At 28.9% G+C, this 144,179-nt stretch overlaps 6 protein-coding genes and 3 long non-coding RNA genes across 31 annotated transcripts; 4 read left to right on the forward strand and 5 right to left on the reverse strand.

The window, feature by feature from the left end:
- Window positions 1–2,363: 2,363 nt before the first annotated feature.
- LOC143264548 (uncharacterized) lies at window positions 2,364–8,187 on the reverse strand. Of its 2 annotated transcripts, XR_013038296.1 has the most exons (3): window positions 5,196–8,187; window positions 4,823–5,012; window positions 2,364–2,609 (listed from the first exon to the last, which is right to left on the reverse strand). It is a non-coding gene; the product is annotated as an uncharacterized LOC143264548 (long non-coding RNA). The 2 variants fall into 2 exon arrangements; XR_013038295.1 differs by having other exon boundaries at window positions 2,368–2,609; window positions 4,823–8,187.
- A 142-nt stretch (window positions 8,188–8,329) lies between these two features.
- Window positions 8,330–25,034, reverse strand: Crag (DENN domain-containing protein Crag). 7 transcript variants are annotated; one of them, XM_012284591.2, is made up of 20 exons: window positions 24,352–25,033; window positions 24,103–24,251; window positions 23,685–24,018; window positions 18,708–19,310; window positions 16,656–17,236; window positions 16,338–16,578; window positions 15,997–16,267; window positions 15,302–15,393; window positions 14,700–14,950; window positions 14,073–14,243; window positions 13,856–13,984; window positions 13,522–13,768; window positions 13,284–13,404; window positions 12,830–13,030; window positions 12,274–12,495; window positions 11,610–11,854; window positions 11,279–11,537; window positions 10,487–10,885; window positions 10,104–10,276; window positions 8,330–9,473 (listed from the first exon to the last, which is right to left on the reverse strand). In XM_012284591.2, exons 3-20 carry the CDS (start codon window positions 24,010–24,012, stop codon window positions 9,337–9,339), a joined length of 4,671 nt encoding a protein of 1,556 aa, XP_012139981.1. In that variant the 5' UTR covers window positions 24,013–24,018; window positions 24,103–24,251; window positions 24,352–25,033; the 3' UTR covers window positions 8,330–9,336. The 7 variants fall into 7 exon arrangements, with proteins under 7 accessions (XP_012139981.1, XP_076388295.1, XP_012139980.1 ...); XM_076532180.1 differs by having other exon boundaries at window positions 13,284–13,428; window positions 24,683–25,032; XM_012284590.2 differs by having other exon boundaries at window positions 12,274–12,480; window positions 13,284–13,428; window positions 24,352–24,550.
- Window positions 25,035–25,438: 404 nt separating this feature from the next.
- Window positions 25,439–56,425, forward strand: Ppt1 (Palmitoyl-protein thioesterase 1). Of its 5 annotated transcripts, none has more exons than XM_076532182.1 (9): window positions 27,279–27,511; window positions 28,061–28,218; window positions 28,438–28,547; window positions 46,284–46,411; window positions 51,104–51,262; window positions 52,301–52,418; window positions 54,777–54,935; window positions 55,240–55,379; window positions 55,823–56,425. In XM_076532182.1, exons 2-8 carry the CDS (start codon window positions 28,113–28,115, stop codon window positions 55,363–55,365), a joined length of 906 nt encoding a protein of 301 aa, XP_076388297.1. In that variant the 5' UTR covers window positions 27,279–27,511; window positions 28,061–28,112; the 3' UTR covers window positions 55,366–55,379; window positions 55,823–56,425. The 5 variants fall into 5 exon arrangements, with proteins under 5 accessions (XP_012139992.1, XP_076388297.1, XP_012139991.1 ...); XM_012284601.2 differs by having other exon boundaries at window positions 56,035–56,425; XM_012284602.2 differs by lacking the exons at window positions 27,279–27,511; window positions 55,823–56,425 and adding an exon at window positions 25,439–25,656 and having other exon boundaries at window positions 55,240–55,529.
- On the reverse strand, window positions 30,459–44,641 carry LOC105662422 (jerky protein homolog-like). Of its 4 annotated transcripts, XM_012284594.2 has the most exons (6): window positions 44,397–44,641; window positions 42,674–42,765; window positions 37,436–37,582; window positions 35,180–35,935; window positions 31,114–32,184; window positions 30,459–30,728 (listed from the first exon to the last, which is right to left on the reverse strand). In XM_012284594.2, the coding sequence occupies exons 4-6, from the start codon at window positions 35,736–35,738 to the stop codon at window positions 30,556–30,558; spliced, it is 1,803 nt and encodes a 600-aa protein (XP_012139984.1). In that variant the 5' UTR covers window positions 35,739–35,935; window positions 37,436–37,582; window positions 42,674–42,765; window positions 44,397–44,641; the 3' UTR covers window positions 30,459–30,555. The 4 variants fall into 4 exon arrangements, with proteins under 4 accessions (XP_012139984.1, XP_012139983.1, XP_012139986.1 ...); XM_012284593.2 differs by lacking the exon at window positions 37,436–37,582; XM_012284596.2 differs by lacking the exon at window positions 37,436–37,582 and having other exon boundaries at window positions 44,393–44,641.
- On the forward strand, window positions 39,361–43,232 carry LOC143264549 (uncharacterized). Its single transcript, XR_013038297.1, has 3 exons — window positions 39,361–41,807; window positions 41,971–42,032; window positions 42,135–43,232. It is a non-coding gene; the product is annotated as an uncharacterized LOC143264549 (long non-coding RNA).
- A 2,038-nt stretch (window positions 56,426–58,463) lies between the features above and the next one.
- On the forward strand, window positions 58,464–60,767 carry LOC105662421 (uncharacterized). Of its 2 annotated transcripts, none has more exons than XR_001095934.2 (3): window positions 58,464–58,600; window positions 60,455–60,541; window positions 60,627–60,767. It is a non-coding gene; the product is annotated as an uncharacterized LOC105662421 (long non-coding RNA). The 2 variants fall into 2 exon arrangements; XR_001095935.2 differs by lacking the exon at window positions 58,464–58,600 and adding an exon at window positions 59,370–59,509.
- A 1,139-nt stretch (window positions 60,768–61,906) lies between these two features.
- Window positions 61,907–107,699, forward strand: LOC100883549 (uncharacterized). 5 transcript variants are annotated; one of them, XM_076532207.1, is made up of 4 exons: window positions 61,907–62,150; window positions 103,194–103,710; window positions 104,548–104,853; window positions 105,903–107,699. In XM_076532207.1, exons 2-4 carry the CDS (start codon window positions 103,195–103,197, stop codon window positions 106,302–106,304), a joined length of 1,224 nt encoding a protein of 407 aa, XP_076388322.1. In that variant the 5' UTR covers window positions 61,907–62,150; window position 103,194; the 3' UTR covers window positions 106,305–107,699. The 5 variants fall into 5 exon arrangements, with proteins under 5 accessions (XP_076388322.1, XP_012139972.1, XP_003703059.1 ...); XM_012284582.2 differs by lacking the exon at window positions 61,907–62,150 and adding an exon at window positions 98,226–98,552; XM_003703011.3 differs by lacking the exon at window positions 61,907–62,150 and adding an exon at window positions 98,227–98,514.
- SMC1 (structural maintenance of chromosomes 1) lies at window positions 63,583–71,782 on the reverse strand. 2 transcript variants are annotated; one of them, XM_012284584.2, is made up of 20 exons: window positions 71,546–71,782; window positions 71,340–71,460; window positions 70,204–70,303; window positions 69,945–70,123; window positions 69,447–69,585; window positions 68,865–69,329; window positions 68,287–68,715; window positions 67,980–68,191; window positions 67,572–67,740; window positions 67,376–67,498; window positions 67,166–67,297; window positions 67,015–67,080; window positions 66,776–66,933; window positions 66,472–66,569; window positions 66,066–66,370; window positions 65,731–66,003; window positions 65,210–65,389; window positions 64,939–65,117; window positions 64,604–64,781; window positions 63,583–64,537 (listed from the first exon to the last, which is right to left on the reverse strand). In XM_012284584.2, exons 1-20 carry the CDS (start codon window positions 71,655–71,657, stop codon window positions 64,469–64,471), a joined length of 3,687 nt encoding a protein of 1,228 aa, XP_012139974.1. In that variant the 5' UTR covers window positions 71,658–71,782; the 3' UTR covers window positions 63,583–64,468. The 2 variants fall into 2 exon arrangements, with proteins under 2 accessions (XP_012139974.1, XP_012139975.1); XM_012284585.2 differs by lacking the exon at window positions 65,210–65,389.
- On the reverse strand, window positions 73,393–76,349 carry Prx5 (Peroxiredoxin 5). 3 transcript variants are annotated; one of them, XM_076532209.1, is made up of 6 exons: window positions 76,236–76,349; window positions 75,749–75,878; window positions 74,644–74,735; window positions 74,338–74,472; window positions 73,870–74,001; window positions 73,393–73,770 (listed from the first exon to the last, which is right to left on the reverse strand). In XM_076532209.1, the coding sequence occupies exons 3-6, from the start codon at window positions 74,653–74,655 to the stop codon at window positions 73,579–73,581; spliced, it is 471 nt and encodes a 156-aa protein (XP_076388324.1). In that variant the 5' UTR covers window positions 74,656–74,735; window positions 75,749–75,878; window positions 76,236–76,349; the 3' UTR covers window positions 73,393–73,578. The 3 variants fall into 3 exon arrangements, with proteins under 3 accessions (XP_076388324.1, XP_012139973.1, XP_003703049.2); XM_012284583.2 differs by lacking the exons at window positions 75,749–75,878; window positions 76,236–76,349 and adding an exon at window positions 74,803–74,990; XM_003703001.3 differs by lacking the exons at window positions 75,749–75,878; window positions 76,236–76,349 and having other exon boundaries at window positions 74,644–74,991.
- Window positions 107,700–144,179: the final 36,480 nt, after the last annotated feature.

Raw genomic sequence — 144,179 nt, forward strand, 5'->3', positions numbered from 1 at the left:
AAATCATTTTTACCATAGTTATTCCACAACTCATTAAATTTGTGCATTCAAGACTACTACTATAACAAACATAAAATGACAGAAGTTAGCATAAAACAATTTTCAAAAATAAATACTGACATAAACAGAAATAAACACAAATCTGAATGGAATTTTTAACCAGTTAAATAGGTACTAACTTTACCTACTTTTTATAAATTCATATAATGACCATAAATTTACATTTTTCAATTTAATTTAATGCAAGGGTTCTTAAACTTATATAATCCAAGTACTCCTCTGAAACATTTCCTTACAAGCTCCAAAAATAAAATTTTTACTCATTATTGTTTAGTTATGTTAATAACTAGTTAAGTAACAACAAACACAAGAAACTTTCTTAACCGTACACGATTTTTATTAAATGACTTTTATTTAAATAAAAGCGAAAAATTGAAGGATGTAAAGTTGATGCCAAAATTGCTTCGCAGACCACAATTTAAGAACCTATGATTCTTAAATAATTTACCTCTTATATAATTTATTTCGATCTCACTTATTATATTCGATATTTTGATCTCTTTTAACAATAGGAGAGATGATTTCAAAATATGTCACCCGTTAGATACGCCTATAGATATACTGATACGACAAAGAATTGATACGTTCCTTTCGTAAACGTCTCTCTTTTTTTCTTTCTCTTACTCCTTTTCGAGCAGGAGTACCGATAGATCGACAATGGAGCACATCTGTAGGTACCACGAAACAATGGCTGCCGCGATTGTGGAACCTATTGCGGATAGTATTCCATAATATACCCTGTTGTTTCTGCTCCCGCGGATAAAACTACCAGCACGCTCGATGAAAATATATGGCCCCCTTTCCAAACTTGAGGTTGACACTACATACAATTATTATGTCTCAATAATTTTTCTTTCTTTGAACTTCTCTCATTGTTTTCTCCTAATTTTTCGTCGTTATATTTTTACTTATTACATATATTTCACAGACTTCTTGATGACACATTTTGCAAACTGCTGTAATTAATTAATGGCCTGTTAACACTTCACGTTCACGTTCAGATTAAAAATAACTACACAAAGAGTAAATTATATATTTATAATTAAGGTGAAGTGGGGTAAGTTCGTAAACGGAGCAAGTGCGTCTACAGGCTATTTTTATTACAATATGAGCGAAATTTTTACATTTAGTACGTTTGTTTCCTTGTTTTGTTTCACTATATCCCTTTTCATATTTCAGCTAAGAGTACTTGTTTGCAGTATAGAGTACTTGCATAATGCAGTAAAAAGTATTTTATAGCAGATTATTTAATAATGCTGCTTTTGCCCCATTGCACATGAAATAAAGTTTCAAAGTATTTAACTTCAAGTTACGCTCTTACCCCATTTTTCGGGGAAAGTGCAGAGTAGTTGACATTTTAAACAATTTCCTATCAAAATCAAAATGTACAAGAAAAATTAAGGTCCTAGTTAATATTAATTAAATAGTAGTAATTGTGCAGAGCGTTCAATATCGACTGCGTTAATTATTTACATAGCAGACTGAAAATACTTACGTTTAAATAACTTTACAAAACCAACTTTACAAAAACCAGTCTGCACTTACCCCATTTCACCTTATATAAGTATATGTATAAGGGATGAAGTATAATATTAATTTGTACGATTATTTTTCTTGAGTACATTTCTACGAAAGCATCTTAATAATTTCTCTGATCTAAAATATGGAACCTAAGAACACTATTTTGACGTGTTTCATAAGTTTAGTGTTAAAAATGGGGTCTACTACGACCAATTTTTATTACAGTTTCATTTCATATTTTTTACGGATGAATTTTAGGAAATTAGGACTGATTTAACAAAGGGGGAAATGTAGATATTCGCCATGGTTTTAATAATATCGCAATACATATCGATGACTGATATGAAGAATATTGTAATTTTTGTTATGGTATATTGCAACTGTAATATATATATATTAAAAATGGAGGCTGTTGTCGGTTTAGGAACCGTGTTTCTATTACAATTAGAATTACTTTTAACTGAAAAAAAAATCAAACATTGAACCTTGACATTTCCTGACTTTTGGTCTTGTAAATATTATATTTTGAATTACAGAAAATGTGTAACATATATAATAACTCGTAACATTATATTCAAATTCAGAGAAGTTCATGTTTAGTAGTGGATTTTTTAATAATTCACCATTTTCTTTACCATAAGTGCTTGATTATAAGTAAAATTGCAATGTTATTGTTACTAAATTTATAAATGTTATTATAGATAATTCAATAATAGTTATGAGAACATAATACAACATGATTTATCTCATAATGAGACTTGATTTTTTTATTATTTTTATTTGCCCTAATAAAGAACTGATCTTTTATTATTCTTACTCTTTTAAATAAAGTAAATGTTTGATTAGGACAAAAATCTTTGAGAGTGCTTTGTTGTAGTAATTACGTGAATCAAATTATATAATCGTATTTACTACAATTAGCTGATAAAACTGAATATATTTTAAACAATATTTTTTTAAAGAAATATATTCCCTACGTCAGCTACCTAGTTTAAAAGCGGTTTCAGACTTCTTGGAAATTTTGATACCTGAAATGAAAAAACAAAACAAAAATTATAGCTTCAAAGGAAACTTGAAAACTTAATTTAATAAATAGTTTACTGGAATTAACAGTTCGTACTATAGTATTTATTTAATCTTCCTTTGTACAATGTTTTAAAAATTTAATAAAAATTTCAGTAAATTTGTATTACAATCATATTCTAACACTACATCTACAGAAACAATTAATTATGTAGTTATTACATGCTATTATGTAATTATTATTTGTAATGTTGATTGTAATAATTATTGTTATATGATTGTAATTTTTATTTATAATGTTGTTCTTTTATGGCTTTTAAATGTCTGCACATTGTAACTTAAACGAAAACTGATTTTGTATTGTTTTACAAAAATTAAGTTATTCCCATTTAATAGTACACATAGAAATAAAAAGAAAAGTTAGACTTAATATTTTTATTACTTGAATTAGTAACAAAGCGAAAGTTATTTTTAATACTAACAACTATCAGCTAATGTCTTTCAAAAATTATCAGTATAACAGTAACTTTTAATAAATACAATTACTCTTATTATACATTCAAAACATTAGTGTTAATAATAACATTTTTAACAAAAAATTACATTCTTGAAAATTGAAGAAAAATCTAAAGTTTATTTGCAGTAATTCAAGAAGCACTCTTTATGAAGACATTCAAAGTACAAAATAAAAAATTTAGGTTGTTTAATTTGTATTTTTATTCTTTTTATTCTTACATAAATGAACAACATTGTTCAAAAAATTTCACATTCTTTTTAATTACTCATTTTCGCCGAACTTTTTTTATACAATTTTATGTTTCGCAAACCGTTCTTCAAATCTGGCTCCTAGAAATTGAATTGTGAAGAAATAAAATATTCCAAATTCACAAACATTTTCAATCGTAGTTATATGATTGTACATAACACGAAATTATTCTATGAACTCTCTTAAATAAAGTTATGTAAATTCTGATGGCATTTAATGCATTTAAAAATGTTTAAATAACACTCAAAGTGAACATAACACCGAAAACGCACCAATTTTCGGGGGACATTTTTAACTTTATTTTAAAAACTGAAAAGATCCAAGTACATCATGAAAGAATAGACATTTTTCCTACAGAAAGCATAAAGAAACGATTGATTCATTTTATTTTCAATACAGTTGAGAAATAATTTGGGAAAACGCGCGCCGTCGACAGTGGTACTCAATACTAATTTTTACTAAATTTTGTTTTTTAACGTTAAACACCGTCAGCAGTGTGTATCAACCAGCGTTATACATTTTGCCTATTTTTAATCACAACTTAAAATGATCCAACCGTTCGATGTTTCTCAAAGACAAAATCTCTGCTTTATTGCGTGAAACAATTAGATTTCTAAGAAGCATATTTCTGACTTTAACACCATAGGTCTAGTGTCCTTTAATTTAATGATTAAACTTTTAGCTTCTAATATAACTTCTAGCTGCAATTCATTCTATAATCCTTGCTTAATTTATCCACTTTTATAATGCTTTCCATGATTTAGAGTAAAACCAACCATTTTAAAAGTGGATGATTGTTGCTTTGACTCAATACTAATCTACTAACAGTTTACTTTATTTCCTTATTCATCTAATTTAGCAATACGCTTAGTTTCTGACGAGTGCTAGATTTTCTCCGAAATGGGTGATGGAATTCAGAAGTTACTACATTTCAGCTAATGGCACTGTTTACTATGGCACACCCTTTTCTCCTGATACCATCTTCTATTTGTACTTGCCCTTCTCATTCGTAAGAAAACGTACGATGAACATGAAGGCTTAATTGCATACAACTGTACATTCTGACCCGAGAAGCAAGCGAGCGGTCTGAAATGTCTCAAACTAAGCTAACAAGATTTAAAAGAAATCTACAACCCTTTTCCTTTGTGAAGCCAGACTTCCCGTTTACGGAAGGCCAAACTGCTGTTCGCAGACGTCATAATCATCAAAGACCTACGTCTTCCACACTTGATGACACTTCAGCATAGATTCTTTGTTAGCTCCAAATATCCACACTGTTGCTAACAGCAATAACTACTTAATCTACTATCACACGCTTCATAGTGACAGAAGTATGCACCATGTACTCAAAACAAACAAGTGAACACTACTTTCAAGTAACAAGCGTGGAGAACATACTTGTGTGTTACTAATTATAAGCCCCTACGAGAATGAGTCGCGTGTTGATCCTACCTTTTCATAATTCTTACTACGTTTCAACTGTAATTCGATAATTATAGTTGGACAAAATGGTTGCTTTTTAAATGCGATGGTCTTCTGCGATGATCCACGCTGAAGTGATGCCTCCGAAACCTTGCGGTGTACACGAAAACTTCTGTACGCCAAAGCCTGCATCGGATAAAGCTCAACGTTGATAATCTATCTACAGAAAGCATGTTATGTGGAAGTAATTATTTACTTTAAATAAGTATAATTATTTAATTATTAACTTCGCCGAGTTCGATGGTCTTGAAGTATATTGTCAAGATCACTATTCAAATTATTTTTTTCTTGACAATATTTCAAGATCATCGGAATGAACGGAAATGCTAAAGTAGATAATTACTGAATTATTAAAAATATTTATAAAGATGGGCTGATCTTCAAACGAGGATTCGACACTGAAGCAAGAAGCTGAAAAGCGTAAAATGTTTAAACGATAAGCAGAAAAAATTAAATAATAGCGAGTTACAAAGTGTGGATAATAAGGATAACTTTCGTTTGAGGACTGAGTTATCTGATATCAAATCAGTCTTCTGATATTATTTTTATCCTGATTACGCAAGCAACACAGAGCAAACTGGTTGTTAAATGAAATAAAAGAATAAAATTTCAGTGCAGGAAACGTGAACAAGAAACGTTTTGGTAATAGATGACACTGACAGTGTACCATTGACTCCCGTGGAAACAATTCAACGTCTAAGGTACGTGAACAAGTTGCTCGTGAAATTTTAATACCGTTTGAAACTTTATTTTTAATATTAATGTATATTTCCTCTATTTCAAGTACAGTACTCCATTCATCCGAATCTACAAGACAGTTCGCATAACTATTCCAATAGGAGTCCACTAACTTCCATTACTGTTCAATCGTACGTAGTAATACAACTGAAATCGATTACATCTACATCGTTTAATTGTTGCTTCATGCATATATAATTTATTTGTAAGGTGAAGTGGGGTAAGTACAGACTGATTTTTGTAAAGTTGCTATTTAAACGTAAGTATTTTCAGTCTGCTATATAAATATTTAACGCAGTCGATATCGAACGCTTTACACAATTACTACTATTTAATTAATATTAACTAGGACCTTAATTTTTCTTGTACATTTTGATTTTGATAGAAAATTGTTTAAAATGTCAACTACTCTGCACTTTCCCGGGAAATGGGGTAAGAGCGTAACTTGAAGTTAAAATTCTTTGAAACTTTAATTCATGTGCAATGGGGTAAGAGCAGAATTATTAACAAATCTGCTATAAAATACTTTTTACTGCATTATGCAAGTACTCTATACTGCAAACAAGTACTCTTAGCTGAAATATAAAAAGGGATATAGTGAAACAAAACAAGGAAACAAACATACTAAATGGAGAAATTTCGCTCATATTGTAATAAAAATAGCCTGTATACGCACTTGCCCCGTTTACGAACTTACCCCACTTCACCTTAAAAGAAATGTTTGGAACATTTTCATTATTATTATTATTATTATTATTGTTTGTGTAACTGGATTCGAAGCTCAACCTTATTTCTGATAACAAAGGCTGTGTTAAGAGGTCGTATAAATGGATCTGAACATTAATTTATTCGGATAAATGGAGTTTTAGTGTGATTATACCAGAAGTTAGTGGAATATATAGTGCTGGCCTCTGTTGAAATCGCAGCAAACAGTATATCGAACTGTAGCGTTGAATGGTACTGAAATTTTTAAATTTTAATTTTGATAACACGCATTTATGAAAAAGTTGAGAATTGTTGGTTTAAATTATCTCAATTTTCAACAATAAATTTCTAAAATTTATAAATTCAATAAATCTTACTTCGTAGTGAACAAAATAAAGAATTGCATCTTATTCGCTCATTCTATCGTATAAAGCAATCTTACTGTAGACTTACATCTTATGAAGCAGAGTATACGAATATGGGTTAAATATTTTATACATTTATGACCAGAAAAATGTTCGTTTAATGTTAGTTAATGCATGTCAAATTGCATCAGCTATGTCGATAAAAAAATTCATTTATGTAAAATACCATGACTGACTTTTATTTATGCTTTACATTTATAATTTAATAATGAACGAATATACAATATTAGTATTGTACAAAGTTCATACTGAAAAGTGCATAGCATCGTTACATTAAATTATTAAGAATCAATGTATTGTACAATCTATTCTATGCAAAAAAATGATTTTACAAATATCAGGTACATAATACATTCTATTATTGTTTTCCTTTTTGTTTTTGAAAGCAATATTTAATAATAAACGACATCAATATTTATTTCATTATATTTATTTGCAATTAAAATTAGATATAGTTTAACATTGTGTGGAGCGATGTTCAAAAGTTAGGATAAATATTCACAGATTCAGATATTTGACAAAATTATACACATGCAATATATTTTAGCAAATTTTCTATATTTTCATATAACGCATGAGAAATAAAATGTGCATCTATAAGTGACAAATGCAAACGATATGATCAAATATCTACTTTTAATTGCAAATAATCAAGTGTCACTACTGAAACCTTTTAAGTGGAGATGTACAAGAAACCGAAAGTGTTGTGGATCGTAACAAGGATTTTCTCAGAGTCGAACCGAATTTTCGAAATTTTGATACACGAAACTGTCGAGACTCCCTAAAATTTCAGAAACCCAAATCACATTTCGAGACCAGCTTTGAGATGCAGATGTAGCACATTTTTTATATCTATACATCGTTTTTGACAATAGTTTCAAACTTTTTTCGTGAAATAACTTTTCTATATTTCAATATTTTATATCGAATAAGTAAAAAAAATAATTTTATTTTACACCGTAGGATTCCGAAACTTCTCAAAGATAAAAAATTCGAAACATGGTCGTGTTCGATAAAACTAGTCTCGAAATTTGGAATATTGCACTTTCGGGCTTAAGAAAATTTGGGAATTTTTTAATTTTTAAATTTTAGACTTGAAAATTTAGGTATTCAAAAATTTAGAAATTTAGAACTTTTGAAATTTGAAGATTTGGGGATTTGAAAATTGTTTAATTTCGGGTTTTTAGAAACTCAACATTTGATAATTTGACAATTTTTGAATTTAAAAATTTGGAAATTCAGAATTTTTTAATTTTGGAATTTTTGGAATTTAAAAATATGGATTTCGGAAATTAGGAAGTTTGAAAATTTAAATATTTCTGAGAGTGAAAATTTCTAAATTTCTAATAGTTTACAGAATTGATGTGACCCCTTTTCATTATATCATAGTTTCCACTAGGGAAAATCTAAAATGTTCCCGATTATATTTTCAATACAACCTTAGTCGACCTGACGTTTTCCTGACTCGTCCAGAACATCGGATTCTCACATATTTCTACTCTTAACACGTTCTGCACTGAAATTTTGTTCCTCCTTTATCTAAAGCTATAAAGCGAATCCCCGCAATGTTTACAGTGTTCATAAATCAAAATATTAGAGTCCACACCGATTAATGTCATGAATAAACTGTATTTCTCATCCATCAATAACGACGTTTAACAATTAAATGTCATGCACCTTCATGTCTAAGCGATTTTATAACTCTTTCGAAAAGATTGGTCACATGAAATGTAAATTTACAATACTAGTACAGAATGTGTTAATTCAAGAATACAATGTAACACTTGTGAAATATGAAGTTTTGTATATGAGCAGTAATTTAAAATCGATGCCATAAATATAAATAGCACTTTTCATCGTGAACATGTAAATTCATAATTTAATTACTGGTCGTGCATTTTTGAACTGTTCCGCTTATGGGTATAAGAAAATGAATGCCTTTTTTTGTAAGATATTAAATGGATTTTAGCTGGACAATGGATTTCGCTGTACCTTCTTTCCTTTAAAACTCAGTTATATAGTCATGCAATCAATATTTGATGCTGAAAACATTATTAGAAATATAGCGATGCTGTAATCCACATATTAAAAATTATGCACTTTTGTAACCACTATGCAGCATCAATTAAAGCAAATGAATTTATAGTCTCTCAATGAAATCAGGTTCTTTGGTACTGAACGATTTTCGTTATCGCATATATATGTACCACTATGAATATTCACATTATAATAATAAACTAAATATGTACGCAACTTAGTTTCTAAATAAAAAACTTGTTCATAGTAATAGCATACTTTAAATATGAAAGAAAGTACATTTCATAATGAAATACATAACACTTATCAACGTCATATAAATTTCGTTTTCTCAATTTCTTCGTGGAAAAAGAATTGAAATCTGAAATAGTAGTCTGAAAAATTCATTGTCTTTCATTCAAAAATAATAACTATCAACATGTACCTAAAAAGTATTATTCGACACTAATTTTGACATTTTACGTTTTCGTTTTACAGTACAACGCAGACTTACAAATAAATCTGCGATACTTCTTACGAATGTACTATTCATTCTTACAATATGTTACATCATTGTCTTCAATACCTCCAATTTTAATTTTATACATTTAGTTGCTTAAAATAGTGTCTGCAGAACACTGACATCATTGAGGGCGGAGCATCGATTTTGCACAATAGCTTTTCTTCTTTTTCCGTTAATCTCTCTAACGATAACGAATATTCTCTGTCAAAAACACCTACAACACACGAATAATTTATTTAAATACAAGAGTTGTAATTGTAACGTACCTATGAGATATCTTGTACCGATTTCGTCTTTTAAAAGTTCACTTTTTTCGATTCCAAGTTAGAGTCAACATTCCAAATACTATTACATACTGTTTTACATTTTATATATCCTCCCTAATATTGTATAGTTTTTATTTGAAAAAAATTTGCATGCAACACACAGATTACCTATGATAAAATCAACACCTATCATTAAACCATTACAATATTATGTTGTAGAAATAATCATCATTTATCTCCCCACAATTATCAACAATCTTTTATCTTATTTTCTAAAATTATGTTTGTGCTATTTATTTAATTAATTTAGTTTCTACTAATAAGATTAACTTCATATGATCTTCAGTAGTTCATGTTAAGGATATAACAAACATGTTAAAATATTTGTAAACTATTAGTTGAATATGATATGTTATATAGTGTACATCATGTACTACTTATGAGTTTAATATATGAAAAAGTAATTTTATGAAAGATTAATCGCGTTTACTTTCGAAGTTGCCAAAGTCGCCGCTACTGTACATGTGGCATTAATTAAAAAAATAGAAATAATTCTTTGTCCATAATAAAGAACTTACCTTGATCAATATTTCCTCTACCCAAAACGGTAAATGCCAAAAACAAGATATCCCGATATATAGAAAATAGAGGTTGATCAGCTGGTTGAGTTTTACTTCTTTCTAAGGCCACTCTTTTTATAGGTTCCGCTAGATCATTTCGGCGAACGTTGGTAATCACTAACTGCATTAAACTAAAACAAAGGTATCAATCGCTGATTAATTTTGTGTTGATGCGAAAACATCTTTACCTTCAATATTACAAAACTACTTTGTAGCATTAACTTTAATATTGCTAAAACACCTTTTAAATTACAATCATTAAGAAGTATTTTCAAGTTTAATATCAAATTGAACAAAGTCATTGCATATAATGTTTTATTAACAATGATACTTCAATTTACCTTTTATCTGCTACATTGAGCTTCCACTGGAGGTACATAGGCAAGCGATCCATATGAAGTTTTTCGTTATCCCACATAGTTTTCACACCTACTACATTATAATTGATCTGTTCTTTCTTTTTATCATTATTCAACCATAGATCCGGAAGATGGCTTGATAAATTAATCCTTTCAAAATACCATATAAGGTTCCAATATACTATCGGATGTTCATCGATAAATTTATGTTTTGTAAGACACGTATCACCTTCTTGACTTAAAACACTTTCCAACTCTTTTCTTAGAACTAAGGGATTCAAGTATGGTACTGTGATTGGTTCTAATAATTCTTTTGGTTTATCCAAAAGTTCAACTAATGCTCCCATTAGCGGATCATTCTTCTTTTCATTTTCTTCACATCTTTAGAAATATACATAATATAAGTATAACGTTCATACTAAGACTATGTAATATATACAGTGTGTCCAGTTAATATAATTTTTTGTTTTCAAAACATTTAAATTAGACTAAACTAGATTAAAAATTGTTGGGGTAGTTCAAATTTAACAATCTTCTCTTGCATAGCACACTTACTGATAAAAACGAAAAGTAATTTTAAACTAAAATTGATTGCAAATTTTTTAAAATAATAGAAGTTTTATTATGTCTTACTTACGATGAACTAAAATGTTTTAGTTCTTTATGTATCTATTAGTGAAAAAGAGATCTGAATACTAATTATGTGGACACATTGCATATACATATACTGTCAATGCCTAACATCAGACATAATGTAACATATTGTTTTATTACCTGTAATCTAATATAGTTATAGTAAGTAACGGTACAGTTGCTTTATCGCAGTACTGACAAACCGTATTTAAATTTGAGTCTTCTGGTTGCCAACCGGCCATTATCTCTTCATCGTAAAGTATAGACGCACAATGGTGACATCTGCTTGCACTAGAGAGTACTAATTCAATGGCAATTCGTTCATCTAATTCTCTAGAACCTTTTGGATATAAACTTTCCGCCAAATCATACAACGTATAAGGATCTAAATTTCCATCTCCTGTTTTAACATAATACATTGTTAACAGATATGTAAATGTATCTGCAATGTAACATTTCTGACTTTACGAACCCGACATTCTAAGTGGCTCATTTCTATCCTGTAAAGATCCGTCAGTCATGGAATCTAAAGATTCGTGTGATGCTCCATGTATTATTTTATGATCACGTTCTTTCAGTTTTACAGGGGTGCTTGTGGCAGAAATAGCTTCTTTAATTTCGTCGAATTTTTTTACTACGGTTGTAGCAGCAGACTTTAGGCTACTTAAACCACCTAGTATTATTTCATTAGATTTCTTTCCCGTTATACTTGTAGGACTGTAAAAAGTATTTTTAATACATACAATATAGTACAATAAAGTTTTCTTCAAATTAAACTTATCTAATAAAAAATATATTTAATGATGTCTAAGTTGTATCTGTGACTCGTTATAAATGTTTGCTATTCAAGACAAGGAAAAGCCAATCTGATTTGCAGTTATGGCAAAGCTAAACAATACATGATAGAAGTCATATGTCTGTTTATGAAATGAATCTCTAATTACTACTGCCTATTGTATATAACTCTCTTCAACTCTCTTCAACTTTTGTAAATTAATTTAATATAAATATTAAAACCCAAGAGTCTTCATTTGCCAACATCATCTTTTCTCCTAAGAAATGTTCTAAAGAAGGCTAGACAGTGTATTATGTACTATATATATATTTCATATTAAAGTTAGTCAAATTTATCTTACCCGAAACTTAGCTTCAAACTTGAACCTAGGCTTGAAAGGCTTGAAGTAACACTATCTTTTTGAGACCAAATGCTGCTTATTTCTAATCTTTCTCGCTCCTTATCTTGTTCACCCTGCTGAGCTACGGAATGCGGCATTGTTTCACTTCTTTGCAACTGGCCACCTATTGCTACACCAGTTTCATCTACTGTTTGATGAAATGTTGCACTACGAGGTAAACTACTGTTGAAAAAATTATAATATATATATATATATATATATATATAAAATAGACTGAAATAACAGTATACTATAAATTATGGTACACTAACAAACAAGTAATGTGCTGTCATTCAAAATGCTGTTAAGAATGCTCTTCTTGAAAATTACATATCATTAAAATGAGTTTAATAATTTTAATATATTTTAATTGTTATATAAATAGATTATGAAAACTAATCAAACCGATAAATACTTAGTTGTTAAAAATATCACTCCACAAGAACGCAAGTTATGTTTTACATTACAGATACTATAAGAATGTAAGTGCTATCTAATAATTTAAATAAAATCATACCTTCGAAATAAAAGTGGGCCCCCTGGCCGTTCTTCAACATTATTGAAGACAGTCAAAGTACTTGTTGAACAATTTGAATCATTTTCTTCAGAAGGTGAAACAACTGGTGTTTCATCGTTCATTAAAGCACCCAGTGGATCATTTTCTGTAACTGGTGTTCGAACAGGACTTTTTAATGGAGATTCCAAATTCCGAATCATTCTAGAAAAAAAGAAAAAATACGCTAGATAAAAAAGGTGAAATTTTTAAAAATGTATATAATATACTTATAAACTGTAATTCTGTAATAAACTGTAATATTTGAATAATTATCATTTATGAATGAAACGGTAAATTAAAAAATGATGAAATATACGAATGTTGATCGTTCACTATAGATTATGCACAGAAAATAAAGTATAATATAAATATATGAGCAATAAATAAATGCACAGGTAGTATGTTATAAAATTACCTTTGATTCAATGGTAAATTATCCATCTCTTCTGTTTGTATAACGTTTAATGCTGAATCCTTAACGATACTGTTCTGACGAGGGAGCTTTTTTATTTCAAATGGTCCATAGTCTGGCAAATCTGAGACGGAACTGCCTTTAGTAGCTATCATTAATTTAAAAAAAACAAGAAAATAAAATAAAAATCTACTTCTAAAAGAAAAAAAATACCGAAAAAAAAAAACAAAATATTGCTTACAATCACTATGCGCGGCTTCTGTATCTTGAGAATGAGCACTATCAAGACTGGACCTAGAAAATGCATGTTCCATACTTGCAATTTTACCATCAACAGCTAATAATTCTGCATTTGAACTTCTTCTTCTTGCACTTCTTTTACCAGCACGTTTAAATAGAGCTGCACCAACTATAGCATTTCTTAATTTATTCCACATCAACTGACTGGAATTTGTCATATCTGATGGCCATGTTGCTTCTAATACGGCCTACAATTACATCAAGAAAGATACTTGAACAGAATAAAATCTCCATTCTTTTAAAGAGAAATATTACTATTCACTAAAAAATTAAACCTTATTATAAAATCCATAAGTGAGAGCATTCGGTTGAACGCCACTACGTTTCATATGAAATAACAATTTGACTGCTAAAACAGGTTGTCCATAAACACCGCAGAGTTGCATCATAGCTCTATAGCACACCTAAAATTGATACCTTATACGGTAAGATTCGTTAACAAAGTTTAATGATTAAACAGTTAGTTAAATACACGAGAATAAAAGAATTTACTTCTTCAATAGGATCAAGATGTAATTTTGGCATTTTAACTAATAGGTCATAAGCTTGATGTAAAACTGTAGCCGGCTGATTGGAAACTTGTAACATCGCTGGTAAATGCAGAAACCAAAGACTATAACATGTGCCAAGTAGACATCTGCCCCACCTATCTGGCATTGCTGCCTAAAAGTACGAAAAAAATATTTTAAATATATTTGCCATTATATACACGCAATACTTTCTACAAATTTCAATTCTAGAAAATTATATATATTTTTCAATTTTATAAACTTTAACTGATTATAATATAGATTTTTTACTTTGCCTTTATACTTTTATTATTCTATATCATACTCTGTCCATAATTATATTTATAAAATTATGTATACAATGAATAAATATTTCATTAATTTTCACATATATAATAAATAATATTAATTACATAAAGTTTAAAATACCCTTAAAGTATCATATGTTTATTTATTGAGTGATTATGACTAGAAGAAATACAAAACATAGATGAAAAGAACTATAGAGTTAAATGAAATAAATTAATGAAATGACAATAACTCAACGATCTCTATTCAGTGTATTAAGAAATTAGTAAAAAATGATGAATTTATAGATTATTTTAAATACCTGTTTACGCGCCATCCTTTGCGCCACTTTAATTTCATGCTTGGTTCTGCGTGCCATAGGACTTCCTGGTATTATTCCAAAAGCACTTAAATTTGGATTCCTTATGTTGAAATTCTTTTGTGGTCTTATTAACTCTGGATTTAATTTAAACGTGCGATACGTTATCGGTGCCTGGTTTGGTCCAGCTTCTGGTGGAGGGATATATACCGTTCGTTCACTATGCTGAGATTCGTCCAACTCCAAAAGAGGCACTATAGAACATATTTAAAATTTTCAAGACAGAATCCAAGGAATTATTTAATATTGTCATCCTTAGAATAACCTGATTATTTGTTACAAAAGTTGTACATTTGTGATAGTAACATCGATCATTTAATTGATTGGTAACTATTTTCCAGCGACTTTATGTGAAAAGTTGTCTTTCTTAATGCATATGTAATCTTGTTTTAAAAAAGTAATGTTTTTAAAATAGTCGATGGTAAATAAAGTTGCCAATTGGTATTCCATAGCTCTATTTTAAATGCCATTATTATTAGATTATATTATTATTAACAATATATTAGATTATTATAACAAACATACATTAAAAAATGTAACCTTACTATTTTCTTCCTCGATGCGTTCAGTGCATTCGTCAAAAAACGCTAAACCAGCCATGTCCATATCTGACACAAAGCTTGTTTCTTCTATAAATCTAAAACAAAATATTTATAAATCAGAATATTAAAATATTTAATACGAAAAAATGTATTTATAAATATAACTCAAAATTGTATTATCTTATATTTTTTAAAAAAGAAATCTCTATCTGAATGTGTAAAAATGACTTTATTTTACATTAGTCAAATACTTAATGTACATTTTATTCCTATCAAATATCCACTGCGAAAAAACTCCGTTAAATTGCAATTTTATGCTAGTCTGTGCAGCAGTCTCTCATGTGGAAATGAATCTTAGTTACAAATAAAGTAGTCAAAGTATTAAAATTAAATTAGCACCTTGTTCCAACCTCTGGTGCACCTAACAATGATTAAAATTCTATTGTTCCAACATATAGTTCCAACATAATTCCTGTTTAAATTAGATTTGGATTTAGTAATGAATAGAAAGGTAATTTCCAACACTTCAGTTCTTAACATTGAAACGATAACAAGTCAGGTAGCGATTAAATGAATTTGAATTTGATTTCAGTTAGTTTCTATTATATTAAGTTACCATCATTATATTTAGTTACCATCCTTAATCTATTTATCACAACCTAGTGATAAAAATTTGACCATATAATGAAACAACATACCTTATAAACATCTGAGTCTTTACTAACATAGCATAAAATTTTGCATGGGCCTTATCACGGCTCCTGAGAAACGCTTGTATATTAAACAAACTAGTTGGGTCAGTAGAGCCAACTGTCGGAGCTTTTGTAATCGGTAATAAAAAAGCACGATATCCTTTTAATATCGTAGCTGTAAATCTTAAAAAAGCGTCTTGAATTTCGAGCTCTATAGCTTGTTCCTTTCGTTTTAGCTGAAAATCTTTGTCAACGCTGAATTCCTCATCGTCTGTGTCTAAAATTCGAACACTTGTACGTGACAAACTGATAACTGAAGAGAAAACCAATACAAATTCTGAACATACCTTTCATAGATGAATATCTTTTACCCAAAGAAATCAATTCCGAATAAAGATGGTCCAGACAGTTTCTAAGTTGCCTAGCAGCTTTTTTAGGCAATAATTTCACATTTAAATATTTTTTGTCATCACAAATTGCTATATTGTTCGTGTCTAAATTTACGCAATTAACATCAGACGGAGGATCATATAAATCAAAAAATCTAGAATCAACGCCTATTAAAAATGGTAATGGTGCATGCAGAACCTATAACATAAAACGCATAATGTGTTATGTTATCTATGTTATTTCTGTATAATTGGCAAGATTGAAAAATATATTACCTCGGCTAAACCTAATGGGCACAAAGGTATATATGGACATTGCCATTTAAATGGAAATAGTATCATAGCGATTGCTTCGCTTACTGATGTAAGTACATCAGGACGCAATGAATGTACAAGTATTTTCTGTTCAGTAAGGATTAACAATAATATAAGTAAACAATTATCAGGTCCTAAATTGATGAGTAACTGTCGAAAACTGGCACCAGACCTAGGCAGCGCCAAATCTTCTGGCTGAGTCAAAACCAATCTATCATTAGCACTTAACTGTACGAAAATTCTTGGTCTTTGTGGGCTCGGAAATGGTATATCGTACAAAAAATATGCTATATATTTCTCAATAGGAACGTTTTGCTGTTTGTTATTACACATGCTATGTAAAAAGACTAAAAACTTCTCAAATGCATCAAAGAATGGCCAATGAGATAGGATGCATATCGATTTACTTATATTCAAAGATTGAGTGGCAGGATTTGTAAATTGTAACTTTTCCAATTGTGTTGGAGTAAGTTTCTTAAATATCTCAGGCTGTTTGTGTATTCTTGTTTTTAGCTGCTGATAATCAATATCTGCATGTTCACCTGCAAAAAGAAAAAAATTTCTTCAAAGATTTTATTATGAACAACAAGAAAAATTGAAAAATACAACTTTGTGTTTATGCAAGAAACATTGAACTTTATATGTAAGGTACTTCATCAAACTGGTGCACCTTAATATTTTGTTTCTTTATAATAATACAAAAAAAGTTGAAGAAATACATATTTTTCTCATTTTTTTAACAGAATAACATTGTTTTATAATGTACATGTTACAATATGAAGTAAAAGTAAATTTTCATATATCTGACGCGATAGTATTGTAGGAACTAGTAGAGGATCCACCCACAAAAAAACGTTATCGTTTCCTGTCTTAGATTTTGCATTTATGATATAATATATGCATCACAGAGATTCTCGAGGCATGGATCTCGACCAATTGTGTTAAAGCAGAGATTTCTAAATTACAAATTACCGCTTTCTAAATACATTCCTCCACTAAATAATGCTCAATCCTTTCAAATACCTGCAGCTTTTTAGTACTCAACTAGTAGCAACATTTTATTTTGTTACATCAAATATATTATACAAATTCGTTAAAACAATATTTCATAACTGTTATATTTTTCTTCTAATGCATAAGAAATACAAACATAATAATAAAATATGATAACATTACAACAAAATTTAATCGCAAAGTTTTACAAAAACATCTGTTAAAAAATAAATTTGCTTCCATCATACCTTTGAATCAAATGTGTATGCAAACAATTTTCTTATATTTATAATAGGCTAAGAAATATATAGGGTATCTTGTATAAAACTGACCAAGTCACTCTCTGGTTAACTACAATAAATCTGCATATTTGATAAAAACTTTATTTATGTTACAAAATAAAAAGACTTCCTTGTGACTGATGCATTTACACAAAGTAACAGATCATTGTTTAAAATGAGTCACTTTACATAGGACACTCTGTATACATGATGGTGAAAGTAACAATGATATAAGCCAAAGTTTTCAGAAATATTGAGTTATGTCCATAGATACAATCTATACATCGCCTATTCATTGAATGAAAAAGTGATGTAACTTATAAATCTACTTATATGCTAGTAAGAAAGTGAAAACAGTAGTGATATAAATCAAGCTGTTTAAAATAGTGACTTGCATACATGGATATTATTCATATCAAGAAAAAGCAATGACAATTACGGATCAATTTTTTTCCAAAAAATAATAGTATTAATAAAATATATAAACAAAACAAATTAATTTTTCAAAACAAGAATCAGACAATTTACACTTCTATGACTTTTACTCTATCCCACACATATCTTATTGGCTTCAGTATTTTACGCTCTATGAGTATTACAAACATGTTCTTACTTTAGTACAAATTATAGCAAACAAGGTTGGAAAAATAAATTATTGTTTTAAATAAGTAGATAATAAAAACCAAAAATAAGAACTAAAATAAAAATAGTATGTATATAAATATATGCATGTCCATACCAGAATTCTTCATATTCTCCATGAGTACATCAGTTAGTTGTTCTTTCTCTCTATTATTTGTAGTATCCATTTCTAATTCAAGTTCTTCATAAAACGTTATTGCAGAACCATATATTTTTTGAGCTGCATCTGCCACTGTCAAAACAAATGTTGAAAATACTGGTTTAGGTTTACATGCCACTTTGGGCCAGCATTCTACAGTTGCTCCCATTGGTAAACAAAACATTGCAACAGAATTTGGGAAGACAAAGCTGCTATAATCAGCTGTTGGATACTTGAACAGTATAGTAGGTTTAAATGATATTAAATTTGCTCGATTCATAGACTTCTTATAACACAAAAATACATCACTGCCCACCATGCCTTTATTCAAATTTTTATTAATAACACAAAATGCATGTGGGGGAGTTTCTCCTTTATTTGTTAAGATGACACATATGTCAGTCACTACTAATGAATTGCATGCCATTTTATGACTTGCACGTCTATATGTGACAAATATTTTTGACGACGAATTGTTCACATTTGCTAAATGTCCTTTTGGAGTTTCCAATACCATTTCTGCATCTTGCATTATACGTTCTTTGCCATCATATATTACACCTGAAATTAATATTTATTATTAAGTGAATACTCTTATACATCATTTTCAAAATCGCATTTTGTACAAAATAAACAAAATGCTTCACCTTGTGATATAAGCATCTTAAATATATCTTACTGGATTTTGATGACAGAACAAATATTAAAGCACACGATTTAATTACAGTAAAGTAGACATAACAATAAGCAAAAAAACTTTTCTTAAACTCATTAATATTCTGTTTAATGGAACTATTTTGATTATCCTGTTTTTATAATTAAAATCCAGATAACTCAATAACCTGTAATAACATGACCTTCATGTGACCTTCATTGCAAAAAATGATAATAGTTGTAAATTAAATAAGTAATCGTTATTAATCTCTCTATCATAGTTATTAAATTATTTACATTAGCTCTTCATAATCAAGATCATACAAAAGTCATGTTGTTATAGGTCACTGGATTAGTCTGAACTACAGTTATGGCATTGAAAAAAAAGTTTTTGCTTAAGAGTAAAGTTAAGACTCTTTGTACAGAAATCATATTTTCCTCTTCATTTTTCAAATTAATAAATGCTCAAATATTCTAATTTTATATTCTGAATTTGTTGTTTAAACTTTTATAATATTGCAATTTAAAATAATTTCAAATAATATTCCAATAATTATATTAAAAACACTTCAATTATAATACTCTATTACGTTTAATTAAAAAAAAATTGTTTCCTCATTTTTAAAGTACTACATCTACTTATAAATTTATACTCGAAGTTGTTTATTAGGCTGTTTCATAAAAAATGTCGAATTTTGTATCCATACTGTGAAACAAAATAACTTGATTTGAAAGAGAAACTTTTGAAATCATCCACTGCTTGAAAATTTTATTGCTTAACAAATTATTAAAATATTTTTTTAGAATAATAATTCCAGTGCAAAAAAAATGTGATTCAGGATAGTTTACTTATGCTATCTACTTATTTATCTTCTTTAGTTTACAGTTCAATGATACAATATTGTTGTAATAACTAAATATGATCATAATATAAATTTTCATATCATTCAATATAAATTTATGTCTACCAATATTATCAAAACAACCCACATAACATCAAACTTCCTGAACTCTAATGGTCTCACCATTATAATAAACTCTCTCCATATTATTAACTTTACTTAATATTTGTATAGCATGTAATCAACTTTGAGTTAATAAAGAATTGTTAATAAAGAACTGTTTCAAGATTATATTTCTATATCATGTATTTTCGAACTTATAATAATCGTTCATTTTAAAGGAATTATAGATTTGAATATTGAGTAAGTGAAAAAAGACTAATGCTCAAAAAGAAAAAAGGGAAAATACAAAACCGATATTTATAATGAAACAACCTAATACCACATCTAGTAAATCTTTAATATATATGAAATCATAAACTACCACTAAAATCATATAATATATAAGTAAAAACATATATCTTTCATAACAAAATATATGAAAATATTGTTATGCTTATTGAATATAACTTTGACAAATATACGACATATGGACAAACAGTTAATTCCTCTAGAAAAAAATAAACTAAGAATTTTAAAAAAAAATATCATTTTAAAATTCTTTAATATATTGTAACTGAAATTGTAAATGAAAGAATATTGCAAAAATGTATTATCAATTAAGATTTCTCAGTACACTATTGAAATACTAACACGTATTGCAACCAGTTTACTCGGAAATATGATAAGAGCAATATGTGCATGCACAAGTAAAAATATTATAAAGGATATTAACAAATAATATATTTTGATAATATTTGTAATTAATTTACAAATTTATAACATCTATCAATTGTTCAATTAATGTAAAAATGACTGAAATGATCATTTTCGTTATTGTAAATACATTTTTTGTACAAATTTTTAAGAATTTTCAAACTGAATTTTCTTGAAAATAAAGTCCAATATATAAAAAATAATGTTATTCTTTATTACTAATTTATTTCTTCAAGAGCAGCCTACTTTTTATGAATGACACCATAATTTTATAAATACCATTTATATTGAAAAACCTTCATATGTTTTTTCGTATGAAATAAAATAGATAATTTAGTTCAGAGAAACGAATATTACATAAAAAAAAATATCTTAATCTTAAAATATGAAGATCAAAAATACATTGAATAAAACAAAATATTTTTTTTACCAAAATATTATAAATAATAAAATAACATATTTAATCAGATATGATATATTTAACTTCAGACTATTTCTTGAAGTATTATTATTAAAAAGTATAATATTATATGTTGAAATGATAACATATTTCTTTATCACAGAATAAACATGAAAGTGTCATCTTTATGATATCTCTAATTTATAAAAGTTCAATTTTATCTCAGAACATGTTTAAATTCGCTTTTATTTATGTCTGAGCAATTACATGTATTGCATGTATTTATGACACTTTAACACAATAAACATTAGTTGATCACATGATTAGCAAAAGCAAGGATTCTCTTTAAATAAAAAAATCTTTTATAATTTTCTACTGAGTTAGTCAGTTATAGAAAACACATAATAATAATAGAATATGTCCAATCACAATGCCTTAAAATAAACATGTTACTTTTTTAATAAAGGGGATTATAACTTTATAACAATATAACATTTTAAAAACTTTGTCCAAAAGATAACTGTATAATATTATATGATTAAAAATAACAAAAAATATATGTATCATCTGAAAATATGTTCTTTTTTAAAAATGCTATATTTAATAAAATATAAAACAATTCTATATAAAATATAAAATAATATATAATAAAGCTTAAAAAATATTCACATCATAAATCTATGCATTCCTAACAATTGGAATATTAATATTTTAACAACATTTAGTTCTATTTTAAATTGATGAATAAAATTAGAACCCTAATTATACTGTGTATCTTTGGAAGAAATGGTAAAACTTTTCATCATGCTTATGTCTATTATCATATGAATGCCTATATCATACGTGTATTTTATGTTTTGATGTATCTATACTACTACAGACTTAATAATTGTCAGTTCGTTTTAAAAATAATTATATAAGCATGATAGATTGTCTAAAAACTATAATGAAACAACAATTTTTAATACTTTTCACAATTTCTTACTGTTGTTCTTCATTATACTTAACATCAAAAGATGTTGCTTAACTTGGTAGCCTTCCAACCTGTAAACATAGTTCTATTTGTTGTAATGACTCATGGCATCATATTTGGAATATCTAATTTCTATTGTCTCTACATGCAGCGTGTATTGTTCAACTGCATAAATTTCTGTATTTCTACTTACAAGTTTTACAATAAGCGCCTATAAAGAGTACTAAACAGAATATCACTGTACTTAAAATTCCATATACGCTTCACAATAATATCAGTAATGTGATATAAATAAAATATAGCATTGTTATATTTGATAATAGATTTTAATTTTCCAAAGATATGAATAATGGATAAAATATTGGTTCATGCATCTGTGATTACCTTGATGATCAGATATAGAATTCCTTTCTTGACATTTGAATAGAAAAGTAGTTAAACATAAGACCATCTAAAGTAAATTATGTATAATAGCAGACACATAAAAAAATAAATATTTAAAACATGATGCTGCAGTCATTATAATAATAAATAAAACTGCATTTACAAATTTGAATACTGCTAATTTGAATAATTCTTTTACAATATAAACACTAAAGAAAAGCACAATAAAAAGAATGAATAGCTGAATACAACATGTAATTTGTTAATATTTATAAGGCAATAAAGACTAAGGTTACAAGTATTAAAATTTTATGAACTTTAATTTTTTATGAAGAAATTATTTAATACAAAAAAATATTTTTTAAGTAATTTTTATCAGAAGTAAAACACTAAAGTCAACTATGTTTAACTTCTATTTTTCAACAATTCAAAACAATGTTTCCAATTAAGTAGTAATTCTTTCATCTACTTTATCATAAATAATGTATACATCCTTGTTTATTTACTAACATTGAAACAAAATATTAAATAAAGAGTTCAAAATATAATCGTAATCTATTCTATGTAACCATCGGCAAAAAAAATTATTAATATTACATCTTTCCAATGGAATAATGATGAATAAATGGAAATTTGAAATATTCAATATTTCTAGATGCACGTAAAAAAAAGAAGAATATTAAATTCTTAGTTATGTATAGTAGGAGCAAAGTTCATGAAGTCTGTATTCCAATAATGGAAGTTTTATTTTGCATTAACACTGATCATTTTTCCTTTGGACTCTTTGGGTGTTTTATAACATACTTTATGAAACTGCATTATAAATATATTCAAATGTTATATGTGATATTTGGTTCTTATCTTACCTATATCAACTAAAGGAGGTTTATCTCGCCCTCTTCGATAACATAAGTAACATTCATTTGTTCTCAAACTCCCATGATTCAAATCGGCAGGTAGGCCTGAAACAGTGTGTTCTAATAAAGTGTATCCTTCAGGACATTGTTCACCCAATGCTGGGAATATAATGGCAAGATCGGTAATTGGAGGTTTCATGTGCACATCTTTGACATGTGTCCCTTCTTGATACCAATCTTCTAACTTCTCATCATTTTCATTATTACTAGCAAAATCATTGTCTTGCCCTGGTAAACCAGCAATGACAAAGTAATCAGCTACCCTCCTTTCATCCATGGTTATCTAATCATTAGGATTAGAGAAATATACAGAATAAAATACAATTTATCATAAATTTTATAGAATAAATTAATAAACAATACCAACTTTATATAACAAGAAAATCCTTCACATGGCACTTAAACAATCCTTTCCAAGCTTTCCTCATATATTTTTACAATTATTTTTATTATTTTCTGTTAAAAATTCTTTCTTTCAAATAATAATCTTTAAACAAATTATTTTGCACAAACATCCTACAAATATATAAAATCAGTTAATAACTAATAATATTAAATAACTTTATATTAGTATAAAATAACACTCAAACTAATACAATAAAAATTACTGCATTACCTTTCAAAATATATATTTATTTCAATCATTCCATTTTTTCTTTTATTAATTTCTTTTAATCATTTCAAGGTTAGTATTTATAGAAACACCACATTTAAGTTTTGAGAAAAATAATAATACATTTGTACATATATTTACACTATATTTACACTTATTTTGTTAAAAACATGTTTTTTTAAATGTACAATTTAATACATACTGATTTAAATTGTTTATGAGTTACTCTATACACAAAGTTATGAAATAAATGGTTATTTTTTTTTAATCGATAGAAAAAGTTCTAAAATAATAACAAATTACAAAAGATTATAACAATATCAATAATACTTGCAATTGTTCACAATATTTTATATAATAATCACAACAAAACGTTTTCAACAATTCGTTTTGAAAGTTAAATATTTCTAGGTTATGTGTCATACCAACTATACCTTACATATACGTTTACTCTAATCAGGGGAGACGTTATTGAAATGTGACGCAAACTTTCTACTGAAAACACTTTTTTGTAGATTATATTTTTATAAGGATTTAAATACACATACCAGAAGATTCAACTAAACATTGAAAGGGAAACTGAATCTGACTTTGTATCACAAATTATACAAATATGAAATGTTTAAATTTAAGAAATACGTATGTCTGTTTGGTACAATAAGTGAATTAGATCTATTATTATTTTTTCTTTGAAGGAATATATATACAAGTAATTTTTACATTTATATTAACTCTTTGAACTTTCAATTGTATAATATTATTAAATGTTTTATATATGTATTAAGGAACATTTTGTTAAATATTAACATGTTATTAAATGCGAGTGACACTTATACCTACGCAGATTTCAACACATTTTTATTTAAAATATTGTAAAAACAATTTTTAAAATAAAATTAGTGACGTAATAATAATATGTTATCATAAAAGTAAATAATGTTTTTGAAAACGTAATATAGTTAATGTAAAATGTGTTTTGTATTTATTATAGATATCGCATAATCTTGCACAAATGTGCAAATTTATTGATGCATGCATACAAAAATTTGCATAATAATTTATATACCATGGAGTATGTATTATATCAGTAATAAAACTAAAACTAAAATTTTTCGTAAAGATATGAAGAATAGCAATTTATGATGTTGGAAACATTGGAAATGGTTGCTTACTTGTTTTGTAATTTGTGGTTATTTATTTGCTAAGTTATACACAGAACATTACGGACGTTTAAATTATAAAAATATTGTTAAAAAAACTTTATAGTGATTTGATATTAGTAATTTATGCACAAAAACGAATATTTAAGTAAGTAATAATGATAAATTAATTGAATATGAAGAATAAAGATATGATATATTTACAAACAAATCAGGTCCATGAATATAATTTACCTTTTTAAATTTTATAATTAAATTAAACTAAATACATGTTTTTACATTTGTGAATTTATATTAATATAAAACTTAAAAATGTAATATAATTACATTCTATAAAGTATTAAAAATGTATATTTTTGTGCATTTATCTCATAATGAATTATACATTTATCAATTTGAATTATAAGATAGTAATTACATTCATTTAGATAATTTGAAATAGTGAAATAATTTTCAATTATTGTAAACAATTGATTATATAGTTGCGTAGTACTGATACTTTAATATATTGATTGTAAGAAGGTACGGTTCCTATAAAAATTTTAAATTTTAATTAATTATAAAACTTTTTGTGTAAGTTTTAATATACAAATAATATTGCTTTATATTTATTTTTACGTATTAATTAATTTGTTGTTTACATTAAGGATAATAAATAGTTTTTTTATCCATATATTTGCTATTTTTCTATATATACATTATATAAACTTTAGAGACTTAACTTTGACAAGGTGAAAGCTGACTTTACTATAGTACTTAAAAATTAATAATAAAAAAAATATAGTTCTGTTTGTTTTTGCGATACAGTATTATTTTTCTCATTATGTATGATTGTTTGTAAATAAATCATCAGCTACGTTTAATTTTTTATTTTTTTTTAGCATTTTATACTTCTTATACAATTTTCTGCAATGATATCACTAATTTAGAAATTATGTATATTTTAATTGTAATAATGTCCTTTTGTTATTTTTAAGTATTTGTCTCAGTCGGATAATCTTTGATACTATAAATATTAATATCCAAATTATATACTGCTTGAATGCAATTTATATATATGGTGAAATATAAGTAATTGAGTTAAAATTATAATCACAAATTAATATTAATTGACTAATTATACATTTTAAATTACCAACAATATTTATTGATAAATTTATTTAATACATTACAGTATTTTGTTATCAGTAATTATTATGTTGTCTATAAAAAAAATGATTTATATAAAGAAATAATGTATATAGTAAAATATAAAAAACAGTTATTTTAAATTTCAAAATAGGCTTGTAATATGTGATTCCGATCAGGATTGCCAATTTCGCTTTTCTAACATCAAATTCCGGAAATGTGAATATTTCTAATTTCAAAATTTTTATATATTTGACTCTTTGACTTTTTCCTGTTTTTTTTTGCAAATTATGATAATTGAGTAGAAAATTGTACTCAGTTTTTTTTCTAAAATATTGTTTCGGTCCACCTTCAAATTATAATAAAAGAAGTTTATAATAATGGAACAAATAAAATATATACTAAAAAAAAATTTACCTCATGAGGTTTCTAAGAATCAAGGTTCTTTTGATTCACAAACAAATGTTACATATTTTAATATATTTCAGAACATTTTTGAAAACTTAAGTCAAATGAAGAAAATTTGATTTTTGAGTTTTTATGATGCAATTACAAAAAATATATTCAAATATATATATTTGGCTTTATTTTGACTTTTTTAGTATCGTTTCACTTAAAATTTGTTGTTGGCGAACCTGGTTTTCCAAGCGCGGTTTAAATCAAGGCAAATGAGCTATGGTGGTTTGATTCGGAAGAACAGTGAAATTAGTTCTTGAAAAAAACATCTTTTTTATCGCACAACTAAAATCTTCTTACAATTTTTCAAATTCTTACGTCTTGTTCTTTTTTCGGTAACTGACATATTTTGTATCCAAAGTTTTGAACGGTATCTTAAATATTAGGTTTACCAACTATGTAATTAAGAAGTAACCAATGTAAGTAAACAAATCTAAAATTAATCATAATAGAGTGAGACGTTAATAAAATGCAAAATAAAAATAAGAGATAAATCGATAACAATTTAATTTACAATCAAATATCTTTTTATAATATCCTAAATACAATACTTTTTAAGAAAGCAAATTAGTTGATTATATAAAACAGATACTTAATAAAATTGGAAAGTATATACATCATCTTTTGTATGAGTTTATATTTAATACTTTGTTTTTATTTACTATTGGAAATATCTTATATGTAAGTTGCCTATGTATGCTACAAATATTGTATTATTTCTAAATTTATTTTAAATAAATAGATGTTAAGCGTTTGGAACAGCTGCTTAAGATTGAAGTGTCGTTGTTCGAGTTTGAGAAATTGATTTTATTATTACAATTTTGAAAATGCAATTCAAATCTTATGTTTTCTGTACGTTGAATTATATTAAATACTTTGTAGAAGTGATATAGTTCATTATTTTATTTGTACTTCTTAAGTTGTATTTGATAAGTCAGCATTATTAATTCTTGTTTTCTTTTTTGTAGGAGATAGTACTTTATATAATCAATTTACATATAAAGGAACTGTAGCTGCATAATGTTTACCTTGAGGAAAAATACTTTATCGCTCTTCTTCTTTCTGTCAATATATGAACTACATGCTACTCAAAGTCCTCTACCCGTTGTTTTTTGGCATGGAATGGGTAAGATTTTTATTATTGTTTCAAGAAATTTAAACAAATATAATTCATACTATACAAATATTATAACCAGTGTTTTTATAGTAATTTTTTTGTTTCAAATATTTTTATTATATATAATGTAATAGAAACATTCTTTATGCACTATATAAATTTTTATTCGTATTTATTTATTAAAAATCAAATTATGCATTATTATTGAAATCTGATGTGCAATTTCAGGAGACAGCTGTTGTTTCTCATTTAGCTTGGGTGCAATAAAGAAGTTAATAGAAGCAACAGTTCCTAATATCTATGTACACTCCATTCGTATAGGAAATAATGAAATAGAGGTAAGTTCTTTTATTTCAATTATTTTACTGATAAATTGCTATTACTATATGTACAGATATATTTTACTATTGTATCTTCATTGAATATCTTTACTTAAGTAGGATATATGGTTATTTATTTTATTGCAAATTTTGTATAACATAATTGATTTTGAATTACATATCTTATCAAAATGTGATCTTAGAGGAAACTTCTGATACATGTATATATTATCATACGATAGTTTCTTTTCATAAAAATCTTTTTAGTTTTAGTTTTTAAATTTTTTATGGTATCATATTTGCTTAATAATATAGATTGTAAATAATATTAAGGCAAATCTAAGCAATATCTTACACTATTTACATTTATGTTTACCATGAAACTCATAATGCAGAGTGAAAATTTTTTAAATTGCATGTTTTTGTAGCGATTGAAGTGTCAAATTTTTGTCTAGAAATATAAAAACATAGACATTGAATATTTCTTGAAAAATACTTTTACCATCCCTTTAACATAACTTTAATATACCTATTTCCAATATATCTATCAAGATAAAATAACTGAGTTGATAAAATTATATATCAGGATATTTATTAAATTTAATTGAACATCTTTTATAGTATATTTTTTATATTGTTATTTTCTTGTATAAAGTTATTTTTAATATTAAGGCACATGCTGTACGTATCTCATTAAATTATTAGTTAATGATATATTGGATTAATAACTTTTCTAGCTTTTACACTTTTTACAATTTAAGTAGAAATTAACTTTTTCAATAAGGGAGAGATGACTGACTAAATAATTTATATTTATTTAATGAATTCAAGATACAGAAAAGTAATTCTAAAGACATTAAAACAACTGAAAAATTTCAAAAGTCAATTTCATTAATTAGAATCGATCATTATTTTGGTTTTTGTTTCACTATTTTATATAATTAATAGAATTATATAATTTAAACATTATTGATTGAACAACATCTTGTTTTACTTAAAGAAAGATTAAGCTTTCTACTCAAGAAAAGTATAACTATATTAGTAGATGAAGTGGTTAACTATATAAAACTCAAAAAAAAAAGAAAATAAATGGATGGACTTTTCTTTCTTCTTAATTGTTCTAAAAGAATACATAAGAAATTATACAGATATAGGAAGCAGACTTTTAGAAATAGTTTTTTTATTGCCAATCTATTATATATGAATATGTTTTAAATGCATTGAATTTCTTTCACCATTATTATAATTTTGAAAAGTTTACTCATATGATTTATTCTGTGTATAAAGCCGCTAAAAAGTTTGTGGGGCGCGAGAAAGTTGAAATTCCAATTTCGGACATTTATGTCAATGTAATGCATGGCAATAGAATGCATAACGATACAAAATACGATAAGGTAATGTGTAACAATACAACGTACGGTATTGTAATGAGTAACAATATGATATGAATCCTGTTTAGGTTGGAGGCTGTGACAAATTCATTTGCCCAGCATTAATGACAATTTACTGTTTGTAGATACTAGCACTATGTATTCCTCGATAACAGTCTTGATATGCGTAATTTCATCGAACTCACCTTGACGTGATAAAGGTTAATCCATATGTGAATAGAATTTGAATTTTCGTAGGAGTGTGCCACTCATACTATTAGGAATTCTTTTACTTATCTAATTAAAAACATCCGTATGTACTTGAATTTATAGAAAATAGATATACCGGGTTGGTAAGCATAAAAAATAAGATTTGTTAAAAATAGAAATATCAACGAAATTTTCATTAGTTCCTGCGTGGAAGAAAATCATCGTTTTTCGCTGTGTATTATTTAACATCTAAAAACTCTTATTTAATATTACATATTAAGAAATCTTCAGTAAACTGTCAGCTGCACAGGTTGAAACAAAGGGGTTAAAAAGAAAAAATAAATACATATTTCTTAGTTAATTTAAATCTTTATAATGAATAGTCAAATATGTATTTAAAAATTTAATATTATACAAAATAATAAATTAATTATATTTTTGAAGAGTTATTCCGAAATAGCTATTTTAATAGCTAATTGTTTAGCTTTTCTTATCACAGCTAAGTCTGACGCAGATAGTAAACCATTTTCTTCATAAAAAGAAAGTATCGTGTCAGCTGCAGCAACTACATTATTTGGATGAACATTTACAGCTAGTACATCGGTTTCGTCCATATTTTCTAAAACAGAAAGAAGAAAAATTAAAAATCTTAATAAATATTAGCAGCTATATGCAATATCAACTCAATAATTATATAACCGAATTTTTACAAATATTTTTTAACATTTTTTATTTAAAAAATGCAGGAATATCTATATAAGTAATTACTGATTTTCAAATTGTACTAAACAAATTTTTTTCCAGTAATTCTTTATAAAAGCTTTCATTAGCTTCATCATCTAAAATTTGTTTCAGTACACATTGTTCATTTGCAAATTTTTATGTACATGATTTCTTTTAATCATTAAGTGTTTATAAACAACATTATAAAGAATACTAATTGTATCACAAACTATGAATATTTTATTTTTTTAGAAAGATATTTTTTAATATAATACACATACCTTCTGCATATTCTTGAGCTACCAGTTCAATTAATTCAGTATTTGTAGGTACAGTTGTTTTCTCGGTTGTGTCACTTTCTTTCGTGCTAATCCAACTTTGAACTGATCTCTCCTCCGCGTCTTGGTACTCATTAATTTGACGTATATTGCTCAAAATGTCATCATCCGTAATGGTTTGTTCCATCTCTTCACTGCTACTATCGTCATAATGACTGGGTAAAATTTTCTTCCAATGTTTTAAAATTGTTGCTTCGGTCACCCCGTCCCAAACATCGCTCATCCAGTAAAGAATGTCTTTGATAGTAATTGATCTTAAATGAGCAGCCAAATTAATTCCATTCTTTTGCGCAAAAAGTATCGAATGTAAAAAGTGTAACTTATAACGCCTCTTGAGGTCGTCCGTTATGGTTCGATCAACCGGCTGTAACACTTCCGACGTATTAGCTCGTAAAAATCTTATTTTTATGTCTCCTTCAATAGCGTTAACGTCGAAAGAGGCATAACAAGGCGCATAGTCAACGAAAAGCAGTGCTTTCGCCGGAAGGCCTTTTTCTGTTAAAAATGTCGTCACTCGTGGTACAAATTCATTACGAAACCAATTTTCGAAAATTTCTGCAGTCATCCAACCGTTTGTCTGAGGAACATAATGTACAGGAAGTGTACCTTGTGACACGGTATGTAACGATTTAGGTTTAGTAGATTTACCAATGACAACTAACGGAAGCTTCATGCTAGCATCTCCGTTGGTACAAAGTATAACTGTGTGGCGTTCTTTAAGTTCTGTAAGTTTAATCTGCGATTTTTCTGCGAACGACTTCTTTGGCATCATTTTTCCATTTAGATCAGTTTTCTCAGCATTAAAAATCTGACACAATTGTAATTCATTTTCCTTTATCATATTTTCTATATCGTCTCTAAAAACAGGCGCAGCTGGTACATCTGTCGAAAATCTTTTGCCGTATACAGCATATTGACGTATACCGTATTTGTTTTTCCAGTGGTTTAACCATCCTTCGCTTGCGACAAATTTCTTTTCTATTCCCATTTCCTTATGCAGTTCTAATGCCTTTTCTGAAATATAATTCTGTTTTTTAATCGCTTTTTTATGATTTGTATTTCTTAATTGTTGCAAAATATTTAGTGCAAATTGTTTTATACTATAGCAGAAATCCCAAACTGTGGAATCTTTACTAGCGCATCGACGAACCAATTTTGGGGTGGGTTTTGTTAAATATTAAAATATAAAAAATTGTTAAGCATTTTTTTTATTTTTACAACTACCATTTTCGAAAATAGGAAGTCTGAAATAGAATTTTAGAACTTTGAGGTTTTGGGTTTGAATTTGTGAACCTTGAAATTGTGGAATTTTAAGATTTAGAATGTCGAAACTTTTAGGTCTCTGGAGTTTCTTAACTTTGAGACTTTTAAAGTTTTGTAATTTTGTAATTTTAAAAAACAATAAACGAGTAAGTCATACAATTCACATATAGTTTGGAAAATTTTATACTAAACAAAAATAATTCACAATACAACAATGTTAAAATTAATATAAAAAATAATAATTATAATTTTGTAAAATTAGCACATCTCTCCGATTCCAATGATCGCGACATGTATTATAAAGATCAATGTCTCAAATAATACTGTATTATAAAATTTAACATTATTTTTTTCATTTACTAATGTAAAAATTTGTAAATAAAATTTGAGCTATTGCCACAGTTAACTAGAATTTTTATTTCTATAATTTTTGTTATTATTTAGGGATCTCAATCTTATATTAAAATAAATTTCGTAACCATGCAGATTAATGTCATACTGTGGAATATTTTTTAACAATATAATAAATGCTATTAAAAATACTCCTGTATATATGTTTAATGTTGAAGAAGAGCAGTGATTATATGTTATAAATGATGACGAATAAAATAGGGTCGGGTGTTATAAATAACAACCTACTAATCACTTGACCCATAGTATATACATGAAATAACATATTTAGAATATTGACCTTCATGTCATATGTCACGATCACTGAAATTGGTGGGATATTCTACATAATTATCATATTTAATATAATCCAAATTCCACAAAATAACTTTTATATACAACTATCTACATTTATATTAATATACAAAATATAATTTTGAAATTATATAACAATGATTCAAAATTAAAGCGAGGAATGTAAAATGTGGCAATTAAATATTATCGAAAATATTACTTGCATGAAAAAATATTGTTAGGAAAAAATGAAGTATTTTAAGAAGTACACATTTCACCTTAATTTAATTTTTTGTACATGGATATTTAAAAGCTAATACCATTTTTTTAAATAGAATCATGTATTATTTTTTTATCTCTCAAATTACTGTTTTATTGAAGTATTAACAAAGATATATCTTACTATCTTTTTTTTAAAATGATCCGCATAAAAAAATATGCAATCTCATTAAATAGGAAGGTGACGAATTTAAAACATCCTTTATATTTTCACGTACAAAAAACTAAATTAAAATACTTCAATTTGCACTAACAATGTTATTAGATTACCAATACCCTCGATAATATTTAATTGTCACGTTTTATATACCTCGTTCTACATATTTTAAATTATACATCCATCTATTCTAACAATAAAAAAAATTTAAATAATATACAGGGTGTCCCACCTAACTCTGTCACCCTTAATTATTTTGTTATTTAAAAATATAAAAAAATTCTTCAGGACGAAGTTATAGTATTTAACGGGAGAAATTAGCCTAGAGGGGTGGTCATCCCAAGGTTATATCTTCTGAGATTTCATAGTGACCTCTGTGCTTTTAAAATGGAACTTCATATTTCTTTTTAAGTAAATCGATTCTTTGGAACATTGTACGTAAAAAAGCACTTATGGGCATAATTTTGAAAATATTTATTAGTTCCTAAAATGTGTTAAATTTTTATATAAAATATCTCAGTAATTATTGTTTTTTTTTTAATACTGTTAATACTTTTATCTAAATAAAAGACTTAATACTGGTAGTATACAGGGTGTTACCAGTAACGCTACTCACGATTTTTCTCCCACTTGCAGCCACCTTACGAAAAAATGTTTAGGACAATATTAGCAGGGTATGAAGTGCACAATAGATATTAGTAAAGCAAATTTTTAAAACAGTTTGTTCTCTTGGCAAAGTCAAGGTCACCTTGGGTTTTTTAAATAGGAACATACATTTTTTTTTAATCATAGCTTTAGAGGACATCGAGACGAATTCAAAACAAATATTACATGATATTTTTACTAACATATTACTCGATTTACAGAAGTGGAAATGTGAAGTAAAAGACCGGAATATTACGCGATGGAATTAAATAAAGTGTATTTTTCTTACATTCTAGTCGCGTGTTTACATTCAGTAATCTCTTTGGAACCAAATAATGGTTACACTACTAAAGTCAAAAGCTAAGTACTTAACATTTCCACTTCCGTAAATCGAGTAATATGTTAATAAAAATATCATGTAATATACGTTTTGAATTCGTCTCGATGTCCTCTAAAGCTATGAATAAAAAAAAATGTATGTTGCTATTTAAAAAACCCGAGGTGACCTTGACTTTGCCAAGAGAACAAACTGTTTTAAAAATTTGTTTTACTAATATCTATTGTGCACTAAATACCCTGCAAATATTGTCCTAAACATTTTTTCGTAAGCTGGCTGCAAGTGGGAGAAAAATCGTGAGTAGCGTTACAAGTAACACCCTGTATAAAAAGCAATACAGTACATATTTCTTATGCAGCATACACCGAAAAATCGATCGAAGTAAAATAAAATATGCAGTTCCATTAAAAAAAATATCAATAACCTTCATATGTCCTTTACACGTTCACCTGCAAAAAAATTTCTTACATCAAATTATGTGCATCGTTCAACTTTTAGATGATATATTTTTCAATATCGACAATTTTACAGATATTATAGAGGGGATTGATTTAAATGGAACACCCTGTATACATGTTTCTACGTAAATTTAACGCGTTTCAATGAATATTTAACATTATGATAAATTTATAAATAATATTTACTTGTCACTAAAGGTCCTGTCAAACTGATCCCACTCTCGATCGTACATTTAAACCAAATATACAATGCTTCTTCAAGTTGGTCCAACGGCGTAACTCTTATGCGTTTTGAATTGTTTGTTAGTATGTAAGTATTATTCAATTCCTCTAGTTTAAAACGTTTTCCTTTCCAGCCTCTTAACGTCCTCTCCGGAACACCGTATTTTTCCATAATTGCCTTTACCGACTTGACAGAGTCCAATTCCTCCAAAATTTTTAATTTCTCTAATATACTAAAATTCTTACGTTTCCTTTTCTCAGGTTCGTAATATTCAAAGGGTTCGGATTTTATGAACACTCCCATTCTTTCCATGTTTCCTTCCATCATTTCCATATTTGCCTCCATCATTTCCATGCTTCCTTCCATTCTTTTCCTAGTTACTTCTATTCTTTTCATATTTTCTTCCATTATTTTCCTGGTTCCCTCCAGTTTTTCCATACTTTTATCTACGCTTTCGATATTTCCATTCATGCTTTCCACATTTCCGTCTATTGTTTCTATATTCCCTTCTATCCCTTCCATATTTTCCCTAAACAGTCTGGCTTGCGAATTTTTCGATGCACTTATGCCGGAACAGTGCTCGATCGCAACGTAATTATTTATTAATAAAAATAATTAATCTTTAGAAATTTTTTATTTTATCTAATTTTGCTCGAACGAGCGATTTTTCTTTTGTTAAAATTTCAAATGAAACGCCGTCTTGAGCCAGCTACTTTTTCCTGAAAAACATGAAAACATAATGAATTTCTAGTGTTATATTGTTACACTGATAGTGACATAATTCTAAAAATGAAAATTTTAGAGGTCAAGCTTTTGAAAACATAAATAAAGCCTGGTCAAGTACAAGCTTTATTAATTTTTAAATATTAAGAATTGTCGCTGTACACGATAAAAGTAGAAACATAATGTAGTAGTTCTGGATTTGGAACCTTTTTAACTGTGTCACTATCAATGTCGAGTAATGGAATGTTATATACTACTATTTTTAAATATATCGCATCAGTATTTGAGGTCAATATCCGTAATACTGGTATATATAACAATACCCAATAATATATACAGCAAAAGTTGGATAAATGCACAGGGGTCTCAAAGAATTACCGAACTTAGATAAGGACAAAAGGTGAGAATTAAAAAATATCATTGGAATAATACTAATTCAATAATGAAACTTTTTTATTTATTTCTGCTGAATAAAGCTTTTACTAATGTAACTGTGAGGTTTCTCGGATTAAAATAAGATCAAACATGATAACTTGAAATGTATTTGTTTATTTAATGAGTTGTATAACAACTTATTTTCTTTAGTCTATTAAATAAATAGTAATAATAGTAATAATAATATAATAAATATTTAATAATGATAAATATTAAATAAGTGGTGATGTAAAATATATTGTGTTCGATTTTATTTTAATCAGATATATTTTATAAATACATTAGTTAATTGTGTTAAAAAGGAATCGAGAAAAAAAGAATGAAAAAGGTTTCATTGTTGAATGAGTGTTATATCATTAGTACGTGAATTCGAATTAGATTATAGTAGTTGCTCATCCAGTTTTCAGTTACGTCAAGGGTAATTATCCCCCTGAGCAGAGATAATTACCATACATCTATTGAGTGGTATTGTGCAGTTATCTAACCTTCAGTGACGTATAATTGAAGATCTATCAGGACAAGTTACAGATATAAATTAATGAAGAATATTCCTAGTGAAAGAAATATTTATTTTCTCCTGTATTTTCTTTTTTTTTTCAAATAACTATATTTTTAACTTTGAAAATTCGTAGAATTCCAATATCTCATAATTCCAATTTTACAAATCTCTAAAATCTCAAATTCACAAATCCCTAAATTCTCAAATTTGCAAATCTCCAATTTCTCGAACTTACAAATCCCCAAATTCTCAAATTTGCAAATCTCCAAATTTTCAAATTTACACATCCCCAAATTCTCAAACTCATAAATCCCAAATTCTCAAACTCACAAATCCCCAAATTCTCAAACTCACAAATTTTCAAATTCTTAAATTTATTCATGCAAATAAGTATAATACGTATTAACTTGAGTACTAATGATAGAACTTTTCCCCCTATATCCCCATTTTCCCTAGAGAAATTATCGTGCTTTAAATCATACCATCGATTGACGCATACAATTAATTTTATTAATCATTTTTCAGTTTCGTATAAAAGTTATTTAACATATATAATTGATACCTTATTTAATTTTCTAAAAACAATTTCCATCCTTTATCTTCTTAACTAACTATTGCATTATTTATTCATTCATATCATTATTAAAAATGAGCATTCGGCGTTAACCTCTCTCATAACGAAAGGTTTAATTAAAACCCTTACATTGCCCTGCAAAAACCGATATTACAAAAGTTATATTGAAATACATATACCGTTATATCGTCTAACGATTTTGCATAGATATTAACAGTATACATTATTTTTAAACAATAAAACAAATATAAAATACCTGTATTTTACCAATATTTGTTTCATCAAGCTTTAACATAATACTATAAAAAGAAGAGAAAATTATCGTGTTGGTGAATTTTTAAATCGCCAGGTTAGGCTGATTTTAGAAACTAAAACGTTTCTAAAATACATATATATGTACATATTGTTATTGTAGTAATATTACAAATGTACAGTAGTATTATTACAAATGTATGCGCAAGTCGCCTATTTTTAAAAGTTCTGAACAATCAACAAGATTATGCCAAAAGTATTTGATAGCATTGTAGAAGCACTAAAGGACTGCATTCAGGTAAGTGAAATACAATTTATTCTAAAATAGTACAGTCATCGTAGAGATACATACAGATTAATGTACTTTCCGTGTAAAGTACAGGTCATTCACCTAACTACTTCCAAATTACTCATAAACTATTTATTATTTATTTATATATAAAGAGAACGTTCTAAGCCAGGTTCGTAGCTAAAATTAGTGGGGCTCCAGAAAATTTGTAAACTTTAAAAATTCTATAAAAAGAAAATTTATTCAGAAACTTGATAAAATCCTAAAAGAACAAAATCAAACATTTTTTACTTATTATTATCAATAATGTTGTCGATAATATCAAATAGAAATAGAACATGCTACAGTTCCACATGTCTATACACGACTCGCCATTGTTCCAAATAAAATTTACATAGTATCAAAACCACGCGATGTAATCAGTTTTTTTATCGAAATGTAAAGCTCACTTTCAGATTTTCATAATGTTTAAAATTTTATCCTGCGATTAGAAACAATGTTGACACACAAAAAGCTATTAGTGCATATAGTTTTAAAATTCAATAATTATCGAGATATCCTTCAGTGAACAATGGTAAACAATAATAACAATGATAAACTTTCGTGAATATAAAATCCGTACAATATTGATGTATCATTTTACATGCTTATTAGAGCATATATTTTAATGACTCAAGAAATACTTGAATGTGTGCATTTGCATTTATTGATCGTGTAAGTGCGTATCTGTATCGAATGTAACGCGCAATATTTTAAGCACTGCTATTATTATGAATCATTTAAAGAATGTCTATAATTGTTGGTTATAGGATCGATTCCTACGGCTTTTTATTCAACGTTATTCTTTCCAATCGCAGAATCAAATTTGATGCATTAAATGATAAAAACATAAAATAAAATACTAGTTATTATATTTTATCTTAAAACACCAAACAACTTTTATGAATCATCCTGTTTAATGTATACTATAATATGAGTTTATTGTGAAAATATATTATAGCATTTTAGAATTGTGTAGTATTAGTCACACATAATATTATATATACACCAGTATTTTTTCGTATATACAAGAATTTCAAGAAAATGAAAGAGAAAAAAGTACTATATTTTGCCAGTAACGCAGTTACCTACATTAACTGTTTATATTTACATTTTTTTTCTCGAAAATGAAGGTAACCTTCAAACACCCTACATAATAATAAATTATACATATACAGTATTTTAAGGAAAAATAATTATTAAAAACAATTGAAAATACATTCCTTTTGAAAGTAAATTGATTTGTAAATTTGTGATATTGATAAATTTCGGCATTCTAATAGATCATGTTATTTATGAGTTTTTACATCGTATTCCTTATGCCAAATCCATGAATGTTCAAAGTTTTACATTTTTTTGCATTTTTACATTTAGTTCTACATTTTTGCACTAAACATGTGTTGAAGTTTCTGTTCCTAATTTCATATCAAAATGATAAACATATCTGTTGAACAGTAATTTCACTCTTAAGTTTGTCGCATATTAAATTGCATATTGGAGAATTTTGTATATGAAGGACGATTTATGTTTTCGTATACAATCAACAGTTTAACGAATATTTAAAGTTTTTCTAAGATTTATCATTTATTTAAGATTTTTTAAAGTAACAGACGCTATTGAAAACGTTGAATGAAATCTTTTTTTAAATTAAACAATTACTTTTACTTTTTAATATTTTTATTACAAGATCTACGTTGAAACTGTTTATTACTCAACCTGTTTGTACATACTTGAAATTGTTTTGGAGCCTTCGTGACACTTTCAGTGTTTGCTACTTCTCTTCCTGTTAAATATCTTGTAACCGTTATATCGTTCGATATTAAATTTCTGCTTGGAATTATGCACTCGACGTAAGAAATTTTAACGAAAAGATCATGTTTGAATATACAAATAATCCAATTTGTTCAACGTGGTTTAAGATTTATTTTAAATGGAAATGAGATAAATTTTTCAATTAAAGTATTCGTCGTTGCTTCCTATAACCTTGAGCCTTAAACCATCTTTTAGGCAATTGATGAACTTTATCTCGGATATATACTGTCTTTGGACACGATGAAATCATCCAGTCATTTTTGTATCTCCACTGATTAGACATGCCTATCGGTGTCGACATGTCACATGGACTAAAACAAGTGATAAACGGAAAAAAAGATATCTAGCGACTACGCCTACCTAAATCCATTATGGTTCTTTTACAGTTTTGAAGCAACGTGTAACCTGCATTTTCACTTTCCACGAGGAAGACTTCTTTTACTGTTACTTGCCGACTGTTTCTTTTATTTCAATTTTTCCTTGTGGATCTTTCTCATTTCGTAAAATGAAAATGAACGAATTCAAATAATGCTTTTGCAACATCTTGGAATTCTTAAAGAATGCAGTATCGAACATGCATTTCTTTTTATCCCATTTTTGACTATGTTGAATTGAATTATTTTTCGTGACATATAAACTTTATTGAAATATTACTATGTAAATATAAATAATTGACTTACTTAAAATTCCGTATAAAAAGACTCGAAATAATGTGAACAAACAACGTGTAAAATTTGATCAAAATCTGAGAAAAATATTTAGGAGTTTCTTTGTTAGAAATTCACCATTTATAGCACATTAGCACAATTTATTTATCATGAATACAAAATAAAGTGTTTAAGATATAAAAAATAATTTACTAATTATTATTGTCGTGCAATTAGTCGGTAAACTAGTTCATAATGACTTTTAACCCTCAACAAAGTCAGACATCAGTAATTTCTTGGTTTTAAGAACTAAACTGTTATTCCAAGAAATTTATTTGACAATGAGAAACCTGTTGAAGGAATATTTAACATCAAAACTACGAAGTTAGTCAAAATGATATGTTTCAGTCTTTTTATTTTAACTTATAGAATCTCTTAAGGTGTTTTTATTAAAATATGTATTTGCTTTTGTCGTGGTAACTGTACATGATAGTTTGTTTCATCTTTTATTTTTCTACCTCACTTTCAATGTGAAAATACATGTACATCGAATACTGTTAGTTTTAACTTTAATATGCTAAAAATTATAATGCTCGTTAGGTAGAAAAAATCGTACGAAATTCTTTGATCACCCGGTACATACATTCGGGGTCGTTTACGTCCTGTAACGCTTGTGCGTAACAGAGCGTGTTAGACCAATCAGAGCTCACATGTGCAGAATGAACGAAAATTCATTCGTCCAACGACCCTATTTTCTCGTGAAGAAATCAATATTGCAGTAGCTTGAAAACTGACGCCGATAAATATTATAACATATTTTATTTGTAACTCAAAAAACAACAGTATTATAAACAAAGAATAATAATTTTTGGTTATAAATTAAAACTATTGTGTGTGTGTGCGTGTGTATGTGAGTGTACATGTGTGTAATATTATGATTACTTACGATAGATCATTAGTTGTAATGTTTATATAGAATAAAAGCACGTTAACTTCTATACCTATCCTATTTAGTACTACTAATTATGATTATCTCAATGCACTTAAAATTTTTAATTGTATAATAATATATATTGAGTTGAGGTTATTATTTCTTCTGTAGTTTAATTCTTCTATCTTTTTATTTTATTTTTATTTAGAGTATTTCTAATATGAATTATTTTAGTGAATTATTTTTATTCTTTAATTTTTTAATTCCAATCAAATTAAATGCGTGTATGTATGTACATATACATGTTGTATATACATAAGTTTTGTTAAATTAGTGCATTGAGGTGTTTCATATTTGCAATTATTAATTATAAGTATCTTCTTGATGTATGTAAGTAACTAAACAACGACTGTGGTAAAATTTATATATTAAAAAAGTCTAATATTAATACAAATATTAATTATGAATACTAATATTCATTATAATATTAAATCTTAAATACTAAAATCATTAAGAACAGTAAAATTGCTTAATAAACAAGCAGTTGTTTCAGATAGAGTAAAAATTTGGAACCATGGTCAGTTGGATATTAAGGATGAGGAAAGGAGAAAGGAAGTAATTGAATATGTTTCTTAAAAGCAGTACTTTTAGCAAATTTGATCTTATGGATTATAATCTAGTGGTTAATAGTTAAAAACTTGGCATGCTCTTTTACAGATCCAAAACAAAAAAACAAAACAATTGACTGAAAGTGACAACAGAGTATAAAAGTATATGGAACTTCTTATCCTGCATAGGGACCATTGACAGCAAACGTATGAACCCATAGTATGCTCTAAAAAGCGAAAACAAGTACATAAACAATGAAGGGTTTTAGAATCATGCATATTTCTTTGATTTTTGTTAATTACAACTTCATGTTTGTAGACATAGGTTACTATGGAAGAATTTTCCACAAAAAAGAGTTACACTAAGTATAGATTGTTAAATGTGAAGAAGCAATTAGTAGATTGTTTTTTGAAAGGAGGAAAGTAGTATGACAGGAATATTGTTCACAGAAGAAAAGCAATGCCGAGACATTAAATAATTTTTTATATTTTTTTTTGAATGCATATTATAACTGAACTTTAGATTTACTATATATTTAATTTAAATTGCCTTTTCAAATTATACAATAATTGTTGCAATATAAATAGCTTTGAAGAATGATAACATAAGTTAGTTGTTTTCGATTAAACAACATGAAGATTACTTACCGTGCTCAATGTTATCCCAAACTTGTATTTATCCAATATGGATCATAGGGTATCGAACACGAACCAAGAACTTTTGTACATCTCACTTGCTCCTAGAAACAAAATAGACAACAAAATGATTACATTTGTTGCACTTCAAATTGCGTATATATAAAAAATATAAGGTATAGAATACTATTGTGAAAAATAGTTATGGTAAATTATAATTGTGTTAATAAAATTGTGTTAAATATAGTTAAATTATGTTAAATTTGTTTAGAAGCAGGTGTATACAAATGTGCTAGTTATTTTCAGATTTACTGTCCATACAAAATTGCATAAACAGACTAATAATCAGGATCGTTAACTAGTATTAGGAGTAAAAAGGACAAATGTTTCAATTAATATGGACTACTAGAAGTTTTAATTATATATAGTAGTAATAGTTATGAAAATTTGCAAAATAATTGTAATATTTACATTTTAAAACAACCATCAGTTATTTTTGTTACAGTTTTACAGCATAATTAATGCTAGTTGTTCATACAATAATAAAATGTTTATATATACTTTTGCTTAACATGTATTTAAAGTGATTTATTTAACTTATTCCATAATAATTATAGTTTCAGAATGCTAATGACTTAATGTTTATCACGTTTCTGAGGGTCATAAAATATTAGAATGCAAAGTAACATTAATAATATGTTAGTAACTCATATATGTAATGGCAATATGAATGGTATAATACTTTTATCAACTTTAAAAATTGATAAGTAAACAACAAAAGAAGATTTTAATAGTATTATTACTGATATTCTAATGTATAAGAAACTGTAACGAATATTATTTCGTTGTGTCAGTTATAAAATAATGATGATTATATTGATTAGTAGAGTGAAGTATATGTATATAATTTCTGTAAAAGTAACTAAATAAGTCAAGTTTTACATCTTAATTTTTTATAAAATCCTCTAAAAAAATTTTCTTTTTGTTTTGTTAACTATTTTGAAACTTTATAGGTAAAAAGAAATATTCCTTATTACTACTATTATATACTATTAAATGCAGTGTAATTTTATTTTATACTTTGATAAACATCATCTATAATTTATAAACTAATACCTTTAATATTAATATGTTATTGAATTTTATTTTATTGTCTATATAATTACTTATTTACCCTAAACATGTGCAATTTCATTACCAATGAGATTAAAAACAACATAAATTATATTTTAGTCTTGTTGTCAAGTGTGTTGTTGTATACACAAAACATTTAAAAGGACCAGGCAGTGATAATAACTAATCCTAAGAATTAAAGAAAATATTACAAACAGTTTAAGAATGATTTGATTTAATAATTTCTTATTTTTATTTAATTTGTACGAAATTAATTATTCATTTGTTACTCCGTTATTCATTTGTTATGTTATTAGTCAGAATTCACTCCAGTAATGTATAAGACTAAACATAAACTGTTCGTATGCACTTTTTTTTATGACGAATTTTATAAGTTCGCTATATTATGGTGAAATTGTATACACTGTGTATTTACCAGTCGTAACCTTTTACTAGTTTTATTCTGTACTAATTAAAAGTCACTTTCTTTAAACATTAATTTAGTCCAAGCGTCGGACAAGAGTCTAAACTGTATGGGACATTTAAAGATCTCACTAAACAGATATTTAGAAAAATTATACAACGCTCCAAACAATAGTATGGTGAAACTGTACACACCTACCTTGCTAATACAGGAAACTTGTAATATGTCAGCACAAACGCGGGCGTAGGAGCGGAAAGTTTTTAGAAATGGCGATATAACAAAAGTCTCGTCCATGTAGCACGTCAACTGTCGTAGCCCTTGTTTGGAAGGGGGGAGAGGTAGCAGCAAGCGTCCGCTTCATCTCTGTGCGATATAATGGTGGGGAAACGCCACTAGAGTGCGTGAAAGTCTGTGTGAAGGGGAAGTCGCTCACGTGACGATATAACGCGTGGCAATATAACGTGAGTTCATTGGATACAATATTTACATATGAATCGTATATGTAAATTTTCTTCCATAGTCCTGCACAGGCATAGTAAACACATAATTAGAGTAACAAGTACTGGATCGCTTTTAAAATATTCAAAAAATTCATGTCACAAAATATGCACATTGCATCGTTTGACTTGACATGTCTCTGCAGTTACATTGAGTTGCATTGAATGATCGCAATGGAGATTATACTGACGATAGTGCATATTGTCAATACTTCAAGGTTCTCAATATTTATTAACAATATTGAAATATTAATGGTGTTGTATTGATATTATGTATTGATCGTTAGAATCTTGAAATATTGACGGTGTATATTGATCGTTTGAGACCTCCATTAGCGTTGAAACACAGTAACAATACCAGTACCTCACGTCCCGCGGTATTACATCATACAATTTATTATTATGTTATAATGTATAGTAATATTTTATTTCTTCGATTGAAAATCTGTTCTATAATTTCTTCAATGTTGTTAATAGAAAAAAAGTCTGTTTTGTGTGCCTAGATTTTTTCGCGAATCCTTAATTTTTAATCTAAAAAAATTATCGCGAGACGATTGTCTAATTCGATTTAATGACTGTTTCAAATAATTGTAATATTATGGAAATGTGTAATGTGTGCAATTTAAATATCTTCAAATATATGCGAAATATGGACAATTATTTTAATATCAGATATCGGCAAAGATACTGACATTTATTTGATATTGGAATGACCTTGAAAAAACTTTAAGTCATACAACTTTTACAATTAAAGTAGAGGAAAATAGAAACGTGATATCTTCACTGTTTCTAAAACCAGATTTCTCAAAACTGAGAATAATAGAGAAAAATCATTTACAGGTCCGTAATCAGTGCATGAAAATGTACAAATATCACTTATTAGTTATTGTAATATATAAAAGAGGTAAAATTTGTTCTTATCAATAATGTAAAATAAAAATATTTTTGACTTATCGTTTGTGTAATATTTACATAAATAAATAAAACAATTACGAAATATTTACACTCAGTGAAATTATGAACAAATGATAATAACATCCACTTAGAATATACCCAAGTTGTTCTATTATCTCCCTAATTATTCGTTATTTGAAATAATTTTACAGTCACCTTCGTTCTTCTTTTAACGGAATTGCATATTTTGTATAGACTGATTCTGTAGAATATTGCGCGTGAAAAAGTATCAGGATAGAATGTAAAAGAAGACAACATTTTGTAACATGCTTTAAATCCAAAATAAAAAAATTGTAAATATGTATGTACTATCTATTTTTTTAATTACATATTTTTACAAATTAATCCATATATTTAGATTACTGATACAATTATAGTTTTCTTTCTCGAAAACTAAAATTGTTATCAAAAAAACTTATTCTACAAGTTATATACGACTAAATTATACAATGGGATCATTAATATATTGATTTAGTGTATGAAATATTATGTCATATCGCGGCGGAGCGAGAGAGGGAGGGAGATAGAATGTTACATATCTAAATTGTGTTTGAATTATTACATGTATATAACAAGTCACCAATCTAATAGTATCATGTTACAAATTTAATAAAAATATATTGTAATATTTCAGGATGTTGAACACAGTTATTTTGGAAATGTCAATGAACAAATACAGGAGGTGTGTCAGCTATTATCCACAGATAAACGTTTCAAAGATGGTTACAATGCCATTGGATTTTCTCAAGGTGGTCAATTTATGTATGTATCATTTTTAATGATATTAATAAAATAATTCATGTATAATTAACAGTGGTAAAATATAGGTAAAATACAATATCCAATCTGTTGTTAATTTTGACTAATAGTATTTTTTCTTGTGACTTGTATTTTTTTCAATTTAACTATTTGATTTCATGTAATTATTAGTTGATTTAAAATGGATTTCAAAATGGGCCGAAACATTGCATTAAACAATAATTTTCGTAGTCTTTAATTTTCTTCGTAAAACGCTAGTAATCTTTAAATTTATTAAAATTTCATAAATTTTGTTATACCTGTATTATAAAGATTTTAAAATTACTTTGAGTTTTATTACATTTTTGTATAGGCTGATATGTATCATCTCAGCTTAAGTATTCAAACTGAACACCTGTTACGTAGCGGATGTTCAGTTTTTTTCTCGCTTCGATAGAATTGAGCATTCTTTCTTTCTCATTCAAACCAGGTTTACATTGATACAGAAAGTGGTAGAGTGGCTAGTGCTAGTATTCAAGAGTGAGAGAGATAGTTTTATCGCTATCTCTCTTACTCTTGAATACGAGCACTAGCTATTCTACCACTTACTAATGTAAACTTGACTTCAAACTGAGTACTCACCATAGACCTAGAAATAGATAAGAGAATGGAGACGCGGGCCCCAAATGTGTTTGATTGCATTTCTACACATGTTCTATATTATAATTTTTCAACTATGAAAAACTACAAAACACTGATTAATGCAGCTTTTTATATTAACGCTAAATAAGTAATTGTTTACACATATTTTATTTTGTATATTTAGAGATTTAGAAAGTTTTAATTGATACACTATAAAATTTTCGAACTTTACATTTTAACATTTAGAGATTAATAATTTTCAAATTTAAAAATGTTTAATTTCCAAGGTTATAAATCCAGGAATTACTTATATAAACTTATTAGTTTCAAGGCTTTCAAATATTTAAATTTAAAAATTTAGCAATTGTAATGCTTCAATTTGGAGTTATATTAAATTAGCCAATCGAAACTAGGCACCTGTTTCTCTTGTCGCTAGTTCGCTTGTTGAGCATTAAAGAATGTTTTTCCCCCTTTACAGTATGTTTACATTAAACAACAAGTACTCACTAGTCCTTGACCTTAATAAAATTCAAGTGTAAGAAACAAAACACGAAAGCGTTGAATTTTATCGTAATGGAGCAAGAACGAGCATTTGCGCGCTTAGTGTAAAAACAGTTACAGTAGCAATTACAAAAAATTATTGAAAAAGAAGCGATGACATTTGTATAGAGATAACTAAGCGTTGGCTAGTGAACAATAATCACATTAATTTGATTGTATAGTTTCTGACAACAGTGTGCATATTTGATTTTAATTTAGGTTAGATTTGGTTAGTTACTGTATTACTGTAATAATAAATTTAATTTTTTATATTTGATTTCATAATCTATTCATTACACTATCTTTTGTTTTTTCATATTTTGAAACTATAACAAATGATGGAAGTTTTGAAAAGGAGTTCAATAATTGAGCCGGAATATAAAAATATATAAATTTTTATTCCTATAAAAATTATCTTCTTATAATATATTCTGTTTAATTAAAGCTGATTTTTAAGGTTTAATAATTGACCTTTTATCCTTTTTAAAATCTTTATATCAGAAAGTGATATTCCTCCATTACATTCAAAAAACGAAATTGCACAGTCTATATCTTTTAATGCCACTGAAGGTGTTACTTCTTTCTCCACAGGATCATCAATTTCTGTATCTGCTATAAAAAATAATATATATTTATTTTTTAATGTTAATGTAAAATTAAGCAATTAACTTTTTGGAAAGCATTTAGGAGCTGTTTTAAAACACAGCAATTAGATCTTCATTATTTATACAATTTGTTTGCAATTAAAAGTTGTGTATACATTTTTTTTTTTCTTCGAACATTAATCATTTATAACCAAATGTGAACTTTATATGACTGAACATACCATTCTCTTCACTGTGGGGATTTTCTACAGCTTCAATGATTTCTTCATCAGTAAGACTGGACAAACAGTCATTATGGATCCATTCATTGATCTGGTCCAATGTAACATCTTCATGGTTTTCAATTTTTCTGCACATTTGGTGGATATGTTCAGAAGTGACGTAATCAGAATTGTTCTCGTCATCAACTGGCATAGTTAATAATTTTTTCCAATAATTGTAGATTAAATTTTCAGTAACATCCTTCCAAGCATGACTAACTAAATCAATTGCATTTTTGACACTGAATGAGTTTATTGCTTGATAATAATTAATCCCATTACTTTGGGCATTTATTAAGAACTTTAAGAATTCTGCTTTGTATCTTCTTTTTACTATTTTAATAATTCCTTGGTCGAGAGGTTGGCTAAGCAGGGTCACATTTAATGGCAAAAATATAGCTTTAATTCCACCAACAGTTAATGTATTTATTGGTGGATATGTTTTGTCATCATCCAATAGTAAAACTGCTTTCACTGGCAATCCTCTTGATTTTAAAAAATTAGTAACCTGAGGCACGAAATCTTCTTTAAACCACTTTTCAAAAATGGTAGTACTCATCCAAGCATTTTTGTGATCTGTGTACTTGACAGGTAGCATTTGTGGAGCTATATTTTTCAATACTGATGGTTTTTGAGGTTTCCCTATAACTAGTAATGGCATTTTGAATGAACCAGTGGTATTGCAGCATGCCATTATAGTCAATCTGTCATTAATTCTTTTAGAGTTAGGAGTTTCATGTTCAGTCTTTACAATTGAATTATTATTTGGCATCATTTTAAAGTAAAGTTCAGTTTCATCCGCATTGAATACTTGATGTAAAGTTAATTTTTCTTTTTCCATTATCTTTAGTATTTCAGTTGTAAATTGGTTTGTTACATTTGTATTAGTAGTTGATGGTGCTACAGCCATTGCTATGGAACGAATACCATTTCTCGCTTTCCAGGTTCTAAACCAACCATCGCTTGCTTTAAATGATTCTGCACCTCCGTATTGACGAAAAAATTCTTGAGCTTTTGCTAGTAAAATTAATATAATAATTGAAACAGGATTACTTTATGCAAATAGGAAATATATAAAGATATAGATAAAATAATTGTTTCATTAACCTGAGCTCAAATTTTTTAAGTAAATGTTTATTTTGGTATTTTTATTGCTTTATTTTAACATAATTTATAAAAATATTTACATAATACCTTTAATTTCTATAACACTAAGTGAATTGTTTTTTTTTCTTTCATTTTGAAACCAAATGGTTAAAGCTTCATTAACTTTTTCAAGTGGTGACCAACGTACACATTTTGTGTTGCATAAAGAACTTTGCTTTTCAAATTTTTCTCTTTCACGGCTCCACCTTCTCACTGTTGTTTCACTAGTATTATATTCAATTGCTATTTCAACTGTAGAAAGACCAGCATCTTTTTTTTTCACTGCTTCTAACTTCTGTTGCATTGTCAAAACCCCTTTTCGTTTATTCGAATTCGAATTCGAACTCGAATTATTTGTATTTAACTCATTTGATACTGTTTTGATACAAGTATCATTGCTACTTGGTCTTAACATAATAACTATGTTCTATATATTCTATTTTATGTGTTTACTGTTTTAATGATTACCATATTCTCCCATTATTTGGCTTCAACTACAATGGCAGTTGAATAACTAACGGCGCCACAACCAGCGGCTGTGAAGGTGTGCTTTTTCAGGAAGCGGCAATTTATCGAATGGCCAATGACGTGCGCGCTCTTCGCGCTACATATCTGTTTATATTTTCGTGTGACATATATAGGGTGGTCCATTATTTTTGGTTACTTTAATTTTTTAAAAGACAAATATTATAATAGTCGGGAACATAATAAATACAAGATCAAATACGATCTAACAATATGTATAATCTTTGTTTTATATATATGTACATATTATGAAACAAATTATTGTATCACATAATGTTACTGAATATTTCAGTGTTTTAAATTACATTAACATGTAATAATCGGGAAAGAAATATATATTTATTGTACAATTAAAAAATTATTAACCTCTTTCTGTACTATTTGTACTCGAATAAGATTTTTTTTTGATTTTGAAGAAACAAATAATAAAGTATAGTAACAAGCATTAGAACACAACGTTAAAAATATCAATAAGTTACAAGACATTTTACATTCAAGAGTGAAATTTTTATGCAAAAATTTGAAATATTTCACAAACTATTGATTTTTGTTTGCATTACGTTCTAAAACGTAAAATAAATCGATAGTTCCTAAAATATTTTAAACTTTATAAAACATCTTAGAAAGTATGAATTTTTTTAATACTATAATATTATTATAATATTAATATTAATATTAATATTGTCGTAATATTATTTTTGCGTAGAATATTCCAAACAATGAATTCGTTAAAAAAATATGTAGCTCTGTTTAAGAAAAAACAAAGATCACTATGAAATCTCAAATTACATGATCTAGACCTGACTTTCACCCTTATAGTTGAATATCCCTCCTCAATTATAATAATAAAGTATAATTATTTCTATAATAATAATCTTAAAAAAATGAAAAAAAATAAAAAATTGTTCGGATAGTTAAAACAAATATGCATATAAATTTAATTCACACTAATTTATTATAAAGAACTAAAACAATCGTTTAAATTTAATATGCTACAGGAGAGCGGTAATTCAAAGATGCCCGAATCCTCCGGCTAAGAATTTTATTTCTGTGGGTGGTCAACATCAAGGTGTTTTTGGATTGCCAAATTGTGGAAGTTTAAAACAAAATATTTGCAGTTACATAAATCGGATGATAAAATATGGAGCATACCTAAAGTATTTATTTAAATACATATTCTCTTTTGTTCTTAATTTTTCATTTATATTGCTATAGTTACACATATGCATAATTAATAGTAATAAAATTGAACATCAAAATTATTTTCATTGTTATTAAAAGTAGAAACAAATCACTGATAGAAGTTTGTATACAGGGTGTTATCTGTAACGCTACTCACGATTTTTCTCCCACTTGCAGCCACCTTACGAAAAAATGTTTAGGACAATATTAGCAGGGTATGAAGTGCACAATAGATATTAGTAAAGCAAATTTTTAAAACAGTTTGTTCTCTTGGCAAAGTCAAGGTCACCTTGGGTTTTTTAAATAGGAACATACATTTTTTTTTAATCATAGCTTTAGAGGACATCGAGACGAATTCAAAACAAATATTACATGATATTTTTACTAACATATTACTCGATTTACAGAAGTGGAAATGTGAAGTAAAAGACCGGAATATTACGCGATGGAAGACGGCATACATTTTGAACATGTAATTAAAGTGTATTTTTCTTACATTCTAGTCGCGTGTTTACATTCAGTAATCTCTTTGGAACCAAATAATGGTTACCCTACCAAAGTCAAAAGCTAAGTACTTAACATTTCCACTTCTGTAAATCAAGTAATATGTTAATAAAAATATCATGTAATATATGTTTTGAATTCGTCTCAATGTGCTCTAAAGCTATGAATAAAAAAAAATGTATGTTCCTATTTAAAAAACCCAAGGTGACCTTGACTTTGCCAAGAGAACAAACTGTTTTAAAAATTTGCTTTACTAATATCTATTGTGCACTTCATACCCTGCTAATATTGTCCTAAGCATTTTTTCGTAAGGTGGCTGCAAGTGGGAGAAAAATCGTGAGTAGCGTTACAGGTAACACCCTGTAGATTTAGAATGTACATTTAGGGATGCTAACAAATTTTGAAACCACTATTTATTTTTTTATTTTAAATACTAGTGAAAATAATTTAAATGTTCAATTTAAGTGAGACTGTATGTACAGTCATAAAATCACTTTATTTCATAATAGATTAGTTCAACAAAAACTGCTTCAAGCTACTTATTGGCATGATCCATATCAAGAAGAGGAATACAAAGCAAAGAGCATGTTTATGGCGGACATTAATAATGAACGGTACATTAATGAGGTACGTCATATAAAGTAGAATTCAGAAATCGATATGCTTGTTTCTAACGAAGCTACTTTAACAAAATTAAATAATAGTACTACACGTTGACCTTAGCAAGGTATAAAAATTTCTTCGTCATTATTTCACGCTACATCGATCATTCTTTGACATCGATATCAGGGATTTTGTTCCAAATATAATTTGGTAAGTATAGTGTACAATTAGGGCGAGGGTCGAAATTATTTGAATTATGCAGTTATTACTATGCACTTATATAATTTGCATAATTTAATGTATACAATATTTTTTTAATTATTTTTTAATTTCATGTTAATATAACTTACCTATTATGACAACATGTATTCTTTAAATTGACCTGCAATATTAAAAATTATAAACAAATCCTTATTTCATACATTTTACTTTGAAAGTGTCTATAAATTGAAATAAATGTTCTTCGAAATTTTGTTTGAAAAATTATATGTCTTTTATTAGGGTGGAATATTTTAAATAAACGTCACTGAATTGTAGATAGTAAGATTATATTAGATAATAATTCCATGTTTTTTTATTTTTTTTTCTGAATTTAATTAGAACGTGGCTAACGAAGGCTAGTTTACTTTCTTTCTTTCATAAGAGTACATGTATAATTTTTTATAATAAATTTAGTTGATCCGATAAATGCAATATTATAAAAATTAATCCTTCAAAATTGAAACTTCAAAAAAAGAACTTAGTTATGATAATAATTTCCAAATTAAAATTTTGCAAGTTTAATTCATTTTCATAAAGATAAGAAAAATTGTAATATTTCAAAGTTAATATTTTTGAAACAAATTCGGAACCTTCAATATAATGACTTATCCTCCCCACCCCTACTCCGTTGTAATTTCACGCGCAATACCTCACATTTCATTTAAAACAAAATTTCTGACATCGATCAAAAAGTGATCGATTTGACATGAAATAACCGTGCATGATTTAAAATTTGTGCACGTCTAAATAACACATGCGGGCTTATTCCTCGCTAGTTATTAAATGCAGGGTGAGGCATGTAAAATGTGACAGCTGTATATTATTGAAAATATTTTAGGGAGCACAAGTACTCACATAATTGCATCTTTGTACACGAAAGGTAATGGACATTTCAAGATCACTTTTTTTAAGTGGGACTATACATGCATTTTTGAATACACATTACTATAGTACACATCAAACCAAATGCAACGAGTACTTATTATAAGTTAGACAAGGTCAATCAAGGACGCGGGTAAAAAAAGTAGTTATATCTATTTTTCCAAATTCATCTATTTGTAATATGTATTTATAATTTGTGTTTGTTATAATTTGTCGTAAATTTGTATTTGTTGTTTTTAATGTTTCAAATGCTATAATAGTTTTTTCTGTTAATTGTTCAGCGCTTGTTACATCGTCACTGTACATAATTTCGACACGATTATACACGCAAGCCTTTTTTCGATTGAAAAAATAAAATACGAAGTACTACCAGTGATTTACAACTGCAACGACCACCCGATGTGACCTTCATGCAGCTATTATGTAATTTGTAGTCATTGTTGTTGAACATCGTCGACAATACTTCGTGTCTCGTAAAACTACGCACATATTTTATTTTCTTAATAGAAAATTTTCTAAATAGAAAAGTTCTTAATAGAAAATTTTAATAGAAAAATTATAAATTTTTTTAATAGAAAATAAAATCTATTTTGTAGTATGTAGTTTTCTTTCAATATCATTAATTTTCGTCTAATTCGGAAGTAACAAAACTAAAATAAATTTTTATTGTATTATGTATCTTTTTGAGACGAAGTTTGATGACAAATGATCCATGCAAAATTCTTTTTTTCTTGTTGAATACGGATTTATTGAAGAAATATAGATTTCTGTTTTAAAAAAAGGAAGGACAGTTACATTTCTTCTGTGAAATTATAAAATTTTCACATTTTTTATTTTTCCGAGAAATATGTTATTTTCGAAATATTTAGATGTATTTTTAAATGAATGTAATAATTATATGTTTTCTATGTACTAACAATATCAATACTAACAATAAAAACGTTTTATGCTAACATCTTAGTTACACAAGTTGCTGCTTGTATGTTCTGTACATCTTTGTAAAAAATTTTGCATGTTAAGGACCACATATGTATTTACACTTACAAAAATGTAGAATGTGTAGGATGTATAAAATATCAGCTTCTTTTTGCTAACATTGCAGAACATATTGATATGTCAAATGTGCTATCATTTTGTTTTATTTTGTCCAATGAATATTACTGGTGTATATAATTAATATTTAAATTTTAAATATAATATATATATAATATAGATAGTATATATTTTTTTAATTTTCAGACATATAAAGAAAATCTTCAAAAGTTAAATGCCATGGTATTAATTAAATTTGATAATGACACAATAGTTTGGCCTCGAGAGACAGAATGGTTTGGATTCTATAAACCAGGACAAGCAAAAGAAACTCAGGCTTTAGAAGAGACTGACTTATATCGCAAGGTAGTATTAAGAATTATTAAACATTACAATCTTATAAACCTTAAGAAATATAATGTTAACAGAAAATATGATGTTCTAGAAATAACATTGTTATATAATTACAAATATTTCTATGTTTAAAAAATATATTCTTTTATCCTTTTTTGATCAATTTATTTTTGTGTTCTATTTTGAACTTATGTTGTACGTACAAAATTTGTGTATGTAAAAAATTTATAATCATGAATTATATTTTAATTTTTTCCAACTATATAAGGAGTTAAAAATCTTATAACATATAATCATATTAACAACATTCTTTTAGGATTATTTAGGACTGAAAGCACTTGCAAAGTCAGGAAGACTTCATTTCCTTTCTTCACCTGGAAATCACTTACAATTTACAGAAGATTGGTTTATTGATAATATAATTAAACCATATTTGATGTAATCAACAAATTGTAGGTATTGGATTTGAATAATATATTTTCATATACAATAGTAATAATCTCACTATACTAATGGTTTCAAATTAATTTTATATATTATAATAGATTATTATGATTTTATCATAACAATTAAAGTCTGCATAGTTCTTAGTAATTTCTTCTAATACATATTGAGTGTGTTTATTTATACCCTTCCACTTCATTACCAATGAATTTTATACATGAAATATTCAGTTTTCAAATTATATTTAGAGTTGGTAGATTAAATTTTTAGTTCAAAATAATAAATATAGACAAACTGTAATAGTTGATAGGCTTTTCAAGATTTGCTCTTGAAGAGATTGAGATAATTAATTTAAAAACATTTTACAAAATTCATGCTACATATTCTGTACTTATTACATTATAATATTCTGGAAGGTAAATTGCGGTATAAAAATTATAACTTATTTATTTTAGTATCAATCAAGCCAATTTTCAAGCTATTTCACACATAGCTTTTAACTGTTAACATGTGATGTCGTTAATTTCCTTAGACAAGAACGGTGAATCGTTTGAGATAAGGATAAAAATTATAAATTTTTATTTAATCTATATTTGCATTGTTAACACTTCAAATACTTTTTTAATAAACATCTTAACTTGAAAAACAATAACTCTGTACTTTATAGCTGTATCATATTAAAACGCAGAAACATGTTCGTGATTTACGCTGAGACATTGTAAGTACGTATGCTCGAAAACACGGCAGAAAAATATTATATATGTACTCTTACAATGATAGTACAGTAAAACCATTGTTAAGGAACACTTTTTAAGGGATACGTAAAAACTAATTACGTTATCATTGAGAGTGCTGCAGTTGCTTTTTCTTTGATAATTCTGTAAAAATTTACTGTGTATGTCTATCTTTTACGGTTTAGAACTACGCAGGGGGTCAAGCTTAATTGAGTAATTCCCCGTGCATAGCACCGGCGTTCCACATGTTAGTAATTAAATGATTAAACAAGAAGTTTAATTAGGATATGTACTGTATGAAAATAAAGAAAAATTTATCAACAATCATTGTATATTTATTCTAACCTAACAAACCCAACAGAATAAAAATTTACATATTCGAAAGCGAGAATTTGTATCAAGCGAACATGAGAATTCCTGGAGTTTGACAACACCAAAATTCCAAGAAGCAGCATGATACATAACTCTTCATAACTTATGTTCTCCTGATACAAATCAGCAAAAATCGCGCTCGGGAATTCTTCGAATTTTTCGTCATGAAAAGAAATGGCACGAAAGATACCTCCTCATACCTTATCTTCTCCTGATACAAACTTTCAAAATCGGTCGGTGGAATTTCAAAAATCGCGCCACAGGAGTTCTCGAAAATGACGTCGTGAAAATTCCAAAAAGTGGCACCAAGGATACCTCCTCATACCTTATGTTCGCCTGATACAAACTTTCAAAATCGGTCGGTGGAATTTCAAAAATCGCGCCCGGGAGTTCTTGAAAATCACGTCATGAAAATTCCAAGAAGTGGCACCAAGGATACCTCCTCATATCTTATGTTCACCTGATACGAATTTTCAAAATTGGCCTGTGGAATTTCAAAAATCGCGCCACGGGAATTCTTGAAAATAACGTCAGCAGAATTCAAGCAATAGCATAAAGAATACCTCCTCATAGTGCATGTACTCCTGATTCAAATTCTCAATATATTGTTCTTTATTTTTTATTTTTTAATATTTGGGACAATCTGGGGTTCGGAATGACGGGGTTTATAAATAAGTAAGTATGCAAATATTGTTTCTATTCATATTTATTTTCAAATACTTTTGTACATCAAATGATTTATTGATAGACGGATACATTATTCACACTTAATTCTAGGGCGGAATTATCATAATAATATGTACACATTAGTGTGCGCGCTAAGGCAGGATCTTGTAGAAAGCTAATAAAAATCTGTTAAGAGAATAAAGATAATGTAGCAATTAATTTGCTTTTAAAAAGTTGAAGAAAGCTGTAAGTTATGGAAGAAAATGTGAGGAATACATAAATCGGACGATTGCTTTCTTGGGCTGTATTGAATGTCATTCACATTGGGCTATTTTGACAGGTACTTGCCCAATCTGAACGCCTCCTTATGAAGGTTCCACGCAGCGCTATCTAGCGGCGATACGCGGACCTACAATAGAAACTTCGCTGATGGTATATTACCGTTGAAGCGTAACCAATTAATTACCGACAGAATCCGGTCGGTACTTGACACGTGTTCGTCATAGTTGTGCAGTTTGTTGTTAGATGGCGCTGTTAACGGCATTTATGGCGGTTTTTTTAAAGATTGTTTTCTTTTTTCTTGATGTATTTATTGTTATCAAAGTCGTCGACCAAGAAGAATTCTATTTGTACTTGTGAACAAATGATTAATGTTTAAAACTATCGTCGTTTGATCATACTCAATTTTATTTATTATGTGTTATTCATTCTGTAATCAAACCTTAATTCAAGAACACGTGTTAAAATAAAATTCAGAATCAAGTCCAATAAAATCAGTTATTTTGCAAAGTTATTAATTTATTGATTATTAAAATATAGGAAGACAATTTATATGTAAATAATACATATGGCGTCATCTAGCGGTAGAACACGCGAACTAACGAAAGCCGTATTCCCGCAGAGTGTAGTTCACCCTATCGCCGAACAGATGGCGCCACTTGTTTTCGAAAAATTAAAATTGGTCCCATTTTAAAACTACTGACGTCATCATTACGAGTGGCCAATTTGACTTTTACGAGTTAAGCCTCTCTGTAAAAAATTTACTGCGCATGTCTATCTTTTACGGTTTAGGACTGCGCAGGGGGTTAAGGTTTTCATGAGTGGGCTAAGTCAAATTTATATTTCAACTGATTAATTCTCCGTGCATAGCACGGGGCGTTCCACTAGTTACTATAATAGAAAGTTTTATTTTGTATATTCAATATTATTATCCTTTTGTTATCATATATTTTATGATTTTCTATTTAGAAATTATGATGAAAAGGGGTTCAATAATTAAGTCAAAATGTCAAAATAAATTATTTTTATTGTTATAAAAATTCTCCTTAAATTAAATCTGATTTTTAATTTTTAACAATTGCTCTCTCACTCTTTTCAATACTTTCATATCTGAAAGTGAGATTTCCCCAGTTTCTTCAAAAAATGAAATCACAGAGTCTAAACCTTCCATTGCCATAGCAGGTGATATTTCACTCTCTATATGATGTTCACTCTCTGTATCTGTTATAAGAAAAATAACTACATGTGCTTATTTGATAGTACTAATTTAAAATTTAGAAAAGTATCTTTTTGTAATAAATACAAATATTTAACACAGAGAATATATAGAAATAATTTGTAATTATTTATTTAGCTATTTTCAAATATTAATATCTTTTTAACCAATTGTTTTTATATTAAAAATTATGTAAAATTTTAATTGTTTATCACAAGACTGAAAATTTATATCATTGAACATACCAGTTTCTTCATTGCATGGATTTTCTACAGCTTCAATGATTTCTTCATCTGTAAGGCTAGTTAAGCAATCAGTATGGATCCATTCATTGATTTGATCCAAAGTAATGTCTTCATAACTTCGAATTTTCTTGCACATTTGATGGATATGTTCAGAAGTCACATAATCGGAATTATTGTCTTCATCAACTGGCATATTTAACAACTTTTTCCAGCAGTTTGAGATAGTTTTTTCAGTAATATCATCCCAAGCATCACTGATTAAATCAATTGCATTTTTAATACTGAATGAGTTTATTGCACGATAATAATTAATTCCATCGGCTTGGGCATTTATTAAAAATTTTAGGAATACTGCCTTGTATCTTCGTTTTAGTACTTTAATAATTCCCTGATCAAGAGGTTGGATAAGTGGAGTTACATTTGAAGGAAAAAATATAGCCCTGATACCACCAATACTTAATGTATTCATTGGTGGATATGATTTGTCACTGTCCAATAGTAAAACTGCTTTCACTGGCAATCCTCTTGATTTTAAAAAATTAGTAACCTGAGGCACGAAATCTTCTTTAAACCACCTTTCAAAAATGATGGCACTCATCCAGGCATTTTTGTGATCCGTATATTTGACAGGTAATAACTGTGGTGCTATATTTTTCAATGCCGATGGTCTTTGAGTTTTCCCTATAACTAGTAATGGCATTTTGAATGAACCATTTGCATTACAACACATCATTACAGTTAATTTATCATTAATTCTTTTACAGCTAGGAGTTCCTTGTTCTGTCTTAACAACTAAATTATTACTTGGCATCATTTTAAAATAAAGTTCAGTTTCATCTGCATTAAATACTTGATGTAAAGTTAATTCTTCTTTTTCCATTAAGTTTAATAATTCATTGGTAAACTGATTTGCAGCTTTCGTGTTAGCAGGTGATTGCTCCCCAGGTAGTGCTATAGATCGAATGCCATTCCTTAGTTTCCAAGTTCGATACCATCCATCACTTGCTTTAAATGTTTCTGTATCGCCACCGAATCGTCGAAAAAATTCTTGAGCTTTAACTAGCAAAATTGATTTTATAATTAATTTTAATTAAAAATTTTTTAAATAAATTTCTTTCCTTATTGTTCTGTTTAAAATATCAGGACAATACCTTTCACTTGTATAACAGTGAGTGCATTGTTCCTTCTTCTTTCACCTTGGAACCAAATGGTTAAAGCTTCGTTAACTTTTTCAAGTGGTGATAAACGTATGCGTTTTGCATTCCATGAAAGGCTACGCTTTTCAAATTTTTCCCTTTCACGACTCCATCTCCTCACTGTAGTTTCGCTAGTATTATATTCAATTGCTATTTCAATTATAGGAACACCAGCCTCTTTCTTTTTTACTGCTTCCAACTTTTGCTGCATAGTCAAAGCTATTTTCCGTTTAGTTGCATTCGAATGTGGATTTTGAATACTTGAATTTGCATTTAGACTTGGACTTGAATTTAAACTTGAATTTATACTTGAACTTAAACTTGAACTTAAACTTGGACTTGGGCTAGGAGTGGGATTTAGATTTGTTTTTAACTTCAGATTTGGACTTGGACTTGGACTTGAAGTTGGACTTGGATTTGAATTTGGATTTGGACTTAGACTTGCTTCATTGTATTCTTCTTTCACGTAAATATCTGAATTTAACATAATGATCGTATTCCGTTCTATGCGCTTGATGTTTTAGTAATTATTATACGCTCCGAATGATTAGCTTCAACTACAATGGCAGCCGATTAACTAGCTGCGCCAGCGGTCAGCAACTTTGGATGCGGGCTTTTCCAGGAAGCGGCAATTTATCGAACGGCCAATGGCATACGTGCTCTCCCCGTGCCTTGTTTGTACATCTTCATATGAGTACATGTATAGGGTGAACCATCTATTTTCATTAGTGCAAATAACTGATAGTTCTTATGTATATATCTGATAAACACAAGTTACCATAATAATAAAAAGTAATCTAAAGAAAAATGCATATTTATTGTGTAACGTATAATGCGATGAGTGTAATCAAAAGTATGATAAAAATGCACATAAGTAAGAATACTATAAAGGATGCTGACTAATAATTATTAATAACAATTTTAGCGACATTGTTATATACATTTATTAATCTATGGCATTAATTAATTGTTGAATTAACCAGAGTCGTTAAAAATGTTTTCTTATCATAAACAAGTACTATTGTAACACATCGTATCTTATTTCATTACAGATAGTAAATACATTTTATATATAAACAGCTTATTAATTTTTAACTGTTACCAGTATATCTTTACATATAAATTTAATTTTGTTATACTTTATACTTATTATAATTTTATATGACTTAAATATAAAATTTAATAACCTATAAAGAAACAATATTTTTAAATAAAATAAGAACGTGTGAGTTACAACATAAATGTGACACTGCATATATTCCGTTGATCTTTTTATTGGGTGCGGGTGGGATGCGCGCGCCGTAAGTGAATAATATGTGTGAACGACAGACATTTCTAACTTCTGTTCGTTGGGTGTTATTTATCGGACGGTCGTTGTATGTACTACGTACAGGTAGAAAGATATTCAATAAACGGAACAAATTCCATCGGTTGTACCGTCATAAACCAGTAATGAATGTAGAAATGAGAATATGATCTTCGAAAGACCAACAATTATGTTTAAAATATGACACTAGTGGTCTTTAGATATGTTAAACACGCAATCTGCAGTCCGACATAAACGGTAACCAATATGATTGTTGAGCCTTTGCTAGCACTAAATCCTTTTTTAATAAAAATTATAAATATGTACATGAATTAAATAAACTATACGGCGTGCGGTTTCATCTATTATATTTATTGTGACCCTTGATGGTAAGCGAGTTCATGTTTGCTTTTACTCATTTTTTACCATTTAAAAAACAAAGTTGACCTTCGTATTGTCTGTACGTCTTTAAAAATGTCATTACTGTATTATGCTTCTGTTAACACTGTACAACTTTTGTGACTAGTATCTTTATATCTTTAAGAATAATGAAAGTAAGAAATATGCAAATTACTGGTGTTATCCCGTAATTTTAGAAGTCGTTTGATAAGTAAGTGTCCTATAAGTAACCAATAGCAATACCTTAGTTACACGGATTTCTCATACACGTAAATATTTCCCCACTTTGTTGGATCAAGCAAACGACCGAAATATATCCGGTGCTGCGTTTCATTTGCATACATATAGTGGAAATATTCACATGTTCACGGTAAGTGCGAGTATAAATGTTTATACAAATTTTGTATGATTTTAAATATTTTCTGTAACAATAAATTAAACTTTATAGTGAGTATATGATATTATAAAAATATAAGACAGATATAAAGCATAATAAGTAAAATTTATAAATAATAATATAGAAATGATAAAATACTGAAAACGATCTAAAAATTTGAAATATAGATTGCAGGCGATGTGTATTACTCATTGCATTCTTACATATTTCCATTCTATGAAACATTCTGCATATAAAATATTCGAGTATTATGTTCAACAAATTAATTATTACATATTCTAAATCAAGATGTTTATTAGATGTTCTAAAATAAAAAATGAGTATGATAAATGTTCGACACCTTTAACATCCGATATAATATGATAACGAATTAGAAACATTGCAGTAAAAATTATTAATTATAATTTAAGTTTAAATTTAAATTTTGAATTATGATTGATACCATTAAAATCAAGTTACGTTAAATACGGCAGCTTATCAGTCATATAGCTAAAGAGTATGTTATAATAAATGGTATCAACAAAATAATAATTGTAAAATGATCACAAAAATTCAGAAAAAGTACGTATATGAATGTGTTTGATAACAGAATATTTAACCACATATAAGTGTAATAACCGTTTAATAACTGTTTAGAAGCGTGTATTTTGAAGAAGCGGTTATGTATTGAACGGTCATAACACACTCTTCGCAACTCACTATTTACTTGTGAACATGTATGTATAGGGTAACCAATTAACTGAACTAACTGTTCATACTATGTGAAGCTAACGGGTTGATATTTTATTATATCTTTTTTCGTAACTAATTAACGGAGATACGAAAAATTGTTTTAAATTCAGATAGAAATTCAAATTGGTTAAAAGTTGGAGTATATACTCGAATTGATAATAATTGAAATATTTGTACAGAAAACAATTCAATTTATGAAACGTCAGCATATATGGAAAGCACAGTTAATATAATGTCAACAAAATTAATAAAATCATAAAAAAGATAATTATATCTTTATAACACTTAACATATACAATTTTAACTATAAATCAAAAGTATTATTTCGAATTTAATTGAAAAGCTGAAGGATTATGGGATAATATGAATTACACTCGAATGAAAGTTATTATTTACAATTCCATTATTTTAAATATTTTTTTATTATTTAGGAAATAAGTATGTGTACTTGTTCTAGTTTGTATCTGTTAATTCAACCAGAAAATTATTAATTTTTTTTACTAACTTTTAAATTTGATTGTTATAATCAGCCATCTTAAAGTATGCAAATCTGAGTCTCGAATATATGAACTTAGAATATTACCAATCATAAATAGACATAGGTGATTTAAAAATTTATCTGCTATTGAAGAAAAGCTATATACTTTTATAATGTTAAAATCAAAAAGACATACAGGGTTTAAAATATAATTGATTATTAAATTCTTCAGTTTGTATACATATTTCTGTACATATACATTTTGACAGTAGGATCAGTGATGTAGTTAAGATTTTTCTTGGACGTGTATTAGTAATCTGATGGAGTTAGCATCAAAAACGACATGTAAGAGTAATATAAATTTTTTAATAACAAAGAATTATCATTTTACAATATAATTGTTTATTTTGAAAAAGTATTTGTTTACACTGTTATAATATAAAAGTTATAATCCAATATTTTATGCACTTAACTTAAAAATTGACAGAATATTTTAATTTAGTACATAATTCTACATATTTATATGAATAATTTATTGTACAATAATAACAAAACGATAGTTGCTTATTGGATTTAAATTTAGATAATAGTAACATTTTTTAAACTTATGCTACATTAACACCTATGAAGAATAAGAAAACAATCTTTAACACTACACCTATCAATATTGGATGCACGTTTATTTAAAAATTGAAAATAAAAAAGGAATAAATGAATAGAAAATGAAACACAAATAAACACGTACAATCATTTTTATCTTGATAACAGGCAGTATGCATTTGGATTAAAACACGTTAATAAATTCTGTAATTTAAAATTACGAAATTTAAAGCCAATAAATTATAACTGACTGGCAAATCTAGTGTTAAAGTATTAAAGATTAGTGGTCCATATACCTTTTAAGTTTTATTTTTATTTATAATTTATAATTATAACTTTTAAATAAAGTTCACAAAATATTTTTATAAACTCTGATATATTTTTCGACATTACCTATATCGATCGTTTTTATATGTAAAATGAAATTATAATATGAAAAAATAAAACTGTAAGTATAAATATTGATCCAAAATGTACCCTATTAATTACTGTGTTTAGGGTATGCAGTTAAATCAAGAGTTAATACTTTACTTTCTAAACATTCGTCAACCTGTAATTTAAAAAATGAGTAGCGTAATTGTTGAATACTACTTACATATTTTATATATATACTTACATCTGGACAAATACCAATCAATGCATCAGCATGTGAATAAAATTCCTCTTTCAATGATATGACAATGATCTGTAACGAGTTCGTTTTATCGCGTATATAACTAGCAACTTTTCCAATATTAGTATTATCTAATGCAGCATCTATTTCATCCAAAACAAAGAATGGTGCAGGTTGAAAGCTGTAAACGTTATCAAAATGAATTATAAATTTAATATAATTTAAAAATAATTTATTATGAAGAAAATTATAATTATATATTAAAGTAGATTTTCTGTTTCATTTAATTAAACAAAAACTAAAAAACTAAAAAAAATTGGTTGTATAATCGTAATTACCTATGAATTGCAAATAACAAAGCTAAAGCAGCAACCGTTTTCTCCCCACCAGATAAATTAGACATTGGTTGAAATCGTTTTCCTGGTGCAACACAGTTATAGTTGATACCATCTAAATATGGTTCCTCTGGGTTTTCTGGCCCAAGAAATGCTTGTGCAGATTGATTTTTTGCTAAACTCTATAATAAAAAAAACGACTTTTATATTACTTCCATTTATATGTATATACTATAAGCAGATACATAAAATTTCTGGTATATTATAACTGAACCTTATAAATAGGATCAATTTCATTAGCTACATGTTCAAAACAGGCCATAAATCTGTCATGTCTTTCCTTTTTTATTTTCTCAAACTGTGTTTTTGCTTTTTTCGCTTTTTTACGAGATTGTTCAAATTCTTCGTTAGTTTCTTGCAATTTCTCTTTAGCAAGATATAACTTTTGTATTGCCTAAAATATGATGCGATTATTTTAATAATTATATTCAATATATATGTAATATTTTCTTATTTTATATTATTCATTAATTTATTAATATATTACTAAATTTAATCTTTCCTGGCTAGATATCATAAATTATAATCAAACTATTAAGAGTAACAAGTACAATAAAATGAAACACAGTAAAGATTCGATATATGCGAAAGTTCAGTCCTGAGAGATTCACTTATAACGAATCTTTACTGTAAAAACATTATTAAAAATATTATACTTTCTAAGAACGAAATGTAAATTTAAATATTTATCTCATCAATTATCTTTATAAATATTTTGATATATCAATTTCATACCTTCATATTAGGAGCTTGAATGCGTTGAATAGTATTTTGCAAATCATTAATTGTTTTTGTTAATTTATCACTAGTTTTCTTTATATCTTCCTCATCTACATCCTTTAAGTTTTCAGGAAGAAGAGCATAATCTATAGTTATTCGCTTTTCACGTTCATATTGTTGATGAGTACTTAAAGATGAGTCAGTCATTTCTGAAGTATTAGTGGCACTTGTTTCACTTGCTATATCTTCCATATTTCCATGGAGCATTGGAATTGCAATATCCTCCATCTAAATAATATTATTGTGTGCATAAATTTATAACATAATAAATTTGATTATACTTCACGTACCTTGCATTGCATTAAAATAGCATGTCGTTCAGCTTTCTTTTGTTCGATTTTAGTTTCGATACCATTCAGTTGCTTTTGAGCAGCTTGTATATCTTTTGTTATTGCTCCAACTTCTCGCCTAGCTTTACTTATTTCATCATCTTTTTGATCAACTTCCATTTTCTTTGCATTTCGTGCTGATTTTAATTGTTCCATTTGAGTCTCGTCATGGTCTATTTCTGCTTTTTGATTTGATTCAGTTTGCCGTGCAGATTCAAGTTTATCCTCTGCATCTTGAACAGCTCGTTCCCATCGTAAAACATTACCTACATTTAACGAATGTTATTAATACGATTTTGTATAAATGGTATTTTATCAAAACAATTATAAAAACTTTTGGAAATATATAAACTTAAATTCTAATTACTTTCTGTGTCACGTTGTTTTTCAAAATCTAATTGATTATAAATACGATTACACTGGTTCTCAAATTCCATTCTCTTCTTTGCTCGTTCTTGTTGTGATCTGCAATATTTAAAATAGTTATAATAAGTAGACTATAACATGTGCATATAAAAATAACTAAGTTTTTTTTCAAAATTAACAAAGATACGAAGAAATAGTTGTTACTTTCGTTATCCTACATATTCGTATTTATAAATCATTTAACAAGGTATTCCACTTTATTTTAAAATAATAAAACATTTCTTATTGTAATATAAACTACATACCGTAATTCTCTTTCCTCGTATTGTCGAATATTAGATACACCTATTTGTTCACAGAAACTCGCAAATACATCATCTTCAACGTTATTCATTTTTTCTTTAATATTTTGTATTTCTTGATCTCTCTCTGCCATAGTTTTTTCTATTGCAGCTATTGTTGGCTATATATAAAAATATCATTTTTAATATATAATTTTATATAAATGTAGCATATGTATAAAATAATTAAAATCTCTACATACACCAAACATATTTAGTTCGTTCTGAAGAGCTTCTAGTTCTGTTTCCAGTTCAGAAATTTGTTTTTGCTAGAATAAACATATGATAAATAATTTTGTTCATGCATTTTTATATAAAAACCATAATAAAATTATAAAACATTTTACTACTTACTGTAGCAACCAAATCACTTTTGTTATATTTTAAACGTGTTTCTAATCCACGTATTTGAGATTCGACTGTATTCAGCTCAGATTCTTTTCGTGATTTTTTCAAAGATTCGCGCAATTCTTCTGTCAATTTTTCCTATGAAACACATTAAAAATTCAGTAACTTTTAATGTTAAATGAAAGATGTACTGCATATAACGTAAAAATGTTTTACTTTTTGTGCTTTAAGTTGAGACATCTGTTTTTCATCCCATCTCTTTGCTTTCTTTGCAAGATCTAAACTACCACCAGATATAATTCCAGCTTTTTGGTAAAATGTCCCGTCTAATGCAACGCACTATAATCATACAGATATATTAAGAATATTTAATTTGCATAATATATCAGAAATAAAATTTTTGTATACATACATCGTATCTCGCTTTCTTATCCATCTCATAGGCTACTTTATTTGCATCTTCAGGAGTTTCACACACAAGAGCATTATTTGTAGCAAATAATACCGCTCTGTCAATATCCTTAGGTGAAAAGTGCAAAACATCATATAATAATTTTACATTTTTTGGTTCTTGTATGTTTCTAAAACAAATATGTCACATAACGTATTACAATTCTTAAATGTAATATGTAATATAAACAAACAATATAAACTATGGGACAAAAATGTAAAATCTCTTATAAATATAAATAATATTAAATGACTTTCACATATTTATTAAACGCAATATCTTCAACATTTTATTTATTCATTAAAGCAGTTGCCAGATGCCATCTATACTGTATTAAATTTAAGGATGGGCTAGTTTTGCAATACGTACCTAAGTCTCTCTTTCAGTGGTTTTGCTTGAATATAATCAAGAGGAAGAAACGTTTCTGGTTCAAGATATTGCTCTTTCAGATATTGAATACACTGTCTAGCTGTTTTTTCAGTATCAACAACGATAGCTTCCATGTATTTTCCAAGAACTTTAGTAATTGCAACATTATATCTTTTATGAATGGGTTCACACATATTATACATACGATCGTACTAAAAAGAAATTATGATATAATTATAGCGTTAAGTTTTTAAAATAAACTACTCATAAGAATAAAATAAAACATGAAAAATAATTGTTTATTTACCACGCCAGGAAAAAGACGCTTGAAATTTTCTACAATTTCAGTTTTCTTCTTAGTCCTTGATACTTCATGTTTATCAACCTTTGCATCACCTAATTGTTCAGAGATACTTTCTAATTCTCGTTGTAGATTTTGTATTTTATCTTTTGATGTACCAACATCAGACTGTAAGTCAGCTCGTAATTTTTTCTGATCTTCTAAAGCAGCTTCGGATGTCCTTATATGTTCTTCTAATTTTTCCACCCTTTTAAGTGCTTCATCTCGCATGTGACCTTTTTGTTTGTGTTTATTTTCTATTTCTGTTTTTTTCCTTCCTTCATTATCAAGTCTATCTTGATCTGACTTTTGCTCACGATTAATAGAATCAAGAAGTTGAAGATATCTTGCTGATTGTTTTCCAGCTTCTTCTTTCAAACGATTGTACTCTCTAACCTTAAATGAATAATACAACCAATGAAAGATTATGTATAATTATTATAGTATATTGTACAGTTGTATTATTCTGAAAAATACAGTAACGTATGTTGAATAAAGAATGTGCAAACAGTTGATAAATGTAAAATAAATATAAATATAAGTACCTGCTCATCTTCAAGTTGTACATCCCTTCCTTGTGATTGAGATTGACCAGCAATACTTGCTTCATAAGCTGCTTTAGCTTCCTCTACTTGACGTAGTTCCTCTTGAAGTTCATGTATATCTTTCTTATGAGCTTCATCTGCGATACGTGCTTGAGCTAATGATTTACGTGCAGATTCCACCTTTTTCTGCATGTGCGCGACGCGTTCTTTTGCCTTAATAAATGTTGGTCTTTTCTTAGTTATTTCAACTTCCACCTCTCTAATGTCCTGCTCTATCTTAGCAAGGTCTCTTCCTAATTTTCCTGCTTCCTTCTTTTTCTCTTTCAATAATTCTTCCGCTTTTTCTTTTTTCTTTTCAATTTTTTCAATCTCATGTTGTTTCTTCTTTTGTGAAACTTCCAAATTTTCTGTATTTTTTTCATTATGGAATAAACGAAATAATTGCAGTTCAACTTGTTTCTCTACCTGTAAAAACATATAATCAGAAAATATATATAATATTTAAATACCTGTTAAATGACATTGTTTATTCGAATTAGTTTTTAGAATATTTGAATATATATAAAATATTTCATTCATTACATATTCTTCTTTTAAACGTTGGTATTTTTCAGCTTCCTCTTTTTCTAATTTTGCTTCTTTTCTTTCTGCAGCAATTCCTTTCTTTTTTTGATAAGAAAATTGAGTTTCTTCTTCTGCTTTTAACATTTCTGCTCTCAACCTATGAAGTATTACATATTGCACATGTACATATATGTATGTACATATAAATGAATAATACACAATATCAATTTAGTACAATTTGAAGTGCAAAATGAACTTTCATTTTAAACAGCTACTAATTTTTATTACTTTATATTATAAATAACTAAATTAAATACATACATAAATTTAAATAGTTAATGTATATTTGCAACCAAATGTAATTTGTATTAATCTTTTATTCTTTAATGTTATTTAATTTTTATAGTGTATAAACAATATATGTATATGTACTGCATTAGACACTTCTATTTTAATGTCATATAATGTTCTTAATAGGAAATAAAATCTGTATGAAGTATTACATAAAAGAGTCACCTTTCATATTCAGCCTTTAGTGCACCGGAATTACTAATTTCTTCAAAAAGTGCAGTACGTTCCTTTGGATTTTTCATAGCTATCGATTCAACAGCTCCTTGAAATACTAGAAAATTTTTTGCTTTCACATTAATACCAAGATGTTCTAACTCATTAAGATATACTTGACTCGTAACAACCTATGTTTCAGGAAATTACATAAAATCTTTTTTTTTTAAACATATAAGTAAGCTTTTATTTAAAAATATATCAAACTCACATTATTGTTTATTCTGTGTTCTGACGAAGATCCTTGTACAGAACGCATAAAGCTTTTTTCAGAGCCATCTTCTAATTCAAATACAGCCGTTACAGATGCACTGTAATGTACAATAATTTTTTATTACTGTTACATATTATCAAAAATTTAAAAATAACATATACTACCATGATACTTAATAAGTATCGGTAACAGTATCAAGTTGGTCAAGACCAATCAAAATACAAGAATTTATGTATCGTTACATTTAAAAAAAGGCAGAAATTATTCTTGTTTGCTAGTTTTAAAATGATATAATCCTATTTACCTATCATGTAAGTCATTTTTAGTAAGCTATAAAAAATTGGAAGAAAGATACTACTACCTTCAATAATTATGCATAACATAACTATAACACTTTACGTGATATGTTCTGTATATTATAAATCATAATTTTATCACATTACACTATATTTAATACATCATGGAATTATTACTGTACTACTATTTTTGTCTTTTATATATTTATAATAATGAAGAATATTACATTTAATGATTAGCCTCAAACGTAAGAACATTAATATCCATAATGTGTTATACATATTAGAAATAAAAAAAAAGTAAACACCAATATATCCTAACGATGTATAACGCAACTTCCAAATAGGTTGAATTTATATTTATTAACAACTTATATAAATACATTATTAGTTTAAAGTTTAAATATCACTTTAAACATATCTAAATTTAATTTCAATCATAAATATAGCAAATTTAATACTAGAATGAAGAAAATTAGTAGAAAAGTCAAATTCAATAAACGGTAATATAAAACTTCGACTGTCATGGTTATTTTGTCTTCAAAGTTTGTGTAAATAATTTTATTTTGAACATATCTAATCTATTAATCTTTTAATATTTAAATTTTTTCAATTTCACATACTTTTAGGCATAATGTCAAAACTATTATTTATCATTGATTAAATAAATTCCTTACAATATGATTGTCAAATTCTTGAGAAAGCTAATATGTAATAAATATACATAAAATGTTACATCTAAAATACTAATAAAATATAAAAACATGGTTGAAAATATTTTTAACAATGTTCCTAACAAAATAAAAAATATATATTTGTATAATAAATTAAAAATACCTCCGTGCAACTGGCATTCCTATTGACGCTCCATGAATTAGTTCACTAAATCGTTTAACGCGGAGACTACTTGTTTTTTCTCCCATAACAAAACTAATCGCGTCCATAAAATTAGATTTTCCTATAATAAAGAAACATACGTGATATTTAAGAAATTTAAAATTAATTTTGAAGTTGTTTTGCTGCCACAAGAAAACATAACCTACCAGATCCATTTGGTCCGACAACAGCAGTAAACGATTTTAACGGTCCTATAATAAGTTTCCCTTTGTACGATTTAAAGTTTTCTACTTCGATATGTTTCAAAAAAGCCGGCATTCTTGAAATTATTAAATAACATTCACATATAATAGCACAGTAGCATAATTGGCGCCATAAAGTTTTTATCGCAAACAATACATTGCATTGCTTATGTGTACATACATATAGAAAATTTCACGGAAGAACGGTACACTCAAATGGAAATCTGATTTCACTAGGGAAAATGGCGTCCAAGAGTTACTAGATGCCATAAAAGTCGATAATTAGCACAATTTTCGGAAGAAAATTCTTATATTTGAAAGAAAATAACTTTACTGTATTTTATACGTTACAGAATAGTGATTGTAGGGACTGCATCAGCATTATTACTTTAGGGCTGCAGCAAAATTTATGAAAGTTTTCTTATTATTACGTTCAAGTTCACGTTCATTATGAAAATACCGTCATAATTTGATACATAAAGAAGATACACAAGTGAATTATGTATTGTAAAGTAATTAATTTAAAAAGTTTAAAGCATTTCAGAATCATTATTTTTGTATGTATTTTAAAATTTACATTTTCACGCGCACATTATAAGGAACAATTCATCTGGCGTCATCCAGGGACCAACTGCCGAACTAGCAAACAGAAAATTATAATTTTTTATAAAATAAAACAGTATTTCATTTTGTTGACACTCGCAAACTGTTTTATGGACACAATGAAGTCAGGAAAATAGCTTTTTAGTAGACTCAAGGATTCAAATATTATTTTTTCAGTGTTGCTAGATGGTGCTATATGTACCTTTTTTAACTGAATTCATCTAATACTAATTTTGGCGAAACTTCAGAACTCAGGCAAATTTTGCAAATAAGATCTTTGTTTACAAAAGAAATTATCTGTGAGATAACTCGAAAGAAAATTCTTTGCCATTTTTATATCATTCCGTGTATCATCGACGAGATACAGTATATACTTAGACTTAAACTAACTACGACTAGGTGGCGCGTTGATGCAGTTTGGTTGCCGACACTGGTCGCTATAGAAACCGTTCAGCAACGATTATCAAAAATTGATAATAGTTTCGTAAAGTCAAAACAATTCGGCGTTAATTGGTTTTGCACTCCGATGTAATTTGACTTGTATTATAGTCAATTAAGCTAATAAAATCAACTATATTAATTGAATTAATAATTTCATGGGTAGTGTAGTATTAGATTGAGGTTACGTTGTAATTACGACCTATGAGATATTTGGAATTTGACAATTGGCAATCCCACCTACGGATTTAAAATTTCTGAATTATGCAAATTTAAAAAGGTTTATGTCTCTTGATTTGAAAAATAGCTGAGTTGCTAAATTTCAACATTATCTATGTCATTTTTTTCTAACTTTGATAATAACAGAAATATTTGGATTTTCTTTTCAAATGGAATGTAAAAAAGTATATATCAATCCATGATATTATAAGGTAGAAATAAAAATATTTATATATATCTTTGGTGCAGATTTATTATTCATATTCGACTAAAGAAATTTTACAATATATTTATATTGTGCAAAAATGATAAAATACACGATTGAGTAAAAGTATTCAAACTTCTTATGGAAAATAAATTGTAATGCACATTATAAATATTACATAATTCACTGATAAAAAATAAGAGCTTTTGTATTGTTAACTAGTTATATAAAGTAATTTCACCATAAAAAGGAAAGAACTATCTATTATTTAATCAAACATGAAATAAATTGAAAATATTTTAATTATATTATCTTGAATTCAGTAAATTATACTCATAATTCAAAGTTTAGTTTTTATGAACTTTATTTTTACGATTGAAAATAACAGTTGCTTATTTCAAGTAATTTGCTCTAAAAACATAGGAAAAACATTAAATATAGTAAATGACACAAATAGTTGTTCATTAAACATGTGTGCAAACTATAATCATTTGAATGGTAAAAAGACTATCAGTATTCAAAGATATGCACTTCATCCTTTAATATGATCTGCTAAAGAACAAGAAAGTCCAGTACCATCTGGTTCTACATTTAATTCCTTCACTACTCCATCTACAAGGACCATTGAATAACGTTTACTTCTTTTTCCACCAAGTACAGCCAAGTCCATAGACAATCCTAATGCATCTGTAAATGCAGCTGCAGGATCCGCCAACATGCGTATCTATATAAAAAGAGATAAAAGTGAGTACAATGCTTTACACACTAATTATTTATTAAACTAAGTACATGAAATTTGTGTATAATATATAAACAACATTACTTTTCCATCTGCTCCTTGCTCTTTACCCCACGCTGCCATTACAAATGGATCATTTACAGAAACACAAACAATTTCGTCAAATCCTTTAGATTTTATTTCGCTGGCTTTTTGAATGTAACCAGGTAGATGAGTCTAAAATATTATTAAACTTATGTAAAATATTAAAAATATTAGAGTATATGTACATAATCTGATGCGACTTTAATATTTCATGTTCAAATTAAATCTATACTTTCAAGAATTTTTAGTTACAAGATTACAAATAATATACAAAAATGACAAAAATAGTTACAAGTAATGAATGATAAGATATATTTTATAAATAATCACTAAGAAAACAATGTATCCATTTGCTTACTTATAATGTAATATACAAAAGAATGTATTAAAAACTATATTTTATGATGCAATAAGTAATCAGAAACTTTTCTATGATTAAGAAAATAAATGTTTAAAAATAATATACACCTTTGAACATCCTGGTGTAAATGCTCCTGGTACTGCAAAAACTACCAATTTTTTACCAGCTGCAATATTTGCGAGATTTACTTTATTTACAGGTGTATCTTCAAAAAGATCAACTGATGGTATTTTATCACCTACCTACAGATACAATGCATATAATTAATTTGTATGTGAATTAGATTATAGAGAGAACTGTACAAACATATATATGCAAAAATATATTTAAGTTTTGAACATACGAATTATGCCAGACTATTCAAATAAATGTTATACTTAATTATTCATTAAATTTGAAAGAAAACATCTTACTGCGATAACCATGTTTTGAGATGACACACGAAATCCTCTTACAAAATCAGCGCACAACCTCTTACCAATCGATGCTTGCTGTCCACTGCAAACTATGCGATTGATTAGTTGGTTCATTTGTACAAATGACTATAGACAATCAGAATAACTAGTACAAACTCGGAAAACTTGTCTTATAGACCGTTAGAAATTAACTTTAAGAAGGCCCGGTACAGTTGCGCAATCTTCGCAACACAGCTCATTATATAAATGAAATGAGTTTTTTTTATATATTTTAACTTCTGTTTTTGGATTATTTATATAATAGTTATCGTTTAAGTACATCATTTGTACGTTTTTTAAAGTACTGTTATAAAAACACGTGAATGTTACTGACGTGTAGGTATATTTTCATTTATAATGCATTGTTGAAGTATCTGAAGTATCTGGTTTATCTTGCTCGATTATCTACAGAGCAATACTTCATCAATTTCCTACTAGAGGGCGCAAAGCAGTGACAGACAGTAACTGTTTGATAAATATTGATTTTACTAAATACGTTAAAATTGCAAAATTCAAAAGCTAATATTATTTCAAAAAATTTGGAATTGTTACATGGATTACCTAAACCTCTTTCTCAATTTCACATACGTTATTCATATCTTATGGTATTTACAATAAAATCACTCATATCGATCGCAAAATATAATTTGGTGTGAAATCATCCGTTTATTTCCTTGATGTTGGTTTGAAAACAAATTATGGCGAAGCAGCCATTACTTTACAGGAATAATTTCTTTACTAATTTGTAAAGGAAGGAACTTATGATGAATTTTAAGGTTTCAATTTTTGTTTATGGAAATGAAGTATTATGGACGTTTTCTTTTAATTCAATTTTTCGAAACATTTTACGTAAGATCGGTTATATGAAAACAACGTGAGTATGTATAGGTACTTATTATTTGTTTAATCTATAGAAATGGGTAGTAAATATTATTATTTATTCTTTCACGATATTTTAACGAATTATGTAAGTAACCGCATAAAACTTCTTTAATATATAATGGAATAAAAAGTTAGCTTGTTTACTTTGGTATTTTTGATATGAGTAGGAAACAGATCTTACCGTTTCTGATAAGTAGTGCGCGTTGGTGTATTATGATAAGTGTTGCATTTAACCGCTTATATTTGTGTCACCCATCCGGAAGAAGAATAAGAATCAAAATAAATAAACTTTATTTTTCAAACTTAGAAATCTGGAAATATATTAAAATGAATTTTATCTGAAATTTTAACTGAGCTTTTAAAAATTTCAATTTAAAAAACTTTACTTTTCACCAGGTTAGATTTTTCTATTGTGTGCATACAATGTGAGAAAAAATAAGGTATGTTGTAAAACAGTCCGAGAAAAAATAATTGGCTGTTCTTTTTGTAAAAAATTCTAAAGGAAAATTAGAGAACATTTTATTAGGATGTATTTCCTGGACAATTTGAAGAAAAGCGAGGGAATCGACGCAAACCCTAAAGCGAATCGCATGTAAGAGGCAAGAAAGTAAGTAATATGACCCGGATTTCAGGGGCGAAAGGGGTTGAAGAATTAGGAGAAGATTTACCTTGAGATTGCAGAGGTTGGAATTGAATACGACATTACCAGGTGGAACCAACCACGTCCGGATCATTAAAAGCGGTTCTTCTGAACTCTATGAACACTGAAGTAAAAATATCCGATTTCAAAATATTCCACGTGCTAGTTTATCAATATTGGCCCCATCTGCGCTTTATTCGAGACGTGTCCTTTGTTTTCTCATACAAATAAGTTCTTCAACCTTCTGCTAGTTAGTTATTTACCAGTTAGCTCCTTATCTTAATTTACAAAATTTATTAAGGTGTTTTTTTTTATAATCTGACTGTCGTCAAGATGAATTAATGTGTATATTGACTTACGTTTTATTGTTTATTTATTTTTTATTTTAATGTAAGTCGATAGGTTTAGTGTTAAACGTATTAATAATAAATGTCATCTTTAACAAATATGTAGCAGTGGGCACTCAGGATTTTATTTTGAAGGTAGATCAGTGAATAAGAGTATTTTGACTAAAATTTAATAAAATCCAGCTTTCTTTTATCTTTACAAAATTTTAAATTTATTATAATAATAATTATTTATAATTATTAAATTTATTATAATAATTATAATAATTTAAATTATTATAAGTATTATAGTTAATTCACAAGTAATGTAACAAACTTGCTGCAATTTAAATAAAAAACTGAATTTTAATTGGGAAAAGAATTTTCGAAAATTTTCGGGCGTCCCTTTTCTTTCTTTGCAGAATATGAAAACGAAAGAAACTAGATTTACTAGAATTTAATTTTACAGAGTTCTTATACAATACTAATTATGCATAGTAATTTTAAAAGTTTTTATTAACAAATTCTTAGAAAGTCTATAAATATATTTCAAAATTGAATGTAATATGCAAGTTTTAATTGCGTAGTACGAATCTTGTATTTATTTATAATTAGTTATTTAAGTTATTGCGACAAATAGATTCAAACTTGAATCTAGATGTTTAGAATTGTGATTTCATGCATCTTGAATTTTATTGTTTAGAAAATGTGTAAAATTTGTTAAAATAGGATAATACTTTTTACACAAGTTTATTTTCAATAAATATTAATAATTAACATAATAAATAATACAATTAACATAATTGTATTATTTTCCAAGTAGAAAAGAATTGACGAAATTGTTTTATTTCAGATATCTTGTATTATGTTTTACATTAGATATTATTATAACTTGTTCATACATTAGCATTGAATACTGTAGTTCAATGTTTAGAAATTAAAATAATAACAAATTTGAAAATTTGAGAAATAGGTAATTTAGAAATTTGAAATTTTTAAATTTGGTAATTTATAATTTTCAGAATGTGAGAATTTAACAATTCAGAATTTTAGAAATTTGTAAATTCAGCAGTTTAGAATTTTAGAAATTTGAGAGTTAGGTAATTTGGAAATTTGGAAATTTGTGAATTCGGTAATTTATAATTCTCAGAACATAAGAATTCATTAATTTAGAATTTTAGAAATGTGAGAATTAGATAATTTAGAATTCGGTGATTTGACACCCATGAAAATTTGAAAATGTGAAAAGTCGAAATTCTTGTAATTTAAGAATGTAGAAAATTGAGAATTCGAAACTTTGGAAGTTTGCTAATTTACAAATTTAGTAATTGTAAAACAAAAATTGAAATAAATTACTTAATAAATTAACGAATTAATAAAATAAACAATCTTTAGCACTTAATCTTGTAGAACACGTTTCTACACTTGGCAAGCTTATAAAATCTTAAAAAGATGCAGTTACCCTGCAACCCTTTTAAGTGGCTTTAAAAACTGTTCAGAACGTGCATCCTTGGCGAGCAAAAAACGGTACTTCTAGAAAAGTAACAGGAAAAAACGGTGCAGTCAAAAAGTCATCTTCTAAGGTAACGGATTCTTATCGGTTTATAGCAAGGTTTACTGTTTTTGGACAAACATTGCATTCGGGCCTTCAACCCTTAAAACGTTCACGTTGTTACGTTAATTTTTTTGCATGTCAGTCGAACAATTCTACCTAGCAGAATTATTTGTATTTTTCCTTCTTTCGTCGAGTGACAAAATAAGAAAAAACGTTAAGGCAGTAAATTATTCTTTTACGCCTTTTTTAACGGGACTTTTTAACGGCAAAAAATTAGTCCCAGCACTGCTGAGTTAGTAACGGAAAAAACTGGACCTTTTTCAGCCGGTAAGAAAATTTTATTGCTCATTTGCAGAAAAACGGTAAAAAACTACTGCAACGTTTCTTTCAGGCTTTTTGCTGAAATGGTAATAAATATACGAATTCTGATTTTTAGGTGTGCGACGATGCTGCAGATATTAGGGGTGGCGATAGGTAGAGAGCATTCTTTGCACTTTTCATGAATTATGTTCTTAGGCTGTACATATATGTTTTGTATTATAATATGGTCCATAAGAAATAATATAATTAAGGAGAGGAAACACTAAATATAATAATAATAAATATAATAAATTAAATATAATAATAAATAAATGGTAAGTATAAATTTAAATCTGAGTTTCTTTAAACCTCGTTTGAGGAATCTTCATAAAATTTATCAGCACAATATATAAAATGTCACGTTCTTCGATTCGCAAATCATTAAATTTTCAAACATCCAAATTTTTAAATCTTCAAATTTTGAAACTTCTATATTTCCAAATTTCCAATTGTTAAATTTCTAAGTTCCCAAAATCTCAATTTCTAAATTTTTAAATTTCAAATTTCTCAATATCCAAAATTCTCAGATTACAAAATTCAAAAATGATCAATTTCTGAATTTCTCAAAATCTCAAACCTTAAAACTCTTAAGCTCTGAAACTTACAACTTCACAAATTCTCAAACCCTGATTCTTCAAATTCTCAAATCTTTATAATTCTTCAAATTCTCGAATTTCTTAGTACACAAATTCTCAAATACTCAATTTAACAAATTTCTAAATTCTCAATTTTCCAAAGTCACAAGTACTCAAATTTTCAAATCCCTAAATTTTCAAATGTCCAAACTCTTAAACTTGAACCGATTTTTCAAAAATCTAAATAAGCATAAAAGCACTATTTTAATTCAATAAGTATACAAATATTACATTGATGGAAACTGTTATTAGGACACAGAAGAATTTGTAAGAGTGTTTATCAGTTACTAACAATAAGTGCCGTACAAAATTTTACATACATTCGTAAAAATATGTATATGGGTATTTGTAAATGATATTAATAAATTTTCCTAAAATCATCGACACGAATATAATTTAAATATACAAAGCTTCTTCTTTTTCTATATGTATAAAATATACATGTATAACAGTGTCATTATATGTTCCGTCGAAAAATTTACAAAATCTTCAATCACTTACAATTTAAAAAAAAATTACTTCACATGAATAACGCTATTTTAAAAAAATTATTTTGTTCTAAAGAGCGTATGAATACTTTTAGTACTCACTGTACACATAAAAATGTTTTAATCGATTTCAAATATTTATACGTATGTAAAAAAGATAACAAAAGAAAAATGAACAGTGTAAAGGATGGAATAAATTTTTATTCGATACTGTTTATAAGTAGACACAAAGGTATAGCAATAAAGGAATAAGAAATAAATTGGAACGCACTGTTACAAGAGTAGATTACACGCACAGGAACGATAATATTATCATGTTCCATGGTCCTTTTAGAGAGGTACACAATACGAATGCAGACAGCTAGACTCTCGTTAAATATGGCCTGAAGGCTCTAATTAAAATAATAAACCGAAAATTTGTGAGTTTCAGTCATTTATGGAAAATTCAGTTTCCAGAACATTCACGGCGAGGGTACGTTTCCACAAATGAACGTACATACCATAGAAAGGTCAACATCGTTTCAATTTATGTGCTCGTGCATGTATATGTAAATGTTTCCATATTATATCGCGGAAACGCTTCAGTACGAGAGCTGTCGATACTTTATTTTTGAGTGTAATACGCAATGAATGATGATATGAAGCGAAGAAATTACACGCAGGTGTAGTGAAACGGTGCAAGATATATAGGGTGTTTCTGTTTTACTGGTACGACTAAACAGGAATAAGCCTATGTGAAAAATTAAGCCCACTTCTCAAGTTCTCAATTTTTTAATTTTACAACGTTCCAATTTTTCAGTTTTGCAGTTTTTCAATTCTTCTACTTTTCAGATTTTTCAATTTTTCAATTTTTCAATTTCAAATTTTTCGATTTTTCAATTTTTCAATTTCTCAATTTCTCAATTTTTCAATTTTTCAATTTCTCAATTTTTCAATTTCACAATTTCTCAATTTCTCAATTTCTCAATTTCTCAGTTTCTCAGTTTCTCAGTTTCTCAGTTTCTCAGTTTCTCAGTGTTGGGTTATTGCGGTAATTAATAAAGTATTTGGTACATATTACAAGCGCGTGATTCACACACGTTGCGTATCCGTTGCATGGGCGATTACAACTGCCTGAAGGGCATCGTCTAATACGCAAAACAAAAGAAACCCCCGCGTCGAACTTCACATCGCACACCGATAGTGACGTATACCATCGATTCTTTATCACTCAGTTTCTCAATTTCTCAATTTCTGAGTTTTTCAGTCTTTCAGTTTTTCAATTTTTCAGTTGTCTAATTAGTCGATTTGAATTTCAAAATTAAACAATTTTCGAGTTTTTAAGTTGCAAACTTCCAAATTACTGAATTTCTAAATTGCCAAATTGTAAGTATAAACCTGAACAAAATATATTACTATATTTTTATATTATGTCATATACACATACATCCATTTCCAAATTTATACATTTCTAATTTTCTGAATTACTAAAATTTTAAGTTTCTGAATTTTAAAACAATAATAGTTTTTATGTATTCGTTCAAATAATTATTTACGGTGTAAAACATGAGAATTGTAATAATTTTTTCATTAATTCGAAGATTAGTGACATCATCTAATAGTTAATCGTCGATATCATTTTATTTTAAGTTTATCATCAGTCATTTTTCATAACACTATTGATGTAGGTATTAATGTACAATGCGTTGAATTTAGTCGAGGATAAAACACGCATAACTATACGTATGTATCATATGTACATACGCATCCCTTTTTGAAATTTGTACTGGTTTCTATGAAGCTAAAGTATTAACGTGTATATTAATTTACCTTTTATTGTTTGTTTATTTATTTTTCTCTTTTATTTGCAATTTATAATTGTACAATTAACAATTTGTTGATTCCATCGTTCTAAACTAACTTTTTTAAATACTTGAAAAATATTTCAATTCAATTTTCTCGAAAATAAAGTATTGTAGCTTATAAAAAAATTATTCTATATTCTTGACTTAACCTTTCATGTAGATTCACCCTTTTTCTGGATGTTCAATCATTTCGTAAACACTCTGTACGATCACCGTTCGCTACGCGGCCATATATCCGGAGAGATGGATTTCCAAAGATTGACACCAATTGCTCAATTGTACAATGTATCTGTTCAATTTTTATTTATAAAATTCTTTAGAGAATATAACTGCGAAAAAGCGACACTAATTAGCGGCCACATTCAAGTTTAATTGAAATAAGGTCAGTTAAACTGAACTTTTTCGTATATTATTATTGAAATAAAGTTAAAATAAATGCAATTATATTACAAACATTCACGGATATAATTTTGAACAATTTCCGATCAGAAATAAAATCATCCAAATATCAAAAAATTACGAATAATCAAATCACTCGCTTTCGTATCAAATTATTTATTGTTTCAAACGAACGACTTAACTACAACAGAAGAACGTTGTAATAACTTAATTAATTACAACAAAAGAACGTTGTAATGACTAATTAACTATTGTATCCGAATTGCATACAAATGAAAAGAATGTACGAACGATGATCGATAAATTGCGAGGAATTAGACAGATATTAAACGAGTTTAGACACAGAAGCGGAAAAAGCGCAGAGCGGATGAAAATAATAATAAAAAAGGGTAGGTAAGGTTGGAAAAAGAGAGACAAAGAGAAAGAGAGGGAATGGGGAGTAAACCGCCAAGAGGGGTTGGCGTTTTCATCGAAAAGGGAGGTTAGTTCTAGCGTCTCGTTACAGTGGTTGGTTGCTGAAAGCGTGGATGACGCGGAGGTGGCGTGAGGTAGTGGGTGAAAATTCCCGGAGGGTGAAGCGGTCCTGCCGTGTTTTTCGCCGATTGAATCAATTAAAGAGGAAAAACTCCCGGGGTAAAATATTCGAGACGTGTCCTTTCAGTCTTGTACCGCGAATACGTGCGTGGTTGTACGTCCGTACCAATCGAGACGTCGCGTCGCGTTCACGTAATAGTCCGCCTTCGGTAATGCTGGACCTTCTGGACTTTCAACAATTGCTCCTCTCTCTTTACTTTTCCCTGGAATAAGAACAACACCGTTTACGAATGTCCCTTAACACTATTTCTACCGGGAGGTCAAAAGACACCTTTTAAATTTTATCTTAAAATTATACTCTAAGTTGAATCATTTCTCCGCAATGAATTTTTTCACTTTTTATGCAATAGTCGTTAAATCATTTCTATAATTTCAAAAATTTGAATTTTAATTGATTATTGATTATGCTTATTCTCAACTTTTCTATGAAACTATACTTTAATTCTGAACAACATTGCATTATTATGAATAATACAGATGCATAAGTCAAATGGGAAATTATGTCTACTCAGTTCATCTTTTAATATAGACATATTCAAAAACTTCATAGCATTTTTAAAATACTTGTTAGCTAACCTTCTTTAATCCTTAATTATGTTATATTTTCATGTTGATACACGGATGTTTTATACACCATATTTTATATAAATCACATTGTACTTTTTCTCTTCATTATTTTCTACTTAAGCTTCAATTTGTGCTCCATTTGCTCTAAGTGTTTGTAAATCTATAATGTATAAATCATGCATGTGTGAAGTTTATACATCATATTTTATATGAATTACATTGTACTTCTTCTCTTCATTATTCTCCACTTAAACTTCAATTTATGTTTCATTTGCTCTACTGTTTATAAATCTGAAACACATATTCAATCATCTCCCCACATATTACATTTCTTTCATACAAAAGAGCTTACACCATAAATAAACGAAGCAAAAATCACTCGACTGAAAACTGATTAAACGGTTATCCAGGGAAATAGCGTATTTCGTTACGTAAAGTGTACAACTAGCAAGGTGATCGAGATAACAGATATGTAATTTAATAGACGTATAGGCTAATGATAAAAAGGAGAAAAAGGAGACGCTGTAAGGCGGTGTCATGCAACACGGTTTAATCTCTTAATTACCGAGGAATAAGTTCACGTGTAGTCGTGCTAAAGTCGTTGCAAAGATTAGTGGTAACAGTACCCTAGTAAGCCCTCCATCCGGCTTGTTTGTTAAATAATATCATCGCTACTCGGATACAGAATTGCGAAAGTCTCTCTTGTTTCATCGGTATATACGCATATATTCTCAAACCATAACATACACCTGGCATGACTTTGCAAAACTGTGTTATATCGAAGTTTCATTTTTTCTTCCTCTGGAATATTGCTGTTTACTTGTTATTACGCTGTTACTATTAACACTTATTGTGCTGTTCTTGTATGTGTGGATGTCGTGAAATCTTTAGCCTCCATGTACGTAATGCTTACAATTCGAATTTTGTCATTTTGAGAAAATTATTATAGCAGATCCTGGGTTACAACGTGGTTATTTTGGATTTTTTATTTGATGTATCATTCTGATCACTAAATCTTTACTCCTTGTACGTAACATTTAATGTTCAAATTGTGCCATTTTGAGAAAATCAATGTAGCAAATCCTGGGCTACAATATGATTATTCTGGATTTTTTATTAGATCGATCGATCATTTTGATCATGAAATTTTCACCCTTCCTGTATGTAACGTTTAACATTCGAATTTTTGTCATTTTGAAAAAATCAATATAGTAAATCCTGGACTACAATATGATTATTCTGGATTTTTGATTAGATCGATCGATCATTTTGATCATGAAATTTTCACCCTTCCTGTATGTAACGTTTAACATTCGAATTTTTGTCATTTTGAGAAAATCAATATAGTAAACCCTGGGCCACCATATGGTTAATCTGGATTTTTGATCAGAACCATCGATCACTCTGAACTAGGTTAAATGTCTAATCGGAAATTCCAAAAAGGCATTTACAGATACTGAATGAATGTCAAGGTTCTCTCCTTACTTCATAGTATGTTTCCTTTCGAATTTTTAAAATATTCTTATTGTTTCTTTTATGATTTCATTCTCAAATCTTAATAAATCTTTTCTAGTTTCTTTGAACATCGGTATTTATCATTTGATAATTCTTGCGATGTGAACTGAAAGGGTTAAAAAAGGTACGAAAGTTGTCCAATTTACCCTTCTGCACAAGTTCGAAAAATATCCACAAAATTCTGCGGCAAAATATGTAAACTTCAAATTTATTTAACATTTCATTAATATTCAAAATTAAAATAATTCATTCACATTAAATCTTGTACAATTCTGTTTATAAGAATTGACTACACTCGACAATATACTTATAGTCGCCATATTTTTTCCTACAGAAATCATAAATCAAAAATTATTGTAAATTGAATTGTTATTAGTATTTGTAAGTCCAGTAAATTTTATAAATTACAAATTCGGTACACTTCAAAAATTGAATAATTATAAAACAAGAATCTTGAACAAGATTAACACATATTTATTAACACAAATATTTAATAAATGCTGTTGCACTAATAATTTACTTATTTACAATATTTCAATTTAAAAAATGTTTTGTTTAATACTGTGAACACATATACGAATACCTTGAACTAAAAATAGTTTCTTCTTATCACAGCTACACGTTAAATTAGTAGATTCAATGAAATGAATTATTAACTGTTTAATATCCATCAAGCGTGACAAGTCTGCTGCAATAATTCAAGCTATCGTAACGTCGGCGATAATTACATAGTGATAATTAATATTAATTATTTGATCCTGTTGTTGTATGATTTATTGGTTTTATTTTGTAACAACACAGACGTCTCCTCCGAATGGAAATGTTCGTAACTTATCTTGTACGTAGTTGCGACTATGAAAAATATATTTATAATTTTGTGTATAGATACCTACACAATAATTACACCTTAATATTACTATAAAAATAAGTACAAGTTAAACTGATTTTAAAATGGAGTCAATCGTGATATTGTCAAAAGTTAGGTATAATAATTGGTTTAAAATAAAATTTTATATAAAAGAACTTTATATGAAATAATGCTTTGTAAAATTAAGTAGATAAAATTTTAAAAGTGAAAGTAAACAACGGTACAACGATCCATTGTTGAAGGATTAATATTATAAAAAATAGAAATAAAAACAATGATCCGCCATTAAGGGATTGATACTATAAATGCAGTGGCGAACGTTTATTAAGATTTACAGTAAATTTTGCATAATGAAACAATGCTTTAAAAAGCTCTGTAGCTAAAATTTAAAAAAAGAGAATAAAAAGTCATTGAAGGAGTAATATTATAAGAATAGTAATAAAAACAACAGTCTGACATTGAAAGTTTAATACTATAAAAGTAGTTAGAAATATTTATTAGAATTTGCAGTAAATAACATCGATGTTCTTAAATTTTTATATTGTACTTGTTAAATTCTCTGTTTCTTATTTACAGACTAAATTGTATTTACAACATTGTACAACGTAGAAAAGATTATAATAATGTACCTATGTCCTTTGTAAAATAATTATAATATCAGTCAAATTTTAAATATAAGAAAAATAAAATGAATTTCGATAGTTTATTTGCCATATTTTGTACACGGGGTGCTCTAATAAAATGTGTACATATTTAATAATACCCATACACATATATGTATATTATTATAATGTACATATACATATATATTATTATAATGTATTAATAATATATTATTATATGAGTAAATAAATAAAATGAAGTCTATACTAAAATCATATTAGTATTCATATATTAATATAGTTATACTATATTAAAGTAAATTAGCTATATTAAAATTATGGATGTTCAAAAATGTCCGTTAACAGCGCCATCTTGTAATATTTCTGCTTTCATTTTGTTTAAGTAATATATTTAAACAATATAGTATACATTTTATTGAGACACCCTGTAATTAATAGTTTAATTAATCGTTGGTATAATATTTCAAAAATATACAATGTAAATGTTGATTTTTGTGAATGTCTTTGAATGTTTTTCATTCAATGCGGTTTGCTATGGTTTTGACGATGTATTCTTTATTTGCACATTTCGGATAACACGTGTATTTTTAAATAATATAAATTATAGCATATATTTGTGCAGACGAAGGACAGTTCATCGGTTTGATTGTGTCTTGCTGTTTAATTATCGGAGAATAATTAATTACAAGATATGATATGTTTGACATGTAGTTTAAATTGTGTGAAACACTAATTTCAGACAGTATTATCAGTCAACATTGTTTCAATAGTTTAAACACGCTGTTATTTAGAAAGTTGTATAATCTTTAATTTATTTTTATATGCATATTTTTGTATTGTAAATAAATAAAATGATGAATTATATGTTATTTAAGAAGTAGTTATTTAAATGTGTCATTCTGTTTGGATTTCTAGCATGTTGATAATGCAGTATAAATTAGACAGAATAATAAGTATGAAATGTACAAGTATAAAATATACAACAAGTAATTAAACGTAATATAATTTAATAATAAAAATTGAATATAGTACATGACTTAAAAATTGAAATATCCAGTTTTATGCTTGTTTTATATAATTTTATACACTATGTAATTACAAAATTTTAACGTTAATAAATGTACTGTACAGAGTTACAAATTTACAATTTTACGGATCAATGATTTCATGTATTCAGGAATCCATGAATTTATAAATTCACGAATTTTCGAATTTTTGAAGTTACGAATTCACGAATCTACGAATTCACGAATCTACGAATTCACGAATCTACGAATTCACGAATCTACGAATTCACGAATCTACGAATTCACGAATCTACGAATTCACGAATCTACGAATTCACGAATCTACGAATTCACGAATCTACGAATTCACGAATCTACGAATTCACGAATCTACGGATTCACGAATCTACGAATTCACGAATCTACGAATTCACGAATCTACGAATTCATGAATCTACTAAAAGATAAATTTAAGAATTTACAAATAGACAAACTGACAAATTCACAAATTTACAAATTTACAAATTCACCAAATAACAAATTTACAAGTTTATCTACTTTGAATTTTTCCAATCAACATTTGTGAATTTACAAATTTACTAGTTTGCAGATTTACAAGTTCATTTTACAAGTTTACAAACTTATAAGTGTACAGTTCAGGCGTATAAACGTGTTCTTCAAAGAAGTCACTCGTCCTAAGTAGAAGCAAGCATATTTTAAAACAATTACCTCTGACACCCTGTGAACGGACCAAAAGGATCAATTCAGCAGATATTGAAATCACCGTCGGATTCCTAATTGACAGTTTCGTATGATGTTGCACTGTACTGTCCGACACGTAGTTGCTGTTCTTGTAAGTATTACAAAATATGAGTTTGATAAATTTAACAAACTGTAACGACAGATTTCAGTTACCTTTCATTTCATTTTTATAACCAGGATTTTTTTTTGCGTCAGTCGTTTAAAGAATAACCATTATCATAAAAGAATACTTTTCTTTGCCCATCTCCTTACATTTTTCACTCCAATATACATATTTTATATATTTCGCTAAAGTATTGATTTTGAATATATTAATTTGTATACATTTTAAAGAAATATTCATTTTTAAATTATATTGTATAATTTTAACATATTTCTTCCTCGTATTTATTTCTATTATTTTTTCATTATTAAGGTGAAGTGGGGTAAGTTCGTAAACGTGGTAAGCCCGTATACAGTCTATTTTTATTACAATATGAGCGAAATTTCTCTAGTTAGTATGTTTGTTTCCTTGTTTTGTTTCACTATATCCCCTTTTATATTTTAGCTAAGAGTACTTATTTCTGCTCTTGCCCCATTGCACATGAAATAAAGTTTCAAAGTATTTTTGACTTCAAGTTACGCTCTTACCCCATTTTCGGGGAAAGTGCAGAGTAGTTGACATTTTAAACAATTTCCTATCAAAATCAAAATGTACAAAGAAAATTAACGCCCTAGTTAATATTAATTAAATAGTAGTAATTGTGCAAAGCGTTCGATATTGACAGCGTTAAGTATTTACATAGCAGACCGAAAACACTTGCGTTTAAATACCAACTTTACAAAAACCAGTCTACACTTACCCCACTTCACCTTACATGAAATTTTATCTCAATAAGTAATTGATCATTATCCATTTTATTAAACAATTCTGTTTGTGATCAATGAGATTTTGATTGTGTTGATCAATTGACGGTGCTTATTCGGTTGTCGGCTCTCAATCGATGCCTTGATTATCCTTGACCTGCTTTAAAATTTCATCGAGACTCACTCAGTAGGTTAGTACTGACCCTGTCAATTGACGGTACACGTAGTCTTATACTAACAGGACATATTATTAAATACCGAATATTTAACACATATAGAATGAAATATTTTTGCATGCGACTTCGTTTTCAAGAAAATAAAATTTTTTAAGTTATAGTAAAAAATCGTTATTTTTAAGTTATAGTAGTAAATTTTTAAGTTATAGTAAAATTGTTAATCTTACAGTTAGCAAATATTATAGACAAGATGTAATTATTAATGTCACTAAAATATGTTCATCTTTACTATTTTTTATAACAAACTATATAACTTTATAAACTATGTAACTTTTCAAATTATTAACGATAATGCTCCTAAAAACAATAGCATTATTTACACAAGAATTACGCCAGTATTATTTATGATTCAATCATCTTGCAATCAACGATCAGATTCGTGTATTATAATAAGTACAATTCTGGTTTGTGACCCAGATTTACGATATTTCTACCTTCTATACGAAATAACACCTGTTTGCAAACGAAATTAATAGAACAATAGTTGCCTGCAAACAATAGAATTTTCAATTTCATTTTACGGTCATAGATATTGCAGGGGAGACCACCATTATCTGGAGGAAATATACATTCAATAAATCTTGGGCCGATCTCGTTTCTTCTCAGGCCACAGAGTTGGCCAGGTTTTCTGGAAAATTGTATGGTGAAAGTTTTCCGCTTTCCTATTTATTGTCGTCGGCCATTCCTCTCTTGAAGAATAGTTGCTATGCTCTATTACTCATTTTAATATTCGACCAACTACGGTTTTATGGCCTTTTATAAAACAGGTTGTGTTGTTCATGATATCAAAACATTGGCTATTAATCTTATTGATGATTTAAAAAATGGTACAAGTTATGAATTTTTTTGGGGCATATTTAGACTATATTCGGATTTGGTTGTCGTATTAAAAATATTTTCTGTAAATTTAGAAATATAGATAGCACAAATTTTCAAACACAAATTCCAATTTTCAAATTTTTATATCTAGAAATTTAGGAGTTTGGTCATTTGGAAATTTTGTCATTTGAGAATTTAGAAATTTAGAAATTTAGAGATTTAGAAATTTAGAAATTTAGAAATTTAGAAATTTAGAAATTTAGAAATTTAGAAATTTAGAAATTTAGAAATTTAGAAATTTAGAAATTTAGAAATTTAGAAACTTGGAAATTTAGAAATATAGTGATTTAGTAATTTGGTATTTCGGTAATTCACAAATTAGAAAATTTCGTAATTCAATAATTCCTACATTAAGAAATTTGATAACATGTTAACCTAGTAATTTGGTAATTTGACAATTAAAAGTAATTTAAGAAATTTAGAAATTTAGAAATCTAGTAATTTAGTAACATCGTAACATTAAAGAAATCATCAACGTTATTTCAAAACTTAAGAACACGTATGTATAAAGTTTTCTATGTTGTGACGTAGAGAAAACAGAAAGGGTTGTTCTATACGATGTAGTAGGGGTGATGATTTTCTATGGTATCACTGGTGGTCCATGCATATGTAAAGATTCTTCAGAAGGGTTTCTTCTGCGGTACATCAACTACAGAGATACACAGGGGCTTCCCATTCGCGTGTTCGTGCATTTGTTTTATGTAACCGAGTTTATGTCACTCTGCCCTAACATCGTTCATGATCATCTGGCAGTGTTTTATATAAATTTTTAACTTGATTACACACAAGGAGCTTGCACATGAGAGGCCTCTCATTGCGGTACCCGATTAAATAATACAACATTTTTTCGAACTTTCAAGTCAAAACTACATGATACGTAATTATGTTATTGCACATGAAGTGACTGATTTCGGAGCATGAAATGAAATTATTTAACATCGTGATATATGTTATATAAATTACACTTATTATTATTACACTTGTAATGGTATTACAATACCATTATCGATAGTTACCCTATCTAATAACATCTATGGGTAATAGTATAGTTAATAAACGTTGAGGCTTCAGTAGTCATTTATATAAAATTTTTTAACGCATCTAATTACGGAGAATAATGTCAAAGAGAATTAGACATATAGAAATCTGGAAATTTAGAAATTTAGATATGTAGACATCTGGAACTCTAAAAATTCGAAAATCTAGATTTAAAACTTTTGAAATTTAGGAATCAAAAAATCTAGAAATGTGGAAATCAAGAAATTTATAAGTCTAGGGATCGAGAAATTTAGAAATCTAGGAATCGAGAAATTTAGAAATCTAGGAATCGAAAGAGTGAGAAATTCGAAAATTTCAAATTTTGAAAATTAGTAAATAGAAATTGGAAATTAAAAATCTCAAACCTATAATTTAAGAAATTTCCACCATTTTAAATGAAGAAATTGAGTTATCATTACTGTCTACAAGTATGCATCACTGTCTGAACCCCCGCAGATACAATTGTCTATTAGTGGAATAATCTTACTACGGAGAAGAATAATGATAAGGGAAATTAATTGTCATAATGACGAATACGTGTCAGCTGACTGAATACGCATTAAACTAATTAAATGTGTGTTTACTATTTCTGCATTAGTATAATCTGACAATAAAAAAGATTCAAGTAAAAATTATCGCAAAAGTGTAATAATTACTTTCAGCGGGTACTGCTGTTATCAGCCGCACGTGTCAAATTAATAGATAGAATAATATAAACGGGATAGTGAGCAAGGTCGTGTACGAGATATCGGACGTAGCTTATTAACAGCAGAGTTTTGATCTTAGTTCTTGGGAACAATTGTTAGAAAACAGAAGTGGAGTCACTCAAAAATGAAATCAGAATAAATATAGGCTATAAGTTGCTAGGTTTCTAAATCTCTTAATATTTAAATCTCTTGCACTTTTAAAACATATAATACATAATAAAATAAAATGTCAACGTGGAACGTCAATCTGTATAAATTTTGAAACTTTAGAGAATACAAAATTGTATATGTTAGCTAGTATAAAATTTAAAACGCTAATGATTATCTGGATATAATCGTTTAATACTGTGATGTGTGTTATAAAAATTACATGTGTAAAAATGTGCATCAACAATGTCATTACTGTTAGTTAATATAAACGTTAAAGTTTTAGTCACGATTTACATAAACTTGTGTAATGCCTTGATATGGTTATATGTATAAAACTATGCATTATCAGAATATGTTTGAGGTCCTGATCTTTTTCATTTTTCCTAAGCATCATATTATTGATCCAACAATCTCCGTGATTTAACGCAGAAAACTCATCAGGATCGTATCTGTATACGTCGACACATCGAGGACCGATATTTTTTGCCAATTTAAATAATTTATCCGCCATGTTTGCACATTTTTCATCTAACCACGTTCGTATCTCTTTCCATATCCATAAAAAACGCACTTCCATCATTCGTATGAAACTCGTTGGGCATTTTGTTGACACGATACCACCATCTCTGAAAACTTCGATCATAGCTGGATGCTGGAAAATTTATTCAAAATGATTTTCCCAATCTTATACATTTTAAGTCAGAAAGTACATTGTTAGGTTATTGCATATAAAATGACCAATTTCGGAACATCAAAAGTCTACCACATTTTCATGACATAAAAGCACTGAAAATTAATACTTGTGATACTTCAATTCGAAGCTTAAAGTTTATTGAAAATGGGTATGCAAACATTCCATAATCTATTTTAATGTGAATTGGTTGCTTGCATCAAAATCGTTTCATTGATGACTCCGTGTAGTGCACAGTAAGATGATTAACTACCGGTTATTAATTTTATATGAAGTATAATAACGAAATTTCGTCATTGTGTGCTATAAGTGACAACCAGCCATTTTGTACTTAAAATATTGCTAAAACGCTTAGGTAGTCATTTTAGTTATACTTGAAGACTCAAATTCATATAACATATGTAATAGTTTATGCTGCTTTCATTCTATGCACAAAAGTGTCTAGTTACATAATTGTTATCTCACATAATTTATAAGAACTTTTTCAACATAGTAATGTACAGTAATAGTTATAGGTTTCAGGGATGACATTTTCTAGGTTAGAAAAAGAAACGATTTAATTATTCGCACAATTATATTTTGCTCATATAAAATCTGCAGCAATTATATAAATAAATTTAAAAAGAATGTATAATATACAAAAACACTAGTCATGTATGTGATGTTTTGGTGTCTGAACTTCCACGTACATGTAAATATCCTTGAAGACTTATATTTTTAAAAATGGTTAAACTAATTGTGAGGTCCTTATATTTAACATTATAGTTGTGAATACCATTACCATGTTATAGTGAGTAATATTGCATCATGCGTGACAAGTGGGTCATCCTCTGCTATATTTTTATAACACGCCAGAACGAATGCATCGTTCAAAATTATATTATTCATACTCGTGTAATTCGCGACAAAAATGCCACACATTCAACCACCTTAAAAAGCCAATTAAAAAAAGAAATTCATAGAAAAATCAATGTTCCACAACCTCGGTTCGTTTTCGTCTGAGCGATCATGGCAATTTCGCTCGTGCCATCGGTGAAACGACGCCCAATAAATACGTGTCATCGAAAGGGTTAAAAAATATCCAACAAAACGGGTGAGGAAAAGGCAGAGAGGTTGACGAAGGAAGTAACAGTAGAAAAGAAGGGGAGAGTGGCAGGGCAATAAAGGGCAGCAGCATGAATCCGAGTTTGCAGGCAAAACGCGTGGCAAGGTACGCCATACTCCTAAACGATGCCCCGAATGGACCGGTACGTGTTTGGATCGCTTTTAAGAGGGTACCGTAAATTTTGTGGCTCAGCAGGGTCGTAAACTCGAACCAAATCGAACAAACGGTCGTCGCGAGGTAGGGGTGCCAGCAGCCCTTAGGGGGCATCTTCAACGTGCGCGCAGGGCACGCCACGCCACACCGCGCCACATCACGCCGACAGACACCGTGCTGTACCATTTTAGACCTTTTTGCACCACCTACCACCCGAGTGTAATGAAGGCTTCTCTAGGTTAAGAGGAAGGAGCCATTATTCGCCTGATTTTGCTCGTGCTTCCGTCTTCGAAGCTTGGGACAGAAATAGGGCTGCCATTTTTCCCTTGAAAATCGATATTTGTTAGATGTACAATTTATCAATAACTAATCAATAACTAATAAGTGATGGAATATAAAGTTGCTTGTCGCTTAATCCTTGTTGCATAATAACGCGTTACACCCGTGATGCATGTTGCGGTTCGAATGTAACAAACTAGCCTCGTATTTTCACTGCAATTGAATTTTGCGTTCAATTCTAATTATAATCTGTATAATCAAGAATCGTTGAATGCATAATGTTCCTAACATTTCAACTTTCTTCAGTTGTATTCACGTTGTGGAAATAATTAGCTAGCTGTGCATGACACAATAGTTCACAAAATTGTTGGTTAAGGAGTTAAAAGACCCAAGCCAGTCTAGATCATGAATTTTACAAATTTTTCACTAATATTGATGCTGTAACTACTAATATATATCAGACCCTTATAGGGGTCACCTTGGCCGTTTAGGTTCACAAGCCTTTTACCTCATGCTTTGATTTTTGATTAAAAGATGTACATACCTTTATATTTACTATATGTTGATCATCTAAAACAGGAGTTCCTACAGTTTTGCCTATATGGGCCAAAATTGTACATCTCAAAACATTTGCTTAAAATAAGGTGTTATGTGTTCATGATTACCTTAAACATATTAAATGAGAAATATGTTCAGATCGATGAAACGTTAGATTTATAGTAATTTTGAATGATCTGATTTTATGAGCGTCGATAACGGCCATTAGCCCCAATATACTTTTGTAACATAATCCTATTTATGACAATACTGTTTATTAGAATCTGTTCATTATCAAACTTCAAATGAAAAGAGAATTCTCTGTATACTCTTGAAATAGTATATTGAATAGTAAAAGGACCTGAAAAGGGGTAGAATAATGGAAAGTGTAAATAAAGAAAATATACGACATAACTTTGTAACGCGCGTTGAAAGAATTTAATTGGATTCACTTCGTATACCAATCAACGTATAAATTTCGAATGAGCATCAATGGTAATTATTAATACCGTTAAAAATGTATTATCGGTTAGTGTCCTTTGTGATATTTTAATTAAGCGTGTACGTACTGTTTATTACATTTCCGACTATATATGTATTAGTATTTAAACAATAACATGTGGAATACTATTTGACTAGAACAATATTTATTAATTTATAATATTAATTAAGTGCTGAATTAAGGAAAAAGTTGCTACAATTATCATCATGTTTGTCATAATAAATTTATACATGTCTTAAATCTTCATATATGTGAAATGTTCACATAATTCAAAAAGAAATATTCAAATTTTATTTTCTCGAAGAGGAAGACACATTTTATTTAAAATTTTTCATTTATTTTATTAAGAGGAACTTCTGCTATATTTTGGGATTAATGATAGATTTTGTATGAGGTTCTAACTTTTTTAAATGAATAAATTTTGGAAACTGAAATTTCATATTGTAGGTTCTTTTGTAACATCGATCGAGTTCCATCACAATCGACTACCGGAAATATTTTATTGTACGATGCATTTAAATATTTAGGTTGTTAATATTTAATCATCAGCTCGTTATTGTTAATATGATTTAGTATGAAAATAACAAATTTTATTTCCTAATTTTAATTGTATTTTGTTACAAATAGCGTATGAAGAAGAAAAGTGAGGTTATGTTTTCAATTATAGCCATTGTCAGTAATATTTAAAATATTTTTTAAACAAAAAGGTTTACATTTTATTAGTTATTAATACATAATTCTAAAGTGCTAAGTTCATTAATTCATTTATGCTAGTAATTTTATTTTTGTTCCTTTTACCTTATTCACGATGCGAAAAATGCAAGTTTGATTTTGTTACATTTATTCAAAATAAGACATGAAACAATTAATGTGAGATAATACTTTAACCTAAAATACGAGTAAAGATAAATCATTTAAAATTTGTAGTATTTGAAATAATGTAATTGCTGAAATTTCAAAAGAAATGAGAAAAGTATGTTGCAATGGAACAAAACTATTATATAGTGATAAAAATGTCACTATATAAATTCATGTTTTAATCATAATGAAATATTGCAACTTAAGTTATAATAATAAATGCGAGAAAGTTTCTTATTGTTTTCAACGTGTATGCACTTTCTGATAATTGCATATCCGTGGGCCAATGATAACATATCGAACGTTTACATTTGTCTCCCTTATCCTGGCGGTGAATCATATATAAAAAAATAGAATTATAACTACAAATTCGGTAGTTCGTTCAGATTGTAGTAATTAAATTTTTCGAAGGAATATTCTACAAATACGATTTTTTGATTACTGTGACAAAACATATCCTTTCTTATGAAAATCAAGATTTCAAACTAGAAAGATTATTTGTCAGATACTTTAAATACTACACAAGTGTCTCTTTTTTTGCTACTAATAAAAAATTGTAAGAAGTAAAAGTAGAAATGTGAAACCAGAATTTGGGATCCAGTTTAAATTATAACTGTGGTGGTCGCTTAAACAAAGCTTAGGCTACGAAGGTTCACAAAATAGGAAGAAAAAACGAGGATGATTTATTACCCTGGTTTCCGAATTTTCTGCGATATTTCGTAAAGTTTCTTGCTCGGTGAACTGCGGTGACTGACGAAACGACTCTTGGCTTACCGCATGTCCCATAAAAGTTTCTACGTCCCAAAAAATTTGTTGGAAACTTGGGATACGAAGGTGAAAAGCAAAACGAGAGGTACGGAAGCTGTTTTGTGGCCCCCTATAAAAGTTATACGATGGGTCCCAAATTGACACAGTACTCGAAAAATTTGGTAACCTTGGATGATTTGTGAGGTTTCTGATTGGATCTGACCGTGGTTTCTCCTCTATTCTTTCAGCTTTTTTTTACGAGTTAATACCTTCCGAAACTAAACTTACTTTTATCTGTAATTAAAAAAGGCAAGTTAATTAATAGCTTACATTAAAATAAATTCTTCCTTCATATTTTAACTTGTTTTTATCTCTGTTTCTAGTTCTTTATATGTCATTTTGTTTACAATTGAAAGAGGGTATGTAATCAAACTTTAACCTTCAGATACGAAATAAAATAATTTTCACTTTTAAACGTTTACTTATTAAAAAAATATTTTGCAATTTTGAAGTCACAATGTATTTGTATGTAATATAATATTACGTAGTTTATTTTTAGGTTAGTCTATTTTTGAAAATAAATTAAGACAATGACAACAGCAGATAAAACATGGTAATTTTATCTGTAAGCAATTAATAGTAAAAATAATTCTTTCCTGTTGTTTGATGGGAGTTAGAGTGATTAATGATATTGGAATGTTTATTTTAAAACTGGCGGTAAACCTTAGGCTGAAACACTAAACACTATTCGGTAATAAACATAACGCCAGAAAATGCAAAAAATTTGTGTATTAGTACTTATTAATATTTTTAAATATATTGAAATATAATAATAAAATAATATAATCATTACAACCCTTAAATATCTCGCGATAATAAAAATGAATACTTTGTGTGAAATCTTAAATTTGAGAGGATCTATCATCACTGTGTACTAAACCTGTAGAGGGTAAAGGAGGAAAAAATGTTCTTTGAGTCATCCTAGCCTGCACCGAAGTAAACTAGTTATGTGCTAAATATGTTGATAAACAAATGTTCAGTTGGATCTTCTTTACAATGTGGTTTTATAAAGGAACATAACGCTTGGGGAGATAAATATGCTTAATTAGTCTATAACACTGTCCAACAAATTTTGACTTTTTTTCGACGTTTCCAATTTCGTCCAGTGATTCTTATAGCCTTTTTCGCGCTGATTACGAATCTGCAACCCGTTTTTCTGTAGCACGTACAGTTTTTGAGAAATTTAAGTTTGAAAAAAAAAACACATTTTTTAAATTTGAACCAATTTTGTGAGGTAACTATAAAAGATACTAAGATTCTGTTTACATCAAAAACTTCTATAGACTTTCCCGAATACAACGATACCTGGGTTTTATGCATTCTGAATGTTTAAACATGTTTAAATGAACATTGAACGTCGAGAGACATGGATTTTGCACCAATTTTTGCGTATATTTTTCAATTTATCTTAAAAAGTAAGGGTCTAGTGGAAAATTGAACTATACCACACGATAGAGCAGATTTTCACCTTTAAAATGCACCCCTAGAAAGTTGCAACGTCGTTTTTTTTACGATGCCAAAAAGCAAAATAGCAACGCGCGAGACGAAACAAGGGTGGTGGTGCTCCACGCCAGAGCGTAATCGCATTAATAACGGCTGCTCTGATGCAGAGCACCATTAGATTCGTAATCAGCGCGAAAAAGGCTATAAGAAACACTGAATGAAAATAGAAATGCCAATTGGCTGTTGGACAGTGTAATCTTTTCGCGGAAATAACGGGCTATTGGATAATTTGCTCCAGCCCTGAACAGTTGACTCGCTTGTTATCAGAACTGTGGTGCAGTTGAAACGAATAACAACTCACGAACATAGTGTAGGCAGTAGGTAATGGTCTACGATTAAGCCACTTTATATTGCTAGGTGGTGACATTCGCTCGTGAAGTTGATGAAGACTCAAACATAAAAGTTTACACACGTGTTCGGTAAACATTCCACGGTTTTTGTACATCGGAACCTGAACGTGTTTTGTAGTCTAGGTATGTTATAACTGTTCTAAGTGCGTGAACAAGAGACTGTGAGTAAAATCTAGTGATTATTCGTTGTAACTTGATTGCTTTTACGCTAAACCTACACGTGTAACATAAAATTAAAAATAAAATAGAAACATGACTAAACGAATGATAAATCGTAAATTTGCGGTCATATTAAATTTGGTCATGGGTGTCGTACTGGTCAAAATTAATTTCCCTTGAGTAGTGATACATAACATGCAAGATTATGAAGGATAAACAAAATTTATTACTTCTTTTGTGAATTTACCATCAATATAATCGATAAAATTGCTCACTTTTTGGATTCTCGTCGTTACATTTGCATTTCTGAAAACATTTTCATTCAAATGTAACATCCAAAATATTTGGAGAAATCTTTCCTTTCGAAATATATTTCTAAAAAATGGTATGTTCCCAACATGTTCCTTAGTCCAATAATATTTCATATTAGGATCTGGTATAGTACCCATGTTAAAGATTACACCCAAAAAAGCTTTTAACTCTTCTTTCGTCACATCGATCCAGTTATTCCATGTTGATCGATCAGATAAGTTCTACTGTTCTATTTTATTTTTGGTATATTTATTTGTTTCTAGTACAATTGTTTCAAGTAGTGTATCTGTGAAAAAGAGCCTGAAAAAGTCGATAGTTTCGGTGCAATGAACAGGTACATTAGTTCCAACAATCTTAGATCTTGTCGAAAAATTGCTTTTTGATTGTGGTTGTATAAAGTATAAGGTTAATATGGTTCCTTGCTGTGGTGGCTGAGAGTAGACATATGACCGCAAAGGGCTAATAGTAATCTCGATAAAAACAGACACTTCCAACGAAAGTCTTAATAAATTTTTGTTTTCATTCGATGTGAGCGAAATAACAAAACGTTAACGCGCTTTGATCAAACGTAGTGTTACTACAGTATGTTTGTATTTGTAACGATTCTTATACGTTTTCTTTTGAAACAATAGTTGTTACAAGAGAGTCAAGTATTAAGAGTGCTTGGGTATGTGTAAATGATAGCGGACAGTAATTAACATATGACAGAGATAAATAGATAACAATCGGTAAACATGCATGCTCTTCAGAGGATATCGCTTTCTCAAAACTGCATATATGTATGTCGCAATAAACGTAAACGATATAATACATGTCGTTATAGGCATAGTAGTATATTCACGAAATGTATAGTAAAATATCACCTATTAGTTTCTATACAAATATTACTATTAAGTGCGAGAAACAAATGTAAGTATTCGAAGTATGAAATTTTTAATATAAATATAGTTCTTGTAACGAATGATTATTTTAATAAAAATGTTTTGGAAGATTTGTAGAAATCCAGAAACTTAAGGTGTTTGAAAATGTTTAAATTTGAGAATTTAGGAAATGTGGGAATTTGATAATTTAGGAATTTGAGAATTTATAAAATGTGAAAATTTGAAAAATAGAATATTTGAAAATTTAGGAATTTGGACATTTAAAATATGTATAAGTTCAGAAATGCGAAAATTGTATAGCTTGAAAATTTGAGAATTTAGAAATTTGTATACTTGAAAATTTGAGTATGTTGGAACTTGGAAATTTGAAAATTGAATAATATATAAAATTGGAGAAACTAGGAAATGTGGGTATTTGAATATTTGAATACTTGAAAATTGGAAAATTTGAGAGGTTAGAAACTGTAAAACTCTGCGAATTTGTAAATGGGACAATTTATAAAAACTAATAAAAAAAGAAGATTAAAAAACTATTCGTAGACATATTTTCATTTGTCAGTAAGGATAGTATTATAAAATTATTTACAACTTCTTTCGATATTATAAATAAGTTTATATCAATTTATATTAGGTTATATTATTTATGTCGTAAATGAATTATGTACAATGTTTGAAAAAGTCAAACTTTCTGTTATAAAAATATGAAACTATGAAATTTACTTGTATGCTCTAATGCAAAATAGTAATTTTGTAATAATCTAGTTGTAAATATAATAATTTTGTTATAATAATGCATAAGTATAACCTTGTACAGTTTAATTCTTTAATCTTACATAAATTACTTAATCCTGTAAAAACGTTTCAGAATTTGTATACGAACGCTGCTTGGACTTTTGATTATCTTCTTAACACACTTTTAATGAACAGTTTTGGTACTGTTATGTAACTTGTGTAAAGACCGATAACGGTTGTAATCTTTTCAAATAAGAAATATTATTTTAATTCATAAAAGATGATTCACTGAACACGTTTCTTCGACAATTGTTTGTTCATTCATTAAATATTTTGTATTCTCACTCTTATGTAATCAGTGAAATTAATTTCTGTATTTACATAAACAGTATCGTCTTTAGCGTTGGGCAAATGGGGCACTTGCTCCGGGTGCCATATTTAGGCAGGTAACGTAACGAGTTCAAATTTTCAAATTCTTTAGATTTTTAAATCTAAATTTTTTAAGTGAAAAATTAGAGATTTTTATACTTATAAATTTATAAGTGTAGAAATTTAGAAGTATTGAATTCATAAATTCTGAAATTTAGGAATTTTCAAATATTCGATCTTTTAGAATTTGATTAAGAAATTTAAGAATTTTTGATATCTCAAATTTTTAAGTTTAGAAGATTTCCAATTCCAAAATTTTCCAATTTGGAAATTTTCTAATTTTCTAATTTTCTAATTTTCTAATTTTCTAATTTTCTAATTTTCTAATTTTCTAATTTTCTAATTTTCTAATTTTCTAATTTTCTAATTTTCTAATTTTCTAATTTTCAAATTTTCAAATTCTTGAATTCTCTGATTCACTAATTCTCAAATTCTTCAATTCTCAAACTCCCAAATTTTTCAATTTTGAAATTCCCAAAATACCAAATTCTCAATTTTCCAACTTCCTAATTTCTCAATCTCCCAATTTCTCAATTTCCCAATATCTCAATTTCCCAATTTCCCAATTTCCCAATTTCCCAATTTCCCAATTTCCCAATTTCCCAATTTCCTAATTTCCCAATTTTCCCAATTTTCCAAATTTTCAAACTCTAAAATCCCCAAATCCTCAAATTCCCAAATTTTTAAATTCCTAAAATCCTAAATACTCAAATACTCAGATTTCCGAATTCCTAATTTCCCAAAATCCCAAAATCCCAAAATCCCAAAATCCTAAATTCTCAAATTTCCCAATTTTCAAAATCTTTAATTTTTCAAACATAAAAATGTATAATTTAAAAAATTTCCAAATTTGTAAGTTTAGCAATTTTAAACATATCAAGTCTCTAAATTTACAAATCATGAATTCAACTAAAATCCAGCGAGTGTTTTTCATTCCTTTTTCTTGCACACCACTGTTTCAGTCAGTCACGGATAACCAAAACCGCGGATGTCAAGTTCGTCAATACTATCTTATTCTATTCTTGTTTTTTCTTTCTCTGTTACAATGTTCGAAACTACTGAAAGAAATTAATTACGCGTTACTTCCGCTATTAAAAATATAACTTAAGGTGGATAAGAGCTACTATATTGTATATTGCAATAACCGATATAGAGAAGATGAACCGGGGAAACAGCCAATGTTTTTCTGTGATAAACACTTACACTTTGATTAATTTGTTTTTCCTTTGAAAATCTAAGTATAAACAAAACTAGGTGATAATTACCATACAGTGCGAACTTTTGCAGAATGGCATTTAAGAATTGACAAAGATTTGAGCCGTTTATTTTGAACGTGGTCTAAGTTCATTTATGTTTAAATTGAGATATTTAAGTGTTTGTGTTTCAATTAAGTTAAAAATATACGTATAGGATATCAATGTATCACATTGAAGTGTTTAAGAGAGGTAAATTTCTGTTAAACAATTTCTGTTAAAATAATTATCAAATGAATATGTGACGGAACCCGCTAAAATGACGAATCATAGTTCTCTTATTTTAAATGACAAAATTTATCAAGAAATTTTTGTAAAAATATGTCAACTTTTGTCAAGCTAAAGAATCAATGTCTTAGGCAGTCCCAATTTATTTAGTTTTCTGCTTTAGTTCAAATTTAAATATAAGTGACCATCAAACGCCCGTATTAAGCCACTTTCAAAATTTAAAAAATAGATTTATCATAAAATTTGAAACAGCCCGATTCAATACAACTTAAAATGCTTCAAAGTGAAAAAACAATATTTAATTTATTTTATGTTTTATTATAACACTTGAAAAACACCATTTATCCAATTATGGAAATATGACTATATAAATTACATAACAATTTACTAATCATCTTCAGTTTGTCTATGGAGAGTCGATTTGGAGAAGTTATAGTACTTCTATAATTAATTATTATATTAACTAATTAATAATTAATTGTAATTATCATTAGTGGACATTTGAAAATCCACAGTTTCTGACATTAATAATAGATTGGATTTGGGCCACTTTCAATTTTTCAACTATCAAAATAACTGCAAATACATGTCGAAAATGATCGTATACTCTAAATATACTTAACCAAAAAATCTTTTTTATGACAGCGAACATCAAGTGGTTCATGTTACAAGTGTACAGATGGACTTAGGTCACTTTCAAAATAAACAGCCAGTGTTTCTACTACGAATTTTAATTTACTTTTCTTTTGTAAAAGTATAAATAAATATTAAATAGACGATAATAACCGTACAGCGTGTACTTTTGCAGGATGGAAGTGATGCATTTGAGAATCGACAAAGGTTTGTTCGAAACGGCACTGCGAGAGAAGTTGTCAGATGAAACCATCCAAGTCCTGGAAATTACGACCCATCCCTTGTCGGAGAAGGGAGTTAATTTTCTCAGTGATCTCCATGAAGCTTCTATACGGTATACCGTAACCTCTAAAAACGGGAAAACGAAGTACGAACGTTCCACGAATTTGGTTGTTAAGGTTGAACCCTCGAACGAGGTGTCGCGAGAGCTTGTTCGCCAACAAGATCTCTTTTTGACCGAGTTGCAAGTCCTACGTGACGTTTTGCCGAAAATAAAGCAAATCGTTGGGCACCAATTAGGACCGCAGTTATGGTACGGAAGCGAGAATCCCCCGGTACTTTTCATGGAAGATTTAAGGAAAAGAGCGTTTATTATGAAAAATCGACAGAAGGGTTTGTCATTTGAGCATTGTCGTATGGCGATTCAACAAATGGCGAGGTTACACGCTGGTTCGGTTGCAATTTTTGAAAAGGTAAGCATATTTATCATATAGCTACTATGTTGGATATATCATGTTACGTATGTATATATAGAGAAGGTCGATTTATATCCACTCGGATATCTTCGAAAGTATCGATGATACAGGAAATGATTTATGCCAAAGTTACGGTAAGTTTTTAGATTGTCATAGTTTGAAATAAACAGCTTTTTAAATTTCTAACTTTTTAAGTTATAAATTTTAGTGCTTCTAAGTTTTCACAGTTACATTAGGTAGAGTTTTTTGAAACATCGAAAGTTCGACAGGATTTGATGACGTAAACTACCATAAAAGATCGCACATTTATATTAATTTGAAATTTGAAAGTGACTATCTAAGCGTTTTAGCAATATTTTAAATACAAAATGGCTGGTTGTTATTTATAACACTGATTTGAGAACGTCCGAAGTGTGAAACAATTTGATGATATAAATCTATCGTAAAGTTGCACTTATACTATATCAATTTAAAACTTGCCATCTGTTGAAAATGACCATCCACACCTTTCGTTATTATACTTCATATAAAATTAATAACCGAAAGTTAAACATCTTACTGTGCACTACACAGAGTCATCAATGAAATGATTTTGATGCAAGCAACCAATTCACATTAAAATAGATTATGAAATGTTTGCATACTCATTTTCAATAAACTTTAAGCTTCGAATTGAAGTATCACAAGTATTAATTTTCAGTGCTTTTATGTCATGAAAATGTGGTAGACTTTTGATGTTCCGAAATCGGTCATTTTATATGCAATAACCTAACAATGTACTTTCTGACTTAAAAAGTATAAGATTGAGAAAATCATTTTGAATAAATTTTCCAGCATCCAGCTATGATCGAAGCTTTCAGAGATGGTGGTATCGTGTCAACAAAATGCCCAACGAGTTTCATACGAATGATGGAAGTGAGTCTTTTACGGATAGGCAAAGAGATACGAACATGGTCAGATGAAAAATGTGCAAACACGGCGGATAAATTATTTAAATTGGCAAAAAATATCGGTCCCCGATGTGTCGACGTATATAGATACGATCCTGACGAGTTTTGTGTGTTAAATCACGGAGACTGTTGGATCAATAATATGATGTTTAGGGAAAATGAAAAAGGACAACCCCTCGAAAATATTCTGGTAATGCATAGTTTTGTATATATAATTCATATAACCATATTAAGACATTACACAATTTTATGCAATTCATAACTAAATCTTTAACGTTTACATTAACTAACCGCAATGGCATGGTAATTAATCCACATTCTTGCACATGTGATTTTTATAACACACATCGCGGTGTTAAACAATTCTATGCAGATAATCAGTAGCATTTTAAATTTTATACTAGCTAACATATACAATTTTGTACTATCTAAAGTTTCAAAATTTATACGGATTGACGTTCCATTTAATATCATGTTAACATTTTATTATATTATGTACTATATCTTTTTAAAGAGGAAGAGATTTAGACATTAAGAGATTTAGAAACGTAGCATCTTATAGCCTATATTTATTTTAATTTCATTTCTGAGTGACTCCACTTCTGTTTTCTAACAATTGTTCCCAAGAACTAAGATCAAAACTCTGCTGTTAATAAGCTACGTCCGATATCTCGTACACGACCTTGCTCACTATCCCGTTTATATTATTCTATCTATTAATTTGACACGTGCGGCTGATAACAGCAGTACCAGCTGAAAGTAATTATTACACTTTTGCGATAATTTTTACTTGAATCTTTTTTATTGTCAGATTATACTAATGCAGAAATAGTAAACACACATTTAATTAGTTTAATGCGTATTCAGTCAGCTGACACGTATTCGTCATTATGACAATTAATTTCCCTTATCATTATTCTTCTCCGTAGTAAGATTATTCCACTAATAGACAATTGTATCTGCGGGGGTTCAGACAGTGATGCATACTTGTAGATAGTAATGATGACTCAATTTGTTCGTTTAAAATGCTGGACATTTCTTAAATTATAGGTTCAAGATTTTTAATTTACAATTTTTATTTACTAATTTTCAAAATTTGAAATTTTCGAATTTGTCACATTTTCGATTTCTCGATTTCTAAATTTCTGAATGTCTGAATCCGTAAATATCCCAATTTGTAAATTTTCAAATTTCCAGTTTCTAAGTCTCTGAAATTTGATCAGTTTATATTGTTTACAGGTTGATTATCAGATGTCCGTGTACACTTCTCCTGTTATCGATTTAATATATTTTTTGAACATTTGTCCCGAGTTCAAAGTGAAGTACGATAACGACGATTACTTTCTGGAAATTTATTTAAATGTCTTAGAAGAAACTATGAGAAAAATCGGTTGTAAAACAAAACCACCAACAATACGGCAACTAAAAGAAGCAGTGTACAAAAGAAGAATATACGCAGTTTTTTCAGGAATCGTGCTTTATCTACGAATGATGGCGAACAAGGAAGATACCGAAGATTTTACTCAAGTGTTGAAAGATTATGCAGGTGAAACAAAAATGGATGTCTTCAGAAACCCAGATGCGGTGAAACTGGCTCATAAAATGATTCCGGTTATGAACGAAAGAGGATATTTTGATTAGAAAAGTTATTCGAGTATTTAGATCAAAATGGCGTTTTTAATTGCAGCTGAATTAAGAAAATTCAGTTACAATTAAATATTAATTTTTCTATATTTTTTAATCTTTTAATTAAATATTTTAATCTTTAAATGATGATAGTATTACACCATTTTTATGTTGTTTTAACACTAGTTATTTTCAAGATTTTGTTTTTTATGATATTTAAAAATATTTGTTAATAATTAAAAATAAAATTCTACAAAATAAAATCATTCTGTATACGATATTATTTTTTAAAATATTAAATCTGAAAATTTTTCAGATCCAAATAATATAGCAAATCAAACTTTATTAAACAATGAAGTTGCTTAACTTTCACTATAAATGAATTACTCCATTAATCAAAAAATAACTAAGTAAGTCTTCCTTCCTGTAAATAAGTTGTTTTATAAAAATTTTGAAAAATTTCTAGATTTAATTTTCTTAAAAACGAAATTACATCTACAAAGAATCGTATGTGGGGGTACAACAGAAAAATGAATCAACTGAGTGGTAAAAGTAAAGGGTGGAAATACAAGATATTAACACGTGTTAATGCCTTGCCTTACAATATTGTGTCACATTCGTGACGCACATCGCAATTCGGATATGACACACTACACTCGTACTTTCACTGCAATTGAATTTTGCGTTCAATTCTAATTATAATCTGTATAATCAAGAATCGTTGAATGCATAATGTTCCTAACATTTTAACTTTCTTCAGTTGTATTCACGTTGTGGAAATAATTAGCTAGCTGTGCATGACACAATAGTTCACAAAATTGTAGGTTAAGGAGTTAAAAGACCCAAGCCGGTCTAGATCATGAATTTTATAAATTTTTGACTAATATTGATGCTGTAACTACTAATATATATCTGACCCTTACAGGGGTCACCTCGGCCGTTTAGGTTCACAAGCCTTTTACCTCATGTTTTGATTTTTGATTGAAAGATGTACATACTTTTATATTTACGATATGACGATCATGTAAAACAGGGGTTCCTGAAGTTTTGCCCATGGTCCAAAATTGTACGTCTCAAAACATCTGCTTAAAATAAGGTGTTATGTGTTCATGATTACCTTATACATATTAAATGAAAAATATGTTCAGATCGATGAAACGTTAGATTTATAGTAATTTTGAATGATCTGATTTTATGAGCGTCGATAACAGCCATTAGCTCCAATATATTTTTATAACATAATCTTGTTTATGACAATACTGTTTATTAGAATCTGTTCATTATCAAACTTTAAATGAAAAGCGAATTCTCTGTATACTGTTAAATAATACATTGAATAGTAAAAGGACCTGAAAAGGGGTAGAATAATGGAAAGTGTAAATAAAGAAAATATACGACATAACTTTGTAATGCGCGTTGAAAGATTTTAATTGAATTTACTTCATATACCAATCAACGTATAAATTTCAAACGCACATCATTGGTAATTATTAATACCACTAAAAATGTATTATCAGTCAGTGTCCTTTGTAATATTTTAATTAAGCACTGTTTATCGCATTTCAGACTATATATTATACATAACTACAATTTGAGCAGTGAAAAATGTTGAAAATAGTGGTCCTACTTCGATGGCCAGCTACTGTTAAAACAGTGATATCAACACGGATGATTGCAATCGTTTGGTCCACCATCAGTAAATGTCCAGTGCATCAACAGTCGATGTACTTTCGAAAAGATGGTTCGAGGACGAACGTGCGGCCTTGGCGGGCAGTCGGTGGCAATTGATTTATTGTAGGGCAGTAAAGCACTAGGGTAAAAGGTCTCTGAAAGCATCGTCTCGGTAACCTACATCGTGAACAGAGAAATTGTTGTGGCAAGCCTCGATGGGGTGGCTTTTGCCTCGAGGAGAATCTTCGCTACCGGCCAAGGAGAAACGTTTCGGACCAGAAGCTGTTGCCTCCAGACAGCTTTATCTTTCTTGTGTTCGACCTATTTGTCGAAAGCTCGTTTCTTCCTCTGACGACTTCTACCTCTCGTTTTCTCTTTTTCCACCGATATCTTCCTCTCGGTGCGTTCGAATCTCTTTCTCGCGTTGACCTGAAAGGCGTACACGACCGACTGCAGTCGGAGCACTTGTAAATCATAGAAGAAAGGTGATTTCGGGAAATTCGGTAGCAGATTTTCGGTTCTCCGCACGAGCCGACGAGAAAGTCGGGGAAAGGAAGGAACATCCAGGGTGAAACTAAGGAATAATATGCGGAATAGACGGCCGTGAAGTATTCGGGTTACTCGGTCGTCAATGGCAGAACATTTCGGTAGCAGACCGCGATTAGTTACGAATTGCACCGGAAAGTTAAGGTTAAAAGTCGATTTCTTCAGAGATTCTCCATTTTATGCCTCGTTTCTATTTAAGACGATAGTATTCTTGTATGCGTCGATTTAATATAGTAAGTTGCATACTTCGTCGTGAAATTTTATGTAATGGTTTATTTACTTTTTAATACTAAATCTAGTGTTAAATCTGTTATAATTATTAAGATCTTGTCAAAAACTCTTTGGGATGAAGAATCATTGTATAAGTTAGTTTATGTATTATTTTTTATTTTTTTTATTTCAGTTTCAATATAAGTGAAATTGAATAAACACAAAAATTTCATTTCCATAACTAACATAATTTTTATAAGTAAATAATATTTTCGATAATATTTGTAACATTCCATCTATTGCATCCCACACAAACAATTTTAAACTAAAAATGAAAAGTACGCCGCAAGGATGAAAGAACGTGGGTGATCAAAGGACATAAAAAAGTGTTTCAAATTCCCAAAGGGATTAGGAACTAATTCTACGATTTTTTCTAAGTTCCATGTTAGTACGCGTTGAATGGTGTATTTGTCAATGTCCTTGCCTGAACGTCCTCTGTTTCTCATCCGTCTTTGAAGAAGCTGCTGCCACCTTTGGGAACAATTGATTAGAACTCACAAGCTCCGATTGATAAATTTCGAACTTTAGAAGCATTTTTTTCATAATATGAAGGGTTTAGTGCCGCTGAAAGAAGCCGCGGATGAAAAGGTTTGAAAAATTTCTTTGCTTGACAGAATTGATCCTTTTGATACCTTCCCTTAATCCTATTACAGGACCACCAAATATTTGTCCGTTTCTGCATATTTTGTATTTATATCATAAATGTTTAATATAATAATTAATTTTGTACACAATTATTTAAGCATTTTAGTTGTAAAATAGTGTAAATTATATTACTTGATGCGTTTTATTATTTTTGAAGATGTGAAATTTCTGTAAAAATAAAATATGTACGTTTTGAGGTGGTTACAAGATTTCTATTTAAGGATCATCCACGGTTATTTTTTGTCAAACTAAACGTTTCGATGATTATTAATTTGTGTTACTAATTTCTGTAAATTATGCGCTTTTGTTATTTCGTGTTATTATTTTTGTTCGACGTATTTGTCCTTGTATTCTAACAATTGCATATTAATATATCAATACAGTGAGTTATTACTTGTATGCGACGTAAAGAAACGTAAAGAAGTCTTAAAATTCATTTTTCAATAGTTAAATTAAAATTTTGTAATTTCTTGTGGTTCTATTAAATTAAATTTTGAATCATGAATATCCAAATAAAAATTGAAAAAGTATATTGCCTGATTATTTCATTCATCTGCCATATTAGCGTGAGTAACTAATTTTGTGACTCACTTTTTTAATGTACAATGATTCATTCTGTGAAATAAGCAGCGTGATAAATCATTTTCCTGTAAACAACAGCAAAAACAAAAGTACATTTTCCGAATATTAAACTCTTACGATTATATTAACCTCTGTCCCATATGTGACGTACTCATGTTTCAACTGTGATAAAATCTTACTCGAATTTTTAATACTCATTTGTAGTTTAAGTCCACTTACTGCATAGTCAAAGATTACCGAATATAAAATTGACAACATTTAATAATAAATATAAAATTTCAACATTTCTTCTGTATTTCAATATTGTATCTGTGATTAGTTCCAATTCACGCATTGGATAAATAATGAGGCAAGGGTTTAACGCGAATAACTGCACATTCCGAGTGATATTAAAGCAAGCTTGACAAGAGAAGAATACACGCTGAAATGAATCGGCGACGGAATTGTATTACCTTTGAGAGAAGAACCACTATCAATATTATCCCCCTGTTTCGGGACTCATACGGGTGTATTTACACCGGCGGCGCAATTTTGGCATGCGACGTGTAAATACAAACTTGTCATTGGACTACAATATACCCGTGGGATTCTGTGCCTGATCTCCGAGTCAATGACCACACGATTCTGAATTTTTCGATAGTATTTCGTGACGACGTCGGGTAAATTATTGCTAAATGGTATACCGGCGGATGTTAAGATGCGGGCGTCGTTCAAGTGATCGTGGGATCTTTCATCGACCGCCCTTTCAAAATACTAGAATATCAAATAGAATTTACTTAATCAGAATTTATGAAGTGTTTCTCACTTGTTTAGGCTACTTTTGAATGTTTCAATCTCAGGTGTCGTAAATCTTCGAATAAGGTGGCCTATATGAGTATATAAACACGTTCAATTTCAACTTTTCAAGATAATTATATATTTGTATTGTATATTTATATAGTTGTATTTTGTGTACATGTTTATTTATAATTTTATACATACATAATTATATATGTATAGAACTATATTTCAGTCTGATTATATTTTGTATAGAGTTTATTTTAATAATTTGTCATTATTACATTTTAGATGCAATTTTAAATACAATGAAATTATGTTAGTGAACATAAAAATATATATTTTTACATATTTAAATCAACTATATGTATTTTGTATTGTAATAGCTATAAACAGCTATATGTTTTATAATATTATAGTTATTATTTACAATATAATAACGGCTAGATTAGGTTATATTGTAGTTATTATATATAATGTAATAACTATGTTTCACATATAACCACTGTACTTCACATTCCTTTCATATTTTAAACAACCATTATAGTTACTGAAATAAAAGCAACTGCTCATAAAAATCTTAAATACTTAAAAAAGCCTTGTAAAAAGTGAAAGTCATGTTTTCGCGGTTTCCGAATCAATCGGCAAACGGGAAAAGATGGTTCCAACATTTAAAATGAACGAAAATTTATGGAGGTTATTGCAGATAGCCATAAGAATCATCCTCAATAAAGTTAACCGAATTACCGAACCGTAATTCTACGATGTTTTGGGAATCTGTGGCTGCAATAGCATTGAAGTAACACCAAGTTTTCGTACCGAATATTTCTTCGGAGGGCTGTTCGTAAAGGCAATAAATCATGAAATACAGATTTATGCGTCAATTTTGTGGGGATGGAGGGTGTTCGACGCTTTCTCTTGGCCGGTTACTCTTTCACCTTTCTATATTTCTGCGTAAACTATCGAAACTTGACCACCTTTCACAATATTTTACCACCTTGCACACGTTGTTAAGAACTTTGACTTTGGGTGTCCATTTTATTTTATTTTGGGACATTCTGGTTGGTGTTCTAAAATGCAATCTTTTTTGAAATATGTTTACTCGTATTATTATTTGAACATTACTATTTTTGAATTTGTTATTTTGTTTAAAAATAAAATACTTAAATATCGTATTTCTTATTTTATGAAACTGTTTTCATGTGAAATTATTTTTGATAGAGAAATTGAAATTACTTTTATAAAAATATTCATAAAATGTTTATAAACATTTCTTATAGAATTGTACTATAATAAATTTTCATAAACGTTAAAAAGACAGTGGAAATTAATAATAATATAATATAAAATCAAACAGTTCAAAAATTATGCTAATAATTTGTATACAATTTTTTCTAATTAGATTACCATTTTTAACTTTTCACTGAAATTGTTTTCATTTTACCATCAATTTTTTGAATAGATTACCTTAATCCAATTAATGTAACAATTATTTTATTATTTGTTTCTTTTCTATTTGCTTTTAAATTAATTTATAAATAATTCTATAGTTCATTAAACTGAATTTTCTAAATTTATCATGTGAAAAGCAGAAGTCAAAACAAAGCCAAATTACTGTTAATAATTATTTGAATATTTTACCAGTTAAGAAAATAATTTAAAAAGTACTTCCAATTTTATATAAATATCAAATACTATAATTTCTAATTAATTTATTACATTACTAATTTACATTCACATTATGAATTTTATAATTGAGAAATAATTATAACTACGACATTATAATCATAATTGTGAAATTAGAATAAAATTATTTTTGCGAAATTAAATAATAAAGTTGTTATTTTAAAATAACCCAGAATGTGCTTTAATTTTCGCACTAGAATACGTTGTATTGTTACATTAATTTAGTGTACAGAAACAGGTAACATTATTTGTGATCAGGCGTGATTTCTGTGTGAAAGGCAGAAGCCAAATGCGATTATGATCGCTAGGGACATGGCCAGGGGTGACTGCATTATAATGAAACGAGAGAGCTGTTACAGAACTTACGTGTTGAGCGACACGTGGCGAATCGTTTTCTGATATTGTATCACTGTCTGCCACGTGACTATTACTTTATGAATGTATATTATATCGTGCTCAGTTGGTAATACCTACACAACTGCACTTCAATCCAATTTACTTCATACTATCTCTCTTTTGAGACTCGTCAAACTTTCTGTGTACATGTAATAAGTTTAATCCACCTCTTTTTTAGCATTTATCTTGATTGTAATATCATTTATCTAAATACAAAGGTACATTAAGAATTATTAAAACAGTTACTATATTTTAATAGAAATAATTTGGGATATGTTTCTTTCAACACTTTGTTGCATTAATGTTTCGATAGATAAAATAAATTTTGATGTGCAAGTAACTGATAAGAAGATAATAAGCAAATAATTTTTATTAAAAAAATATATTGAAGAAAATATGTTTCTAAACAAACATGTCTTCGTTTAAATACCAAATATTTTCTAATTCACTTTTTGAGGACTTCTGAATATTTTCTCTCTCTATAATCTCATTATAAAGTTCATTTTCATTTTTTTTTACTTCGCTTTCCTCATGCTCATACAATTTACCATTCTCGATATCAGAGCATTCCATTGGTATATTCTTCACTTTTTGCAACAATTAAGAGATTCTCAATCGTTTCGCCATTTTAGGGCTTGCAAAATATCGTTATATAAAAAAGAATTAGATTCTATTCCAACGACTATGGTATACAAAATGATCGCGTGCAACAACATCGATAAGTATGTTACGTTACATCGCGGTTATGCTTACGTTCATGTTATGGCGTTAGATAAGACGTTGCGTGTAGTAAAACTTCATAAGAAAACATCGATAAATCTATCTAAATATCTAATAAACGATTTCGGATTTGGTAAACAGATTATAGGATACTTTTCCACTTTGAGAAGTACTATTCAAAATGACTGGCATTGGTATAAGTAGCCACTATACAAAATTATTTTAATTCCGAATAAATGAAACAAAAATAAAATTCAGTACATTACACCTTTACCTGTCATTGCAAAAGTTATATCATTATAGGAAAAAATGAGCACGAAGAATTTAAAAATGAAATTATAAAATCAATCATTGTGATTGATACTGTAGTGCTAGTATTAATCTAGTTCACCGATATAAAGGATAAGTAAAGAAATAGCAATTTTGAAGATAATAAAGAAAAAGTGGTAAAGAAAAATATTAAAGAAACGGTAATTTCAAAAGTACTACGGAAAATTATTAAATAAACAGTAATTTTAAAAGTATTAAAGAAACAGTAATTTCGAAAGTATTAAAAAACAGTATTATAGAAGTAGTAATTTTAAAATTATGAAAAAAAAACGTGTTAAAGAAAAGTATAAAAGAAACAGTAATTTTAAAAGTATTTTTATCTTCCACCTGAAGCACTGTTTTATCCAGCACTGCACAGTACATACAATAGTCATAGCATTTGGTCCTTAAACAACGGAGAAAAGTGGATCAACATGCTCGAATCGTGAAAAGACGAGAGCCCCTGATGTCGTGTGTACGTGTTTGTTAGGGGTGTCAATTTGTCCAGTGGAAGTCCAGTTTGTCCCTGCTTGTTTCCAGAAGAGCTTTATTTGTAGCACACAAGGACCACGAACGACAGCGACAGCTTGAGGGTGACGGCCGAGCAAGAGGATGAAGCCCGTACAGGAGCGTGAAAAAGTGGACGCCTCGCGTTATAACGACATCCTGATGCCAGCTTCTTGTTTCAGAGAGGACAAAAAAGGCCGGTAACGAGGCACGACAAACGCCTGTTTGTCGTAGATACAGCTGTTTCGCGAAAGCTCTGATCGAGAAAACCAGTACGCTTCGCCGAGTTTCTGTATCAGATTCTAAGAATGTATATGTTGCCATGGTGAATTTGTTTTTTGAGGGTAAATTCAGAAATTTTTTAATTTAAGTATTTGGCAGTTTGGAGTTTTGCAAATTTCGGAGATATAAAAAATTATCTGATATTTGGGAACTTGACAATTTGAAAATTTGGATGATACAGAATAGAGAAATTAATCACTGGAGAATTTAGATACTTGAGAATTTAGAAAAAGAGGAGATTTGCATATCCAGAAGTATGGGAATATGCGGACATAGAGATTTGATAATTGGGGAATTTGAGAATTTGAGAATTTGGGATTTTGGAAAATTTGGGAATTTGGGAATTTGGGAATTTGGGATTTTGGGATTTTGGGATTTTGGAAATTTGGGAAATTTGAGAATTTGGGATTTTGGGATTTTGGGATTTTGGGAATTTGGGATTTTGGGAATTTGGGAATTTGGAAATTTGGAAATTTGGGATTTTGGGAATTGGGGAATTTAGGAATTTGGGATTTTGGAAATTTGGGAATTTGGGAAATTTGGGAATTTGGGAATTTGGGATTTTGGAATTTAGGAATTTGGGAAATTTGGGAATTTGGAAAATTTGTGAATTTTGGAAATTTAGGAATTTGGGAATTTGGGAATTTGGGATTTTGGGATTTTGGGATTTTCGAAATTTGGGAATTTGGGAATTTGGGAATTTGGGAATTTAGGAATTTAGGAATTTTGGATTTTGGGAATTTGGGAATTTGGGATTTTGGGATTTTGGAAATTTGGGAATTGGGAAATTTGAAAGTTTGAGAATTTGAGAATTTAAAAATTTGAGAATTTGAAAATTTGAAAATTTGAAAATTTGAAAGTTTGAAAGTTTGAGAATTTGAGAATTTGGGAATTTGGGAATTTCGGAATTTCGGAACTTGAAAGTTGGAAGACTTACAAATTTGTAAATTTGTGACTTTAATAATTCAGTAATTAGGTAATTTGGTATTTAAAAATTTGTCGTTTGGTAATACCCCAATTTGGCGGTTATTATTTCAGATCTTCCAAATTATTAACTCTTTGCTCTAGGAAAATGACTCTCTTTCAATTAAATCTGTGATATTAACACACGATGTAACCATAGTGAAGCCAATAGTAACAACAAATACTAGAGAAATTCTTCGCAAGAGTTCATCAAATGTAACTAAAAATTTCTACCTGTCACCATAAAAAATATCTTCGAGATCAAAGGGTTAAGTTCATTGAAAACTACAGATAAAAAATTCAAACAAACGATGACTTATGATCTCCAACCCTTGCCATCGCAGATAATAAAGATGTCCGTACATCAGTGATTGCCCGTTGTCGATGGTTAATCTCATTGTTACCGAGTTTTGCTTGTTACCGAACAATAGTCGACGATGACAAATGGTGCTTATACGTGGATAAAGTTGTAGCTGAAGTTAGTAGTGGAAACCGCAGGGACAAATCATTCGATGGACGAGAATACAGAGTCGTAGGAGAGTAAAGGAAAACGAAGGGGTGGTGGCACTGTAACAGGGGTGTCGGAAGGAGAAATGCGTACGTTTAACGCACGTGCGTCTGTAACGCGTGTATCGAGTGCAAACGGGGCACGAAACCCCAACAAGGGTGAGAACATGCCGCACAGACAAAATGTGACATCCGGACCGGTCAATTCCCAAGGTTTCCGAGAACATCCTAACCCCCAACTTGCCCCCCCATAGAGTCCTCGTTTTCCGTCCCCGTGTAAGCAAATTGATTTCACCATCGTAATTGAGCTACTAGAAAAACGAACTGATTGAATTTCTCCATTTTGTTGTCGTACGTGCTCTCAAAAAGCTCATCATTCTTTAGAAATAGTAATTTATTACTGTTATTCGTAGTTAAAATTTTAGACAATAGCTCATAGTTAAATTTGTGAGCTCGTAGTTAAAATTAGTGTTTCGTTAATATCTATTGTTTTATACCATACATCTTCTTCAAAGTACCTTCTTAAAGCTCAAAAACATTTTTAGTGGGGTATTTATGCTCTTAAATGTATTATGACAGTAACGTTTGAAATATATAAAATATGAAGCTAGTGCTATTATCTTGCACTAATATAAAAATAATTTCTGACTTATATCTTCTGTATACATTCAGCTTCAATTTTCATTTAGTGAATATGACATATATCTCCATATACACATCCAACTTCAATTTTCATCTAATTAACATTAATACAAAGATAATTTTACATAAAATTAAGCTAAAATTAACAGTCCAATTTCCTTAAAGTCCAAAAACGTAAAAAATACGAATGGTGCTCTAGTTACGACAAAAATCTGCGATCTGTGAAAAAAATTGGTGCCACGTTCAGATGAAAATAATGAAACGCGAACAAAATGGAAAAAGAAAAAGCAGAAACAAAGAGATGGTACACGTTTTCTATGGTGTTGTTTTCGCGAAAGAGGGAACAGCCAGAGAGTTTCACCGCGATTGCTGTAACAGCACCGTCGTGACGAGAAACGCGCGTATCGGTAATGTAACCAATCACCGAGGTGAGTCTGTCTGGTTATAAAGCTCGGTACCGTCGGTGTTAGGTCGTGTACCCTTGGCGTTAGTACGGCTACACCCGCTACGAGTTGGTTTAGTTTCGGCTTCCCATAACGAGGAGTTTAATGACATCGTCGATGTCCACATTGGACACGTGAATATCAGGGGAGAAGTTTCTCTCTCTTTTCTATTTTCGTGTAGCCTCTACCGCTGTAGAAAATTTATCTCTCTTGTCTCAATTATTGTACTCGTTATCATTTCTTTATTCTCGGATAATTGCGTTATAAATTACCTTGTGTTGTGTTACCGATTATTTCTCTGTCGTTCTTAGTTCAAGTTTTATCATGGTGATTGCGTTACGTTATAGGCTATTGTAGGGAGACTTTATCTCTTGAATTTTATTTTTATTATGTTTATACATAAGAACCATGAGAACCATTAGAGCCAAAATCTGAATATGAAGACAATTCCGAAACGATTGAAAGAAAGTAAGAAAACTAAACAACTGAAATATTATACGTTTAATTAACGATTACGATATTCATTTTGAAAGTGAGGCAAATTTTGATATAATAAAACTTTTGTATTTTAGCCAGCATTTTAAACATTATTGGATAATAAACATATTTTATCTAACACAAGAAAAGAATTTGTGTATTAGTGCTTACTGATACTTTTAAAATCGACATGCAAACGCTTAAATGTGTTGCAGTAACAAAAAATGTATTTTCTTTACTTTCAATATTAAATTTTATGTCAATTTTATATAAATTAAATTTTCATACGAAAATAATGTTTAAATTTTCTATCGTATATTATTAAGAATTTAAAAATATTCAAATATTCTAATTTAAAATATAATTCAATTCGTATTAATTACTTGTACAGCGAATAATAAATATAAGAAAATATTTGGTAAGATTAGTGAAAAATAAAAATAGTGCCTAATAAAATGTTGAACTGCTTCAGTGTGGCAGTCAACGTGTTAATTTAGAAAAAAGGACACGTGCCTGACGCAAGAACGTTCCGATCTCCCGTAGTTAAAACAGTAAAAAGATGGACGACAGACACGCGGCCTTACATTAGTTAAAGTAGATAGACGGACCAAGTACCACGGACAGAAGATACGAACTAATGGTGCGTGCTTGTACAAGTCATTAGCGTACCCCCTTATTTTTGTATTAAAGTCACCCCCACTCGGCTTACGTAGGTTCCTTTATTATAGCCCAACAAAAGATGATAATCCCGTTAATTGTACTGGAAGAAAAATACAGGGCGTGAAATCTGTTGCAAAAAATTTCTTCTTTTTCTGCGAAGAAATAGCATCTATGATTATTGAGCGTAATGAAGCATTTCGAAATGTATTTGAATGATTTTTAAGTTTGGAACTTGTGAAATTTGAAAATTTGAGAATTTCAGGATTTGAGGACTTCAAAATTTAAGAATTAGCGGATGTAAGCAGGAGGTTTAGAAATTTGGGGATTTGGGAAATTAGGAATTTCAAGGAGGTTTGGAAATTTGGGGATTTGGAAAATTAGGAATTTCAAGGAGGTTTGGAAATTTGGGGATTTGGAAAATTAGGAATTTCAAGGAGGTTTAGAAATTTTGGGATTTGGAAAATTAGGAATTTCAAGGAGGTTTGGAAATTTGGGGATTTGGAAAATTAGGAATCTTGTAACTTGAGGTATTGAAGAGTTGGGAAGTTAGGGATTTAGTTATTATACCTGTGAAAATTTGGAAATTGTGAAATTTAAATATTTAAGGATTTAGAAACTTGAAAATTTGAGAATTTAGAAAGTTAGAAATCAATGAATTTGTGGAGTTGGAAATTTAGGAATTAGTAAATATGAGGGCATGGAAATTTGAAAATTTGATCATTCAGAAATTTGAAATATTTAATAAGTAAATAATAGTTAGAATTTTTGAACTTTAAAAATTAGAGTACTTGAAAATTTTAGGATTTGAACATTCTTCGAGAAAAAATTTGAAAATTATAAAAATTTAAATTTCTGGAAATTTGATAATTGAGAAATTAACTAATAAAGAACAACAGGTATTTTCTTAGTGTCCAATACTTGTCGCGTACTTAAAATTGATAACATTATACTACAATATTAAATGAAGTTATTCGGTGCCCATTTAATAATACTTAATATTCATTCAGTAATAACGAATGTACAATTTCTAAGAATTCATCAAAAATACAATAACTTCCCAACAAAATTGCTCATTCCACTAAAGAATCTTTACTTAAGTCAAAATACCCTATAGAACAGTCACATGAATCAAATAAAATGTTCAAAGATTTTTTTTCCACCCAGAATGCCCATTCGTTCCGCTGTTAGTTCGTTTTCTTGAGAAATCTATGGAAACATAAAACGTTCACACGTTCACTACAAATTTTAACCTACAAAGCACAATGTGTTAATCTTCGAACATTTATGACTTGTTTTCTATGACTTTCTCAGTCATTTACGAGCTATTTTAAGCGTTCCGCCAGCTTCAATAAATCACTGCCGATCCAGTTATTTCCAACGTAGCAGGAAATCGATCGTAAAATTTGATCCGAGATTCGAAAACGGTGGTCATGCTCGCAAAAGCCTTCGAAACAGAATGCCCGTCACGAAATTCAATTTTATATTTTTCTCTTTCTAATGTCAGATTTATAATGTGTTTATTGTGTAAAAAAGTGAAATTAATGTTTTAAAATGTTGATAAAAATATTATTTATTATTCTCAATTCGTTTGATGAATTAAAGTTGATTTATTTAAAACTTTACAGTTTCTTCTCTTTCTAAAAGAAAATTCATATTATGTCTTATTAAATTGCGTAAAAAATGAAATTAATGTTTAAAAGTGACTATAAAAATATAATTTATTATGTTGAATATGTTTGATGAATTAACATTGTGTTATTCGGAATATTGCAGCTGATTCTTTCTTTAATAGCAAATTTATATTATGTCTTATTAAATTATTGAAAAAATAAAATGAATATTTTAAAATGACAATACAAATATTATTTATTATTGTGAATGTGTTTGACGAATTAATTTAATTAAACATAATAAGAATTCGCTATTGAAGAAAGAAAAGACTATAATATTAAAAAAAGAGAATGTTAATTCATCAAACACATTCAAGATAATAAATAATATTTTTATTGTCATTCGTGTAAAAAGTAAAATTGATTCAAGTAACTTTTAACTCGACTAAATTCTTATTTCGTTATGTTTTTAAAACATTTATAATTGATTAGTTATTGAACTAGTAATTGACACCAGAAAGAATAAAACATGTTTATTTGACAACAAAAATATTAATGTAATTGTACGAAATTAATTGTTGAAATAAAAAATTTAATTTCTAAACATAAAGCGCAAAATTCAATTGCAGTGAAAATACGAGTCACGTTTGTCACATCCGAATTGCAACGTACGTCACGAGTGTGGCACGACATTATAGAACAAGGGGTTAAACATAAATTGAGCACTATATTATACAAGAAAATAGAATTATTTAATAATTCATTATTCTTCCTTTTTTACTTATAATCTGAATACATAAACCATATTTTTATTCACTAATTAAATACATAAAGCACGTTTTTATTTGCAATCTAAATACATAAAATACATCTTTATTTACAATCCTAAATAAATAAAAGTCAAACATTTACCAAGTAAAACGTTACTCAAATTGAAATCAAGATATTCTAACAACGGAAACATAGAATACTTAACGCAACCTTACATCCACTCCTTCTATTCTAGAATTGAGATTTATGTGTTAACACATTACTCACAGATTTATCATAGACTGTAGCCTATCAATCAGCTGTAGCTAAAATTAGTGGGGGTGTTGCTACAAGAAAATTTGTAGCTTTGGTTTTGAAATTGTGTAAACGAAAACAAACACCTATAAAAAGAAAATTTATTCAAAAACCTAAAAAACAAAATAAAACATCTTTTACTAACTTATTATGTTATCGATAATGTCAGGTGAAAATAGGGGTTGCTGCAGTTGCAATATCTATACGCGAGCCGCCACTGTTATAAATATATTAAGTATCAATAATATTAAACTGATTAAAATCGTCTATTACATATTTCTAAGCAGAAATTTCTTTAGTAATAATTTGCTCAGCCACAGTACAGTAAATGTTCAATGGGCTGCATGCTCTCGAGTGCTATTAAGTGTCACACGCGGTATATTTACGTATGTATATACACTCGATCATAATACCCGTGATTCATTGGTATATCGGATAAGAAAGAATCGCCCCCTAATATTATACAATTTCCGTGCTCTCTAATTGCGCGTTACACTCGTTACACTCGTAATGTAGTCGTGTGGTAGTCTTTATTTGTCGGCGAAAAAAAGAGAAAAGTAAAAAGAAGGAAAGCAAAAGAAAAAGCCGCGGGGTGTCTCAGGCGTGTATCACCCCGCAGTGCAACAGTATAAAAAGGGGATGGAGGGAGGGTTGACAAAGGGAGGGTGGTTGTTAAGTTGTCCGACAGATGCCTCGCCACGTGAATCCGTCGTCTAAATACCCGACTTCCCCTCCCCCTCGTACATTTCTATGTATTTTCATTTCTCCAAATTTAATTTCACCTCAACTCGGCTAACCTTTGCCAATGGAGCATGTGATACGTACAATTTCGCGACAACAATTCCACGAACTACGAATAACGCGCTTTTCGCGTGAAACTTACTTCTTTTAGAGTGGATGGCTAAATTATTATACTTAAGAGATTTCTTTTTTAAATATGTGACAGATTTAAGTAGGTTAACAATGTTATTGATACGTGATATATTCGGGAATAAAAGACGGGTGCGGATATAAGTATGTTGAGTATTCTATGTTTGGGGATTTTGATAGTGGTTGAAAAACTTTAACGTTTCAATTTAAGTGATTTAGTCGGTAACTGGAGAAAAGAATGTTGAGTAAAAAGAATTGAGGGAATTACAATAAACAAAATTTATAATGAAACTTATTACTTTTGTTTAATAAAATGAAACACAGGTCTTTCAGTTTGAAATTTTGTCATAATTCGTTATTTCTTTTACTCTACAGATATCTGTTATAAAAATGTGAAACTATTGTAAATTCATGCAAATATTTATATGCAAATTTTCAAATTTCTAAATTTCAGAATTTCCAAATTTCCAAATTTCCAAATTTCCAAATTTCCGAATTTCCGAATTTTCAAATTTCCAAATTTCCCAACTTCCCAAATACCCAAAATCCCAAATACCCAAGATCCCAAATACCCAAGATCCCTAATACCCAAGATCCCAAATACCCAAGATCCCAAATACCCAAGATCCCAAATACCCAAGATCCCAAATACCCAAGATCCCAAACACCCAAGATCCCAAACACCCAAGATCCCAAATACCCAAGATCCCAAATACCCAAGATCCCAAATACCCAAGATCCCAAATACCCAAGATCCCAAATACCCAAGATCCCAAATACCCAAGATCCCAAATACCCAAGATCCCAAATACCCAAGATCCCAAATACCCAAGATCCCAAATACCCAAGATCCCAAATATCCAAGATCCCAAATACCCAAGATCCCAAGTACCCAAGATCCCAAATACCCAAGATCTCAAATACCCAAGATCCCAAATACCCAAGATCCCAAATACCCAAGATCCCAAATACCCAAGATCCCAAATACTCGAGATCACAAATTTCTAAATTCCTAAATTCCCAAATTCCCAAATTCCTAAATCTCCAAATTTCCAAATTACTGAATTACAAAATCTCTGAAGTTTCAAATAATTAAATTTGCGAACGTCCAACTCCTCAAGCTACCCGATTCTAAAATTATGAAACCCTAACTTTCAAAATTCAACATTTTTTAATTTTCAAATCTCCCTATTACTAAATTTCGAATTTCTCAAACTCTCAAATTCCAAATCAACAAATTCAAAAATTCACGTATTTACAAATAGCAAGAACGCTTGTATAATGTTCATTCTATTCTATTTCACCGGCCAACGTTACAAAATACGGAACATCTCGTTTGAGTATAATGATTTGACCACTCACGGTAGTAAAAATCAGAGTAATTGTTTGGCTTTGTGGCAGTGGTGAAACGAGATCGTTGAATAGGTTTAAAGTATCCCGAAATGCGCATCACCTGGTGCCGTTTATTAAGACGTCGTTTTCCCAATGGTGTTAAAAACTACCCGGTGATTCTTTGTATTTTCTATTCTAGATTCTGGGCACGCTTCGCAAACGATCTGCGACAGAAGAGAAGAATAAAGGAGCATTCAAAGTGGGAGGCTCGTAAGAATGAACGCGCGCACGCCCTATTATTGCCGGACGTTGTGAGGTTCCTGGGACGACTCGATCTACATTTGTTCGTTTGTCTGTTTGTTTGTCTGTACCACGCTACATCCCGCAATTTTGGGTCTTTTGACTGGAAATTTTGATGGTGGACTCGCGAGTTACCATAAATTCTGTATAGATTTTGCTAGCGATCTGACGACAGGAACCTGTCATCGACGTCGATCTTCGAATCGATAAAAAACCGTTTGGTATCGTTTTCGATAATTTTGGACACATAGAATCGAATGGAACTGCGTTGAAAGCTCTATAAGTCATCGGTCACAATACTTGGTCATTGACGTCAGTCATCCTGAAATCAAGAATAACCGTATTTGCTATCGTTTTTTATAGTTTCAGACACGTTTAATCGTTCGGATCGACTTTAAAATCTTTACATATTCTGCTTTTACCTATATGTTTACAGTAGACACTCTAAATTTTAAATATACTTTTGAATTCGCCGGCACCTGGTCTGTAGACACATTAGTTTATAAATAACAATGTAGCATTGGTACTCTAACATGTTAATAGTGCAAATCTGTTGATGTCCGTAACATGATGTTGTTACGGTGCTGTGTTGTTAAGTGATTAATGGTCTGTAACAACTAAGAACCCATGCAATCGATCGCTATCAATATCGTACGAACGACAGAAAAGTGAAAACCGAAACAATTGCTACTCATGCAGTAGGTTAACTTGTAAATGCATATCTAATTTCTTCTTCCTCTATAGCTCATTGGTGACAATGCTTGGTCGTCATTAACGTCAGTCGTCATGAAATCAATAATAATTGTGTTTGGTATCGTTTTCGATAGTTCCAGACATGTTGAATCGGAACGACTTTAAAATCTGTACATCTTATTCTTGTTCTACCTGTATGTTTACACTATAACTAAAATTTACAGTACTCTAAATTTGAAATGCACATTCAAATTCGCGTGAGGTACCTGGTCTGCGAAGCCAATAGTATATAGGTAACGCAAATCTGTTAGGTCTTTTCGACAGATATATAAGAAACGGACTTTTACACCTCCGCATTGAACTTTTTCACCTGCCTGTGTCCGACAACAACCCCTATCAAGGAACTCGTCGCTAACAAGTCTTTGAAGTAGACCTTCTTCTATACTCTATACAGAAAATATTATTTTCACCAAACCGAACGTGACCCTTACTTATGTGGTCGTACGTGACTACGTGAACCTGCAAAAGGATTCGTTTAACATCTTTTTTAAATTTTATTGTCAGTATGTAATTACTTTGTACGCACTTATATTGCTCGTATGTCAATTAGGTGTAAATAGTATATCTATGTACTATAATTGTATATGTATACATATATTATGTATATGTCTATTATATACTCTTACTATATGTAAATTTTGGGGTTAGAATTAATCTAGGAAGGTTGTTATTAAGTTCTATGTAAAACTGATCTAATAAAAGTGTCGATATTACTTATACATAAGTGCGTTGTTCATAAGATTAGTAGTTTAATTGTGTAATTCTTATACTAATGAAAATACATATAATATAACAAGCGATTATGTCATTTTTATTATAATAAAAATGTGATATAATAAGCAATTATTGTAATTTTTATAATATGTAGCATAAAAAGTAGTTATATAATCCGCGGGAATGATTAAGTAGTCAATTTTTCAATTCGCAAAATTGTAAATCTTCTTATTTTTAAATATCGAGGTTTTCAAACGTAAAGTTGCGAATTTGGATTTTGCAAAGTAACAAATGTATTAAATTTCTGAATTTCCGAATTATTAAATTTCCGAATTTCTACATTTTCGATTTTTTGAATTTCCGAATTTCTAAATTTCCAAATTTCTATATCTTAAAATTTTCTAAATTTTTAATTTTTTAAATACTGAATTCTCAAATTTTAATTTTGTTAAATTTTTTAATTCTTATATTGCTAAATCTTCAAAAATCTTCCATATTTCTAATTTAGAAAATTCGAATTATCCACTTTTCAAAATTTGTAAATTTGTGAACATACAAATTTGTAAACTTGAAAATTTATTTCAAACATTTATAACTTTGTAAACATGAAAATCTAAAAATCCAAAAATATATGTATTTATACATTTTTTACATTTCTGTATTCTTATATTCCTAAATTTCAAAACTTGTATATCCAGTAATAACCATTCAAATACTAATAATTTTGTAATTATCCAATTTCAATAGCCAATTATTAAATATGAACCACATTATTCATCAAAACATTGTATAGATCAAGCATAAAATTAGTCGTAATTATCCGAATACTATTACATTATAAAATCACTATAAAATAACAAAGTAACATTTCACTGGATAAAAACAACACAAGAAGTCGTTTATCGAGATTGATATCATATGGTAATTAAGCAAGAAAATGTAAATGAATGTACTGTTGTATGTCACGCGATACGCTTTCGTTCACGCGAATGGTCTTGTGTAAACTAATTAGTTGTCGTAGTAACTAAAACGAACACGTATGTTGCAAACACAAGAGTTATTTTTACTTTGATATTTCATTTTTTATTTTTCTACGTATCCCTCTTGTAGTTTCTTCTCTTTTATTGCATTCTACGTGTATAAGTTTCTGACATTAATATCTATGTGCAAATGTATAAACAGAACTTTGTACTTGATGGAGTGTTAATTTATATTTATAATTACATTATAAGAAATACATAGCAATATTTATTTAATACATTTGAACTGGTTGGAACTAATGTGTCGATGTATGATGAGGAAGATAAAACATTTCAATTATTAGATACTTTCTTGGAATTTCAATTATTAAATACTTTTTTTATGAAAAAGATTAAAAGAGAGGTACATGGTAGAGAAGTGAAAGTAACATAGTAAACTAAATTCAAAATGAAATAACAAAAAAGAAATAATGTTACTTAACACTAAACTTACCTTTGTCACACTTAGCTTGAAATTAAAAATAAAATTGAAAAATAAATAAACAAATGATCAAACATAAATTAATATACATAATAATTCTCTGTCTTGATGAAAATCATCGTAGATTTCAAGAAAAACTTTCTCAATACATTTTTCATTTTTAGGAATTTCCTAATTCTTCTTTAGCTAATTTTCCTTTTGCTATTATTGGTCTCTGTACAAACCCTTCATATTTAACCTAACCTTACTCTTTACTTTACCCCCATTTTAATATTGAAATCATGGAAAAGGTCGATTTACTGATGATAAATTTCTTGCTGTAGTAATAAAATTTTTATTATAATTTCTTTATTGTAAGTTACATGGTTAAGACACTGCATAACCTGTAAGAAAAGTATTATTATAATAAGTAATATACATATTACTTCATCTTGAGGAAAATTGAAACAAGTTTCGAGAAAAGCACCTTAAATAAAATTGTAATTCATAATAATTTAAGAAACTTATTATAATAAATAATATAAATATTACTTCTTTATCTCGAAGAGGATTAAAACAAGTTTCAAGAAAACACCTTAACATACTATGTAACTTACAACAAAGAAATTATAACAAAAGAGTTATGACAGCAAGAAAATAATAATTTTACTGCTAAATTTAATAATGCTTAATAATAACAAATATATAAATATGAATAGATAAATAAATAATACATAATTTACCTTCATTTTACCGCAAAGAAGGAAATAAAGTAAAGAGTTAGGTTAAGTTAATGGAGTATGGAGTCCAATAATAGTAAAAGGGAAATTAGCTAGGGAATTAGTAAACTGCTAAAAAGGGAGAATGTGTCGATGCGTTCCTTCTGGAAGGATTAACCTCCATGATATATAATCGTCTGCTAGGAAGGCTATTTGTAAAAACTTCTGTCGAAGCAGGCGTTTCGTTTTTCGAGCAAGGTGGAATGTGTCGTCCCAGTTACCACTCGGTCGTAGATCTAAGGGATTTGTCGAGTTACCGACGAAATGTGAAGCACATTTGAGAAGCGCTTGTTATATATTGGTTCCGGTTCAGCTTACTCTCAACGATAAGTGAGATTCGTTCATCATGGATCTTTTAGCTTCACATACGTAGACAACGCTGGTTTATTCTTCTTGATGGTTTTGTTGCATGCTTGTTCTAATTTAGAATTATTTTATCGATAAAATCATTCATTATTTCCCATATCATACTATTAATTCTGAAGACATAATGAAGTCACTTAAAAATTAAAATGAAATGAATGAAAAGTTGAAATGAATGAAAAGGGATGCCAGTGGCGCTCATTGTGGGCACTGCATTTGACCGGCACTCTATTACAAAATACCATTACTATACATATAATAACAATAAATTATAACAATAAATATAATAATTCTGGTAGAAAATATTCTTCTGTTTGTCATATGAAAAATCCATGTCACATTAGAACTCTTTCTATAACTATTTTATTTATTAATATTATGCTATACTTCCACATGATATGAAGTAATGTTAACGTTTCAATCCATACCATCTCAACTTTAATAGCACCATAAAACATAATAAACGTTACTTTTTACAGGGGTCGATGAGCACCCCACGTGGATACTTATGTTTCACGTGTGCTCCGGGTTAAGCACCAGCCTATAAAAACACTGTTAAAGACCACTAGAAATGATTGGTTAGAACAGTAGTTAGTCAAATTCATTCCACGAAGTCATTGTATCGTGCTTATACGCTGACATTTGTAACATGGACAGGATATAAAACACATTCAAGGCATATGTTTCGTGTAGAGCGGTTTCAGTTTGTAAACCCGTGGATTGCGTTAAAATAAACATACTCAAAGTGACTCTCTGATGACTAATTGTAAGTTTAGAGGAAATCACACCTATAACTAAAATTAACAACTGATGCCATGAAGTTCAGAATGGCACAAGTCCATCTTCTGACATCGCATGAATTATCGAAGAAACATATTAGTGAAGAAACATTTTTAATCTAAGTACTTTATTCTTAATTTGTTTGAGCATTAATTCATGCAATTACTTGAATACGTATGTTGCACGATTATTTTTTATCTTATTTGGGTTTTTAATATTGCAAAGAGTATTTTAATTATTTTTGCAGTTATCAGTTTGGTAAAGTGGCACTTTGGTTTCAATAATTTTAAGTAACTAAGTAATGGTTTTAAGTATTTATTGAATTAAATTTAAAAATAGGTTAGAGAAAGTAAAGTAGATTTACGAGACTTGTAAAATGTTTTTCTTCAAGTTTTGTTTAGATGTCAAATTTTAATCGAATTATATTTATTATATTTTTAATAATATTTTGAGTCTTAGTGTTAATTTATCTTCATTGTATTTATGTTTATATCTCAAGTTTGTAATTAAATTGTATTCACGAAACACGTTTCAGAAAAGTTAAGCGAAATGTTTAAAGGTTGAATTAGAACAGATTGTAAGTGTGTCAACTGAATTCAAGATTATATTTCCAGGAGGGTGACTTTAAAAGTTTTTTGCCACGAAATGATGGATCATCGGATCATCTTTAAAAGGGACTTCACGGAAGGAAAGAAGGGCTCTATAAAGACGATTTGCATGCGCCTCCGCCGTGAATACCATATGATTGCTTTTGAATCGAAGAATTTCTTTGCCTCAGGAAAAGTTTCTTGCAACTGACAGCGTTTTCGTGTATTATATGTATACATTCGCTGAATCTTTTATTCATAATTCTCAGGCTGTACATTTCTTTCAGAAAATCACACCATTCTTTCTTTTTGTTTATCGAGCTGATCGAGGAGAAGGTATGTACTAGAAAATTTCACATCTTTTTGTTGTATAATTGAATTTTAAAAATATGACAAATACTTAGAAATATGTATGTACAGCCAGACATAACATTATTATGTGCGTTTCATTAATAATAGGTTCATATAATAGACTTTTTCATATCTTAGAACCATCAGTAATCTTGCAATTAATATTTATAATTATTAAGTATTATAAATAACGTAATGGTGTTAACCCTTTGCGGTCGTATTAAATTTGGTCATGGGTGTCGTACTGGTCAGAATTAATTTCCCTTAAGCAGTGAAACATAACATGTAAAATTATGGAAGATAAACAAGATTTATTAATTCTTTTGTGAATTTACCATCAATATAATCGATTAAAATGCTCGCTTTTTGGATTCTCGTCGTTACATTTGCATTTCTGGAAACATTTTCATTCAAATGTAACATTCAAAGTATTTGAAGAAATTTTTCCTTTCGAAATATATTTCTAAAAAATGGTATGTTCCCAACATGTTTCTTAGTCCAATAATATTTCATATTAGGATCTGGTATAGTACCCATGTTAAAGATTACACCCAAAAAAGCTGTTAACTCTTCTTTTCTCACATCGATCCAGTTATTCCATGTTGATTGATCAGATAAGCTCTGCTGTTCAATTTTATTTTTGGCATATTTATTTGTTTCTAGTACAATTGTTTCAAGTAGTGTATCTGTGAAAAAAAGTCTGAAAAAGTCGATAGGTTCGATGCAATGAACAGGTACATTAGATCGAACAATCTTAGATCCCGTCGAAAAATTGCTTTTTAATTGTCGTAGAATAAAGTATAAGATTAGTATGGTTCTTTGCTGTGGTGGCTGAAAGTAGACATACGACCGGGACGGTAAAAAACCTTTGGCGGCTGGGAGTAGACATACGACCGCAAAGGATTAATGGTAGAACATTAACAGACAGGGTTTGAAATACAGATTAATCGTTGTGTATTTTTATAAAGTATCATTATGTATATTTATTGAAGAAAATACCAAACAATTCAACCCGGCATTTGATATATTTAGCAAATGAAGCAATGATAATTATATCAAGTATAATAATTATAATTAAGGATATCAAGTGTTTTCATTATTCTTAGGGATGCGTTTTTCGTAACATTAAGACTCTTAGAAACATACAAAAATTTCAAGTTTCGATTTGAAACATTGCACTCTTTTCATGATTCGAAACTATCGAAACCCGCATAAGAAAGCGCATAAAATCAATGAATAAAGAATCGTTCGCAGCGTGCATTGAGAATATTTGATTCGTGTATCGTGTGTCTCGAATATTTTGTGCGTGATTCTTTGTGAATACTCGATTTAGTTTTTGTTTTCGAGGATATGATCATATCGACACTCGATCGTGATCGTAGACCTACAGAGCAAGTGCGTGTGATGTGAGCTTGAAAAATGTTGTTGACATCGGTTCTTAAAATAAGATATTCCTCTTGCAAAACAAAATCACCTCTTAAAATTTCGAGTTTCGAGAGTTTCGAAATTTTATAAAGCACCGGATTCGAGTTTCAAGAATTTCAAAATTCGGTTTGAACCCATCACTATTATTAACGCTTAACCCCTTGCACTACGATTTCGACAAATGCGTCAGAGATAACAAACTATTGACTGTTACAATATTAAGGCGGACGAAGAAAGTTAAAATGCCATACCATTTTCTGTTCAGCAATCTTTGAATATGCATATAAATGACTAATAAGTAATTATAAATTATAATTACATCTAAACTGAAAATTCAAACGTAGTAGAAACATGAGAGAAGTTTAACATACTTGAACTGGATGTGCTTCACAAGCATGTGATAAAATCATTGCTTCAAGTTCTGGTATTAAATTTAGAAATTTGATAAAGCTTCAGATCCGAATTGCAAGAATTAAAAATTTCAGTTTGAACCCATCCCTACTTATTTTGAAGCGTCGAATTAATTCATATTACGTGTTCCATACATTACGGAGTACTCTAAATTAGTCTACGTCATCAAAGAAGATAAATTGAATTTGTTATGATACAAACGAATAAACGTATCCAAAAGAGGGAAAGCAATTCAGACGCGTGCCAAGTGCGATAATCGAGCTGTCAACAGGAAGAGACGTTCCTACCCCCAACTGGTTGTTCATCCTGCGCGATCCTGCTGCGCCGGAAGATACCCAGGACCTCTGTTTATAAAGGAAACGAGAATATTTGGTAAATTTGAGACTTTGAAATTCTAAGATCTTGGAATAATTCTAAGTTGGAATTTTAGAAGTCCAAATTTCAGATTTTTTAATTGGAAGGTCTGTAGATTCTCAATTCTCAAATATTCAATTTTGAAAATGTCCAAACTTGCAAAATCAAATTTGTAAATCTCGAATTCGTAGATTTAGAAATTTCCAAATTTGCAAACCCCTAATTCATAAATTACAAATTTTCCAAATCTCTGATTCCCAAAATCTCAAATCTGTAGATCGCAATATTTTCAAATCTCAAATATTTAAATATGGAAGTTCGCAATTTATAAACTTTCAAATTTCCAAATTTCCTATATTTCTAAATCTAGAAATTCTTAATTTTTAAATTCTCAACTTTCCAAATCCCCAATTTCAAAACTATCAAATTTGTAGATCTCTAATTCCCGAATTGCCAAACTTGCAAGTCTTTAAATCTCCAAGTTTACAAATCTCCATATTTCCAAATCTCAAAATGAAAAAATTCCAATTCTCAAATTTGTAAATCTCCGAGTGTCTAAAATTGAAAGTCTCCAATTCCCAAATTCCCAACCTTCCTAATCTCCAAATTCTCAATGTAAATATTTCCAAACTTGCAAATCAAAACCTCTAAATTTTAAATTTCCAAGTATGCAAATCTCAAAGTCATCAACTCTAAAAATCTCTTATTCTCTCATTACCAAACAGCTACCATATACCGCTTCAAAAGGCACATATACTCAAAATCACATAAACGAATCTTGAGAAGATTTGATCTAAATCACATTTTAAAAAGCGTTCATGGGTAAAATATCAGTCACATAAATCCTCTCCACTAAAAAGAAGCTCTCCGCTATACATCATCCCAAGATGGTGGCTATAGATGAAGAGTATTGGTCAGCAGTCAGCAGTAAAGATCGAGATGCCAGAAGGGAGTTGATCATTTGACCAAAACGGACACGGTAAAAGCTAGAAACGTCGTGTCAGAAAGGAGCGCGTGTCCTGGGAACAATAACCAAGAGATCCTGACGATTTTGCACAGCATGATGCTTCTTCAATGCGGCATTGAATGTTCCATTGCCGGAAATTTGTTCCGGAAAGACCGATCGATGATCAGCTGGAGTAACGCTTCCGAATTTGTTCCACAAAATCGATCCTATTACATATTACGTTACTGTATGCAGTGCTAACCCATTGTCTGCACAAATATGATTTATTTGTGACGTGAGTCAGTCGGAAATAATTGTAATATGCTATAATGGATTTAGGAATTTTGCGATTTTGAGATATAGGGTTCTAGGGATTTTGGAATTTAGGAATCTAGGGACCTTAGAGATTCAGGGATTTAAGGTTTAGGGATTTTGTAATTTTGTAATTTTGTAATTTTGTAATTTTGTAATTTTGTAATTTTGTAATTTTGGGATTTTTGAATTTTTGAACTTTTGAATTTTGGAATTTTGTAATTTTGGAATTCAGGGATTTATGAATCTAGGGATCTAGAGATCTTAGAGATTTAGGGATTAAGGGATTTAGAGATTTAGAGATTTAGAGATTTAGGGATTAAGGGATTTAGAGATTTAGGGATTTAGGGATTTAGGGATTTAGGAATCTAGATATCTAGGGATCTGGGGATTTAGGAATTTCAGCATTTGAAGATTTAGGGATTTGGAAGTTTGGAGATTTGAAAATTTCAAAGTTTAGAGATTTGAAGATCTAGGGATTTTGAGGTTTTGAAGATTTAGGGATTTCGGGATTTGACAATTGAAGAACTTGGGTATTTCAAGATTTGGAAATTTGAAAATTTGTAGAATTGGGTATTTAAAAATCTAGACTATAATAATTGGGGTACTTGGGCATTTTGAGATATAGGGAGTTGATTGGTAAATTTGACACAGATGTGATACAAAAATATGGGTATTTACAGATATGGAAATATAGGAATTTAGGAATTTAGGAATTTAGGAATTTAGGAATTTAAGAATTTAGGAATATAGGAATTTAGGATTTTAGGAATTTAAAGATTCAAAAATTTGATAATCTAGGAATTTGTAAATTTAATAATTTAGAGTTTTGACGATTTAGAAATATTTAGTGTTTAAATTTATTTTGATATTTTGAAGAGTTTGTTAACTTAAAAACTCAACAATTTAACCATCTAGAAATTTAGTAAAATATATATTTTAAATTGATAAGTTTGGAAATCTAGAAACTTGAGAAGCTAGAAATTGAAATTTTTAGAAATTTTTAGAAAATTGTATTCTTCCTCCTGAAAAAAACATAAGATTAACTAGTTAGTCGCGTTCTCTAATTAATTAAAACTATTTTATTAATTATTCTAACTAATATTATATGTATGCATAACCAATATACGTACATATATTCTATACATGTACATGCATATAGTATTATAAGAGTGATAAAGTACCCACAAAATCCATTGAAAGAGTACTCACAAAAAAAGCACAAAAAATTTGGCTTTATCCAATAAACACCAGTTCATTTTGTTTGTTTCTTGCAAAGAATCCATTATTGACATCGTTGGGACCAATTGATGTTCTAATTACGTTTTAGAACGGGCCATCGACTACCCGACAGGCTGGTTTCGCCTACTGGAACTAATCAACGGCGAGCTTCAAAGATTCAGAGAAGCTTACCGCCTCGAAGTAGTTTGTTTATCGTCTGCATGGCGGTAACGTGGCCTGTTCGATCATTTCCTTTTTTCTCGGCAAGAATTCATTCGATCCAATAGCGCTGTTCGAGCTGTTTCCTAGAAGCTTCTCGCCTCTCTGATCAGTCCACCAACTGACAAGCCACAGCCCTCCTTTTCCGCGGGAGCTTTGTCGTGTTTTTTCCTCCAAACTTCCAAGTATTTTCGTTTAAAGTTTAAATTCGTGGATCTTCCGTTTCCATTCCGTGGCTAGCAGATTGATCGCGTTGATGCTGTTGGAGAAAAAATAATTCGTTGTCCAATCAACAGGTGCTTTCAATGGACAGTAAGTGTGCTTATTCTTTTGAAATGAGCATGGTTTTAATATCGAACGGTCACACTCTATTTATGTATTGTATGTTTCTTTTTATCTTCTTATGATCGATGTAATGGATATGTACATTATTTTACTGAATGTTAAGTGCAGTTTTCGATAAAATTCATTTTATAGAATATATACAGGGTTCTAAAATGGTGGAACAATCGAAAAGAAATTTATGTGAAGAAATAAGCTAAAAATATACATATAATGCCATTTCTTCTTACGTCGTTTTGTTTTTGAGAAAATTGAATTTCCACATTTTTAAAGTGTTTGTAAAGTATGTTTATAACTTAATAAATAACGTTCAAGTTAGTTCTATAGTTAGCAAATATAAGTTATTAAATGTAACTATCAACATTAAACCTACTGTCGTATAAGGCACACATAATCTGAAATTAAAAATACAATAGAAAAATAAATAAACAAATGATAAAACATAAATTAATATACATACATTAATTCTTCATCTTGATAAAAACCAACATAGATTCCAGGAAAATCAACTTAATAAATTTTGGTATTTTTAGCGTTAATATCGCTAAAATATGTTTATCTTTAATTAATGATTATAGATATTGCTACTATGTGTGTTCATATCATTGACTAAATCCATTGCATTGTACATTAGTACTTACATCAATAATCTCATGAAAAATTATTAACAAACTTTAATAATATTAACGATCCGATTTATTTAATAATATTTACTAATCTTCAAATTAATGAATTTGATGATTGAAGATTGTAAAATTAAGAAATTGAGAAATTGAGAAATTGAGAAATTTAGAAACTGAGGTATTGAATAACTGAGAAACTAAGAAATTAAGATATTGAGTAATCGAGAAACTAAGAAACTGAGAAACCAAGAAATTGAGAAACTGAGAAACTGAGAAACTGAGAAACTGAGAAACTGAGAAACTGAGAAACTGAGAAACTGAGAAACTGAGAAACTGAGAAACTGAGAAACTGAGAAACTGAGAAACTGAGAAACTGAGAAACTGAGAAACTGAGAAACTGAGAAACTGAGAAACTGAGAAACTGAGAAACTGAGAAACTATGAAACTGAGAAACTCAAAAAATGAGAAAATAAGAAAATGAGAAACTGAGAAACTGAGAAACTGAGAAACTGAGAAATTGAGAAACTGAGAAACTAAAAAACTGAGAAACTGAGAAACTGAGAAACTGAGAAACTGAGAAACTGAGAAACTGAGAAAGTAAGAAACTGAGAAACCGAGAAATTGAGAAACTGAGAAACTGAGAAACTGAGAAACTGAGAAACTGAGAAACTGAGAAACTGAGAAACTGAGAAATTGAGAAACTGAGAAACTAAAAAACTGAGAAACTGAGAAACTGAGAAACTGAGAAACTGAGAAAGTAAGAAACTGAGAAACCGAGAAAGTAAGAAACTGAGAAACCGAGAAATTGAGAAACTGAGAAACTGAGAAACTGAGAAATTGAGAAACTGAGAAACTGAGAAACTGAGAAAATCGGGGAATAGAAAAATCAAAAACTCATTGAAAACTTGACAAATTTTCTAATTTTTAAATTTGCGACTGCAGAATCAGAAATTTAAAAATATGAAAATCTAAAAATCTAGGAATATAGTCGCACTTGTTCTCCCCCTAAGGTAACTTCCGTTTTTCCCAAGTAATTACCAAAGTACTTTGAAATTGCTTCTAACAATTATATAATAAAATTGTTATCAAATAAATAATTCCATCGCTTGTTAAAAGTTATTTCCAACTACTCGTTACGGATTCAAACGACAAACACTCGGATGTATCACGAATAGGATCGTATTACTTGACAGGTTAAGAAATTTGGAGGACCCGATGAGTTTCGGCCGGCGATATTCCACAGGCTGCGATAAAAAGATGCAAGCACGGTTGTTATTGCATCGGAAACGACTCGGCTCTCCCGCGGCGGGCTTCTCGGTACTGAGTAAACATCGACTAGACGTCTAGTTAGTTTACACTTTGTTTTTGGAGATGTTAGCAAAACACTCGATCGCTTTGAAACACCGCCACCAACCGTGGCCCATCAATGTAAACCTTCTCTTCTCTCTTTTGCCGAGAACATTTTTTTCGGCTTGATCCTCTCTCGAGTACGAACGATCCTTCTCGTGAATCTTCTCGCTTGCTACGTCTGCGGAAGTCGACGGACAAATAAGCTTTTGTTGTCAATACTGATTTTTCGTTATTCGCAACAAAAACAACTCGATGCTTCGCTGTGATTGCGTTGCTCTTACTACGATGGTGTTCGTGTTTTCAACAAACATTTTGGGAGAAAAAAAATAATGTTAATACTAGTATTTGTTAACACTAAAACTACCAAACCGGTCAAATGACAGCTTCACAAGTTTCTCATTACAATGTACACATTTTGTTAAAGTATATTCCTTGAAATCAGCATTAATTTTCATCAAGGTAAAGAATAAATGTGTGTATTAATTTGTGTTTCGTTGTTTGTTTATTTATTTTTTAACTTCATTTTTAATTTCAAATTGAGTATACATATATCGGTATGTTTAGTGTTAACTCTCTTTGGAGAGTTCCTTCTTTTATTATAAATACACATTTTGTGCTTTCATTTTGCATTTTTAATTCTCCTGATTCCTAGCCTTTAACTACGATGTCTACGATTTATTTTAACTACGATGTAAACCTTTACATAAACATAGTGGTATTACATCATATCACTTTAGAAGTTAATTTGTTATACATATACAACTTTGTATAGCTTTATCGCCAAAATACAAAATAGTGTTTATTACTGTCACTTGAATTAGAATATTTTTTTGTAGATTATAAATTTATGTTGAACTTTCTCTGCAAGGTTATGTACCTAATATTCAGTTATTAATAATTTAGATATTTTGTATGGAAGGTTGTTTAAAATTAATTATAACGAATTTACAAAACACTTTTATCTGCTTAAAATCAACACTAAAAACAATTTTAGTGTTTTATTTATTGAAGTTGCCAACACTTGCTTTTGTTACTAAAATAAAATATGTGTGTAAAGGCTACATATATCAATCATTCTAAAATTCTCAAATAATATAAAACAAAATAAATAATCTAACAGATAAATCAAAATAGAATTAAAATTTGAATCTTTGTTTTCTAAAAAGCAATATTAAATTTACTTAAAAGCTCATGAATAACATCAATGTATGTAATTGCGTAGCTATTAAATAGTAAGAAAACAAAACCTAAGTGGTCGATAAACGTTTTATCAAAGAACCCTTTGAAATGACTAACCATTCCATTTAGTTTCGTGCAAGCATGCTGTTCGAATAAATAAACTGATGACTATGGTTTATTTACACGTTGTTGCTTTAAGCTACCGTAGTCAGTAATATGATAGTCCTCGATTGTTGCTCGAAACAGATTTCGAAGATTTATTCTGTGGGTATTTAGAATTTCAAAACGGATTAAGAAAATTTCGCTTAGTATTACTATTTTTAATAATACTTGTTTTCTATTTTTAACATAAAGAATTACTTCCTTTATGTTAAACTATAATTCACTCCATCGTATTTCTTTGATTTTTCTACTTATTTTAAATTGTATGTGATTAAACAATGTTAGCATCCTCAAATTCTACGTAAATCTAACCTTAAATGATTAATAATAACGAAAGACTATTTGATGTAACTAAAATCTAGTTAGTAAATTGCTAAACCTATAATTACATGGATACCTTTCTGATCATGATGGCAAGTTTTGAAAATAGAAATTTTCGATTCGACTTGACCAGCAGCTATCATGTAATGAAGATAAAAATAATTTTCGCATTTAAAAAACGTCGATGACCTTGAAATTCTATAAAAATTAACCTTCAGAAAAATTTCTTAACCATCATAATATTTACTTCTTCAAACACAATAATGTTTCCCCTGATATTTTTTTCAATCATAGAAAATAAGTATGAAATTCAAGATGCTCAAATTAAATGAGACACCCTATATATGTATATACATATATTATATTAAAAGTAATTATCCTGACACCAAAATAGTATAGATGAAAGTACAGTTAATATACTATACAAAATACTTCCTTAGTCCACTACATATAATTACCGTAAATTCAAATGCTCTCCCAATAAATTTTCATACAAATTTTCACATCTTCTCCAAATCCAAAAAATAATATAAGGCGGTCCACTTAAAAAACATTAGATCTTCATATTTCTAAAAGAAAACAACGTAATAACAAAGAAATTACAGTACTGAAAACTCTGGAAACCATACAAATTTGGTATAAATAATTTTGTTCTGCAGCGAACGAGTATTCTGCGTTACGTTACAGGATTCACCCTACATAGCCAATGTATAGGAAGACCACTTCCTGTTGTAGCCACCACATTGTACTTACATGTATCCCGTTCTAAAGACCGAGGTAGTTCGGTGCGTGTGACGACGACGAATTTAACGACTTCATCTTCCGTTGTCATTCTTGTTGCTGTTCACGATGCTATTTGTTCCCTATTGATGGCGAACCAACCGTTCTAGTTGAAAAAGACGCGCGAACACGTTTCCTTTTCGTAAGATCCTCAGCGGGACGCGCGTGTTCCTACATCAACGTATTCGTAGAGTGGGTCATTGTGGCGGCTTGTCCGGTAACTTCAGAAGCCGAGAATCATACAAAACCTTACCGGAGATTTCCTCTTTATCCAATCATCCAGGTATTCACGCCTCCGAGTGTGTTCCTTCTGACAACGTGGTTTCTTTCAACTTCCCGATTCCATTGCTGCGACGCCTTCCATTAACGAATAGTTTAAAAAGAGAACGAGAGAACACTTCCGAAAAGTGCCTACCTTATTCACAATCGAAGGGTAATAATCGACTTGGAATATCGACGAACTTTAATTTATGGTACGAGTGAAATTCTACCGGTGTTCTGATAGACTTGTCAACCGTAAGACATTGCTGGAATTAGGGGTAGTTTTGTAATGCATTTTCGTCATTAAGTGTTGCAGTGTATTAATAGCATGGTGTTTCATAGAGTGAGTATAATGTAAACTATAATGAGTATATGATGTAAAGCTTAGTGAGTATATAATGTTATCTATGAAAATAAATAGATGGCTTTACGCTATTATGTAATAGTGACACTAACCAGAATCACATGATAACAGTATTGATTTTAATAAGTGATTTCATGTTTTAGAAAAATCTATGGCGCGAAATTCAATTTGTAAAGAATGGTGCGTCTAAATTAACCAACATAAATTGCAAAAATAATAACTCTTTGATTACAGCTTTTATATTTCTTTATATCATATTATATTCTCTACGTTGAATTGTTTCTTGTTTGTATAATAAGTGTTTTCTTTCAAATTAGAGAAAGCCTTAAACCATTTGTAGGCATTTACACCATTTCCCCTCTTTATATGTAACATTGTTTATAAAAGGTATAAAAAATGTATAAAACATTTTGATATTAAAGCTACTGCAATATAAGAAACTATAAATAATACAAACAAATATAAGAAATATAAGGAAAAAGTTATTTTTGAAATTTGTGTCGTTTAGTTCAAATGCATCATTCTTTATAATTGAATTTCGCGCTACTTGACATAACCTTGTTGACTGTATGACGGGGCTCTGATTATAACATCTCTACTAGATAAATGATACGTGATAACCACAGATGTCGCGATTATGCTCAAATTGAAATATATGAAGTATGATTTATTCTGTAGGTAGAACTTCAAGGGATAGTCGTATTTTAAAAATATGAGCATGAAACAAATAATATTATCAAATTAGCTTTATAAATTAGCTAAACACAAAATAAGGTATTTTTAAAGTATTAAATTTACTGAAATTAATGAAATTGTCGAAATAATTACTGAAATAATTTTGAATTACGTCATGTGTAAGCTAAATTAGCTAAATACATAAAATAATATTACTTCATTTAATGAACCTTTTTAAATTAAATCTGAAGTTAATATTATAATATATTTAAATATATGATATATTATAAACATTATAATAACTGCGTTTAAAGAAATCATTTCCAATTTTCTTAAAAGACTGAAATATGTAATAAAATGAAACAAGGCTATTTGTCGTATAATGATCCGATATAAAAATATAAAGTTAAAATATGCTTTCAAATAAATAAAGTTTTGTTTCAAAGGAAGAAACCAACAAAACTCAGTTTTGTTTCTTTACGATTTGCTAGAACTTGTGTCTAAGGAAATGATCAGATTACAAAGATCCATTGTACATCGAATATGAAGAAAAGCAGAACTGTATCTTCCGAGATATCATCTACCGTTTGTACATAACATATCGAATTACAGAACTGTCTGGACTTTTCGGTGGTCGTAAAAACATTGTGTAGCAGTACCATCGCAAAACACATTTCCAATGTTTCCATAGATCGATAGATATCTACGTTCTTTTATTACAGTCCTATATAAAATAGTAAGGTGAAGTGGGGTAAGTGTAGACTGGTTTTTGTAAAGTTGGTATTTAAACGTAAGTATTTTCAGTCTGCTATGTAAATACTTAACGCTGTCGATATCGAACGATTTGTACAATTATTACTATTTAATTAATATTAACTAGGACCTTAATTTTCCTTGTACATTTTGATTTTGATAGGAAATTGTTTAAAATGTCAACTACTCTGCACTTTCCCCGAAAATTGGGTAAGAGCGTAACTTGAAGTTAAAAATACTTTGAAACTTTATTTCATGTGCAATGGGGTAAGAGCAGAATTGTTAACAAATCTGCTATAAAATGCTTTTTACTGCATTATGCAAGTACTCTATACTGCAAACAAGTACTCTTATGTGAAATATAAAAGGGGATATAGTGAAACAAAACAAGCAAACAAGCATACTAAATGGAGAAATTTCGCTCATATTGTAATAAAAATAGCCTGTATACGCACTTGCCCCATTTACGAACTTACTCCACTTCACCTTACTTGAAATGAAAAGTAAAAATACTTCTACAAATTTTTACTTCGTGTGCTGAATTGATTAATTTAAAGTTATATATATTTTTATATTAATTGAAATACTAGAGAATTATTTCATTTTACAATTGTGAAACAAGTGCTTGCTCAAATAATTTATTTCTCATTCTGTAATTTAAAAAATATTTTTCATTTTTATTCCTATTTTCTATGAACAAGGTTGATATTAGAATAAATGAAACAGTCCTATCTTCTTTTTGACAATGTTTGCATTGAAATTTGTTTAAATTTGAAATACTATTGAATTAAACTCTGTTTAAACTTTGGTGCTTTTTTAATTCATTTAAGAATTTAATAAAACTGAATAACAACAAAAGTTACGGAAAATTTTAAGTACAAAAATTACTATTGTAATACACTTTAATCAATTTTTTTTATAAAAATTATTCGATTATGTCTTTGTTAGTCATCAATGACCTCTACCGCATGCAACAACAACAAATAAAATTACGTTATTTTCTAGCTACGCATCTGTGGAAAGAAACTGAATACTAGAATCAAGAAACATGTGTCACCGTAAGTTATGATCCCCACGAAAAGAAGTAGATAAAAAAGGTATGCTGTATTACGGAAATATTGCGACTAGCTCCAACTTTTTACGCTTACGATGCGAATATGAATCCGGATCACGCTGTTCGCTATAAGGTTTCGCCTTTCTGTTCTTGGAGACATCGGTAATTGGCGTTTGGTTACATCGATAAAAGGATAGTATGATATATTTTTTCTGATTTTATGTCTATGTATATCACTGCGTTTCTAACTGGTATCAATATTTATAGCATGCCATTAATTCCGGAATGGATCAGCTTCGATTCGACACGAGGGGTTCTCTTCAGTCAATATGAGAGTAAGGGTTTGAAATTTCAACCCTAAAAAGGGACACATATTTTAATTATGTGGTGAGTTTATTTATTTTGCTTTATGCATTTTCTTCGTGTCTACTAATTAAAATTGCTAATACTTATTACTTCTATCTAATAATAATACTGTCACTTTACTAATTGAAACCTTGAAATATGTTTGTAACAAGTATGTAAAAGTTCTTATTAATTAAGACTGAAATCAATTAATTTAATGTTCTAATATTAATATAAGCTATAGTAAAATACTTACAAAATAGGTTAATACACAATTTTCATTTTGTTTCTTATTTACTATTTATATTTAACATATTTTTTATTTGTTTTGTAACACCATTTCACTTCTATATTAATAAATAATTTATAATGATTCATGATATTAATGATTTTGAATGATTCATAATATAAATAAATACCGACATTTTTTATTCTGTGCAAATTGCTTTAAAAAATAATTTAGACTTAAACAATGTCTTGATTTTTACCAATTGTATACTAAAACTGTCAAAACTGTAGCAAATATTTATTTAAATAATCTAATACATTTGATATTGTCGTTAAATGGCAATTAAAACAAAAATATACATAAAAAGGTGGATATTTAATTGAGAGAGGAGATGAAAGTAACATTTCAAAGTTTTTAGATAATTTATTTTTTATAGTTATATGTGCGTAATGTGCATAATGAATCGCGTGCGGTGGTTAAATAGAATTGTTGATTTAGAAAACTCAATTTTTCTACCGTTACGACTTTATTGTTACTAATTCATAGTTAAACTACTTATATTAAACCGATCACTTGTTAGAGCATTCTTAGACACCTTTATAAGTTCCTATAGTTAATTTCAGTAACTCATGTATAGTTTGTAGGCTACAAGACTTTTGTTTTGGAAATCGCGGTTGGGGACAAAAGTAACATTTACTATGGGACGAAAAGAACTGTAAAAACTGTACCAAGGGTGATGTATTATGCATGTCGTAACTGTAATTAGGAACAGATAAATAAACCATATACACAATACCAAAGAAATGCTCGAAGCTAGTCACGCCTTCTATTCTTCGTTATTTAAATGTACTGCTATCTTTATCGTTGCTTAAAATATAATATGTTTATTTAAGTATTTCTTTTTGTTGTTCCTTATAAGAAAAATCTTATTCTGCGTTAGAACCAGTATTTTTATTTAATCACAGTGAATTATATTATTTTTATCTTGATGGGTCAGGAAAGTAATAATGGCAGTCACTGTGCAATGTAATAGCTTTTTAAGTATTTATCACTGAAAAGCTAAATTTAGGTTAAATGATGAACCGATATACTTTGTTATAGCACAATTCTGGTGTCTGTTCCTTTGAAAGATGATTAGCAAATTGGCCAAATGTAAGTAATGTACCTTTTGCCTCCGCTCTTTTCTGTATGGAGAAGAAACATTTAACAGTGGATAAAACCACGTTTTCCTTCGAAGTTTCGAAGATTTCCCTCCGAGTCGAAAATAGGCAGCCAATTACGGAAATAGAGACCTTGAGAATTTCTGCGGCTACAGCTATTATACGGAATGCGGTAACTCAAGATTTTTCTAGGCGCTCCGCAAGGGTTTGCGCGAACACTGATTGGTATGGGCTTATAAATTTTTCCCTCTCATAAACCAAGGAAATAAGGTCGTAAACTTCAGTTCCGAGGTTCGAATCTTTACAGAGGTCATATTGCTGGCAGCCCGCACAAAAACCACAGAGGATCCACTATAAATATGTGACCAACGACCGCA

Source organism: Megachile rotundata, chromosome 5, assembly GCF_050947335.1.
Source record: "Megachile rotundata isolate GNS110a chromosome 5, iyMegRotu1, whole genome shotgun sequence".
Lineage (NCBI taxonomy): Eukaryota > Metazoa > Arthropoda > Insecta > Hymenoptera > Megachilidae > Megachile > Megachile rotundata.

Coding starts and splice junctions, on each gene's coding strand:
- SMC1 (XM_012284584.2), bottom strand. CDS start 71,657: ATGCCGGCTTTTTTGAAACATATCGAAGTAGAAAACTTTAAATCGTAC. Junction 70,304..71,339: donor GGAATGCCAGTTGCACGGAG/GTATTTTTAATT, acceptor TGTACATTACAG/TGCATCTGTAACGGCTGTAT. Junction 66,371..66,471: donor AAAACAACGTGACACAGAAA/GTAATTAGAATT, acceptor CGTTAAATGTAG/GTAATGTTTTACGATGGGAA.
- LOC100883549 (XM_076532205.1), top strand. CDS start 99,707: ATGTATAGTAAAATATCACCTATTAGTTTCTATACAAATATTACTATT. Junction 99,772..103,193: donor ATTAAGTGCGAGAAACAAAT/GTAAGTATTCGA, acceptor GTACTTTTGCAG/GATGGAAGTGATGCATTTGA. Junction 103,711..104,547: donor CGGTTGCAATTTTTGAAAAG/GTAAGCATATTT, acceptor TAAATTTTCCAG/CATCCAGCTATGATCGAAGC.
- Prx5 (XM_003703001.3), bottom strand. CDS start 74,760: ATGAACCAACTAATCAATCGCATAGTTTGCAGTGGACAGCAAGCATCG. Junction 74,473..74,643: donor CTCAAAACATGGTTATCGCA/GTAAGATGTTTT, acceptor TTGTATCTGTAG/GTAGGTGATAAAATACCATC. Junction 73,771..73,869: donor AGCAAGGAGCAGATGGAAAA/GTAATGTTGTTT, acceptor CTTTTTATATAG/ATACGCATGTTGGCGGATCC.
- Crag (XM_076532180.1), bottom strand. CDS start 24,012: ATGGATGAAAGGAGGGTAGCTGATTACTTTGTCATTGCTGGTTTACCA. Junction 12,496..12,829: donor GGCCCACTTTTATTTCGAAG/GTATGATTTTAT, acceptor TTTTTTCAACAG/TAGTTTACCTCGTAGTGCAA. Junction 10,886..11,278: donor ATAACTATATTAGATTACAG/GTAATAAAACAA, acceptor ATATTTCTAAAG/ATGTGAAGAAAATGAAAAGA.
- Ppt1 (XM_012284602.2), top strand. CDS start 28,113: ATGTTTACCTTGAGGAAAAATACTTTATCGCTCTTCTTCTTTCTGTCA. Junction 28,219..28,437: donor TGTTTTTTGGCATGGAATGG/GTAAGATTTTTA, acceptor GTGCAATTTCAG/GAGACAGCTGTTGTTTCTCA. Junction 51,263..52,300: donor AAATATGGAGCATACCTAAA/GTATTTATTTAA, acceptor ATTTCATAATAG/ATTAGTTCAACAAAAACTGC.
- LOC105662422 (XM_012284593.2), bottom strand. CDS start 35,738: ATGGAAGGGATAGAAGGGAATATAGAAACAATAGACGGAAATGTGGAA. Junction 32,185..35,179: donor GACAGGACCTTTAGTGACAA/GTAAATATTATT, acceptor ATTATATTTCAG/AAAAGGCATTAGAACTGCAT. Junction 30,729..31,113: donor AGCTCAAGAATATGCAGAAG/GTATGTGTATTA, acceptor TTTCTGTTTTAG/AAAATATGGACGAAACCGAT.